The following is a 126,607-nucleotide window of genomic DNA, read 5'->3' on the forward strand; positions in this document are numbered from 1 at the left end:
TTTTCCAAGAGATTTCCAAAATGGATATGTTAAATTTATATAACAAAAATAATTTTGCATCAATAATTCTATATGCTTATATGCATATACAAATTGAGTTTTGTTGGATGTAAGAGATTCTTAACTAATTTTTACGAAAGCTAAATCCTGAAAGATGCAACAAAAACATCTTCTACTCACTAAACTTGGAAGGGATTTCTGGAGATCATCAGTAGCTTACAAAGAAAAGCATTCGGGTATGTTTTAAATATCTCATAGAAGGAGATTCCACAAGTTCTCTGGGCAGCCAATTCCAGTGCTTTGTGACCCTCACAATGAAGTTTTTTCTCATGTTCAGATGGAAATGTTACATGATTTCAAGGAACACCTCCAAGTAGGTCCAATGAATGTTTCTATATTTCTCAGTTGCAGTCTGATCTCCTATATAAAGGTAAAGTTTTCTAGCATCAAAATCACACTTTGAATTCTCTGTTATGCTGATCTACCAGTATATTACTACAAATTACTTTTGCACTTTGAAGACGCTGTCCTCTGAGACCTGCCAGCTTTGATAAATTCCTTCACTAATCAGAACTCCCTCCGGTGGGATTCCATGCACCAGCTCCCTGATTAAGCAAACTTTCTGTTTGCCTTAAGTTCAGGGTATTTTCTTACTACTTGCCTTTCTCACTTCCTTCAAGAACCTCAAACTCTTAAATTTCTTAAATTTCAGTCAATATAGACAATGATATTATTCACAAGCACATCTTCAAATAGTTTTTTCTTTCATAACACTTAATAGCAGACTTGCATCACCTCTTGTTGGTCCATTTAATGCCTACACAGAGCAATAATTCCTGAAATCTTCCAGAATTAGATTGCTTTGCATCCAACCATGATATCCTTTCAGCAGCTGTACAGTCAGACCCCAGCGAGAACCAGATTCTGAAATTCAGAGACATGAGTTCTTTAAAGACTATAATCTATCTCATCAGGTGATCTCCCATCAAAATCTTGTCCTTACTGATCTCTCCTCTGATACTCTTCACAAGCTATTAGTCCAGCTATCACCCATTACATAGAAGAGCTCAAAAGATTTGGGTTGATTTAGATCTGTGGGCAACTTCCATCCCCTCAGGCCTCTTCTTCCCTTTTTCCTGAAGAGCCGTCTGTCCTTCATAGTACTTCAGTTCTACAAACTTGGCACAGTATTTTAATTTCTCTAACAATATTTGACTCCTGTAACTAAATACAGCTCTTTCTCATTGATTCCCAGGGTGCATGCACTTCTGTACCAATTCTACCCATGCAGATGAGCAGCTGGGAACACTGGGCTAAGGTCTGGACAGGCTTTGGTAGACTCTCCGTGATATTCTAACTCAATGTCCACAGCAAGCAACATATCCCTCAAAATGAAAATTGAGATACATAGGGACTTCTGTCCCTACAGAATAGATTGTCCCCCTAGCTGCTTCCGCCTCTTGCTGTTTTCTCCTGATGTTAATGCATTGTTCAGGAGAAAGCTGGCTCTGATTTCTGCTCAGTTATGGCTTTCTTCCCCTTTTTTGCTATGTGACTTTTGAACCAATTCTACAATAGCAGGTGTGGAGGTGGAAAAAGAGCCATCCTCCACTTTCAGGAGGTGACAGTTTCCTACCTTCATCAGCATGGATCTCTCCACTTACCCTGCAAAAGATTGCAGCCTCTGGCCGCTCCTCCTCTATGTTTTTGAGACTTTTTTGTCCCTAAGGATGTTCCTGCAGCACATTCCCAGCACCTTCATGCACTCCTGTGCAAACTGCTCAATGAAATGCTGCTGACGGTCATCACCCTCTAGGACCTACATTCTGGGCCTGGCCTGCATTACTGGAACAGACATCTGATTCTCCACCACTGGAGCCACCCATCCCAGCAGCAGCCCTGATCCTGGAGTAACACAAAGTGCTTGATGTTAAACCAGAAGCGGCGCTCAAATAGTGCTGCATAAAATGTCAGCACTGCTTTACTAACACGTAGACTACTACATCTTGGAAAGCCAAGGCCCAGCTTGAATTGTATTTGAATATGGATTCCAAAAAGAACAAGAAAGGATTCTACAGGTACCTCAATCAGAAAAGGAAAGTCCAGAAGAAGGGTGAGGTACTTAAATTTTTTGTCTCTGTTTTTCCTGATAACCACACGCCACACAGCCCTCAAATGTTTGGTCTGCTAAGAGGAGACTGTGGAAGCACTGCCCCTCCCACTGTAAATGAAGATCAGATTCATGACTACCTGAGGAACCTGCACATTTACAAGTCACGGGTCCTGCTGAGATGCATCTCAGACTCCTAAGGGAATTGGCTTATGTGGCTGCTAAGCCACTCCCCATAATATTTGAAAAGTCATGGCAATCAGGTGAAACCCCTGGTGACTGGAAAAAAAGGAAACATCACACCCATTTTTTAAAAGGGTAAAAAATATGATTCTGGGAACAACCGATCTGTCAGTCTCACCTCTGTGTAGGGAAAGATCATGGGGCAGACCCTCCTGGAAGCTATACTAAGGTGCACGGAAGCCAGGGAGGTAATACAGAAAAATCAGCATGGCTTTACCAAGGTCAAATCCTGTTTGACCAACCTAGTGACCATTTACGATGGCGTCACTGCATTAATGGACAAAGAAGAGCCACTGATGTCATCTGAACTTCAGTAAGGCTTTTGACACAGTACCCCACATTTTTTCTTTCCAAACTGGAAAGATATGGATTTGTTGGGTGGACTGTTCAACAAACAAAGAACAGGCTGCAGGATCAAGTCCGGAGAGTGGTGATCACTGGCTCCATGTCTGGACGTAGACTGTTGAGAAGTGGTGTCCCCCAGGGGTTGGTGCTGAAGATATCCTTAATATCTTCATCAATGACATCAACAGTGGGGTTGAGTACACCCTCAGTAAGTTTTTTGTTGACACCACGCTGTGGGGTGCAGTTGAAACACCAGAGGGACAGGATGCATTCACAGAGACCTTGACAGACTTGAGCAGTGGGACCAGGTGTGCCACATGAGGTTCAACAAATACAAGTGCAAAGTCTTGCACTTGGGTTGAGGCTACCGCCCCTTACCAATATAAACTGGGGGATAAAGGGATTGAGAGCAGCTCTACCAAAAAGGACCTGCAGGTAACGATGGATGGTGAACTGGATGCGAACCAGCAGTGTGCCCTTGCAGCACAGAAAGCCAAGTATATTCCGGGCTGCATCAAAAGAAGCAGGGCCAGAAGTTCAAGGGAGGTTGTCATGCCTGTCTGCTCTGCACCAATGAGGTCTCATCTGTGTCCTGATGAGGAGTCCTCAGTACAGGAGAGACATAGATCTGTTGGAGTACATCCAGAGAAGGGCCACAAACCACAGAATTGAATACCTCTCCTATGAGGATAGGCTGAGAGAGCTGAGGCTGTTCAGCACAGAGAAGGCAGCGAGATGGCCCGATAGCAGGCTTTCAGTATCTAAAGGGGAGCAACAGGAAAAAAGGGGACAGACTATTTAGAAGGGTTTTTTGGTGGTAGAACAAGGGGAAATGGCTTCAAGCTCATGGAGGCTAGATTTAGGTTAGATATAAGGAAAAAAATCTTTCACTGTGAAGGTGGTGAGGCACTGGAACAGGTTACCTAGTGTTGTGGTTGATGTCCCATCCCTGGAGACTTTCAAGGCGAGGCTGGATCAGGCCCTGGGCAACCTGATCTAGCTGTGGTGACCCTGTCTGTTGCAGGGGAGTTGAACTAAATATCTGTATAGTCAATGAATGTACAGATGTTATAGTTATGAAGTATACCAGAGAGCATGGCTACGTAGTTATTACACAACAGCAGAAAGGATAGGATGCTTATTCTTATACTGGGCTCACTTGTGAAACTCCAGCAGAGTGGATCCCCAGAAGAGATACTTCCCCACTGGTCTTCTTCCCATCTCTTAAATGGGTCTAGGAGAGGTAGAGCCAGGCTCCACTCCTTCTGGCAGCACAGATGAATTGCCTTCACCTGTGCTCCTGTGGCTGACTCATTGCTTGCCTCAGGTGATCAATCAGAGGTTTAGGCCATGATTCAGCACTTCCCATACAATAGCCCTCAGAGGTTCCTTCCAACTCTAAGGATTCTATCTCACAAGCTCCCCTCTGCCCTCAGGCCTGCTTCCCCAGACTGTCTCTCTTGGACTGGTGTGCTAGAGCTATTGAAAGGTTATCTGGTGGAAGAATGAACAACAGTGGATGAGGATATGTCAGGGATTACTGGAGAGTGAGACAAAATGGGTTCACCAAAATGTACTGAGAGAGCTGGGTGGTGTCCTCCAAAGCTACTCTCTGTCAACTTTGAAAGATGATGGAGAACAGAGAGGTCCTTGACAGTTGCATAAAAGCAACTGTGATAAATAGCTGCAAATAATGTCAAAAATGAGCACTGGATCTGTGAAGAGAGGCTGAAGGAACAGCGTTTGATCATTCTGGTGAAGAGATGGCTTCAGTGGGATTTAATAGCAGTGCCCCAGTACTTATGAGGGGATTATCAAAAAGACAAAGCCAGAGTCTTCACAGTGGTGCAAACTGGGAGAACAACAAAAAATAATCATATACTGGAGCAAGAAATGTTCTGTCCGGGCACTGTCAGAACCCAGAACATTTTTAACCATGAGTAGAGTCTACTAGTGGGTCAGACTGCCCATTTGAGCAGCAATTGGACCTGAGGTATCTTCCAACTTCAATTATCCTTCAGTTCTGTTGTGAAAGCAATTTCAAACAAACATGGATATTTACTTCTTATTTTTGTAAAGCCTAAGTATAATTTTATTCTTAGTTAAAAGGAAGCAGAAGCCTCAGCTTTGTTTCTTATTCCACATGATAAATATGTATTGCTAACATACCTGGTTCAGACTTTCCAGTTTAGACTGTTTTAGTTCTTCATATTTCAACTTCCAAAGTGCTAATTCATTTTCTGTCTTTTCCACTTCTTTTTCCAGAAATACATTCATTCTGAAAGGGTTTTAAAAATCAGCATTACTTTTTGTTTTGAGGATGAAAAAACATACATGACATTTAACTTCTGTCCAAAGCTTCAGTTATATTTTACAGCCTTTTTCAACTGCATATTTTTAAATTATTTTAAACATATACTATGACCACATAATTATTTTAAGAGATTTGTAAAAAATAATGGCTGAAGAGAGCAGACAATTCCAGTACGGAATTCAAATTCTTGTCCTCAACTTAATAAAATTTGGAAATGAACATCAATTAGTGATTTTGGTCACGTAGTGTATGGTAAGATAGCAAAGATCCGCAGAGGATTGAGATTGGTTCACTTCATTTGAGTACAAGGAAAAGATTAAGTACATGTATATGGGAATATATACATACAGTACGTGCAGAGCACTGAAAAAAAGAGGATTCTTGAAAGAACGAGAAAAACATTTTGGAAATGTGGATTATTTATCTCAGAGATACTACATCCTCACTAAAATGACAACTCTAAGGATTCTGCTCTGGAATGTTATTTGAGTAAAAAGTTCATTACTATATTCTGGAAAACGGTCAGAAAAAATAGTTCACAAAGAAGGAATGATGGTTCCTACTGAAATACTGAAGTTTGGTTTTAGCTTTTACCTCTTTTCAAAACACAGTATTATCAGCAATTAAGGATATAATGAAAGAAATATGAAGCTCTACAGATGTTCCTGTCTTTGAGACCCATTAAAAGTTTCATTTTTGGGCCCACAGCAAGACTGCAGCCAAAGTCCAAAGATAACAATGAATTTTTCATAATTTATATCCTTGACTTCATAATTTCATTTCGTATTTGTGAAATATGTGTATATGATTTTGCAATAGTCTAACAAAATAGAATTTGGCTCACAAGAAAAAATGAAAGAAAAAAATTACTCTAAATTACAAGTAAAAACTTTCAGTTTATATTGGTACAATTTTTTAATAAAAACAGGTTATTGTTTATAATCCCTGATTATTCAACTGGCTATAAACATCAGTATAGGAATAAAGCATATAAAGTCAGGAACCTGAATAAATGGGTTTAGCTACATTCTGAGAATATTTGATTTAAAATCTTTCTTCCACAGCATAAGGAAATCAGCAAAAGGATATGTGACAAGGCTTGCCTCTGGGACATATTCACATAGTACTTGGTGGGCTTGTGCAGAGACACCAGAGTTATCACTGAGTGGTCTGGCTCAAGGCCTGGAAGCAATGTTAGCTGGATCATTGAAGCAATGTACTTGTGTGAAAAGTGTCTTCCTGTTGCCTCTTTCTTTACAACTAAACTGAATACTCTTGATCCAAAAACACTTAAATCACTTATGGAGAGGTTAGCTGTTTAAGTAGGGGCATGTCCAAACACTATCTCTACATGTGCTGGTTTCAGTTTGGAAAAAATCTAGCCACAACTCTCGAGTAATGAAAGTAAGCCAGAAAGATCTACTGAGAGGTCCTGCACAGAATGAGCAAGATCATACTGGCTGCCAAAGTAACCTTTGGCCTAGGGGTTCAAGTTGTCTGTAACCCAAGCTTACTTTTGATGTAGCACAGCTGTGTCCTTGGCTGAAGTTTACTGAGAAAATTTCTAAATTGTCAGGAAGAAGCTGTGAGAAAGTACTTAAGCTAGAGCTATGCAAACAAATGAGATTGTTGAGATAGTGATTATTAGCATATCCAGAATCCAGGAGCAAAAATACTGATGTGAACAAATATAAAACTCAAAGAGAAAAAATGGGAATCTGAAGATGTCAAGTCATCTAAATGAGCCCATTCCTGTGAGAAGCAGACACTAAGCCTGCCTGAACTGGTGGATGATAGTCTGCCCAACAAAGACTCACAGGGTGACTCAAGAGACAAGTGATTACGTTAGTTTTTGTCTGGTAATACTGTTCATAGGTATCTATTTTGTGCATAGCCAAACATAATTGCTTCATATGTCTCAGCTGAATATATTTTGCTTACAGAAGCTCTTTTATAGAGGAAATGTTGAACAAAGAGAGCTAAAGAAGACGTTGTACACAAATGTTTAACATTATGTGAAAATTGCTGCTCCATGAGCAGTTACTGCCTGAGGTTGGAACTGCTGTAGGTTGCATGATACAAACATACACCAGTTTTTATCATGCCCCAGTAAATTTATTAATATACTCCATAATGAAGAACAGTCAGTACATACCTAGGGATAAGTATCAAAATCTGGCATCCTGAAATACAGTTACTAACTGGCTTGAAAGGCACATGAACAAACACAGAGCAGAAGGTAATACAGGGATTTATTAAATTTTCATCAAATAAGAGATTTGCTTTAAAAATGTTGAATGATTATCTCCTTTTTAAAAGGAAATTTCTGCATACTATGATCTCTGTTGAACAAGTAAAATACATAGAACCCTAAGGATTTCAACCAGAGAAGAGTAGATATGAGTTATCAGCCTCTTAAATCTCATGAAATATCAAAAATTTAAAAATTTTTGGATTTTGGCTTCAACAAAAAATGGAATCTTTTTAAGTAAGATAGAACGCAGTTTCAGTAATCTGCTGCAATATGATTCAAAAAAAGAATGGATGTTTTCTACGGCTTCCTGCTTCAGTTAACAACATAGTAAATGTGTTCTAAGAATTTAAAATAAATGTTTTTTTCTTAAATTTTAATATACTTCAGACGAATTATCTACAGGAAAATTGTAAAAAGAAAGAAGTGACAGGAAAGATTCGTCACAGTCTATTACGTACTCTTTGAACTGAAACTTGACAGTATTTGCAAGAGAAGAGGCATTCTTTACTCCTTCTGAGTAGCTTTAACCAGTTTTGAAGCTACAGTCACATTAAACTGAAGTCTACTACCTCATACATTGCGCATATAGCATATACCACATGTTTCCTTGCAAAGCAATTTTGGTGTAATTCAAAAACGGCCTTCATTATTCTGCAGTCACCATTTACTAACAAAAATTTGAAAGAGCCCACGAAAATTTCTTATAATGCTACGGTGCTCCAATAATTGAATATAACATAGCTTAGATGTCACTTAATTCGTATCAAATCTCTGGTAAGTACAAATTTTTTAGTTAACTGTATATTCTTAACAGTTTTATTACAGAGTACTTTTTCATGCTAATGATAAGCAAGCCAAAGGAAACGAGACGTACACATTACTGTGAAACCCTTACAATATATGTAATTACCAATTTCCAAAACCATTAAAAAATACATATTTTCTGACTTAGAGCTTAGAAATACCTAGGAGAACATACGAGCTATAAATGCAAAACTTCACTATATTTACATTAGAAAGTTTCTTTAAAAAACTTATTTCTAATGAAGATTTCTCCAAGGAGGATATATTTTGTACTTACTCTCTTTCTTTAGTTAAGATTTTCTGTAACTCAGCCAAATGCAAATGCAGAACAGAAGCACGCATTAAATCATTCTCTGGTGTCTGAGCTGCGTTGTGCAGACCTTTTTTAGGTTCCTCAAAATAAATACTGGTAAATCCACTGGGAAAGGAATCAAGATGCTTTGGAGCCATTTTTTTATTCTGACTGCTTCTTAGGGGCTGTTTGATTAACTCCACATCCTGAGAAAAGAGATAAACATGGTATTTGAGAAAAACATAAATAAAGGAAAAGTCTAAATATGACTTCTGCCTGCTACCAAGGCTCTTCTAAACATTTAAACCATGTAGGGGGAAGAAAGGAATAAATAATATCTTGTATAACTGCAATGAGTTACAGTTAGAATGTTCTCTAATGCAAAAATGTCATTCTGATGGAGTGATCACTGCTTTGTGGTATCTCACACTGTGAACATGTGAGAGTTTTCATAACTAAAATATTTCTAAGTTTTCTCTACTAAATAAATACGTTCCAGTTGTCACTAGTTGGCTATAACTATGGTCAAGACAGAATCTTGGAATTATTAAAACCAGGAAAGCAACTTATATGTACAGATAAAACATTGAGAAATTCCACATAAGAACTCTCAGAGTTCTAATGTAAGTCATGTTGAAACAAATGGTGGACTTTTAACAAGTTTTGTGTAAGGACCAGTTATGTGCATAACATACTAGTTGGGTCCCAACCAGAAACAAAATGTGCTATATTGTCTATTTTGAGGAGACAGAGTTTGCATGCAAAACGTAAGCAAAATTAAAAATATTTAGAAAAAAAATTATTCAAAAATACATCTGTATTAGGAATTCTTTTGAGATTTTAATTGCTGTGTTTGCCAAATGAAAAACTTGCCACATTGCAGAAGAATTCACCTCACCTCTTTCCTCATTTCAGAAACTGCAAGTAGTGAGAACTAAATTGTATTTTAGATATCAGGAACCTACACTACTTTTTGAGATAGCAGTATGCAAAACATGGAGATTTCAGATATAACCTTATAACTTCTAACGTGAAAGATAGTCAGAGCATTACATTATTGGAGACAACAGCCTTTTACTTATAGGTTTAGCCATAGCTAAGGGATCTGAATTGTTTTCTGTATTTCTCTGTATTAGGATTATAACATGGGTGAAAATCAAAATAATTGCTTTTATAATATATGAGATCACATTATATTTTAGAAAAAATCCTTGAAAAATCTCATTTCTAAACACATAACTCCTTCTTCTTCATGAAGTTAAAAGAAATCCCCATTCTTTACCTTGTTTGAGTCTTCTGCCCAAGGAATTCTGTTGGTTTTGTTTAGTTCTTCCACATGTTCTTGTTCCAAAAATATTAATTGGTTTAGGTCTTTTTTTATATGAGATATTTCTGAGGAACTGAAATATTCTGTTTTCCAAGTAGTTACATTTTCTAAACTTTCTTTCTCAGTTACTAAATCCTGGTTTATCTTTTTAAGCATACTCAGTTCTTTTACAACACTGTCCAATTTTATTCTCAATTGTCTGGCTTCTTCTCGGGCTTTATTTCTTTCTGCTCTAACTTTGCTCCATTTCTCCCTCCAATTAGCAGTACAGTCTGACCACCAGCGCATAGTTTTCTCCATTTGGGCAGCTCTGGCTTTGACTTCTTCTAGTTCTCGAATTCTTACTGCTTCAAAAATTTCCAAGTCACTGCTGGAATTCATACGCATGTGTGTATAATGAGCTGAGTATGGGTAGAAATTTTGAGATGGAAGATTCGAATTACACAGATTGCCATCTGTTTGGCAAATTCCATCTAACTTATTAGGCTGTCTTGGTTGGGTCCTAAAAATCTGTATATCTTCCATTGAATGCTGAACATATCCTACATCCATGTTTTGATTCATAATCTGCTATCACCCCTAAAAAAGACAAAGAATAATTTAGCTTCCTTCAATAAAATTATGAATAAATTTATATTCAATTAAATAACCTCAAGCAACAGTTTATATTACTCTTAAAATAATGATATATCTATCTTATTAATAATAGTGTTTGACATTTTAAAAGTGAGTACAGCACAGACAGGTATATTTGTTACTTGACTAGGTATTGATAACAAAGGAAATATCATTCATTTGCCTTCTTTCTCAAACAATGGAACCTCATGTTAGGCAAAATGATAAGTTAAATTTACCTATATAAATGAACAAAATGCAAATTCACATTTGATTTTTTTCTTTTCACAAGAGAAGAAAGCCAAGCATCTTCACAGTGGGTTTTATCATCTACATTCCACAAAATACCCAGAAAGTATATATATTCATGTTATTCTTGAAAAGATAATGCTATCCTACTATATAGCATATTACCTACATAGCGATGATATGACTGCTACTAAATGCTGCTGCACCCTTTTTCATTATTTATCCATTATTATTCACTCACTTAGATAAAAATCAGCACCTCAAAAATTGCATTCTCACTCCAATATTTAGAAAATTCTGATACGGAGAATCTGTCATCATTTATATTTGCTTTTCATTTTTCCCTTGGCTATCAAAACATAACCTAACAAAACAAAACAAAATCTTGCTATAACAACAGAAGACTAAGTTGATAAAATTACTTTTTTTTTCTGAATGTTCCAACATCTCTCTTTAAAAAACCATGTTTATATATCATAATGATTAGGGTTACCACCTGTATTTGAAATGTAGAAAGCCAATACAGTAAACAAAACACTGAAGAGTAGATAGTTATGGCATTATTTATACTTCATTTCAACTGAATAAAAGTTTTCACACTTTCTGCTTCCAGTTTCTCAATTTTTAAATGCTGCCTTTCAGCAGTTTTTTATCCTGGATTGCTGATTCTGACTCTGCACCTAAGCTTCCAAAAAATTAAATGTAATTTAATTAATTAAAATTTAAAGTAATTATTCTCTTTCCAGAAAATATTAGTGCTGACTTAGAGGTGGTAAGGAATAGAAGATGTTCACATGTGTCTTAACTTCCCTACGTGCTTTTCAGTTAATGTAATCAAGTTACGTGGAACTATAACACTGTAGGACGTAGGACAGTGTTTTAGCTATATAAAGATAAGGAATACATAAAACGCTTCCCCAAATAAAAGATTCTTAGCATATAGCTAAGACCAATTTGTGAATTTGTTTATGAAGCCAAAAAAGATTAACCTAAATAAATAAAACAGTGAGAAACCTAGAAAATCTGACAGCATTTATTAACTCTTTATTAGTTGATATCTAAACTTTTAGAATGCAGCTTAGGCACAGAAAACTTCTTCGTTCATCATTTCTTAGAGATAGTAGGGTTGATGTTGCAGATAGACACTTGCTTCATCAAACTACTACTGATGTCACTTAACACACATTATACTTCCCCAGGGTTCTGCCTGCTCCAAAAACTTTTAACTTATCTTGGGTGAAAAGAGAATATTTCTTATGTAGAACATAGACAAAGGAGATTCATATTATTATTGTTACAGAGACCTCTAAACATAAGAAATAAGTCAACACTGAAAACTGAGAGGGAAAAAAAGCAGCTATCCAGAACAAGTTTGAAAGTTACCAGTTTGAGTTTGTAGCAGCAGACTAGCTAGCTCAGCACGTGGAACTCAATGAGCATAATTTACTTAACAGAAGATAAGTAGATGTAAAGATAAAAGAAAGTTAGAAAAGTAAAAGAAAGTGGGGATTTTCTTTCCAGTGAAACCTTCTGGTAGTTCCACCTGTTTAATAATTCAGGGACAAGAAGTAACACAGAATCCCTCTTAAAGTATTCTTCCTTAATTGAATAATCTAAAGTACGCCCAAAGAAAAGGAAGCAACATTCATAGCATTGTTTGAGAGGGGTGAAGGTATCATAAATGAGATCTGATTGATATAAGAAAGAAAAAGTTACAGACGTTTGGCAAACAAAACAAGGAATATGCTCTAAACCATATTTCATTGTATTGCAACTTTGCTTATTTACTTAATGTTCATAAACAATGGCAGTTAAGAAGAATAGCTCTTGGTTTATTGTTCCAAGATATTATTATGGGCAAAGGGAAATGTTTTAACTCCTCATGACACACAAGAAAAAAACCACTGGAACTGAAAACAGTTATTACACTTCACTTGTGTTAATACCTGCTCACTGAACTGAAGTTTTCCATGAGTTCAGCTGCTAGACCATCAACTGGATACTGTATTAGCACCCTTTTTTTAATTGCATGACTTAATCTTTAGTTACATGCCACTTAATTATCAAAACCTCAGCCAAACATTTCTTAAAAGGCATTCACATCTTTACAGAAAATATCTGCTTCAGAAGGAACCAGTTAATTTTCTTTTGCATAAGCTGTAAACACAGTAGAAAAAAAGTCCAAATTGCTTATCTTCTTCGCTTACTCCAGGAGATGCAAAACTGTTTGGACTTATATAAAATATATATATCAGTTCTATGGGGAAAGAAGAAACTTTTGTGAAAAGTCTGTCATAGCTGGAAGTGCATTGCTGTTTGTTTCCCTTGACATCTGGGTGGTTTGAGTTAGCTCATTTTAAAAATGATTCTAACTGGAAAACTGCTACCATAGGACAGAAAACCCTTCTGCAGCTGTGGGCTTTGTATGGACATCAACAGGTAACAAATAGTGTGGATAAATAATGAGAACATGGCATAGGTTAGAACATCAATTGAATCCTGTCATCTGCTCTTCTCTGCTGGCAGAAGTGTGGGTCACTGATGGGAGTGCACAGTGAGTGGGAAATTAGTGAGAGGTAAAGCTGCAGCCATACTTGTACAGACCATAGAGAAGCCTACACGGCAGGAGCTGGTGGCTCAGCCCAGCTGGCAAAGCAGAGCTTAGAGGTATGGAAATGACTTTGAAGCACTGAGCTATAAATGCCTATGCAGACTTATACTCCATGTGGGATTCTCTGATCCTGTGGCTGAGAATGGGGTGGAAAAAATTAACAAGTAAACAACAGAGATGTCTGGGTATGAATACAGACCAAAAATTTATTGATGATGTAATTTAATCTAAGAATGTGTACCTACTCACAAAAACACTACAAAACTTGAGGCAAAGGGAAGCAAGGCAGCTGGTCATTCTGCATAAAATCCTAAGACAGAACAGGGAATTCGTTACAGGAATGACTAGAGCACAGAGGGACAGATGATTTGTATCAACAGGATGCATAGAGATGTACAGTGGCATCCTCTGACAAAACAGATCCTATTCAAAACGGACTATTCTATTCACAACTTCCATATTGCCACACCTATCAAAGTTGACCACCACCTCAAAATTGTCCTTAAATATTTAGATGTACGTAACTCCACACCTGAGATCCTGCTGAGCACACAGCTCATGCTAGCCTCTGGGACCAGAGCCATCTGGGTAAGCATAACACATACAGATGGCACAGCACACAGGGAAGTAAGGGCCACTCTGCAGCTATCTTTTCCTGCAACTGTTCTCTCTTGTATCTTTGTAAAGGCACTGCCCCAAACTTACTGATATAGTATAGTTTGAATTCCAACCTGAAAAGTACAAATAGGTCAACATACTCAAAAAGCTTTGGAATCACAACTGTATTGCTGAGGATTTTGAGCTTCTTGCAACACCCAAACTGTAGCAGCAGCAGAAGAGTGAGCCCTGACAACATTGTATCAGAAAGTATTTTGCTCATAAGTGGAAATTCACTGGAAAATAGACAACTTTTTAGCTACAGAATTCATGAAATAATGAATTTGTGTACTGATATGTTAGACTGTATAGTCTGTATGAAGAGGATTGAGTTTTTGTTTGATGCTTCTTTGGTTTTGGTTGGGTGTTTGTGTGTTGTTTTTTGTTTCTTTGGTTTTTCTAATAGGTTATGAGCAAATAAATAAGTGCATTTCACAGGATATATCTGTCCTTTAAATACGAGAGATTTCAGTGGACAGTGACACCATACATTCACATATTTCCACAATCTGGGTTTGATCATGGTCTCTCTGAGCAAGTTAAGAAAATTGTTATTTTAATACTGAAAATTAAGAAGGTGGTGATTTCAATACTTTTGAATGCACAGCCAAGGATTGTTGTATTTATTTTTTTTTTTTTCATAGCTATAAAATATACCATATAGTTTAAAATTATTATATTTTTAAGCAGTTGATGTTGTATCCAAACATTATATTCCTAACATGTGTCAAAGCTAAAAATCAGCCAAAAAATGTCCTGAAATAAAGACACAAGCAATGCAAATTATTTCCTGTCATAAATTATCTGATTTTTTTTTCCTGTTTACACTTATGTAGCCACATTTTAAATATAAAATATTTGATGCAACTCTCACTTACTTAAAAATTCCCATAGCTACTAATTTTTGTTAACTAAAAACAATTAAGCTGCAAAAATCATATAAAGTTACGTTTCTAATTTCATGAAAAGAAATGTCTTAATGGTTTTGCTGCTTTTCATTTCTTTTTTCCTTTTGTTTGATTATGAAATCTGTGAGCCGTATGAAAGAAAAGGTTTTTCTCACTGCATCACTTCAGAAATTCAAATTTGTTAAGTATGTTTTCAGAATCAAATTAAAATCACCACCACAATTCATTCATGTTCTGACACGCAAAATAAAGTCTATGCAATTTCACCTTTCTTCTACTACCAAGGATCAGTCTCAGCTTTTGAAGTGTAAAGACAATGTAAGATCAAAAAATTAACTGCAAGATTTCTAAAGTTGATAATTAAATCCCAGAGCTTTGTTTGATAAAAGATAAACACAAAATATTTGACCTGTCAGCAAAGAAGGAATAAAGACAGAATTGCTGAGCGAAATCTTACACACTTCCTAGGCCTGGCAAAACAAAAAGTTTTGGGAAAACTGAGTATCACTTTTGTGCTCATATTTCCTTATGGCATAAAAATATTTGCCTCTGACATGAAAAAGCAAAAGATCCTAGTACTTAAAAACAAAAACAACAGATGTAGTACTACAAGAGAGTATGACAAATTGTAAGCAAGCGTTAGTAGAACACAAAGCTTTTTCAAAGAGGACTCAGATCCCAGTTCTGCACTGATAATGACCAAAGGATGGGGCAGAGCATTTGTTTCTAAAGTGCCCCAGAAAGCCTGCTATTATATTAATAGTCTACGTGTAGCTTTATTCTTCACAGAAAAACAAAAAATGAGCACATTAATGGTAGTGACTGAAATGAAATATACCACAGAGATTAGTAAGTGAAAGGAGAATTTTTCATTCAGAAGTTTATCTGAAATAGATTATAGTTTTCTTTAGTCAGAAAGTAAACAGAATTATACAGAAACCACAGGAAAATCAAGCAATGACCAGTATGTAGCAATAAGAATTTTAGACTATAAAATAACATTAAGTACCTGATATTTCAGTATTCATCATAAGAAACAAAACTTTGCTGACTTCAGAAGAAAAATCCATTCCATTATCAGCAATTTGCTTCTTGTGTGCTATTCACTTAGACTCAAAGGATAAATAGATTTGTTCTCTAGTGGTCCTCTCCAACCTCATCACTCTCTGAGGAGCTATGAACGTCCCTCTTCTCCCACTTTTAGCAGCAGTCATAACAGCCAGGAAATTAGAAGAAACCAACATCAAGAATTTGAAATTTCTCTGAATACACATCTTTCAACAAAATGGTATGCAAAACAGCATGTAAGTTGAGAAGACCATGTTATGAAATCACTGATCTTAGAAGCAGTATTTTTTCATTATTGCCACAGAACATAGTATATCCACATTTTTTAAATCCATAGCTCCTACAATTATTTTCTTTTTTAAAAAAATACTCATTTTATGTTAACCGAATAACTGTTAATAGGAAGAATATATGAATATCTTGACTGTTTCTTTAGAAACATAATCATGCCCTAAAACTTTGTTCTAACCAACCTGATTTGTGAACTTTTAAAATGAAGCAACAAATCACGTACAGAACAGAGCATTTTGTATATTGTCATTAATAAAATATTGTAATAATTTTAATGATAACGATAAATCGCTATTCCATCATATTAGCAACAGAATTCTCTCAAACAATTAAAGAAAAATGGATTTACTTTTTATTTTTTGCAGAAACATTGCATTTCTGTAAGAATTTGGTGATGTATGTGTCATGGTTTCATGATTTCTGTTATCAGTATCCCACATCATAACATCATGTAAAGCACAGGGAATTAGAGTTAATACCCCAGTTCCAGGGACTGATAACATTCTGGATGCCTGGTTCTCAGAAGAGAAGTACATACCCCAAAGGACTTCACATTCAGACATGAAGATAAAACCTGCAAGTCATGGGACTCTCTCTCTCTCATCGCCTGGCAGTGTGCACGTGCTTCCCAGCCATTTCACCTTCAATTTAAAGCAAGGCCTTTGGTTTCAGACACTCTCTCTCTCTCTCTCTCTCACTTAGTTGATTTATGATCCTCAGTTCCAATTACATTGCATTATATTGTGTTACCTTGCATTCCAATACCATACTTAGTAAAATTAACCTTCCTCCTCAGATCATTGCCACTGTTCTGTCCTTAAGCCCAGCTCCCATCTGCCCACACACCCTTTTCCCCTTTCCCTTTTTGAGCTAGCGGATCTCCAGGCCTGCTGCCCCCACCATAGACATACATCAATCTACATAACTCCATGACAGTATGGAAAAAAACTTTCCTGCTTTCCTGAACTTTTTTTCCTATTTAAGCTATTTTGAGGCAGCAGTGATTAAAAGATAAATCCAGACAGACTGTTTTAAAAAAAAAAAAAACCTACCAAGTTATCTTTATTTATTATTCAAGCACAGTAACGTACGCTTGTTTTGTTGTTTTTGTTTTTTTTTTTTTAAACTTGTTTTTCTTGCATTTCAAATGTAAAACAGACAAGCAAAAAATCACCACAAAGCACGCAAGAGTTGTCACTAATGGATTTAAGCCAGCTACACTCCCCAAATCTTCAACTGGATAAGAGTTGATATTTTTTATGAGATAACATTTATATAGCTTCTGTAAGGGCCTACACATTCATCCACACATCAAGTACACAAATGCATTTTATAACATACTGAGATATGAACCTTGAGTGCACATTGACAACATATGTTCAATTGCGTAACTTTTCCATTTCTATTACTGCAAGTCTATTTGTTCCTTCTTTCCAAGAAATCAAGGAATCAAAATGCTGGCAAATGAAGAAAAAAGTTCTTAAAGTACACATGCAGAATGCAAGAGAAACTCAGAGAAATAAATATCTGCTCCTCACAAGTCAGTTAAAATTTGAAACTATAAGTGTGATGACATACTCAGGTTCTGTATTTCACTATTTTGCTACACTAGAGCCAAGCAGCAAACAACAATAGAATATGCAAAAACCAGAAAGATTTAATTAGTTGAGTAATCATAGAATGGTAATGTTGAAGAGGAGTTACATTTTTAAAAAAGTACAAAATAAGGAACTATTCTTTGAAAATAAGGACAGTTCCATTGTATTTCAAAAAACTTAGTTGTTCTTTAGCTTGAGGCGTAGAAAACTGTTCAGATCCAAATCTGAAAGATTACTCTTTTATTTTGAGATATTTCTCTTCCTTTCTAAGAAAATATCTGTGACCCATGACTAATTATTCTCAGGGATGCACACAGATTCTTTGAGAATTGGTGCAGAGGACTCTGTAGAGATGAGTAATGTTCCTAAGGGGTTAATATACATATATACTACTAAACATCTTGGTCAGTGACATAGATAATGGGACTGAGTGCACCCTCAGCAAGTTTGCAAATAGACCAAGCAGGGTGGTGCAGTCAGAGCACTGAAGAGAAAAGGTGACATCCAGAGACATCTTGACAAGCTCAAGAGGCAAACAGCACACAGTTCAACAAGGCGAAGTCCTACATCTGAGTTGAGGTAAGCCCAAAGAGACTGGATGGTGAAAATTAGTACAGTGATGAGAAAGTAACCCCACAGAGAAGGATTTAAGGCTACTGCTTGGTGAAAAACTCAGTATGAGCTCATGACATGCATTTGCAAAATGAAAACCAAGTCACAACCCTGGCACTATTGTATGCTTGCCTTCTTTCATGCCCATGTATTTTCAAATCTGTTGAAAAATCTCCAGCACATTTGGCATATGGATTAAGCTTTTAATCAATAAATTCCTAAAATTTTTCTAAAGCAAATAGGCTGGTAGAAAGTAAGTATCCCTTTGAAAAGACTCTACATACACTCAGAAAGATTATTAGACATAAGAGAAATTCACACAGGTTTTCATAGCACCTAGAAACATTCATAACTTGAATGGGGGTAGTGATATTCCCCTCAAAATAATTTTACTCTTATACTGTTGTCAACTGTTTGAATCACTACAGTTCTCTTTGTAAAAGAATCATAGAATCACAGGGTTGGAAGGAGGACCTTTAAGATCACCCCCTCCCATTGGCAGGGATCACTAGATCAGGTTGCCAAAGCCCCATTCAGCCTGGCTTCGAACTCTTCCAGGGATGGGTCTTCCTCATGCGATCAAACATGTCATCCAGGATGATCTGTTCCATGATCTACCCAGGCACAGAGGTGAGATTCACCAGCCTGTAGTTCCCAGGGTCCTCCTTGCTCTCTTTCTTGTAAATGGGAGCGACGTGACCCTTCCTCCAGTCATCCGGGACCTCACCTGACAGACACGACATTTCAAATATGATGGAGAGTGGCTTGGCAAACATCTCAGCCAGAGCAACCTCCTTCAGAACTCTGGGATGCATGCCATCTGGCCCCATAGACTTGTGCACATTCAGTCTCATGAGACAGTCTCAGACCTGCTCTGTCCTCACAGCAGGGACGAGATTTACCATCCCAGTCCCCACCTAGAAGTTCAGGGATGCAGGGCTCAGGGATGTGGGAAGTACTGGAATCCTGGCCACCAGTGAAGACCAAGGCAAAGAACTCATTCAGTACCTCAGCCTTCTCTTCATCCATTGAAGCCAGTTCTCCTTTTACATTTACCAAAGAGACACACTCACTTTGGCATGTCTCTTCTGGCCAATGTTCCTGTAGAAAGTCTTCCTATTGTTTTTCATGTCCCTCGCCAAGTTCTGTAGCCTGCACCTTGTCTTTCCTGATCCCATACATTTTATGGGATATATAGAATATATTCTATATCTTACTATAGAGTGATGTACATACCATGCACATACAGATTAATAAAAAAACAACTTGGAAAGTAGTCACAGATTATAATAAAGCTAAAAACTAAACAAATCCTACTCTTTTTTCCTTTTTGGCTGCCACTTTCAGTTTAAGCAGTTTGTAGACTTCAAGATTAGTGCCAGTGTTATATACTCAGAGTGATTTAAGTCTATTGGTTAACATAAGTCATTACATACCATTCCAATATCTTCCAAATTCTTTTACAGAGACAACCTTACATTTCTTTGTCTTTGAAGTTATGTTCAAATCCTTAGCGTTAAATACAGGCAACATGAATTTGTATAGAGATGTTGTCATTTACTACCATTACTAGCCCAGAAAAAGCTCAGAAGTACATTTACAGTATTCATTTACAGTATTTTTTTTTCCCATATGAATGTTTTGTTTGATTACAAATGTTATGGTTAAAATGTTATGAACTTCTATGCACTCAAGTCTGTAGTATTGATACTAATTTCTCAGTAACTACACTTGGAAAGAAAATGTTTAACAAGTTTATGCAAGGAAAATAGAACACCACCACAGTTTCCTGGACAAACTCAATCAAAATCTAGTATTAGACAGAATCCAAGATAAGCCTTACCTCATATATCAGCTATTTGTAGTTTTTGTGACAAGTTTGATTAGCTGGTTCACCACTGAAGTTATTATTGACTGTGAGTTTTTACTAGAATACAAATGATTAAAAAAAAATTCAATTCCCAGGTAATTAGGATACGAATGAACAATCAGCGTTTTAGATATATTCAGAGTAACCAACTTATAAAGAGGTTTACAAAACAGTGTAAGTTTATGGACTATACAAGCAGCCAGGTCACCTTAATTCTAATCTAATCTCATTCATTCCATGTACAGGCACCTACTCTTTATTAGTCAACTGTAATTGTATGAGTTCAGAACAATTTAAGTCTTACTTTGAAAATGGAAAGTGATTTTTGTTAATGGCCAGTCTAGCAAACTTCATATGATTTCCTGCTTCTGAATAGAGATCTCTTATATCTTTCTACAGCAAGAGTTTTTAGTGCTATGACAGTATGCATGAACAGAATAAAAGCTCTTCTTACATAAGAGAATCATTGTGGCTCACTACCATTTAACAGCAAACTGTATTTTACAAGAGTTATGGCAGGACAGACAGAACTCTTACAATTGTGGTTACATCAGACAACTGGTCTGAGGAAAAACCATTTTAGAGGTTAGTTCATTTGGATTCGTACCTATTTATTCAAAATTCTTCCATTCTATTAGACTAGACTTGCTTCCCATCTTCCAAGTTTGATTACTCTGTCACCTTGGGAGATCTCTCCCTTTGCGAGGATAACTGAATAGATGAAGATTTGCTGCTGTAAAATTAAAATTTCTTCGGTTATTATTGTTCTGATAATAATCCGGATTTTGTGATGAATTAAGCTGTCTGAAACCACAGGTTAATTTGAATAGCCGCTTGATGCAATACTGATCACATTTTGTGGATTTTCCCTGAACTTTTGAGGGAAAGCTCCTCTCCCAGAAAGAAATATAAAAGGCTTCAGAAAGGTATGGGAGTACATGTCCAAGACATTCCACAAGGCTAGATCTGCCTTTGGGCATGATATTCATCATCTGTTCTAGACATCTTTTTAAAACTTGCCAACAGTGAAGTCGACTAAGTAAAAATCAAAGGAGAAAAGAAAGCTAAAAATCTCCTTCAGCTGTTCATTTCAATTCAGGAAGCCTATAAATGAATCTAAGTCAACTGAAACAAATATCTTCAAGTAAACTTTAAATAAGTTTTTGGTTTGTTACTCAAACTGAAGATCATAGTGTTGTGGTTCAGTTTTCAAAAATTGCTTTCCCTTCTCAGCCATTAGTAACCTCAGCAATATACAATATAACATTTTCCTACTCATTTTAAAATGCTAAATTTGTCCTCCTGATTTTGTGAGAGCTTCTGTAGTTTGTGATTGGGTACAGCCAGAATCTAAGACGCTCACTTACTCCCAAACAGCTCTGAGGGCTTAAGAGAAGATCTAATTTACTCATTTTCCTCAGATTGTCCTATAAATCAGGTTAGTTGGCTACTTTCAGTTTCAAAAGAATGGTGAGGCACTGAAACAGGTTGCTCAGAGAAACTTTGAATATCCCATACCTGGAGGTGCTCAATGCCAGGTTGGATTGAGCCTGTTTTCAGATGCAAACTATTGGATGAACCCTGGACAGCTATATCTAGTTGGGTGGCAGTTCTGTGCACCACAGGGGTCTCTTACAACCCATGCCATTCTATGATGCAAGATGAAGTTGAAAAAGGCAAACAAAGAAAAGACTTGAGCAGCACTTTACTGAAGAAGTCATATACAGTTTAAGGTCACTTAAACATACACAAATTTTCATTATAAGAATAAAAATTATCACAAGTTGAATGTTTAAAGTTGATATCAGATCTCTTTACATGTTGTATATTACTGAGTTTAAAAGTGAGCTTAAACTGGATAGGTCCACTTCTGTCTATAGGCTTTTTTCCCTTCCCTTGTAACAAATCACTGAGTGGACAGACATTTTTGTTTCCAGCATGAAGATGTAAAGAACAAAATGACCTAAAAAAAGTTTTAAATCCTGCTTTTTAAAAAGCTCTTGAAAATACCTGGAAAGGATTTTCTGATATAAGATAACAAATAGTTATGTTATATTTGTAATAATTCATGATCTTTTTGTAGTAAAAACATGACCTACTTTCAAAAGCAATTTCATAATATTGTAGAAGCACAAAATGAATCACAGGCATCTGACACATTTTTTTCAGATAAAGCATTCCAACAGTTAAGATACAAAACAATTTTTGTTCAAAACACTGCTCAGTGTCACTTTGGAAACTGGTGAATTTCCCACCCACATGAGAATGCTCAAGAATTTTATGTTTACTCTGGGTCAGAGCCTATTACTTTGGCTTGTGGGCTTGCTCTACTACTCCAATTCAGTCGGATAAGAATTAACAGAATTCTGCTGTACAGAGATGCACTCAGTTTCATTAGAATAGTTTTAGAAGCCATTAGGTCTTTAAAGAATTTTCTTTAAGGCGTTTACTTCTTGGACACTTATATGTAATTTGTCTCAGTTTTCTTTAACCATTGTAGCATACTTACACTAATAATCTTTTGTCTTTCAGTAGTTCAAGGGTTGGTGGCATTTAATGCTGTCATATTATTTTATGACGATTCCAACTCCAGTAATATGAAGGAAATGTACTTAAGAGATAATTTATATCATTACAAAAGCCATAGTTCCACAGTTACAAGAGTGCAACACAGGGCACAACATAAAATCCATGAAGTATCACATAGTACATGGTACTGGTCACACATTCATAGAGAAGCATAAATCTCTTTATCCTCCCATTGCCCACAGAGGTAGGCACTGCCAAAAGAGGTAAAAATTAACTGCATACATAGTGACTACTAAGCGTGGCTCCTCTACAAAATTTCTTTTGAATTTTTTTACAGACAGAAGTTACCATGATTTTGCCAAAAATTATACCTACAAAATTTATGGAGAAACTGAAAAGTTAAAAAGCATTGAAGTAAAAAACAATAAGAGCTTTCTGGGCACTTTTTCCCTGGTATTCCTCCAGTAATGCAATTGACATTAAATATGGGAATTGGCATGAAACTTCTCTCATTTAACCTAATGTAAATCAGACCTAGAAGCAGCATGAGCCCAGAAAATCAGGCTGTTCAGGGAGGATCATTTTCACAATAAATCAGCCAATGATATATTACCACAGACTAAAAATGGAACAGGAATAAAAGTGTACTTAGCTTAGAAACCTGCTTTTCCAAATGAACATGGAATATGGTTTTTATCATGCCTTAACAGGAAATTAATTTCTAGATAGCATTTCATTTTCTATATGTTAATATACTTCTATGTCATGTCAGTAAAATAAGGAACAAATTGACTTGCACAATCCTGTTAATACCTTGTGAAAAAAAAAAATCACAGGAAAGTTCTTTTTTTTGTTTTGTTTTGGTTTTTTTTGTTTTTTTTAAACAACTTGGAAAACTGAAGACCGAGCTCAAACCCTCCAAAATGGTTTGTACAGCAGGAATGGCCTATAATAACAATAGAAGTGTTGTTTAGAAAGTAGTTTGCACACTGTCTTTATTATATACAAGCTCACCCAAAATAACTGTAACTGCAATAAAGACCTGTCTAGAAAACGTAGGAAAAACTTTAACATTAAAGCAACCATTGCAAATAAATGAGATTAATTTGTTTAGCTTGCAACTACAATTGTAGCTTATTGAGTTAAAGCAGAAGATTCAAAGCTGAGAAAGAAAGTGAAGAGCAACAGCAAGGAACAGGCAATCATTACAGAGAGACTCTAGGCACGTGAACTACAAATCAATCTATGCTAGGAAAACAAAACAATAAAATTGATGATTTCAATTTCAGTGTTATCTAAGTTTATTTTCTGCATTTTGCTACAGCAGAGTTTAATATAAATGCAAATAAAGTATTTATCTCTGCTTTCCAAGGTACTTTCCTTAGAGCAGCTGCTTCCAGATGCAGTTTTCGCTTAGAACTCCACCATACAATAATAATTACCTTTAGGTCTACTGACACCTCACACTTATGGGAGTGAATAGTACTGAATAATCAGACCCCAAGTAATGAAGACATAAGTAACATCAGCTTTCACATCTATGTAAATAGTTCACAGGCAGAGAAGATTCTTCCTCCTAGAGAAGAGAGATCTCATGTTCCTCTCTGAAGTAGCCCTCGTGTTGTGCCCTGTGTTGCACCAACATGAAGCCTTGGAACAGAAAGTTCATGCTTGCACAACACTTTAAGTTTATATTCTAAGTACAGACAAACTTTTAGTGATTGTCAGAAGGACTAAGCAACCTGAAAAGCCTGTACTCACAGCACACTGTAATCTTTCTCTTGACATCAGAGTGTTCAGGGGGGTTTGTTTGCAACTGGATGAAAATAAACCAAACACTGAAAAACTTCACTATACACTTCAGAGCACATGCTCATTTATATAGTTAATTAAGCCTGAACATTAATGTGAGGTTTGTGTTTCCCTTAGAATGCTGCTAAATATTTCATTCAAGTGTACCACTTAGTGACTTGCAACGGATATTTTAAAAACAAAGTAAAAGCAACATTAAATTCAAAATACAATATTTTAGGCTATACAAATAAAGCAAGATGAATTAAAATCTGCACTGGTCGTTTATCCTGATAGAATGTTGCCCTTAATCGCCATATATACTCACCAATGAAAATTCAGAGGAAAATGGTTAACTAAAATTTATTTCGTAAAAAGTGGCAGAAGTTTTTTTAATTCTCAGTGTACTTTGGAACATGAAAATTTCTTATGTTTTGCATATACTAAAGGAATAATGGTTATTAGTGTGGAATTATTAACGTGGATCACAATTTCTAGTTTCTTCAGCCAACAGATTAGTCAACCAACAGAATAATAAATGTTATGGTTTAAATAATTCCAAGATCCATACCCCTTGTTGCCAAATTCGTTGACAGTACCTTCAGTTTGCCCTTACCAGCTACTTTACAGTATTCATTTTCTGATGAATTTATATCTCAGGTCTACCTGAAGCCAATATTTAATGTGAAAGAATGGCCTTAGTTCAAAGCATACTGCACACAAATGAAAGTGACAGACGTTAATTTTTTCTCCAATTTTTTGTAGAATTATCTGGAACATTTAAAGTTATGGAGAGATATGCCTATTTCAATTAATGACACTAGCATCCTATGGAAATCATTTTATTTTCAGTATATTTTGTAATAAAGTACATTCAAAAAAATTCAGAAATGTTTTTTTTTTTAAATATAAATAATCTAGAATGGTTAGGCTTCTAGCAGTAAGATTATTTACACTAGAGACTGCTTTACAAAATGGTTTTAGGAAACAGCACAAAGTTAACTGTATATTCAGTATGAGGCCTGTTAACCCTATCTGCTACATACAGTTACTAAACTCATCAGAATTATTTTTGAAATTTGGCTCTTGGTTCTCAGTGGTGATAGATGATCCATACATTCTTACATCATCTGAGATACAGCTTTTCAAATAATGACAAACTAGACATCTTTGCCCAGCATCAGCAAATTGTAATACCCAAAGAAAAAAAAAAAAAAAAATCACACTCCATTGAATTATTATAATGTCACTTAGCTAAGAACACTTATTTCCCACTCTTTTTTCTTATGCCTATCCAATATTTTCTGATGGAATTGAGGATTATATTCATTAGAAAAGAGAAATACTGAGAACACCACTTCCTAACAATTACATGCAATATGAACAGCTGCAAATAGTTCTCATGACACTAACTTTTAAAACATCAGTGATTAAAAACTTCTAAAGATTTACTAGCTTACTCTATTCTAGATATATTTCAGAGTGATTTTAAAAAAGATTTTCAATATTGAAGTATACTTTCCATATTTGTGGAAAGTATACCTCACAAAGTGCTAAATTAAAAATAAAAGCATCTAGTAAATTGCCACTTTGAAAATTTAAAAATGTACCTTGTTATGGTAATCAAGTATCGTATATTTGGGGAAAAAAATGCAAAAAGCCATGTTTAAAAGTGTTAGTATTAATATTACTTGGTGTTAGTAAAAAAGAAAGACGAGAAAGCTAAATCTAATTTAGCTGGTTTTCAGAGGCTGTTTTCTGACCTTCAATACTTTTTACTGAGTATTTCAGATTGTTTTCCTCTCCACTATCAGCATGATAGTAACCCGAAAGAGAAATACAAGAATTAATAATTAAGTCCACAAACTTAAGACCCCTTACCCTCTGGACTTTTTAAGGCTCCTCTTGCTTCGCAGTGTTACAGAGACATGCATAAACAACAGAATTTCCTGCATCCTTTTCTCATCTGCACAGTATTGGGATTTGGCCAACAGTATTATTTACAACCTTAAGGCCACTCCATACTAACTTGAAAATGACTCCCATTGGCCAGGCTTTATCAAAACTAAAATCAAAATATTTTTCTTTTATGAAGTAGTAATTTATCCAACAAATTGTTATGCCATATAGCCCTTTGCTCACTATCCCTTTCTTCAATTTTTATTCCTTCGTAGCTTTCAAAACTGAAGACTATGACCCCTGCCTCCTAAATATTATGCACAAGCTAAAATTAATTGTTCTAATCCCAGTAATTAAGCACATGCACAAGACTTAACCATACTTTGTGGATTCTTATGCTATCCCTCAGTCCTATACAGATCTCCTGAGTTTTAAATAACTGATGGTATTTCCCTCTGAATGACTATCATCTAGCTAGCACATGTATTTTCATAATTAACTATGTAATTAGTCAGACATTATGCAAATTTCTAATTTAGATTGTCATTGTATAAGAACACAGCAAGGAAAAATTGAAAAAATTAAAAGCTCATTTCTGAAAAATGAAATAGTTTTCATTAATGTTGAGGGTTGTTGTACTAATACAAAAGATAAGAAGCACTTCTTCAAATAAGCGCACAAATTTTTTGCAGTTGACATGTAACAATGCATGATGCCTCTGGTGTTCTGAAATTGATACTACAGGCCAACTACATGGCAGGTCCCAGAGGTATTAAACTGAATCATCTCACATAGCTCACACTATATTTGCCGTAGCTTTGGAAAGCTTAATATTCTCAGTTACAAAAATCTTATTATATTCTTTGCCAGGATTTCAGACTGAGAAGCCAGAGTTCCTTACACATAGCTTTAAGGAACAAAAGTCTACTCCCCTATTAATATTTCAGCATCTATTAATAACAATAAAGCAGTCTTTTCATCAAGAGTCATAGCTATAGCCGCAAGACTCTTCACTTAAGAGCATTCTCTGACAGTACATATATTTTGAAGAAATGAACATACCTGTCCTCCCACTCCCATCAACAACGCAGGCATAATATGGCACCCACGATGCAAAAACTCTACTGCACTGACTGCAGACAAAGGGCACTCAGTTAACAAAAATAAAGTGGGGGGGGGGAAATTAGATATTCCTATGAATATAAAAAAAGTTTAAAACTTGTATCAAATTAAAAAAAGTAACTGTTGTCTTATTGTATCTTCAATGGCTCTTCCTGCAGCTGCATCTCATATCCCACTGGAATATTCTCTAATAACTTCACCCATCCTGTCCTCAAGTACAAATTAATTCCATTTTTTTCACCCATAGTAATTAAAACCTCAAAAATTACCTATAAAATAGTTTTCACTAGGAAGCGTTACTGTATATACTCAATAGTCAAATAGCAGTGACTTCTGCAAGATCTTCAAACACTAAATGCAATTATTGAGCTTAAAATTTTTATTTATGTATTTTTTTAGAGGATATAAAACATAACAGTATCACTTTGGCATTACCATTCTCACTAATGGGAACAATTTGTGCCTTCAACATTTTGAGTTACAAAATTTGGCAATATTGAAAGCGTTATGTTACTAATAAAAAGAGTATTTTCATTTACATTTCAGATGGTCTGGATTTCATCTCTATCCATTTCAGTAAAGGAACTCTCATAATTATATCATTAAACCAGCAGATTATAAAAAACACACAAACAAGTTTGTGTGTTTCTGATTTTTTCTTGTAGTCCAAAGACAAGATGAACATTGGCTGCATTCAGATGGTGAAACTTTCTTATAGCAGTGCTTATAGGCTTACAACAATTAAAGAGGACATAAAAAGTATGAATATATTTAAGACCTTGTGCCATGCTCTTGTGATGACTTTAAGTCAATAACCCCTACTCAAGATTAAATCAAAATTCAAATCACAGTGTGGCTTTTGTTTGCTGTTGTTTTGGAAGTGATCAATGTACTATTTTTCTCATTTTTAATACACAGTAACTACAGGAATACAATCATTTGATCTTACTGTATTGTTAAGTATTATGAAAAATATACTTTTGGATAATTCAACAACAAACTTCAGTTTACAACACTTTTGTCAGTTAGCAGACCAATTAGAACTGCAGGAAGATCCATATTTGCAAGCTTTTGCTCTATTGTTTGGTGGTTTTTTTTTTGTTTTTTTTTTTTTTCCCCTCTCCAACCTGACATGGTTGCAAAAAAATCACCATAGTTTCAAAGTAAATATTATTAATCATCTAAGACTACCAATACACCAATGTGAATGAGACACTGCCATGAAGTTATATTCAAACTACTCCCAAAATTATGGAGAAGTATAGAAAAATAGCTTGGTCTGGGCAGAGTGTCAGGGAAATGTCTTGAGTTAAATTGTAATAAAAATAAAAAAATCACTTTTCAATTACTGTAGAAGGAACAGCATACGTGGATATACTCAATTATAATCCACAAGTATTATACCATTCTATATCCAATAATTGGTTGTGGGAAAAAAAAGGGTTGACATTAGTCTAAAGACGACAATATTTAGAATAGAATTAAATTGCTCTCTCATTAAAGTACTTTGTCCAATCTATGTTTCTTTATGTGTAGTCTCAAACCCATCTCTATTTAACTGCCAGCAGTAGACTGAAGTGATAAACACCCACTGCAAAACCGAGCGTTAAGATCATCACAAGTCTCTTCCATCTAAGATAGTTCTAAAGAAATTTTGTTTAAAAAATCATTAGCATAATCCTTCACTAAGGAGAAGCCGCTTGGTAAGTTGATCCATTCTAACTGCATACAACTGCCCAAAAGGTTAACACATACTGAATTGACTGCAGTTGTGTTAACCTGATATCTACATTCAGCTCCAGGAAAGTTACTAGTATTACCACTATAGAATTTTACTTTAATAACTATATTCACTGGGGGAAAAAAAAAGACAATTGGAGATATGAATGAGTATATTGAGTCCAGTATTTTCCATATTAATGAGACTACTTTTTCAGCTGTGTCAGTTTTCTGATCTTTTTACTGAAAAGGAAAAAGACATTTCTTACTACTTGCACTTTGGGCTTAACATGTGCTTTTGTCATTTTCAAAAGACCAAAGTGTATAACAAAAATATTTACTCTCTCAACACTTCCACATTTTAACTTCATGTTCTTCAGTAGCAAACTGCTCAGTAGAATTACTCCAAATATATTTTCTATCAGTAAATTACTTTGCTTAATCTTATTCTTTTTCTAGCGTTAGCATTTTGTCATGCTAACATGCATGGCAAAAATGGAAAGATGCATTTTCTCAACATCCAGGCCCCTATCACTGATAAGTCAAACATACACTAACATTCTGTACCGTTTAACTTGATCCAAGCTCATGGCACAGATTTCTCCAAAACTAAACAAAGACAGTAATGTAAGAAAGCGGCAGAATAAAAGCTGTTATGTATCAACTTCTAGTTACATAACTAAGACAAAATGTGAGAAGCTACAAGGGTAATTTTCTAAAATTTAAAATATTACTGACAATCCCTTAACTATTGGGATAGTTAAAAGTGAGAACAACAAAGTGTATTAGGGGAATCTAAAAAAAATAAATTAATGTAAGCATCTCAAGTAAGGTTCCCTTAACATTTATAAAAGCATATTCTTTTGTATTCTAAAAATTTATATTTTACTTACTGTGCAAGTGTCCACTCAAAAAAAGTATTCTTGGCAAATCTTCTCCACTTTTTATGCTAAATCTCTTCTCCTTGCTTAAGGAAAGTCATTGCTAGAGTTGAGAGATATCACTTTCTAAGCCTAAAGAAGTCCATTTCTCCTCCCACCAGGCTTCTTCCATAAATTATCTACAGCAACAGAACTTCAACAATTGCTGAAAACTACGATGTTGTGAATTAAAGCTATTCTTCAAAAACAGTTTTGCAGTGAGAAAAAAAAAAATACACAAGCAAATTCTGATACCAGAATTAGAAACTGAAACCACCAGTAAACTAATTTAATAACTTCTGCATTCTTAAATTATTGTTTTGTGAGGTATTTTTTCCCTTTTTTTTTTTTCCCTCTCTCCCAGATGGGTGGGACTACCACTACTCTGTCCCAGTAGTAAGCCTTAAATCTTGTAGGGGCCTTAAGAGCTGAGTTGTTCAGCTTATTTACAAGCAGACTGAAAAAAAAAAAAAAAAAAAAAAAAAAAAAAAGCTTGTCTACTATCTAAGAAGGTGATCTTCACTTGTCAGAATTCAGCTAGGGTTAGCATCCTTATGACTACATTAGCCAAGAATTAATCAAGTATAAGCTCCTAACACAAGTTTAAAATTTTCTAAATAACAATCTTGAAAAAAAATTGAAATAAATTAATTGCAGTAAGTTTAAAAAAAATAACACCTTAGGGCTCAATTACTTTTTTCTTCTCCTCTCTCTCCATGCTCCAAGAAAGTAACGAAAAGAGTGAAAGTCAAATAAATGAAGTTCAATTTTAGTTTTTACCTGTGTCAAGGTTTGGCCTGGCTTGGCTGGTACTGCGACCAAGGGAACAAAAGGACCCATGCCCTAGAAATGTGAAAACGTAAGGAAATGGGCCTAGGAGGAAAACAGTAGCAACATGCTAAGAAAAAAGTTTACTAAATCTAATAGTGAAATGTGAGATAATACAATATAATACAATTGAAATTGAAGCTAATAAATAAAATGGGAGAGTTTCCAAAACTGAAATCCTTACTCTAATGTTGTAGGCAAGATGAGCAGGGAAAATGAAGAACAAAAAAGCCAGTCTCATGATTCCTAGTCAGTTTTATCTTTCCCTCCAAATGGAAAATGGAAATGGAAAAAAAATAAGGTCTTCTGGGAGATGTAGCTCATTCATTCTCTTCTGAAACAGAGACCGGAAATACTGACATTTGATGGAAACGCAGCATTAACTCTTTAATCCCCAGTGCACTGCATGATGCTGTGATGTGGAATACAAAAATCATAAAACCATGACAAACTCTTTGGTAATTTTATGTATTACATAACCTATTGTAGCAACTATTTATCATAATAAAAAGATTCAGTGACACTATGAATTTAGTTTTACTGATTAAAAACTTAAACTTACACATTTATATCTTTTTAATAGAAGATAAATGAAAGCAAATCTAGATAGAATTGTGGAGCGCTTATATCAAGTGAAAAGGAAATTATGATTTGACTTCACAAATAAATAAAACAAGAAACAGACCAAGAGAGTGTTAATGTGACATCTAGAAAAGCAGCTACAATTCTGCTCTGAGAACAGATAATATAACAGCTTTTTCTACAAGAAAAAATGCCACTTTCAGTTAAATTTTCAGTACTAGCTTTTACTCAGATGGCAGTAAGTTACTGCTGAAGAAGGTAAACAGTAAAAATTCCGTAAGTCTTCATTTGACTAAGTATATCGGTTGGCAAATCTGAACTTCAGTGACTAATTGCTAACAGCCCCATAACTAGAATAATAGATATACAGAGAGACAGCTCATTTATTTTTCCTTTTTTCCATATGCACGTAATTACTATGTAATGGAATTACTTTTTTTCCGCTGCAGCTGATGCCAATCCATTGAGGTTGTTCTGAAGAAGGCAACCTGTTAGTTTAAATTATGTGCAGTTTTAACAATGTCATTACTCAAAAATGAACAAGTGCAGCCTCCTATTATATAAATTGTGGCTAAACTCTCTAATACAGAAGAAAACATACTCATGCATACATTTTAGTTTATGACTAAAACAAACTTCCTGAAGGCTGTATGTACAAATAAAGTATATCAATATACAAGATATCAAATTAATAAAAAAAATTTCATGATGCTGATACTAATACTCTTTCATGCTCTAAAATACATTGATGAAATAAAAAAGATATCTTACTTTTGATGTGAACTTTATCTTCCTTACTGGAATTAATAAATTTTACCTCTTAGAAGGAGACAAATCACAGGTTACATAAAAGCAACCACACACTTTTGACATAAAGCTGTTCTTTAAATGATCCCAGGTCTGTCGTCTGGCTAGATATACCATAGCTTCAGACTTAGAAATTTAAATGAAATTGTAGTACGGCATGTTAACAAATTTTTCACTTTTAATGTCACACATATTTAGAACATATAAGTGCATAAGTAGCAGTGGCCCTCCAACATCAAATTATATAATTTCTGCATTAAAGACAACTTTGAGAGCAAGCTTGCTTTATCTTACGTAGAAGATTGCCTTCAAAAGCTCACAATCCTGAGCCATGCAGAACCACAAAACTGTAATTGAAAGTGACCTCTGGTGACCTTCTAGTCCATGAGTGTACAACCTCCTGGCTTACCTGGGCTGCATATATGTAGTTTGATTTGAAAGTAATCCCTACTGTTTATTTCCCTGGAAACTACAACAGATACAAAGATCATAGTAACACCGCATATTAGAACAAATTCTCTAGAAGACACCATTTTTCCAATAGTCACCACTGTTAACTATACATTTTCAATAGCAATGCTTAACAGCTTGCATGCTGAGCTTGTAAATGTCTGAACTTTGCAGTCACAGCAGAAGTGACCCACAGTTGACATCATTACTGTTGAAAAACACTACCTACAATCTCACTGTGCTCATATCTACCACCTGGTCTCCATCAATGTTCAATAAGCTTCAATGAATGTGAGTGAGTGCTATTTTATCCTGCACAGAGGAATTCAGTGATACACCTTTGATTCAGACACACGTCAGATGCCATTTTGTCAGATCACCTCTACTGCTATGCTGTCAATATTCATCTCTAATACTGTGAGCCATCATCATACATTAGAAGACATTACTTGTGGAGCAGCACTCATTTCTTGAAAACAAAATTAATTCCCTAGGCATCAGTTGATATCGTAGGAAAAAGTAATTCAATAACACCTGTCCAGAAATATATATATATTTTTTTAACTCACTATCAAGTCTTTTGACATCAAAGAAAAGGTAATACACAACTAGTGCAGAAACAAAGGTTTTTTATTTATTAGGATATGTCTTGTGGTGGCTGGAGAAAATAGTGGTTCTTTTGGTTACAGAGATGATTAAGGCTGTGCATAACATTTCACTGATGCAGTAAATTAAAACTGAATTTCTGCTTTTCTGTGTGGGAAATAATGTGAAGATAATTGGAACAAGCCAATGTTGGTGCACCTGTATGCAGGAAGGAATCTACTCTATATGAATTAATCTAAGAGAAGATCAGCATATACTGCTTACATGGGGAAAAAGAGAATGCAGAAGTAATAGGAAATTCATTTGAAGAGCGAATAGACAGAATACACTATAAATGCATGAAAAAAGCAAGCTACAGGACACAATCCTACATATTGTGGCTTTCACAGCCCCTATTAACATAGATAAGGAACAGAATCAGGAGATTTTTTTTGATAGCAAAACAAGTTAACATATCAATTCTTACTATGTTTATTATGTTCTTCGTAAAACTGATAGAAAGGTTGTTTTAGTGAGATGGTTTGCTCTGTTTTGTTGCTGTTTTTTTTCCCTCCTCAGCAAGACTGCAATATAGTTATATTATACATATAATAATGGACTGTTGGATCAATAAACATTACATTTTTTTCCACTTCAGAATGAGAAAAAAAAGTAATAATTTTAATTTTACTTATAAAACAAAACTATAGATAAGAAAAAGATCTCAGAAAAATTTTTGAAACATACTTTAACAAAAACAGAACACAAATGGAAAGAATCAATTCAGAGTCACACTTGAATCAAGTACCTATATCTCATGCTTTCTAATATCTTAAAAAGAAAGTGTACATAACCATAACATAAAGCTTTTATAAGCTATTCCTGTTTATCTTAGTTTACAAAAGAATACCATTACCACAATAAGAGGCTCTCCAGAAAAATACTTTGTGTTCTTATTACTTACCTCACCTCAAAAGTGAAAACATATTCAAAAGAAAACAAAAACAGCACAATCTTAAAAAAATAAAATAAAAAGATACTTCTCCATCTATCACTGCTTTGACATAAATTCTGAAAATCTGCTATCACGCCTTTTACAAGACTACTGAACAAAAATCCACAAAATCTCCATAGTAAAATACCCACATACCTCATCATCATCTGCCCCCTAAGGATCCTTATCCAGAGTTTTTTGTCACTAGCTAGAAAGACAGTGTGCTTATAAGAGTTCTTCTAATTAAGGATGATTAATAACAAACCTGTCTCAAACTGAGTGCACCTGGTTCAACAGCTGAGGCCAATTGATAACCTACCATACAAGTAGTGGGCTGAAAAAACACTCATACATGTTAGAACATTTTTTTAATAGGTCTAGTCTTGGGGGAGGGTGGATGTTATTCTTGATTGGGTCTTTTTTGTTGATTTCTCAGGTTTGTATTATCAGTAACTTTGCTGATGGTGTTTTTTATTTTTCTCTGGTCCTTGATTTATCTGTTGAGTAAAATCAGATACAGTACTAATCCTTGGAGAATTCAAGTAGCTGTATGCCTCCTATTGGATCCTGTACTGCTGTTTGTAATCCTTTGAGATGCCAGTCAGACATCATCTTCTACATTGCTATCTGTCCACTTGGCCAATATAAACAGGGCAGAATTTTCTTCTGCCTAGAGTACTAAATGGCTGAAGAATTGTTTGGGCACACTGAAGCGTAACTTGCACACCACAAGATACTATCCTAGAGCTCTTTCTTGTAAGCAGAGAATTTTTTGTGGATGAATTAACCATTAGTGTCTATCTTGATCGTGGCAACAAGAAAGCTTAGTCAAATTTAAAACCTGTTGTGATGGGAGGAATACAGCCACCAAATACATACCAATAGAGTTGACTTGCTGTTACCACTACAGAGAAATACCACCCATTGTTTTACTGCACTCACGTCTACTCTCTAGGCTCCATAAACTTTCAGCAAGTTGGTAATTGCTAATCAGGACCATTTTTTAATGCAAGGAGGAATTCGATGGCATACCTTTGCTTCAGATAAATTCTCATGTCAGGCATCATTTTGCAGACTGTCTTTCTCCTGTCTGGCAGTAAAATGTAATTGGATATCATAGGAAAGATTCAACCTGTACTTCCATCTCACAACACCTGCTTCTGATATTGTGGGCCAACATAATAAAACAGGAGGCATTACTTTTGGAGCAACCTTAATAAAATATTGAAATTACTAATCTACATAAGTAACAAAACGTATCTTTGTTTTTAATATTTTTATTATAAACATAAAAACCAACAAACACAGACTAGTAGCATACGTGACCTTGTTTTTGTGAAACTAATGGTTTGACAGCAGAAGTTGCAATTCTCATTGAGTTCTAAAGGTGTTTGATGGAGGTTGCTGATGAATTACTACTCTTCCTGTGCTTCATCCTTGAAAACAGTTGCTCACAAATGTACATACTGCCAAAAAGTGATGACATGAATAACGCATAATTGTGAAGTAAAGGATATTTTTCTCAGGTAAGATAGAACCTATGAAAGTCTGGTAAAGAGGCATATTAAGACTTTTCTTTGAGTTGATGTTATGGTTTAACCTGGCAGGAGGCAGAGTTGAGTATCTGCTTGTAACTCCACAAAGTCTTTTTCAAAATTCACAGGCAGAGCACTTATATCAACTGAAAATGGAGCTACAAATATACAAAAAATAGACTACTTCGGAAATCTTGAAACTTGTTCACATGATTCCTTCATCAAAATGGAAGATACAGCCATATATTTTTTGTTGTTCACTAGACTCTGCTTAGCCAGTTGTATAGTCAATGAGTATAAAGATGTTATAATTATGAAATAAACAAGAGAGTTTGGCAAAACAGATCATTATAACAAAAACAGGATAGAAAGCTTACTTGCATCCTAGGCTTGCTGTAAAACTCCAGAGGAGGGATCTCTTCTGGAGATCCCTTCCCACTGATAGTCAGTTCTTAAATGGGTCTAGGAGAAGTGGAACTAGGCTCCACCCCCTTCTGGCAGCACAGGTCAATTGCCTTCACCTGTGCTACCATGGCTGACTCATTGCTTGGCTCAGGTGATCAATCACAGATTCAGGCTGTGATTCAGCAGTTCCCATACACCAGTGCATCAAAATATATAACATTATTTGCCATAACTTGAGTTAGCATTGTGCTGCATCCTCCCCATGTCCTGGATTCAGCCCAAATATTGCCTATTGCACACCAGTGTTTGGTTATAAGTGCCGGGTGTGCATCCAGGGCTGGGACAGGCATCACAGTAGGGCAGAACAGCTGTCATGATGATACTGGTCAGGAGGTGGCATCAGAATGGGCTGGACTGAGCTGCTTATGGCCTACAGATTGTGGGTTGGACATGTCTGAACTAGCCCAACCCCCTTGCTAAAAGCAGGTTCTGTGCAGTAGGTTACACAGAAAAGTGTACAGGTGGGTAGAGAATATCTCCAGAGAAGGAGACTCCACAGTCTCTCTGTCATCCTCTTTGCATAGATATTTCTTTTTCTCATGTTCATATGGAACTTCCTATATTCTAGTTTGTACCCACTGCCTCTTGTTCTGCCACTGGGCACTGCTGAAAAGTGACCCCATCCACTTAATTGCTGCCCATTTGATATGTATTAGCATATATGCTCTATTCTTTCTTGCATTTTATGTGGTACATTCTGGGTGTAATTTTTCTAGGTACTTCAGTAATTTTTCCACTATTTTTTCTAGGCATTCAGAAAGATATCCTTTGTCAACTGTACTCCTTCTAACTCTGTATGGTAGAAGATCAAATCAACTCCTATATCAATGCTTTTGTGATTTAAGATTCTTCCCAGTAGGTTATTCTAATTGGAGCTAATGAAGTTAGAAGGATGCATGCTAAAAGCATGTGTGCTTAAGAATAACTTGTATCAAATGAAGGGTAACAAAGAAATATAGATAAACAGTGAAATTAGTTAATAAATCACTTATCCATAATAATGTTCACAAGACTGAATAAGCAGAAACAAACACTGTTCCGTGGAACATAATGTTCTTTTCGCACTGTGAGTCAGACTATAGTATCTGAACTCAACACTCTGTATGATCACATACATCTGTTGTACTGTCAAAATAAGATGAAAAAATCAAATGAATAATAAGTAAATTAGCCAGGCCACTCCTTCCAACCCAGCCGGGAGCAGAGCAGATGAGTGATGCAGCAGGGTAGCCCAAGGTCAGGACCAGGCTAAGGATAGGCAGGAAGGGACCATGGCTGGGCCCAGTAAGGCTTTTGGGGGGGGGATAAAGGTCATAGCCCAGCCCTGCTGCAGACTTGCTGGGTCTGGTGGAGGAAGGCAAGGATGAGAATGGTTTGCAGTGCTTCTGAGTATCATCTAAACAATGCTTTTTCTTTCTCCTTCAGTCAAATGAATCTTTTAAAGAAATCAATATAAAACATAGATGTGTTTTAGAAGTGAATTTAATTACATATATGAATTCAGAAAGAAATAATTGTCTCTGATATCCTCAAATCTTTGTAATTTGATACCAACAATATCTTTCATATATCTGATGGTTATCTTTCATGACTTTGCCATATTGTACCCCCATACAGAAACATGGAATTCAAAGCTATTCTTTGATTAGAACCTATTCATGCAATTTTGTTTAGCATTGTAAACCATTCATGGTGCGATCTTCTGCCCACTTTTCCCATGTCTTCATTTCACTATTTTCTTGGCTTCTGTACTAGTTCTTCTCTTTGGTAGCTTCTCATTCATTAGCATATGTTCCTGTGGTAAGGTTTGGCCATCTGAGAGAGTCATAGCCCCTCCAGCTGACCTTGGCTCTAGCTTGCTGGGAAAATTCTTCTTGAGATGTGAGAAAGTAAGAGTGAAAATGAGGATTGATAAGGAAAGTGAAAACAGATGGAGTGTAACCATTGAAGCAGCAACAATTAGCAGCCCTGGGACTCAAAGGAAAAAGAGCTGACTTAAAAATGTAAAACCTTTCCCCTACTTTGGAGGAGTTTGGCTCTTCCCCAGCTGACTGATGGAGATCTGATACGGGACTCACTGTATCTCTCTCCTAATCCAGGAGCTTGTTGCTCCTAGCTGATCATCATGTATCACCCAACAAATAATCTCTTCCTACTTCTCAATATTGCTCACCCTGACACAACTTCTCTACTCAAAAAAGAGGAAGATGTACTGTTTCTAAAAAGGTTGCTGCATCCATGGCAAAGCTAGTGAAAACTTGTGGGAATTTAGACTACAATACGTTGGTTATCCAGGAAGTTCTAATAGTCAACTGTTAAAAAAAGGCAAAAAACATTTTGAAAGTATGAAATGCAAACATTTAATATGTTTATGTACTCATTTCAAATGTCAAAATTAGGGACTGAAAAATAGATCTATTTTATTCATTTTTAAAAAGTCAGGTTATTTAGAATTTAACCCCTCCCCCCTCCTTTTCTTTACATGAATAAAAACCTAATTTAAAACAATACTTATGCACCAGCAGTTCTGTTGATGTGTATTTTCAGTGCACAGCATTTTACTGAAAATTCCTATCTAGGTATTCTATTAAATTAAAGCAGACTATGGCGCTGAATTTTTTAGAAATTGTATATTCATCTAGCGACACTGTTGAAGAATCCACAGAAACTAATTTGCAATTACTGGCACCAATTTTTTCAGTGTAAGCAGCTAATAAAAGTATACATATATCAGCAAGGAATGACAGAAACAATTCTGATTAAATCTGGCTAAGAAACTCCTGCACATCTCCAGAAACATAAGTTTCTCAGAATATCTACATTCTTGCAGATTTATGTTAGCACATTATTTTCCTTCCTTGGAACTATGACGTTAGAACACATTGGCTGTGACTTTTCAGTCTCTGGTAGAGGAGGATATTAAGTCCTGCCTTTTAATTCCTAGTCCAGACCCTGGGAGCCTTCCTCTCACATTTTCCTCGATGTTTGTGGATATTTCAAATTCATTCATTAAGTATTATGATGTTTATTGTTACAACTTTTTATAAAGACATTTTATAAATATTAAATTTCAGCATAAATATTATGCTGAACTATATTTTATAAACAGTTATATGAAGTGAGAATTATCTCAGGTAAATGAGTAACAAAAAAATTGCTTCATGCAATGTGTCAACATGCTCCTTTTTAATAGTATTTGAAGTTAAACACCTTAATCTTTTTTTTTTCCTGTTGGTATTAGTACAGTACAGTCAGTGACTGTGAAACTTACATAAAATTAGCTTATTTACTTTTGCTTCAAGTTAGAGTTAAACCTTCCCAGAGTGAAGTTTTCAATTATATGCTTAGTTTATTAGATGTCTGCATTCTTCTGAGGTAAAATACACATTCTCTCATGAGACTTCTGAATAAAATATAGTGTGTACTTTACAAATACTAGATTTCACAACATCCTTATGATAATTACACGTAGGTCCCACCGACAGTAATGCCTCCTCTTTATTTCAATGGAAACTACAACAGTTACAAAGAACACAATTACACTATTTGATTGAAGAACTTCTCAGCTATAAAACACCACTTTTCAACATACTCACCACCATCAGCTATGCATTTTCACCAGCAATGAACAAGAGCCTACATACGATGCCTGTGAAAATATACATGACTGTCCAGAACGTGGCTTATCTTTCTCATTGCTCTCACCACTGCTAAAACCTGCCACCCATCACCTCACTGTGCTTACATCCATTGTTCGGTCTTCATAAAAGTTCAGCAAGCAGCAATGAATGTCAATGGATGCCATTTTTTCTAAGTGAGGAATTCAATTCCACACCTTTGCTTCATACGCACTCTTAGGTCAGATGCAGTTCTGTCAGTTTGCCCTTCCGCTACTGTTTGTAACAGGGCAACAAAACAGAATATTGATGGGAAGATTTAACCTCTACTGCTATACCACCAGCATCCACCTCTGACATCAGGGACAAACATCACAAATCAGGAGCAGCCCTTGTATATTTTACGGGTCTTTACAGATGAAGTAAATGTATACAACGTATGTAGCACAGGAAGTCAGTGACATAGATGATATGGAATTCAGACTCCTAGTCTGTGAGATTAGAATCTTTTTTTAAAAAAAGCATGGAAACAATTCTTAGATGTAGTAGAAAAAGACAGTGCCAAAACAAGCAAATAAATTTGAGAGAGTTTAATAAAAACACTGGGAGCATTTTGTTTGTTGTTGTATGTTTGTTTTAAAATTTAATCAAGACTATCTGACTGCCTACCATAACGTGTTTTCAAATCAATAAAAGCAGAATAATTTCCCAAATGCTACAAGATTCAGAACAGACTAAGAGCAACATTAAAAAATATTTTTACCAGATATCTCACACTGCTGCTGCTAATAATCACAGGATGCTGATATATCTACGAGTAGTTTCTGCCAATTCAAGCAAACTGTAGTAAGTATGCTGTAATTTACAGTCCCAAGATGCTGACAGATTGATTCATAAGCCAGCAGAAACCTTTTTTCTTTTCTTTTCTTTTTTTTTGTTGCAACTTCAAAGTCCAGAAGGCCAGAGAGTTCTGTGAAAATCAGTGGGATGCTGGGAAACTGACGAATAAGTTAAGCTGTTGGTTACAAAGATGCTGGTCTCTATTTCAGAGAAGGTATCACAGAACTAATTTCAACAAAGCATCTAGCAACAGGGTTGTTTTCAGCAGAGGCTGAGTAATAGCCTCAGCCCAGTGTCCAGCTGTGTTATTTTTGTGCACTACTTACGTGCAACAATAATATTTTGTTTTATATAGAATTGTCTATACAATATTTCATCTTCTGAAGGTACTAGGGTATTCTCCTGGCAAAATGAACATGCTCTTTTGAAATGTTGGTGTTTCAGGATAGAATTTACAAAACACTTCTGTAATGTTACTTCTATAAATTAATGAGTTCGGAATTCCAGAATTATGTCTAATTGCTACTAAACCTCTTGTCTGGCATATGCTGAATGTGCATACGTAATTGTCTCAAAAAAAGGATATAATATATTAATAATTTTAGATTATAGTAAAGAAAAATAAATCTTAATTGTGAGCTGTGGGAAAACATTAACCTTAATTCTAAGACTCTAACCTCAAAACAATGGGAGATTACAAAATTGTTAGGGTAGAGCAAAGGTCATCACGGTCCAGAACTGGATGACTACTGGCAGAAAATATCTGTCTCTAAAAGAAAATTAATTATACTGTTATGTTCGCTTGGATGTTTAAAATACTCAGAATGACCTGTATGAGTTCTGCTACATCCTTCAATTCAAACAGAACAATCAAATTTGTATGGTGCAGTCTTATCTTTATCACAGAGCTGATGCAGTCTGTGGTTTTTTGAAGTAATCTGTACACTTGAGGAACAAAAGTGTTTATATCATTAAAATAAATCTTCTTACATTTACACCATAACTTGTAATAATAGTAATAATAATAAAAACAATTAGTCTTAGTACTCTTTAATCATGTAAGGTAAGTGGCAAAGTTCCAGAAAAATTAAAAAAGGAAAGTTATCACAAGTTGGTGTAACCTCTGCAGTTAGTCTTCTGTAGCTCAGGAAACTCAACAGTAATCCAAAAGAGGATAACATTGTATAGGGGTCAGACGGCTCTCTGCATGGGATCACTCCAGTCTTGGTTATTGTCTTTGTTTTTCTTCTGTTGGGATAATTCTTTAAGTAAATTCATATGGGAAATGCTGAGTCACAGCCTGAACTACTGATAGAGCACCTGGGGAAAAGACCCACATTAATTCACTTTTTTCTTCTGGGTATCCAAACAGACTTTGTGTGATTAATCAATGATATTACTAAGAAGAAACATCAAACCATCTACGACAAAGAATTCAGGCTTTAAGAAGTTATTGGTCTTGTTTTGTATGTTACATGGGGTTAGGTTTATTTATTTATTTTTTTTGTCCAGAAATTACATTGTGGCATATATCAAAGAAATGGTAGGCATGATCAAACCTGGACCTCTAGATGTACTGAGGTCTGTTTGAAGTTACTATGCGTGTATTTATGCGTATAAGCCTAGAGCTTTTTGGAATTGCCATGGCCCTGGTGTTCTCACAGCTTTGCCCACCCTGGTGTTCTTCTCACCTACCCAAACCTGGGCCCCCATGACAGTCAGAAGCCATCAGGCCCTGTCCTCACAAAGCTGCAGATGGACTGGACTAGGTTCCCCTCAGTCTTGCCTTGCCCAAATCAAGTGCTTGATGGAGGTCCTGGTAAGATTCACTTTAGCTGCCCACTGCAACTATGGAAAGACATCAAAGCTTTTGTTTATGCCCTGCATGAAAGATTATGAATGTAATGAATGTTCTGTACAAGACAGAGCAGCTCCTTCAAAGAAGACAACTTTCCTTTTGCAGACAGCACACAGAGAGGGATGCAATATTGAAATCAAAGTAGCTAGCAGCCAAAGAAGTTGCTTTTCTTTAGTTCAGTATCTGGTTTTTTTTTGTTTTTGTTTTATCACAGCAGACTGGTAACTATATTAGCAGCTCACATGCTACTTGCATCCTGCGAGCTCCCCAAAAAGACCTCTACAGATGTTTGCTATTACGCATAATTTAGAGGCTATTTCACAAAAAAAAAAAAAAAAAAAACACACCCTGGGGAAAAAGCATCCACTTTGTCAACAGGCCCTTGGAGAAGCAAGAATGTCATCATCATTACAGCAAATCAAAATCTGCTTGCATGCATGTCTAAAACAATATACCGTTCTTATGTATACATCATGTATGTGTGTAATTATATATATAGTTATAAATATACATTTATCTGTATGATGTTCTTATTGAACAAAAATTACTTATTTACCATATAGGCATGTTGGACCCCACACTACTGTCTGCCTATAAAAATCCTCTTTGGGCCCTTCCTCCTCTAGCAGGAGGAGAAAGAAAATACTTAGTTATCCAGGGATACACGGACATGTGCAGGCCAAGTGTAGCAAAATAACTGTTTCAAATTCAAGCATAGTGGTCATCATACCTTTAGTGATACAAAGCTTCCATAAACTAAACAGAATTATTCTTGCCCTGTTATTGAGACCTATAGATACTGGAATTACAGAGGTCAGTAATCAATTTTTATCAATTGCGTTTTTTTTTACCCATATTTGAGATAATATCTTCACTTCAAATTGCAGAAATACATGTTTACAAAATACTGTTTTATATCAGTAGCTTTGATATTTATATAGATTTGCTCACTAATGACTAAGAAAATTAATTTGGACACGTAAAAATTCAAAATTAGCTCAAACATATTTGAGGCAAACTAATTAAGAATTAAAACTAAGAACATTGCATTATTCCCCCCATAGTGCATATAGTTTTTAATAGCTTAATAACTAGAAAATTTCAGTAGCTATTTAGCTGCTAAAGCAGTCTGCTCAATTTCACAAGCATAAATAATTTATTCAGATGTAAATTCTACAAAATTATTGTTAACTTGACTCTTCACACACAAAATGTTCTTATTACAGAGAAGGAGCAATAAGCAATAATTCAAAATAAGAGCAGTCTTCACATTGCAAAATGTATGTATGTTGTCAAGGTGGTGTACATATCACAAGAGACAAGATCTTTCCCATCATTTTGAAGACTTCTCCCTTTCAAGTAGAACTCCACTACCTCACTTGCGTACATGTATTTTTTCCCCCCAATGAATTGTATGCCCAAACACTTAGCTGAGTGGCTATTTGTTAGAAACAGTGCTAGTCCTGCCTATTGACATTTACTTATTTTTACAGGGCTTTCTTATAAAGTTGCTGTGCATAGATAGGTTGCTTTCTACTTTTTGTGTCAGTTTCCTCACCTTCAAAATAGGAAAATGAGTCAGGAGATTCTGAGAATTTTATGATGTAGAAACCAGGCTAAGTCTACAGCATGTCTAGGCAGAGCATTCCTTAGGCTGTATCTCAAAACTACGTGATTGTTAATGTCTTACCCACTATGCACAACTGGTTAGAACATGATTTTTGCCCAGAGGGAATTCTTGGGTCCTTGATGGAACTAGCTGAGGTAACTATCCTGGTTTGTTCCTGGTTCCTAGAATATGCAGTCTGGAGTTTTTACATAGTCCACAGTACATTGCATTTAGTCTATTTTTTTATTGACCTAGTGATCACTCCAGTGTGACTTAGGACTGAGTGCCAATATAGGATACTGCTAACAGAAGCAGCCAAGAGCCACAGCAGTTGACATAGAAAGACTGACAAAAGCATACCTGTAGCTCAGCAGTGATGGTGACATAATCCCCAGTGTCTATTGGAGAAACTACCCCAGCACTACAGAGGCTTTAGCCTGCAGCAAGCTCCCAAAGGAACTACAGCTCAGCAGGGTTGTGGCTGCAAGGATACATGGAGCCTCTTGCTGAGACTTGGGCAGGGAAAGGTGAACTCCTTGCCTGTTTGCTTTTATCCTAGATATTTATGGAGAATATTTGTCAGAGTAAAAGGAGTACAGGATGATACCACCGGGCTATGCAGTAACAAACTTGATGAGAAAGACTGGTGTAATCGTATGCAGAGGGGAGAGTACCTACTTCATTTTGTTCATCTGATTAAGGACTTTTTCAATGCAAGAGGGGATAACAAATAAAGGAAGAAATAATAAACTGAGGCACAAACCCAGTCACAAATAAGGAACAATGATAAGGACCAGAGGACTCCAGTTGCTAATTAATACATGTTACATCTAGAAAAATTAGTGCAGTAGAAAGGTGATACAAAAGCGAAACAGCAAAAATGACAAACAGGGAATGAATACTCACTTACTTCAGGCAATCTAGCCTCACAGGGAAAAACTCCACAAGGGAGAGATCTCCAACAACAGACCCTTCTGCAGTGACAGTCAGCCCTTAAATGAGGTCTAAGAAAGGTGCAGCCAGGCTCCACCTGTTCTGGTCACACAGCTGAATTAACTTCACCTGTGCTCCCAGGTCCTTTCCTCAGGTGATCAAATCAGTGGTTCAGGCCGTGACTCAACAGTTCTCATACAATGGACCATCAAGAAACTGTAGGTACAGTTTTGGAGAGGGCTAACCTGTACCTTTTAACTGGTAACAAGTGGGAAACAAGAGGAGCATAAGGATTTGGGATATTTGGGAAGCCTGTAAGGCTATGCAAAACTTTCAAAGGAATGTTTTTGAGGAGTGGGATGGGGAGGAACAAAGCATTGGTAGAATGGGACCACTCGTTTATAAAATGTGGCCAAACACTACCCGCATCTGACCAAGCCCTGCACCTGATTTCTGCAGTCTGTTCCATCTTCTGATTAGTTTCTTTCTTAAATATCTTTGTGTGATCTTACTAATTACCTTGTGTGTGTAACAGCAGTGTCAGAATTTTTCCTCATCTGTGTGGGTCTCTGGGACACATTCAGTTTTGCTACTAGCTGAACATGCAAATGGGTGAGCAGCAGCCCCATCTATCAGCTCAGAACAGAAATCCGTGGCAGTTTGGACACATAGAGTGAGGTTTCAGCAGAGAGGAAGGAAGAACTTCTGTGCCCAAAGCTGGCGGAGGTGATGGTTATTTACAACATTCTTTAACAACTGAATCTTCTCCAAAACCCTACAGATATCAGAGCATGAACATTCAACAGTTAAGTGAAAAATGGAACACTGTTTCATGCCCTGCACTGTGGTTATGTCTGTGTACTAGAATTAAACAGAGAGATACTTGATTGTTCCTGGGTATTTTTGTTTGCCAGACTGACTTTGAGTATTATCATCACCTTCACGAGACTATCAAAATAAGTAGTCATCAGGATGACAGAATAAAGCAGTGTAACATTGTTAATTGATAAGGAACCATTGCTTTAATAACTACTAACGTCCTTGTATGGGAACTGCTGAGTCACGGCCTGAACCTCTGATTGATCACCTGAGGTGAGCCATGAGTCAGCCAGAGGAGCACAGGTGAAGGCAATTCACCTGTGCTGCCGGAAGGGGTGGAGCCTGGCTGCACCCCTCCTAGACCTATTTAAGAGCTGGCTACCAGAGGGGAAGGATCTCTTCTGGAGATCATCTCTTTCAGTGTCTTCTGGTGAGCTCTGCTGAAGGGTAAGCTCTTCTACTTATTCTCTTTTGTGATCATTGTTTACTTTGCCTAATTCTCTTGATTATATTGTGATTGTAACATCTTGATATCTATTGATTATATGGTTATATTGTGTTTATAACATCTTGATTATACAGTCCTCTACTGACAATTATAAAGTTTGAGGTAGAAAATGTAATTTTTTAATAATGGTGCTAAGGAATAATGAAGCTTTTTAACTGATATAACCTATAGGTAAGTCTATTCTAGTTTAACTAGATTATCTAGTGTAGATTCAGAGAGTGTGGAATATATGCTTGATGTTTACTCTGAGCCATTGGGAATTATTCCTCTAGTGAGTGACAATAATGTAAGCTCGCTACTAGAACACAGAGTCTGCACAACTATATTTAGGTAAAGAACTTGCATTGCTGAAGTATAACAACTGTTAATGATGCATAAATCACTTCAAAGTGATTTTTTTTTGTTTTATTTTTAAGTTTTCACTATAAATGGTAAATGCAGGAGAAAAAAAAAAGTTATTTTTGTAAATATACTCAAAGACCATGAGAGGTCTCTAAAAGAAAAAGAATGTGAAAATGTGATGTTAAAAATATTCTCCCTAAACCTACCAGAAACAAAGAGTTAAACAAAAAACTATTGAACAGTTTAAATAGCTATGAAAACTAAAGCCATGTGGGAAAAGTGAAATATTAATACAGGTTAAACAAATCTTGTTGACAGTGTCAACCATGTTTATTAATGCCATCAAAATCAAGATTTTAATTCAGATTCTACTTCATGTTGCAGTTTACAAATGTACTCATGACAAGCATTCAAGAAAAGGAATATGCGTAGTAGTCTGTTCTTCACATTATACAATAAATTATTTCACCACAAAATAATCATTGTTTTGAAATGAATTTGGATTAATGATAACCATATTAGTGATTTGGTTACTTTTTTGAAACAGACTGAGGCTAGAGTTGAAGCCGTACAAACCCACTATTGTAGATACAGTAATTATGGCAAGATACTATGTATCAGTGAAACTTATTTCTCTAATGGAAGAAATAAACAAAGTTACCCAGAGCAAGAGTGAACAACCTGCCCAGTCTAAACATAGTACAGCAGCTGAAAAGCCCTGATAAAGCAACCTTTATTAGGCCAAGCAGAAAAATTTATTGTGCTTCTGCTGAACCTACTGATCAGATTCAAAAATGAAGTATCCAGGAGGACTATTAAATCTTCCTACAAAGCTGGAGCCTTTGACACCTTGTATGTGAACATGTCTTTTTAATTTCCAGTGCTTCGTGGGTTGCTGATCTCCCAACAGTATTCTGTGCTTTTTGCTGCTGCTGCTTTTTTATTTTTTTTTCATCCCTCCTGCTCAGTTTATTTTCCAAGTCATTCCTTTTCTTGTCTAGTTTTCTTTCTTACACTGAGTTCCAGTGTGTTAGGTAAAATACAAACAGTACTTTATTAATCCTATCTTCCTTTTTTTTAATGACATGTTCACAGTAGATATAATAAACAGAAGAAAACCTTGAATTTTCTCTAGAAAACACTTATTATCCTGTTTCTTTTGCGTTTTGCGTGCTTTTCCCATGTTGCTTTGTCACTTGCCTTCAGTGCAAGACCTTTAATATGCATAACACATTTTAGTGAACAAACCTGCACTATAGATTGCACAAGTAGATATAGTGCAGCGTTGTGTCTATGGGTATAATAAACTTAGTTACAAAGAAGAAAATATAGTGACTCCTTAAATCTTAAAATAATTTAGGTCTAGAACAGCATAGCTGATCGCCTAAGACAAAATTTAGCTCTCAGATGCAAAAGTGAGAGAAATGACATTCTGTTACTTGCAGAGAGAATAAACTTCAAAGATGATAAATAGGATTTAAGGATGTGCAAACAGTTTTCATCAACGCTATACCAAACTATACAAAGCGTCTTTCTCTGTGAAACTGTGAACTGTCTGAATAAAAGAATAGAATTATACCAACTTAAAGTTATCTGGCTAGTCCCACTTTCTTCTGTATGGATTTTTTTTTTTTTTTTTCCCCTAAAGGATTGGTGAGATAAAATGTTTTCATTGTCTCAGTCTAGACACCAGCTAGATTAGGATCAAGACAGATGTCAGTTCTCATCTGGTCAGGCATACTCAGTGCTTAGCTAATGCCAGTATACAAAAAGTGAAATGCTGTGGAATGGAGATTCTATGCATTACGTGAATAATTCTCAGATTATTCATTATGGATGTTAGCAACTCATTATTTGTTCCACTGCCTTCACAAAAATAAAATATGGAACAGTCTTATTAACATGCACAATGCTGCGTAATTTTTCAGACAAATCGAGTAGGAAAAAGATAAATCTATTACAGGCCAGAGTCAGATAACTTGAATTTTAATGTGAGCTGTGACATATGTTCTCAGGTCTTGACCTATTTCTCTGCCAATAAACCAGTGACCCAGAAACTGGCCTAACCAAAGGGCTGGACAATTCTGCAGATCATTTGATAAGTCCAATATGCTAAGCACGGAAACTATTAGATGAAATAGAGATACTGAATACCCAGTTTGTTTTTAGGCTAGCGAGGGAGTACATGTATTTCTGTACGTATCTGGCTGACTTACACAGAAGCCCAGAAGTGAGGCAACTGGAATGTTTATCCCTTGCTTGTAGATTAGACAAAGTGACTTGAAGACTAAAGTCAGAAGAACTGAATTCTCACTGGAAACAGTCCATCCTTCTCATAACCTCAAACATTGGCTTGTATAGATTAGGGAAGTAACTCCAATATGGAGGAGAAAGGAAAAACTGAAAAGGAACAGATATCAGAATCCCAGCATGACTGAGGCAGGCAGGGCCCTCTGGGTCTCCCAATCCCAGCCCTGTTGCAGCAGGGCCACCGAGAGCAGGGTGCCCAGGCCCACGGCCAGGTGGCTTCTGGAGACCTCCAAGGAGGAAACCCCACAGCCTCTGGGCATCCTGTGCCAAGTGCTCCATCACTTGCACAGTGCAGAAGTGCTGCCTGCTGCTCAGAGGGAACCTCCTGTGCTCCAGTTTATACCAATGGCTCTTGTGCTGGCACTGGGAACCACTAAGAAGAGGCTGGCTGTCCTCTATAAACCCACAGGTGTTTGGATGTAGTAATAAGATTCCCCAATATGTTTCTAAATAAGGCAAAACATTTCCAGATGAAAAACTTGCTTTCAAATACTTTTTTTTTTTTTCCTTTCCAAAGAGGTTTCTTAGCTGGATTACTTGCTTTTCCAGGATCTGCACTGCACTGACAGCAAGCCAGCAGAGGATGGGAAAAGAGGAGAATGATAAAATTGATATTAGAATGAGCCTGTGTTTTTCATAAACGTGATGATGGGTTGCTGAAGTAACAATAAGTATGGAATTCTACCCATCAAAGACCTCTGGATGATACAGATATGTTGAAATTCACATTTCAAGGAAGATGCTCAATCAGAGTATCTGGAGGCTGCTGGGACATCATGGTGCCCGGTTTGTTCAGAAGGCTCTGCTGAGTCCTGTCCAGCTAGGCAGTGAACGTCCTCACAAATAGACAAAAGCTTTCCACCTGCGACTGAAGGCAGAAACCTGGAGACGTCTACAAGACCGGGAGGAGCCCTAGCCCTTTGTGTTCCCATAGGAGCTACTGGAACGCGGCGGCTTCCTCGGGAAAAGTAGGAACGCGCTCTACCGAGGCAGCGGGCTCACACCAAGTTGCACCCAGCCTCACGCCAGGATTTCATGATTCCCTCTTCTTCTTCCGCCTCCCAAGGGCAGCTCTCCAGAGCCCTGAAAGAAACAGATGCAGAATCAGCCACCCCGGGCCGCCCGTTACCCCCACGGCAGACTGCGCCGTGCTGCCCGCCCATGCGCAGTGAGGGAAGGTCGGCACGGCGCCGTGCCGTTTCCCCTTCCGGCCGTGCCCGGTCTCCTGTCAACATGGCAGCGCTGGGCGAGTGGCGGCGGTGCCTGTGGGCGGCAGGTAACAGCTGTGCGGGATGCGCCCGGTGCGGGGACCGGAGAAGAGCGGCGGGCCCTGGGGCCGGGAGAAGGGCTGGGGGGCGGCAGGCAGTGCCGCGGCATGAAGAGGCGGCGAGGGGTGGTGCGGGCACGGGGAGCCGCGGTATGGGTGAGGGGAAGTGAGGGCTGGGAGAGGAACCCGGGTCGCGCGAAGGACTCCGAGCGAGCACCCCCAGTCCGGACGGGAGTCACTGACGGTTCTCCTCACCCAGCAGTGGTTGCGCTGGCGCTGGCATCAGAGGCGGCTTTTGTGGAAGATCTGGATGAATCGTAAGTACTGTGTGTGACTTGCAATGTTAATTAAAAATCACACTGTTTTTACTGTCACAACCAGGGGGGGCCCGGGGGGGGAGGAGGGGGGGATGGAGGGATGGATGGAGGGATGGTGGTGGTTGTTCCCGGGCCAGCAGCTCTGTGCAGTGTAAGGCTGTCCAGAATGTTACTCAGGAAAAGTAACCTCCTCTGAGAAGGAATGGTAGAAATTCTGGGGCTTGTATTTATCAGGCGCTATCAACTAAGCTGGGGAGTGTTTTATTTCTGTGGTTTTGTTTTGAGCTGTTTTCACAAGCGCTGTTTTCAAAAGTGTTCTCTGATTTTATTCTTCTTTCTCTTTTTTGGTGGAATAAAGACATTGGTGGGCTGATAGCCACCCTGAGTTAAAGCTGGTTGTGTTCAACTAAATTCTACACTTTCCTCTGCTGCATAACTGCAACAAGAAGTTGGGAGAGAAAGTGCATTGATGCATGGCCAGAAAAGGAAGAGGAATAAGGCAGACTTGCTGGACTGGTTCATGACTGGTTTGTGGAGTGCTGCTTATGCTCCTGGGCAAAGATATGCTTTTACAGCAAGTTTAGCCTTAGTTCCGTGGTGGTGTTGAAATGCATAGTCCTGCCCTAATCTTAGCTACGTACTACCTTTACTTGCCTTACTGTGGTAGCTCTGTGGCAGTGTACTCAGAGGCAGTGGAGTGACTGTCCCTGGAGGTGTTCAAGAAACATGTGGATGTGGCACTGAGGGACATGGTTAGTGGGCATGGTATCAGTGGGCTGATAGTTGGACTAGTCAATCTTACAGATCTTTTTCAACCTTAATGATTCTGCTTGTAGTTGTCTCTAAAAACTGACTTTCTGCAAGTAGATGTAACTTTTTTTTGTTAGATCCACAAGTTGATCTGAACTACTATAAGGCAGCACAATTATTAGAATTGAAATAGAAAGTATAGAAAATTTTTCTTGAGAAGACTAGGAGGAAGAGAATGTATTAGATGGCTGTTTCATGATCAGTTTAAGTTAGTCACAGATTGTGTGTTTATTAGGGTTCAGTGCATGATGGTTTCCTTCATGTAGTTGAGCAATCAGAAAGCTACTTTTTTTTTTTTACATACTGCTAATTCATCTGGAGCAGTTAATTGTGGGATCAAATGAGTGTAGTGAAGTAATGGGGTAGGAAATAGGAATGTATTGAAAGGGTATCAGAGAGATACCTCAGCATCTTTGCATTGTGTTTAAAGTGTTGTTAAAGAACAGCTGAAGCACGGTAACTGCTTGGAGTTGATTTTCAAAGCTTTTTTGCCTCATATTTTCAGAGGCTGAAAATAAAGAGTTTGCAGGAATAAAATATTGTGCTTCTATGCATCCACATCATGTTTCCATATCATGTTTCTGCAGGTGTAAGTTTAAATATAATTGTTGTTTGGAGTGAGGAATAGTTCTGTAGTCATGTAACTTTTGTGGAATAGCTGATAACTGAAAATCCAGTTATAGAATGCTTTGCTTTTTCAGCTATGTAACTACAAGTTCCTGTATTTGCAGTTGGACATGGGAATTAAGTTGTGACTTGTTCAGGACAATCTTTTCTTTTTAGCTGCTTGGCAAACAGTGAGAAAAATAATAAGAAAAAAGGTTGGGAGCAGTGACTGATGAAAGCTTCTAGTTTCCCACTTTACAGATACATAAATGGAGTTCTTGCTTATAATGAAAACTTGTTTTGCTTATTGCTGATTTTTATTTTATTTTTGCAGTTGCAAACAATGCCTGTTAGCACAAGGTGCAAGTCCCTTTCCCAGGCTTTTAGGACAGAAGAAAGCAAGTAGCAGGGAATAACTAACAGAGATATGAGTTACTCAGCATCACCTAACTGGGCCATTGAATGCATGCAAACTAAGAGTGATGGTTCCTGTCAGTTTCCTCTGTCCTTAATTAGTGCCTACCTCAGATCTGTTGCTCATCTTACAGCATTTGTAGAGTTGTTCCAATGTGATAATGAAACAGGTCTGTAACCTTACTCAAAATTAAGTATTTTTTCTATCTGTAAGGATGCTGTAGGAGCTCAGCCCAGGACCGGAAATGGTATAAGGAGATTGAGAAGGGAGAAGGAGGAGTAAAAGCAGCAGCTTCCACTTTAAGTGGAAGCTTAAAAAGCTTAAAGCTTCTGCTTTAAGTCCTTTGGAATTGAGTCCTTCATCTTTAGTTTGATTTCATGCTGTTTTCTTTTTACAGTCAATAATTCAGTGGGTATGTCTGTTAAGTGGTAGTTGAGGTAGTACTTGATAGCAGAGTGTAAAGTGTTGAGAGGTTATATGTTTTTGAGACAAGTCATTTTAGTCAAGGAGATGGGATTCCTATATCATCTTTCCACCAGTGTGACTGTGCCTGTGTCTACTGACATAAGAGGGCAGGGCAGTTAACAAAAAGTGCTGGCATTTTACTTTTGGAAATGTGCTTACAGGAACTAGAAACAGCACCTTCGAGAAAATGCTGAAATACCTGTTTGTACAGATACCTCCATTTTTCTCCAGCTGTGTGGTTAGCTTCTTTAATAAAGTCTAATAGTTTAATCATTAACAAAAAATTGTCTGAACTCAAACTTGTTTAGCTAATGTTAAGGTTAGACTTGATATTTTAACTAAATAGATGCCTTTAAATGAGTTGTACAATTTATGCCACAGTTTTAACAGTAATAAAGTTTCTCTTACAATATATTAGGCCTATTGAATGTGCTGTCAAAATCATAAAATTCAGTTGGAATACAGAGTCTTCAGATATTTCCTTTCTGTCATTCTTTTTCTTGCTGTATGCCATCACGTAAGATTTCAGCTCACCTTCCTAAGTGTTTTAATGTTATGTGTAATCTCCTGTTAAAGTATCATTCCTTGGAATGGAGTCATATGTGACAGGGTGTAGAAAAACTCATTATAAATTTTTGTTTTACAAAACAAAGCTGATATTCTAAATATGTGTTGCTCCAAAAATAATTCCTACTATTTATTTCCACAGAAACTACAACAGATACAAAAAGCAAACAGCTAACACTGTTTGATGGAGCAAATTCTCAGTTACAAAACACTGTTTTTCAACATAGTCACAACTGTTAGTTGATTTGTATAGATGAATTGATAGAGATGTTCTTCATTTCAGGGTAGCTGTGTGGGAACTGTTGATGTATCCTGAACCTCTGATTGACCACCTGAGGCAAAACAATGAGTCAGCTGTGGGAGCACAGGTGAAGACAATTCCCCCTGTGCTACCGGAAGGGGTGGAGCCTGGCTCCACCTCTCCTAGATCCCATTTAAGTGCTGACTGCCACTGAGGAAGGATCTCTTTCTGGAGATCCTTCCTCATGGAGTTTATTGCGAGCCTGCAACGCTGGTGAGCATTTTCCATTTATTATCTGTTCATCATGATAATCCTACTTAGCCTAGCCTCTGTACATCTATTTATTGTACACTGTGCGTGGCCATCCAAAATATAGCTTGTCTTTAACTGTGTTGTCACCACTGCTGAAATGCACCACTCAGCACCTCACCATGCTCAAATCCCCAGTTTGGTCTCCGTTAACGTTCAGCAAGCGTTAATGAATATCAAAGAGTGCCATTTTTTCCACGTGGAGGAATTCAGTTCCACATCTTTGTTTCATAGGTGCTTCCGCATCAGTCACTGTTCTGTCAGACTGCCTCTCTGCTGCGGTCTGTTACACAGCAACAAATTGTAATGGAACATTGATGAGAAGGTTCAGCCTTCTTTGCTGTTGTATCAGCAACACTTGCCTCTGATGTTGTAGACCAATGTAATAAAATAGGAGGCATTACTTTTGGTGCAGCCCTCATACAAAGGCAGCCCAGTATCTGATGATTCAGTAGCTGCTTTCTATTTCTTGCGTCATGACTAATTATTTGTAGTGGGAATTTAGCTAGAGCTTCATTAGAGTTCTCATGAGATGCTAGGCTCCCCGTAGTTCTTTTGCTCTGCATGTTTTTTGTGAGGTGGTATATTCAAGCAATTGTGACTTAAAAACTGCTCTCCTGAAGTTACTGGTTATGTTAGTCGCTAACCATATCTTTTCTGAGGGTTCAATTAACCACTGAAATTCTGCAGTTTAAAAGTTTAAAACATTCAGCTCTGATTTCTCCCAAATGTAGTCACTTTTATGAAAGCTCGAATCTTTATTAAAAGAAGCAGCCTTGAGTGAAGGTTGTAGTTTATTTAATTTTCAACATAAGAACAGTTAAGTAATAAGATGATTTCCATGGTTTTGTTGTAGTGACAACTGTGTGTTAAAATATATAAACAACTTTTCAAGAGATACCAATATATGTCTAAACAGTGTGTTCTATCTTATTTCTGTATTTTTATGCTTTTCATGACAAGTTTACAGTTAAAGGTAATCAGTTCATAGGGATGTCATTGCTCTAACTTTAAAAGTATTTAGTAGTACCATGACTTCTAATATTTTATTTTCAAATTAGCTGTCTTCCAATAAGTTTTTGTTTTGTGTAACTTGTGTAAAAAGCTGAACAGATCCCCCTGTAGTGGAGCAGATGAAGGAGAGAAGTAAAACTTTGAAGGAAGTTGAACAAAAATTGCCTTGCATGTTAACATAAGGTTAATTTAGTCAGTGTACGTTCAGTAAAGCTAGGATTAACAGTGTAAACCAGTGCTGTAGGAAGATGGCTACTATGTATTCTGAGCAGTTACCAATATGCAGTGTTTAGTGTAATACCAGAATACTTTAGTCCCTTGGATTACATATCACAATCAAATAGATTTGTGGAATATTGGTATGCTTTCTGTGTTCTGTGTGGTTTTGCTGTTTATTGTTGGTTGTTTTGGCTTTGGCAAATGATTATAGAAGTATAATTGATAAAGAATGTGCATGTAGTATTGTGAGCTGGGATTATTTAATGAAAAATAACTTTGCTCCTCCACCTTCCCTTCTTTCCTCCAAAAAAGAAGCTAAACAGCAATCTAGTATCTGTAGTTTTTAAATCTAATTATAGATTCTTACAGATATATTAATTTTATTTTTTTTCCCTCCTAGGTTTAAAGAAAACCGTAAAGACGATATTTGGCTTGTAGATGTGAGTATAGAAGGAAAAATTGGAAGAGTTGTCCATTATTTCACACCAAGCTAGTGGAACTCAAAACACAAAATGTACACTGTTAGGGTGTGTAGTGGGGCTGCTTCATCGTTTGGAAAAACATTTGTATGTGGTGCAGAGAAGTTACATGACTAGTTCGTTTGATAAGGTGGATAAGCAGTTGTCCTCCATTGTTCAGGATGAACCACAATTTAAACTGACTACTGAATACAGACAGTGTTCAACCTACATTTTACAGCCCTTAAAAATGGAAAGCAGATTATCTAACACTTGCAATGAAGAGGTTATAACTTGCACGCAGGATTTTTTTACAATTCTATCAACTAATTTTTGCTATACATTTAGCATCGAATACATGAAATGGTCCATTCTTTCCAATGTATTTGGAAAGGAATATGATACTTTTCAGTAGGGAAAACCATTTCAAGTTGGTTTTTGTCTTCCTGCACATTACTGTCAGCTTGCAACATGATCATGTTTCTAAAACATTGGAATCTTCTCTGTTAATTTTAGTGAGGCATTATAGCAAGATAGGCAGGAAGATAAAATAGTTTCATGTTTCTGACCTTGACAAAAATGGAATTGATTTTAGACCGTGTTTGTATAAAAGTCATTTCTTGAAAATCTGAGATGCAGAGAATAGCTTTAGAAGTATGTGTGCATGTGTGTATATGTACATATATATACAATCTCCTTTTCAAAGAATAATATATATATTTTTGCAAATTAAATGTGTATTCCTGGATAGATTGATTAAAAGTTTTCACTTTTAAAAAAAAAAAACACCAAAAAACAAAAAACAACCAAACAAATGAAAGTACTTTGAGAAGTTTTTAATGTGTTGCTACACAGTCTGTTGGGGGGAAAAAAGGTATAATTGTGCTACAACTGAGTACATTCTTTTATAACTCCTGCTTTCGTATTAAATTAGTACCAAATCTTAAAAGCTCAGTTACTCACTCCACCTCTGTAAGTAACTGTCAGGTTTATTTTCATACAACTTGAAGAAGAACAAAGTTGTGAAATAAACCTTACTAATGTATCTATGTATCTGACTTGAATTCAATGTATTTGTATCTTCTCAGTTTTATGCACCATGGTGTGGCCACTGCAAGAAATTAGAGCCTGTGTGGAATGAAGTGGGTATAGAAATGAAAAACATGGGCTCTCCAGTAAGAGTCGGGAAGATGGATGCAACTTCCTTCTCTAGTAAGTAAGGTTTGAACGGAGGTAATTTCCTAACGGCTTCAAAACAGAAGCTGTTCTTACTTTGTTTTCATTAGTCATTCTATTGTTCTGTAAGAAATTCATGTAAAAACAGTTGCTGGGAAACCATCTCCTGATTTTTGTTTCTGAAAGTGACAACATGCTGTATGTACTTTTTTATTGTACTTACTGCTGGTTGTGTGGAGATTTCTTAGCAAATGAAAGGTGAAAGCTTTTAACATACATCCCTTTTGATATACTTCTTAGAATATCTTTATACAAGTGTTTTGGAGTAGTGCTTCTCTTGACAACATCCAATTTAACCACATTTTATGTTCCCTGTATTACTGTTGGACAAATGTTTGTGTTCTTGCTGTTATTCTTTTTAGGTAATTACTCCTCGAAACGTTAAACCAAAAACCAACTGAAATCACTGAAGTCATTATGTTAATGCTGAGCCAATTTCTCCCCATTTCTCTAAATGTGTTCTTGAAGAACCAGTTTGAGCTATATTAATGCTTTTATTTTTGAAGATACTTTTCATATGTACAGACCCTAGAGTGTTTTCAGGAATAGAAACACACAAAATTTGAGGTGTTCAGAGAAGTGGTTTTGGCAGACATGAGAGACTTTTTACCTGTTTAATACTATTTTCTTAGTTTTAGTGTGCTTGTCTCTTGTCACTTCACTTAAATCTGTAAGGGAAGGCATAGGGAATGGTAGGGTCCATGTGATGCCTGTGTGCATTTAAAACCAAGTATTCAGGACTGTTATATTTGCACAGAATTTTAAACAGAGTTTCTTTGGTGACAGTTGAGTTTTTTCATACTCAGTATAACAGTGGAGCACATATATGTTGCAGAAAAGAGTATGGAGATTGTGTGTAACTAGTTTTGTGTTTCTAATAGGAACATTAAGCAACATGAGAAGTCTGAATTTTTGATGGCTTGCCATCAGAATGTTTTGGTGGAAACTATATAGAACATCTAATAAATGCAGTGGTTATGCTAACAGAACTGTTACCTGGTGTATCAGTTGAATTTTTGTGCAAGTTTGCCTTAAAGTCCACTGAATGCGATGAAAGCAGAAATAAATTGCTCTTAGTGCTAGCATAATTGGTGCTATTTGCCTGTGTAGTGTTCTTTGTATCAACAAGTGACACTGGTCCTGTAAATAAATCACTTGAGAGGATTTCAGTAATCTCCATGGATGAGATGTTTTTAAAAACAAAACAGAAAAACAACCTGCCTATTCTGCAGTTTTCTTGAATGTACTAAAGAGTTCTGCGAGGAAAAATAAGCTGTCTAGTGAAAGTCTTAGTGATTGTACATATTAGCACACGTCTGAACAGATTCTAGTTTTTAATAAAAGAAATATAAGAGGAAGAGATCAAAATCAAGTGGGCATAGACCACGTGTTTCTTAGATCAGTCTGCTCTGAGTGAGATGCTAGTATGTGAACTGCTACTTTTATTGACAGGTCTGTACAACTCGTGTTGACCTCAACAAACAATTTTAGAGTGACACATTCTAAACTGTTATTCAGAGCCCTGTGCTCAGTCCTCCTACATGTGTTACTGTGGCATGTGGTTGGTAGCTTAAGAATATTCATGTATTAAAATGTTTTGGTGCATTTTAACTCTTCTTCCCTACCCTGTCAAGGGGCTGCAGAGGCATTATCAAAAGTTTTGACTTATTCTAGATTTTTCTTCTTTAAGGAATATTTATTTTAACTTCTGGAAAACACTGAATTATCTTGAAGATATTGTTAAGGTGGCAGTTGCTACATTCACAACAGTAAAGGATGTTCCAATATCAAGATACAACCTTTTGAGCAAATGTGAGGCAGGGTGGGATGGATGGATGGATGGATGTTTACAGACCCTGCATCCATGATGCTTAATTCTTACCTCAAATATTTCCGGCTGGTTCTATGTATGATTCACATTAAATGCATAATACCTTGTAGAGAAAATTGACTGAACGTTTATGTTTAGAGATGGCAGTTTACTTCTAGCATCTAAATTAGGAGCCTCTGCATTTATTTATATGCCTTGAATAGGAAACTACTTAAACCTTAAGGTGGGCGAGTGAACAAGACTTGGTTCAGTTTGGCATTAATGCATATATTTCAGGTATTGCATCTGAATTCGGAGTGCGAGGCTATCCAACAATTAAGCTGTAAGTTGATGTTTCTCACTGAATTATTTTGAACTTGACCTTTCCCAACATTCATTTGATAAGTGCAAAAGGTAGTTTTCCATCTTAAAAAACAACAAAGCAAACAGAAAACGTTATCTTAACTGTTTAAAAAAAAAAATAGTGTAGTAATTTTGGAATTCATTTCGCTGCTGTCTTATATATGCTAAGTGTGTGTATGCATTTATATGAAATACAGAAAGGAATTTCATGTACCAACTGATCTGAAGTCTTGAGAATGATCCAGGCAGTAACTGCATACCTAAGTCTTTCCACTGACTTCTCTAAGCTATTAATTTTGCTTTCTTATTTTCAATTGCCCTTCTTTTCTCTCTAGTGATTTTCCTGAAAATCTTATGTAAGCGACTGTGGTGGTTATTGGGTTACTGTATAGGTTAAAGTGTGAGAGCAGTTGTTTGACAAAGGATGCACAAGTAGCTTTTGTTCTTGCATCGCTAACTGAAAAATTAATGGAGGTTAACATTTAAAGAAAGAAAAAAAAAAATCCAAGCTGTAATGGTATCATACATACTCTTAAGGTATATAGTGCATAGTCCAATACAAGGTCATATTAAATAGTAATGTTGATCACTTTTCAGTGATTATATAGGAGTTGTTCACAGCATATGGTTGTTCAAGGGTAAGATTCACTATATATATATAAAATTTTTAATTTACGTTTCTCAAAAATGACTCAAATATTGAGCATATTAATTGTTAGGGATAATAAATTTATTGGCATATAGAGGCATAGAAAGTTGTTTTAAGATTACTTTCTTCACACGGGCTTCCTAAACTTACTTGGATTCAAAGGAAGCCTGTTACAATGTAGTAAACTTTAATTAAATACACGTGTGCCGGGAAGGTACAAGAAATTGACAAGCACTTTGTGGAATCTTTGGTGCATACATTTAAAAAGTTTTGCAAATCATTTGGTACTTCCCAATTACTAAAAAGAAGAAAAATTTGAAAAAATGGATTTGTTTTAGCTGTTTTGAATTTATTAGCAAATATTCCTAGCAACTTCTGTATTTATGATTGCTACACACTAGAGAAAAAACATAACAAAATAATTGTTTTTAGATGTTATTATTAGATATTGTATAAATAGGTTTTTACTCCATAACTACACTGTATTGCATTACTGATTTTTTTCTATTTTTGCTAATTGCTTGTTGATGAATATTTTAAAAATAATTTTGATTATTATTTGCTAACAAGTGACTAGTAAAAGTTTGAGTAATTCTTCACATGTGGATAAAACTTATTTGATTTTGATTTTGTTCTTCAGAATCTGTGGCTTCTTAATGTCAGCTAATTCTTTCCTCCTTGTTGTTTTTTCTTCCTTTCCCATTTTTCCAGCTTAAAAGGTGACTTGGCATACAATTATAGAGGACCCAGGACCAAAGATGATATAATTGAATTTGCTAATAGAGTAGCAGGGTAAGTACAGAATTCTTTGAGACTGCTTCTGACTTAATATTTCCAAAATATTTTGCACTGGGCCAAAAATGCAACTGATTAAAAAATGATAATAAAAATACCTTGACTTTAAAAATTACACACAATGTGCATGTGGTTGCCTGTGAGCTTGGTCGTGAGTGACATGGAGAAGACAAATAGGAACCGACTAGTCGCACTTATAATTCTTTATCATGCAAGATGTAGGGCTTTTCAAAACTGTGGAAACTGTGGACAAACAATTCATAGGAGCTATAGACAAAAATATTGACATAAATGTGGATTAATATATGGACATTGTTATGAAAACAGAATCTGTTTAATACTCTAAGTTTCCTTAATCTGTAAAATATATGCTTGTGCATCAGCAAGCTGTGGCAGTTAGCAACATGAGGAAATTATTTCTACAGAATTGTTCACAATGTTTTTTGATGTTCATAATTTCTTTTCTTCTGGTGGCCCATGGCCTCCAAATCTTTGAGTAGAAAAGAAATGGCACTTCTTGCTTTCATCCTTAGATACAATTAAGTGATATAGACATATAATACTTATTATATGAAGTTGTTGATAATTCTGTAGTGTAAGAGTGTCATTGATCTAATAGCTTACTAAAATTTTTAAAGAATATTTTTAAAACCACACCATCTATCTTCTCTCAAATGAGTGTACAGCTGGTAAGTGGCTTGAATATTAACATTGTAGCAACATTTTGTTCTAAGATGCTAGTCTAAAATGTAAGTTCATTATTTAGGGAGCATAGTTTATTTTGAGAGACAGGATTTTTATTTTCTTTTTCTGATAGAAATTGAAAAACTGGATAAATTTGGGTTGAGGAATTTGGGAAACCAAACTACCTGTATGGCATTTTCTTTGGGGATTTCTACTTGTGATTTGGCAGATTGCAGAAACTAAGGTTTTTATCTTCTTTCTTTTTTTCCAGACCTCTTATCAGGCCACTTCCTAGCCAGCATATGTTTGAGCATGTGCGAAAGAGGCATCGTGTATTTTTTATATATGTTGGTGGGGAATCTCCTTTAAAGGTTTGAAACTAGATTAAATTTATTTAAAAAGTTGTTTCTTTTGACTCTCCACAGACATACTGTAAAATAACTTCTAGAAAGTTCAAAGACAAGAAGTGGTTTTTATAATCTTGTGTCCTAACCCTATTTCCTGATGAATCTTTTGAAGATAAGGTATGTTGCAAAACTTTAAAGCATCCTAGAGGCTGAACCATTCAAAGAAATTTTTTTTTTATTTTTCCAGGAAAAATACATTGAAGTTGCTTCAGAACTAATTGTTTATACATACTTTTTTTCTGCCTCAGAAGATGTGCTCCCTGAGGTAAGCTGTTCAGTTCCGATGTCCGTAAAAATGTTCTTTTGGTTGTTTTGGTGGCATAGAGATGGCTTCCTGCAATACGTCTGTCTTTGGTAGGTTTCAAACAATTTCACTGTGAAGTTTTTGAGTCTACATGCTTTGTGTTAACAAAATGACTTACTCAGTAATACTAATAAACTGATTAAATCATGTTGATAAATTTTAAAGACATGTTCAGCCCACATTGAATTCTGCATAACCAGCTCAAGAATATGCATGTTTCCATTTTTATCCATTACAAAGCTCTTGTTGCTCCTGATAAACTTTTCACCAGCCAATTGGTTCATCTGTCTTATAGCACGGATACCATAGTATCAGGAGCTTTAGTGAAAAAATAAGTTCTTTCCAGCTTGTGTGATACAGCTGATTGTATGTCCGTGTATCAACCAGCCTAGTCTGCTGGCTGCAGAATCCTGCTGTACTCTTGAATGTGAGAGAGATGTTATATAATAGAAAGGAAGTCATTTGCATTTAATCAAAAAGGTGAAAAGTTTCTAACTATTGTTGCTTAACTGTTGAAGTGACATCTCTCTTACAAGGGAAGGCAGAAGGATCTGGGTCTCTTTAGTTTGGAGGATACTGAGGAGTGACCTCATTAATGTTTATAAATATGTAAGGTGTGAATGTCATGAGAATGGAGCCAGGCTCTTCTTAGTTACATCCAATGATAGTGCAAGGGGCAATGGGTGCAAACTGGACACAGGAGGTTGCACGTAAATATGAGAAAAAACTTTACAGCGAGGGTGACAGGACACTGGAACGTGGCTGCCCAAAGAGGTTGTAGGGTCTCCTTTTTTAGAGACATTCAAAATCTTCCTGGATACGTTCCTGTGTGACCTGATCTAGATGTTCCCGCTCTAGCAAGGAACAGTTTACAGTTTAGCTGCTACTGACCAAGAATGCCAAAGGTTGGAACTCTTTCTGTGATGTAAGCAATGAACTGTTCTTTCTATCCAGTGTAATTTGCTACAGATGTTGCATCATTGTAACTGAAGTAGTGACTGTACACTGTTTCTTTCCAGAGTAGCAAAAATGTTACAAAGTAACTGGTTGCTACTTGTAATGAGGCTTTTCACCATGAGATGTGATATTAACTGTTCAGCTTTGATGTGGTTTTACACCTAAAGCTTGAAACAAGATTAGTTATGTTGTAAGCCATGAGGTGGACATAGGCTGATTTGAGCTTTAAAAATGCTGAACTATGCTTGTGGTGAATAAAAGAATAAAGCATTATCTAGAATTAATCTTCTTGATCATGTGTATGAGCTCTTACATTAGAAACCTACTGATTTTGCATTTCTTTCTGAGATAACACAATGATTACAGTAGGCATGTTATTTGGAGAAGTACTCATTATACTGTTCTTATGTTTCCCCAAACCATAAATAAATGAGAGAAATGATTCAACATCATCATCAGGACTAAAAATATGATAGTCTTTTATTAATCGCAGGTTCTATTCTATAATTCTAAATTCTAAAATTTTAACTAATGATAGCTAACAGAAAGGAGTACATGCAGTGCTTTTTGTTTCATTTTATTGAGTTGACTTACTGTGACTGTTAACTTTATCTTTACAAGATTTTTATACTTTGTGTATTCTTGAGTATATTGCTGACCAAATGAATCTTAATAGCATGTTCAGGGTGGTGATGTATGCGTTCATTGTTCTGTATGCTTACGTGAGGGGCATTTGCAGGCTTGTCTTCTGGAATATCTGTATTTCCATCAGCTTGAACACAGAAAATGGCCCTGATTTAGTGGGGCATATTATCAATATAATACTCTTCAAGTGTTCTGTATTATTGACTGTACATTCAGTAAAAGTTTCTGTATGGCAGGTACGCTGACAACAGCACAAATTGAAAACAATAGTGCAAGCTTGATGATATTCTCAAGTTATGACCTATTTAAAGTGCATGTCAAATTTTAGTAGAACTTTCTGATAGTACTTTAGATACGTGTAAAAATGCTGTTTGGTTTATATTTTATGAGGCCTACCTGTTGAGAATAGGTTTATGTTTTCTTACTTGTTAATATTGCAGAAGATGGAATGCTTATTCTTAACAATGTAGGCAGAATGTGTCTAAATGTACTTGAATATTTTCCCCGCGGAGTATTTTTTCACACTTCAAAGATGTTTATTAAAAAGTTGGAAGGTTTTTTTTTTTTTAATGGATTAACCAAAGAATACCTTTCTTTCAGTATCTGACCTTGCCTGAACTACCTGCTGTTGTTGTATTCAAAGATGGAACTTACTTTGTGTATGATGGTAAGTAAAAGTGTACATTACTTTAAAAGAAGACTGAAAGCAAATGTGGAGAAACTAGAGCCAGTGGGGCTGCTTATTTCAAGACAAGATGGAACAGTGGGAAATGCACCAATAATTTTGTGATAAATAACAGCTCTTTCATGGCAGCATAGGGAAAAGTTTGATTCCTTACAGCATAAAATACATCATTGGAGGAATTGTCTTTATCAGTACTGATGTTGAAGTTAAGAAAGTTTACTTCATGTTAATCACTGAGATGCAGCTTCCAGTAGTATTGTTTTGCCTGAACCAAAGCACTTAAATATTCTCCTTCACTCACTGTTCAAATCAGAAAGTAGAAGAAAACTTGCTGAAGAGGTGTCACCCATTAACATAAGCTTTGGGGAAATCCAGATACAGTGAACAAGAATTTTCATTTCTGATAGATGACTTTTACTGTTCAAAATATATACTAATGTTTCAAAAATGAGAGCGAGGTACTGCTTGACATATTAATAATTCTGTTTTCTCACATTGCCCCCAGAAAATGGGGGAAAAAAAAATGGTATTTTTCACACAATATGTATTTAACTTTCAGTGTTTTTTGTATTTTTTAGAATATGAAGATGGCGATCTGTCATCCTGGATAAATCGAGAAAGATTTCAAGGTTATCTTACTGTAGATGGTTTTACGTTGTATGAACTTGGAGATACAGGTGAGATGTTGCTATGTTTGAACAGTTGTCTCTAAAATTAAACTTAAACATTAAGAAAAAGCAAAGAAGAGTAAGAAAGGATACTTTTTATGAAACAAAACAAATGAAACCCTACTTAATCTGAAAGTTGAGTTGATGATGTCCGATTAACTTCAAAAACAGGAGACATTTTATATGTACTAGAGGCTTCATCCAAAGCCTGTGCTAGACCCTTAATAACAGCATAAAAAAAAAAGTATGTCTAATTTTGTAGTATTCACAAAAACTAAGCAAGGCTTTCAATTTAATAATAATTTAGGTTTTTTATAAATCATAAATTCTTGAAAAACCATCAGAATTTTATAAACAGATTTTGAAATGTCAGATATGGATGGACTTATTCAGGTAAGAATGTTATATAAGTTTCTCAGATAGTAGCTAATTCAAGTATCTTTAGAGGAGATATGGTGAGGTAGGGAGATGAACGTCTATGGAAATGGACCTGTCCCTGAATACTTCTGTGTTTGGTGAAATTTCTTGGAAGACAAATGAAAACTTTGCATCCAAGTAACTTCAGTTACTTGCTCTTTGAGTATGTATATGCTTAGGAAGCCATGGATATTCTGTGTTGGTTTTTTTTTTTTTTTTTCCAGGTCAGGGTAAGTTATAATCTACCTCCCATTTAAAAACAAGTTTATACTCGATGCTGCATTGGTTTCTTCAAGGTTCTGAAAATACAGAATGCTTGGGTTCCCACATGTTTGTGGAAGTAATGTTATATTTTAAAAAGGCATTTACTGAAGTGCTGTTACAAAAATTTCCAGATATTGGCACATATTCTATCTGAAAATGCAATTTCTTTTTAAATGGCTTCTAGTACTGTATTCCTTTTTTTAGGAAAACTTGTGGCTATTGCAGTGATTGATGACAAAAACTCTTCAGTGGAACATACCAGGTACAGAGTTGAGTACTGATGAATGGAGAAATGTGGTGGTATGGTGGAAAAATAATTCATTGACTTATAAAATCTTGACGCGTTCTGGAAATTCCTTAAAAATTCAGAAATTCTAGACTAAATGAAAAGTTTTACCTTTAATATTATGTTCTCTAGATTGTGACATCATTATTACTTTGTTTATAGCCCTGTTTAAGTCCATATAGTTTTAAAGGGAGACTTTCAATGAGATCCCGTGAACAGTGATTGCATAGTTCTTTAAGCTATTGTGTCACCTTAAAATATTGTGAACTCAAATACCCTCACTTTTCTAATATGGAAAAGAGTACTTAAGTTCAGATGGTTTTGAGATAAATTTATTAGTTTTAAACAAAAAGCTGCTCTTCAGCTGCATTAAAATGAACTTAGTGATGCATAGCTATAAATTGCGTGCAGAACTTAGTAGTTGAAAATACCCTTTCTTAATGTGAGTCAGAATTTGCTGGAGACTGGAAGAACAAGACTTTTCTCTGTTAGATATGTGATTGTGTATGTAAGCTGAGAAAATATTGTCCAAGTAGTGTGTTTACTGTTTTGATAAATCATCTTTGAATTTTCTTCAAGGTCACCGTGTCATACGTTCAGATGATAATAGATGACGCAAAGCAGTCTGACACTCTTTTTCTCGTATTGAGACTGTATGCTAGCTAGCCTTTCAACCTTTAAAATCAAGGAAGATGAGTGTTTTTTTGTTGATTGAGCAGGCAAATATTATTGCTTATGCGATGCTATTTGCTACTTATTGGAGAAATCTAAATGCTTGAATTTTGACAAAGTATATCTTGGATTAACAGATGTTTTTTGTTGTTTTTTTTTTGTCTCCAGACTGAAATCTATTATTCAGGAAGTTGCAAGAGATTATCGGGATCACTTTCACAGGTGTGCACTTTTCTACAATAGCTTCAATGAACTTCTGCATTAACCTTTCGAAGGCAGCAGTTACTTTTCTTTTTTCTACCTGAGAAATGGTATAGTGTTTTTTTTTTTTTTTTTGAACCATACACTGACATTAGTTGAGTTTCATTAACTAATTTTGCATAGCTGATTGTGCTGCAGCATTGCTTTTTTTTTTTTTTTTTGCATTATAATGTTGATTGTGTACTTCATTTACAAGAAAAATATTTAGGACAAACTTATTTTAATGCTGAGACATTACTACTTTTTGTTTGTTTTTTTTTATAATGTTTTTCATTGCATTTCTTACAGGGATTTTCAGTTTGGCCATATGGATGGAAACGATTACATCAATAGCTTACTAATGGAGTAAGTACATGTGTATTTCATAGAATCATAGAATTGTTTGGGTTGGAAGAGACCTTTGAGATCTTCTAGCTCCTACCCTCTGTTATAGGCAGGGACACCCCCACTACACCAGGTTGCTCCCCCATCCAGCCTGGCCTTCAATGCTTCCAGGGTGGGAGCATCCACAACCTCACTGGGCAACTTGTTCTAGTATCTCAGAACCTGCACAGTTAAGAAACTTCTTGATATCTAATCTAAATCTATTCTCTTCCATTTAATCTCTTACTGGCCTTATAAAAAATCCCTCCCCATCTTTCCCATAGGCCCCCTTTAAGTACTGGAAGCCTGCTAAAAGGTCTCCTCAGAGCCTTTTCCAGTCCGAAGAGCCCCAGCTCTCTCAGCCTGTCCTCATAGGGCATGTGCTCTAGCCCTCTGATCAATGTTGTGGCCCTCATCTGGATCTGCTCCAACAACTCCATGTCCTTGTTTTGGAGGCTCCGGAACTGGGCACTGTATTCCAGATGGTGTTTCACAAAAGCAGAGTGGAGTGTCAGAATCACTTCACTCCTGCTAATCACACTTCTGATGCAACCCAGGATGCAGTTGGCCTTCTGGGCTGCAAGCGCACATTGCTGGCTCATGTTGTGTCTTCCATCAGTCAACACTCCAAAATCCTTCTCCTCAGGGCTGCTGTTAAGCCATTCTGTGCCCAACATGTATCTGTGCTTAGGATTGCCCCAACCCAGATGCTGGAGTTCGCACTTGGCCTTGTTGAGTTTAATGAGGTTGGCATGAGCCCACCTCTCACAGCTTGTCCAGGTCCCTCTGGATGGCATCCCTTCACCCTAGTGTGTCAGCATTTCAGCATTCCTTTTTTTCTCTTGTAGTTGTTGCTATTGTATTTAACTTAAAACAGTCATCTGAAAAATTCCTGCCTTATCTTAATTTAAAAAAAAAAAAATCACTGTCCTCAGAAATACGTAGCTTTAATTAAACAAATGATACTATAATTTAATTTTAGAGGTTTGTCTTACTGGTAGTGCTGATTGATGGAGTTTATCTTTGAAGTTTACTTAATAAAGTACTCTGTTAGAACTGTATGTTGTGTTTTTTTCTCTGTCATTGGTGAAATTTACACAACACTATCAAAATTAGAAGTTTTATGTTTCCTGATAGAAATTTGTTCATACTCTAGCCATGTTTTTTTTTTTTTTTTTTTTTTTCATTTCTGGAGAGGCATATTTTTTCCTACAAGGGCATTTTCAAAACTGAAGCTTATTGGGATCTTGCTTTACGTGCCCTTACTTTTTGAAAAGCAGTTGAAGAATGAAGTGCAGTATTTGCCAGTGATTGTGTAAGAGATCTTCCTAAGAACAGAGACAGGTATCTATTACCATTTGAGAAGTCAGCTTTGAAACATCACTTAGCAGACACCATGAATTCATGTTTTCACCATGGATTTGTAGAGCTGAAATGCAGAGATTCATGTATCTGTAGACAGGCAGCGTGAAATGTGTAAAAGGTGCTATCTGCTTGTGGGGTATGTACTTGATACCTTTTGAAATATCTAAGTAACCTAACAAAATGCTTAATGTTTGTCCTTGTTTTGCAAAGATCTGTCACTAGGGAGTTTGGTTGCTTGGTGTTTACTGTTGACTTGTTCTTGTCTGGCCTTCTAAATGAAGGAAGGGCACAACAGGAATAAATATGCCAGCTTTGTACTGGAGGAGTGTTCTGAGTTCCTTTGTTGTTGATCAAAGTGCACACCATGAGCACCTGCAGTAGTCTGCAGTATCCATCTTCCACAGTGTCTGTCTTATATCTGTCTGGTCTTGTAGCTCTTGTGGATGCTAGATCTAAGGCCACAAGATGTCTACAAGGTCAAGAGTAAGAAAACAAGATAGATATGCAAATGCTCTAATTTAAAACTGTGCCACTAAAGGTTCTAGGAGATTCATGAGGACTTCAGAAGTACTAGTTATTATTTCTGTGGAATGCCTCTAGATTCGGTTTAGTACCTGAATACAAGTAATCTGAAAACATCTGTCTATCAGTTGGAGTAAAAGTGTGATTATTGTTTCAGTGCTTTCTGGTTGCCAAAAAATGAGACCCCCATTTTTCATTATTTCCTTTCCTGTGTGGTTTTCTCAGTTTGTGTGGCATGAATTTGCTTCATTTTTCTGTTTGGGAGGGTAGGAGAGGTATTTTACTGATGCAACAAAAACCTAACTGTTTTTTTTACTCAGCACACTCTGCTGAGCACTGGAATTGATGTGCACAGAAGCTAGGGAGGTAGATGAGTTCCCTGGGATGAATAAAATGAAGGGGAAGAACAAGTGTTATTTACAGCAGTAGTGATCTGGTAATAATTGTTGGATCTGTTCAGTTGGATTATTTAAACTTAATCTACAAAATGCCTAAATTTATCATTTGTTGTGTATGAAAAGCTGCTGTTGAACTAATTGCAGACTTGTAGTTTATCTCCTAAATGAAACACACATTTCCAGTATAACTGGAAATCAGCAAAATACATGGAAGAGAAGTATTTGCTGTTTACATGATTGCCTGAATATTTTGAGTAAAATAATATTGTCAAGCCTTCGATTTTCCACTAGGTGGCAGCAAGTGAAAACAGGTAGAAAAAGCCTCTTGAAACTGGAGAAATCTATTACAGAATGTTTTGTTCTTCCAGATGTGCATAACAAATACCCTTTCTTGACAAAGGACAAAATAATTCTACCAGTTGTCCCTGTTAGAAATACACTTGCTGACTTAGATGTAGAATCATAGAATAGCTTGAGTTAGAAGAGACCCCATGGATCAAAAGTTCCAACGCCCCTGCCACAGTCAGGGTCACCAGTCTCCAGGTCTGATACTAGACCATGTAATTCCACTAATAGTGTCATTTATTTCTGTCTTCGGCAATGGAAGAGAATGCTTCTGTTGAGTAAAAAATAAATATATAGTACTTAGAAGTGTGCTCAAAAGAAGAAAGCAGTATATTTAAGTATTTCACTGAAACATTCCTCATAATACATATTTGTGAAAGGTGAGGTATAGAACAACATTGTAACACCAACTGAAGGTGTCTGTACATCTTTATTTCTCAGCTCTTTTAATAACCCAACTAAGCATGTGACTTTGAGTTCCAGGATAGCATATAAATTTTATATATCAAGTTTAATTTTTGGTTGCTTTTCAGACAACTCCAACAACTTAATTACCAAACTGTTAAATGTTTTAACTTTTTGGTGCTTTATTTTTCTGTTATGGGTGGGAAGTGGTTTACACTGCTTAGTATCAATTTCTTTTCCATATCCAAATAGTGAAACTTATTTTGATTATGTCCAGTGTGACGCATTTTGTCAAAAGTTGATAAGTTGTGATCAAGCACTTGATTGACTTCTTACTTACATTACTTAATTGTTCCTAATAAATAGAGAATAAAAATGTATAGGGGAAAACTGTATTTAGAAAATCCTCTTGCAAGCTTTCACTGTTGACAAAGCTGTTTTTGTTTTTTTTTTTTTAATACATTCAGAAAGGAATGGATAAATATTAAAGTTACTCAAGGCTAAGTTTGGAATTAAATTTAAAAGATTACTGTGTCAGAAAATGTGCAATAATTTCTTTGATGTGAAGGAAAATTAGAATCTTGAATAAATGCTTAGTACTTTTATACTGTTGATTACAGACATAGATTATAATAGCCACAGTGAAGGCTGAAATATCATCAATATTGCTTGGATTAGAAATAGACATGGGTGAGTCGCTGCTAGAGAAGAGTGAAAATATAGAAAAATGAGGTTTGCATTATCTTGTTTGTAGAAAAATATGCTTGTATAGTGTACGTTTTTAAACTGGGCTAAGTTTGAATTTAGTCCTACTTGGAGAAGTAGATTATACTGTATTATCTCTAGAGGTGATTTCCAATCTATTTTTTTCTGATTTGTTACTTAGTAGTGATTATACATTTGAACGTCAGCTAATGAGTAGTAATGGTTTAAAAACTCTAGCTTATTTGCTCTATCTTAAAGGTGTGTTTAAAAAATATATATATACCGTGTCCTTTTGACTTAATAGGCAAAGGTTGATTGATTAGAGCTGATCAACTGGGATTGAATTCTTGGGTTATAGTTTTGTGCACTGTGTTGTGCCGCTACTGCATTTGTAATGCAAGGCCACTGTCTGAGATCTCTCTCTAATAGGAAAATCACAAGGTACTTTATTTGCAATCACTATGGGTATGTAACATGCAGTAAGTTTCAGTAGCTTCACTGACACAGACAAGAAGAAAAAGTATTAGTAAGAAACAAGCTTATACCTTTACAGTGATTCTCTTTCTTCTTTCTTCTTTTATTCAAGGAACTGGAACTGGTATTTGCAGTGCACATGGAGAAGGTTAATGATGTAGAAGTCATTTAAATTGCAATGATGTAGACGATTTTTTTTTTCACACCTAACCTTTTTTATGTTTCCAGTGACTTGACCATTCCTACTATCGTTGTTTTGAATACCTCCAATCAGCAGTATTTTCTACCAGATAGGCACATTGAGAACACAGAAGATATGGTTCAGTTTATTAACAATATCTTGGATGGTACAGCTGAAGTAAGTCTTCATTGTGACTTCAAATATATTGTTGGTGTTCATTTTATAAGAAGTAAGAAAAAAAGGTTGCTCTGATTGTCATGTCATATGCTTTATCTTCTTTTGTCTTCTTATCTTGGACACTGTCTATATATGTATGATTCTGAGTTCAGGGTTTTTCTTTGCTCAGATTTCTGATTGCAGAACCCTCTAATAGCAAGCAAATGTAGTTTTATTGTATAGAGCTTATTAAGTTATCTTGGTATTTCTTTTACTGCTGTCACTGATAAATTGAGAGCTTTTAATTCTCTTCCTGATTTCCTTTAATTTTTTTCTGGTGAATGTAACTTGGCTCTATGCTTTCTTTTGGGCAATGACTAAATCTATCAGCTTCATGAATGACATGTTCTGATTCAGAGTGGTGGCATGCTTCTTTTGCGTGTTTCAGACACAAGCTTGCTCTTCTCTAACTGCGTTTAATGACCTTTTAATAAGCCTAATTAATCCACCCACATTTGATGGCTTGGACAATTTCTTTTTTCATTTTAGTAAAGCAAACTCAAACTTTGCTTATACCCTCAGTTGAGCAAAAGGCTGTGTTTTGGGGATAAGGAAAAGACTGTATCATAGCTCTCATTTGTGCTCACAGGGCAAAGTGGCCTCTCAGTGAAAGAAGGCAGTGCTGACAAATCATCATGCTGCCTCCTGGAAGACACCTATGTCCAGTTCACTTTACATTGAATACTTATTGCATTAGTTGAATCTCTCATCACGTTATGCCAACAGTTTTAGGATGCTGAATAGCAATAACAAGTAAAGCTGTAGACTGTTTCAGTCACACAGGATACTTTAGTTTATTTAGTCTGACAGATTGATATATCAACAACACAATATGGGTGGATTTGCTTGCTGTTAATGACATTACTGGCTAAGTATCTGAACACAAGGCAAGGGATATTCCAAGTAAATTCTTTAGTTGCATTTTTTTCTTCAGTTCTCAACTCTTTAATATTTTTAATTGTGCTTGAAAATTCTGAACTATGTTTTTATTAGCATCTTTAACTTTGTTTAAACATGTTAGCATGTTTAACTTTGTTTAAATATAACAGATTAAATTAGTTTGTCTGGTTTTTAACTTGAGTAATGGTATTTGTGATGCTGTGTTTTTTTTTTCTTGTACTATGACTTGTGTCTTTGTTTTGTTTACAGTATTTTAGCTAGAATGATTAAAGGCCTGTTTGAATTCACATCTTTTGTATATACATGAGAGAGCTAATATGGGATGGGACTTCATTGAAGCTAAATGATGTCTGTCGACATAAAATGGCATTACTACAGATGTGTTCAGACCCAAGAAATCAGCAGTCTTTGAAGTACAGTGATAAACTAGAAATAGAATGTAAAGTTTCTGAACCGCAGTAAAATTTCTGAAAAATGTGACAATCCCTACCTCCTTTATTTGGAGGGTGTTGGAATATTCACCTTGTTATTCTGTATGGTCTTAGTAGCCTTTGAGTCCTTCATCTCTGTAATTTTCACTTTAGAGGAATTTGGTCAGGATCATGTTCTGGTCAGTTGATTTTCTCCAAAATGTAGATTCTCATTTGTTTCTCTGGCATCCTGAGGCAGGTGAAGACTGGCCTTCTTCAACACAAATTAGCTTCAGATTCATCTAGTATTTTGGAAGCTCTGCTAATTCAGGTAGTAATGCAGATAGTCTGATATTGCTGGCCGCAAACTATTTTCATTATGCTTGTGTATCTTTCTGTTACTTTTTAGATTTTTTTTAACTGCTTCTGTCTTTATCCATAAATAGATATCAATCAACTTAAAAAAGAAGGTTCAGAAGTTCTCTTCAATTTTATAATGGTTACACTGGTTCTTAGTTTTTCTTAGTGTTTCTCTACAGTAAGAGATGTTTTAAGAGTGCCAGTTTACTGTTAACGATTTGCTTAAAATAGTTGTGGGAAAATTTTTCTTGAAACTATTGGTATGTATGTCCATGCTAGAAAAGTTGGAGTGTCTGGGCATTGTGAGATGCAAGAATAATTACTTTTCATTTCCTTCTAAAGGGGCTTAAGATTTCAAGGTCTGAAGAATGAACTTTTGGAATCAAAAATGAAAAGTGTCAGCAGTTTTGACATGGTTCCATTTGAAATTTCAGGCGCAAGGTGGTGACGGAGTTCTGCAGCGAATCAAGAGAATAGTCTATGATGCCAAGTCTACTGTAGTGGTAAGTTTTATATTTTGTCACTTAGACAGTGAGGAGCAATGGAAGGAAATGATAATGCCTTGTACTAGGACAGGCGTTTAAAGAGCTATTTAGAAGAAGGAGGCTCATTGTTTCTGGAGACTGGTGACATGTCAAGAAGAGCATCATTCCGGAATAGAGATGCTTTTCCCTCAGCTGCTAATCCATGAATGAGGGTAAGGACCCTGGGTCCATCCCTTCTGATTGCTTGCACCTGAGCTCACTGGCTTATCCATGACTTGTCACCTAGTGCTCAGTCATCGATTCAGATCATGACCTAGCAATTCCCATACAGATGGTAACCTTATCAATCAGGATGCGTATGTTTTCATAGATTTTAGAAATATTTTAATATAAATCTGTTCACATATATGCTCACACACATATGCATTAGGTTTAAGCCTAGTTAACTTCTTGACAGAAGTCTCTAATAACATTTTTTATTGTGCTAAATATTCAGCATACAGAGTTTCTTATTTTTTCACTCGCATTCTGTATTAAAATCTGATGTACATTTTAAGGGATAGAGCAGAAATAATTAAAAATGTTTTTCTTAACCCTCTTTTATTCCTTTCATTGAAAGCAATAACAGAATGTAAAACATTCTGAGGAAAGCTATTTAGGGTGTAAAGAGATTAAATACTATACTTGGTGTGGTTTTAAAACAAATATTTTGTCATTCTTCTTGGAGGTTAACGATGCTTAACAGCATTTTATTGGGCAGAAGTACATAATGTTTTTTCTGCTTGTCATACATGAAAAAAAAATCTTTGCTGTGAATTTGAATTCACGTTTGCTTGTTTCTTTATGTGGCTTCCAAACTTCTGTCAGCATGCAGCATTCATGCATCAGTTTCTGAAACCAGAAGTCCCTCCTCTTGTGCAATAAAGTCTTTCAAGCTACTCTTTAATAGGAAGCTCTCTAATAACAAGTGGCTTCTTCAGTCATCATTCTTATGATGACTCAAACTCATTTTTGAGAATGAGACACAAATGAGAGTTTAAACTGGTTGTTTTAAAATGTTATTTTAACATTATTAGCACAATGGTTTCTCAAGCTGCAAACAATGGATAGAATTTGTAGCTAGTATGTTAACATTAATCATCCCACTGGAATATTGCAATATTAACCTAAGACTTTTTTTAAATGAGCTTACAGTAGGAATGGCTAAAATGACTGCTTTGCCCTTCTTAAGAAAACTGACTCAGTTCAGATCTTAGTAAATAAATATGCAGAGTAATAGGTAATGTGGTAACTGTGTATGTTCAGTGGAAGTGATTTTTTTACTTCAAATCTGTGTTCCAACAGTCAGTGTTCAAGAGTTCACCACTTCTGGGATGCTTTCTCTTTGGGTTGCCCCTGGGTGTCATCAGCATAATGTGTTACGGAATCTGCACAGCTGATACAGATGGAGGTGTAGATGAACATGAGGCAGTTAAAAAGGAAAACAGTGATCGGGAGCTTACAGATGATGGCAGTGAGGAGGAGCAAGAGGAGGAAAAGAATGGGAAGTATGCAGAACTTTCAGATGGAGAGCTTAAACAGAAAGACCTATTGGAAAAGAAAAAAGACTAATGTGTTGAACAAAAAATCTCTAGAATTTCCAAATAGACTAATTTATTGAAGGTAGTCATTTATTGATGATCTTCATGAAAAAGGACCTTTTTGTGTCTGCGTTATGGTAGTTTTGACTTGCATGTGTTTAAATTTTCTCAGATATTGACAGGGAAAAGAGCTGAAATAGGGATGTTCTCTCAATTGTCTTTAACAATTATCAAAGGAATATGAAGGAACTTGCAGGTACTTTTGGGGAGGTTTTTTATTGTTTGTTCCTAGAACAATGAGATAATGTTACTTGGCTTTAGTATACCTGATGAACTGATAATAGTACAGCCCAGCCGAACACTCAAAATTAAGGCTGTATACTAAAAAAAAAATTCAAGAGATCTGTAAATTCTTTCAGAACCTTGATGGTTAAAGACATGTTACGGTTTTTCCAGGAACTCACATGTTTTATTGTTGCACATTATTTTGGAAAAATGATTTTTTGTTATCAAGTTAAATGTAAATTGTTATAAAGCAGAGGACTGTTTTATTATGTACTAATGTAATTACTGGCAGTCGGGAATATCTCTGTGATATACAATATGTTAGCAGCTAAAAATTATTGGAGAACTACATTTTAAAACTTTTCAAACAAGGTTACATGTTAAATTGTTTTATGCTTACATAACCTTTTATTACAAATGATCATCTGTACTAGAAGTTTTCTGAAACTACAGTACAACTTGATAAAGGATGACACAAGCACTCTATTTTGCCAAAATCCCACATGACAAGCTTTTCGACTGATGTAAACATGTTTACAGTGTTTAGATTGTTACAAGTCTTTGAGGTGGTTTGTGTTGATATTACTATTTGAGACTGTTACCTAGAGAGTTAACGGAGCATAATATTAACTTTCATAAAGATTGATCAGTATAATGCATTTTTATTATCTGTTTTGTCATAATAGTCACTTCTAATACGATCCTGTGAAAATGACTAGTTTGTGTCAAAGGTTAAAATCTCCAAGGCCATTAGCACTGATGCTATGAAAAGTACCACGCAAACAGAACTTCTGTTGCTCCTTATCTTGGTATTCATGCTATTTTTTTGTTCTTTTAAAGTAATATTACAATATAATACAGATGAAATCCTCTGTATAAGGCAGCTAGATCACATAAGAAATTACTGTGCAGTAACTCTAAGTTAAGACATTTTATACAAAGACATTGGTAAACTTAAATAGTCAAGTTTTGTGTTGGAGCAAATGATGATAACATAAAGCATAAATATGGAAAATGAATTGCATTCTTTTTGTTGTGGGAAGAAAACTTGGGTCTTCGGTTTAAGTAACTTGGTATTAGCCAGTGCTGGTTACAGTACGTAGATGACTGTTATCAGTGTAACAAACAAGGTCTAAAGTTAGGAAATATTTTTCAGGAAAAAAAAAATTGATTTTTAATCAACCCACTTTTGTTTCAGAAAAACAAGAAAATATGAGTTTCTATAATTCTGAATAGCAGGTGTCAGAAATGCTTTTTTTGCTTTTTGTTTTCTTCTTTTTCCTTTGTGAATTGCATTTTTTTTCCCCTTTTTTCATTATATTTGCATTATATTTGCATTATATTTGAGCTGGTTGTAAATAGTAAGTTGAGTTATCTTGCTTTTTTAATGTCTATGTTTTGGTTTCTTTTTCAATATGCAGGATACCTTGAGTTATATTTTTAGCATATACGTGAAGAGTGAGATGCTTAAAATTGTATTTAGAGTTGTCTTTAACATGATTTAGAGATGTTGAGTTGCATTTTAAAACAATCACTCAAGGGCAGGCTATAAGTTCCTTTGGAATTCAACATAAGTCAGTGGTGGCAATAAGACTATTAATATAGTAAGATGTTTCCTTGATTTGTCTGTTGCCATGAGATTTCAAATACAAATCAATTACATGTTTAATTTTGGCTTTGACTGGGGACATGCAGCTTTTGACTAAAAGGTGAATGTGATCAGTGGAAGGCCACCCTTCATTCTGTAGTGTGTAATTAATAAACCAGCGAAAAACCTGACCAACAAAAGTAAAAAAGAAACCCCATGAATTCTGCTGCATTGCAAACTGTACCTCATTTGTGACTCTTCATTTTTGTGGTTATTTTTTGTTTATAATCAAATGCTAGCCCAGTATCTTGCTGAGAAATCTTGTTTCTACAAAGCTGAAAATGATGAATGCTGTGTAAGAAACACCTCTCACTGGGTTCTGATACAACTGTAACATTCAACTGCTGAAGAAGAAAATGTATCTCAGTCACTTCTGAATTGTAATATTAATCTGATGTGTACTGAGCTATTGAAAATCAAGCTTGAAATGTACTGCTGTTTTCACCAAATCCTTTTCTCAGCTATGTTCAACAAGGCACAGGGAAAAGATGAGCATACGAATCATAGACTGAGTGTAAGAAGTGATATGCAATTACAGGAACTTACTGTGGTCATGCAAATAATTTAGATTGTTGTCAGAGGAGAATCTGTCATTTTATTTTTTTTTCTCAAATCTCTCAAGGTTTCTGAAAGCAACTTCACTGTCATAACCTGTTTTGAATTCATGAAATAATGCTGCTTATTGAATTCAAGTGAAGCCTTTTGTTTTTCTATAATAAAAACACATAATAGTACTTGTCTGCTTTGTTTAATTTATGGTGTGTTGAGATGCTGCATGTTCTGTAGGAGGCAGCGTTTCCTGCAACTTTTGTTGTAAGCATGTATTAAGCCTGAGTAACTCAGTTCAGTACTGTAGATGGCAGCTTTTGAAAAAGCTGATGCCTCTTCAGTATTATGGAGAAGTTCTCCAGTTTTAGGAGTGAAACATTTATTTATACTGCTGGGATACTCACTGAGTAAAACAAATACATTCCTGAAAGAAGGAATTTTAAATACCAACACATTCCATTAGCATACTTGCAAATTTCTACAGCAGTTACTGTAGCGAAGGCAGCATGAGGTAAATTGTTCTATAATACTTTTCCTTCTGAAAGAACTTAATTTTGAGTAGTGTTGACATTTGGTTTGAGCTGTCTTAACAGGAACTTTCCACAGTGTGGAGCTCAGTGCTTAAAGGATAGCATGACTACATTTTGATTGATCTAGTGCATCAAAGACTGCACAGAAAGGCTTCATTCTCATGAAATGTTTAAGGAAAAGGTTTATCTTGCTGTGTTTTTGGTCCAGAATTAATTTACCCATTTCTCTTTTGTCAGCATATTTGTAGAAGCCCTGCTTGGATGGGTGGAAGGGCGGAGCACTCTGGTGACAATCAAAAGCTCATTACTGAAAAGGGTACTGAAACAAAATGTGCTTCCCTAAAGCTTTCTTAATGTCCAACAAGACTACAGACATTTCAGGTCATATTATGCTGAGAGTCAGTAGTTCTGGTTCTCAAATCTCTTCCAGAAATGCAGCAGCTTTCTGCTTTTTTGTTGTCATCTTGGAATATACTGAATCACATTGAAACTGCTGCATGGTGTATTGGTATAACCAGTGGAGACAGTTTTGACAGTCTTGTGTTGAACGCTTTGTTGAACTCTTAAATTGAAAGGTTTCTGTAGTCTGCCTAGGCAGCATAAGTATTCCCAAAACAATTATCTTCCTCTGGTTTCTGAAATGGTAACCATTTTAAAGGATTACTCATACTATCCTGTATTTTGATTCTCTGACATAGAGCACCATTAGCAGCTGATGTGAAAGGTCCTGTTTCTAGTAGACTTCATTCTGCTTGTAAGCCAAGGAGCATAGAAGTGTTTGCAACTGTAGAATAAATAAAGCCATTTCACACAGAGCATTTTTGAATGGAGGATTGTGTCTTTTAACAATAAAACCTAAAATATTTTCAAGATCCTTTGAAGAGGAATGAGTAACCTTAAAGATTATTATTAGTGAGAGGAATAATGTTTTGGACTGGATTTATGTATAAGTTCTCATTGAAGAAGAGAGAATATGACTTCACAGAATTAGTGTGCAACTTGTCAGCAAATTTTACTGACATACAATGTTCCTTTCTGAGCATGCCACTTCACTTTCATTGCATCACTTCTGGTACTCAGCTGTTTTTATTGCTAGTTGACATAATCTTTGGCTGGATTAATGATTGTCCTGACCAAACCAGTGGGCAGTTTTATAATGCATTAAGAGATTGAATGTTTGAGGGCTGATTATGACGTGGATGAAAAAGCATGGACAAGAGAAGTGGGAATGGAACAGGATCCACTTATTTTCATATCCATAACTTGTTTTGATATAGCTGAGGTACATTCAACATATATTGTCTGTATTGCTAATCAACATTTAGGTCTTTTCAAAAGAAATATCTCTGCTTACTTTTCATAGTCAAATTTTGGCATTTTCATTCTGTTTTTACCTACAAAGTAAACTTTTGGCTGGATCAATTTGCTTGACATAGTGAGTAGTATTACAACCCAGTCACAATTATTAGGAGATGTTTGTGTTGTTTGTCCACAGAAGCACGCACGGAAAGTCATTCACAATAATTTGTAGCTTTGCATTCTTTGAGATAAAAAAAAAAAAAACGAAAAACAGCTCCTCTATTTTGTGTTAAGTTGCTACACCTCTAATTTAAAGGAATGGTGAATTAGAGTATAATTAAATATTGGCAAAGTTGGCAGCTTGTAATCTAAATGCTTTCAGGAATTAGGGACTTAATCAATAATGTGAGATTTGCATTTTCACCTTAAAAGCTTGCTGCAATTTTATTCTTGTTACTTGCACAGTTGATGCTGACTTCTAGTCCAAAGCAGACAATGTACTGTTGACAGACTAAAGACCTAAGTGATTCAGCATTTAAATAAGTAAATAACATGTGAGAGTGGCTTAAAACCTTAGGGTAAAGAAAGGAATTTGACTTCAGTATTGACAGAACTACTCCAGAAGTATTTTTTTTCTTTTACCATTAAATCATTTTTTTTAATGACTGACAGCAGTTTTTAGATAGAATAGTACAAAAAAACTAACAGAATCTGAATATCCTGACATTAAGGTAGCTTTAGCTTTCTTCTTTGTAATCACTATGAGATTTACATTGTGGAATATTCCTTGGTTATGTAGAAATTGGGAGAAAAATGTGTTGGTCCAGACAAGTCCCTGGCAATTCATTAGTTTCACCTGAGCTAGTGAAAAGAGACTAATTGGCTTCAGCAGGTCTACCATTAATATGTTTCTGAGTTTCTGTATTGAATGCTATAAATTATGCTATGCTGTCATGCAGAACTGTGATGTATGTGAAGATAAATATATTGTGTGAGATGATCTTTGAGATAGCAATACTGTAACACATATCTCACCTTCTTTGCCCCTCAGCCGTTTAAAAGTATGTATTAAAACAATCAACAAAAAAAAAAAAAAAAACACAAACATATATGTGTTTTAATTCTTTGCCTTGTTTATGAAATCCCAAAACACTTTAATCGCATCCCAAGTGTCACAGATTGCTAGAGATAAGACAGCATGTTGCATTATTAACTTTTCAAAATGTGCCTGATCCTGGGTGTATTTCATGAAGTAAGTAGCATGATGAGTTTATCAATGGGTGCTGAAAGAGAAGAGGAATTATTTTCCAAAAGGTAAGCAAGCGTTTTTCTGTGATGAATGTCTCTGACAGACAGTTGTGCCACAGTTTGAAACATACATATTTAAGTAGCTGAGATATTCTTGTATTATGTTGTTATGCTTTAAAATAAAAGGATTTTTAGCAAGGTGAGTGTAACGCTAGATTTTTAGAATAGGTTTTAAATGCAGATATGTATCTTGGCCTGAGTATAGTATAGTTATGTATTTACACTTTGCATCATGCTTTGTCAAAATTTAATTGGGTTTCAAGATCAAAGTTGTCAACATATTCAGTGAAGCTGGGTTAAGTTTGTTTCTTGTGAGCTCCTGGAATTCAAGCCTGGTGCAGAAACGCTGTATTTATTTAATGGGTCATAACTGTGCATTTGCTTTAGACAGTGAAGAAATAATTTGCTGGTACAGCTATTATCAGAAATGTAGATGCTTAGATGTGCTAGGAATAAGATCTCCTTTTGCTTGTCTAGCTTTGTGCTCAAGCCATGTATAGAAAAATAATCAAATTGTTACCTAATGGAAAATGATTGCAGCTTTAATCCTAAGATAATAGCAGGGAACAAGTTATGAGCCTTTTTTCAGTTTTGTAAATAATGATTGTGAGATGGGAGAAAACTTCATACTGATGTCTATAACTGTGATATTCAAAAAGTGACGTTGCCTAGAAATGTGCAGCAAGGCTCAGGGGAATGAAACTCCCAGTGAGGGCTAACTGATTATTGAAAGTAAGAATACTCCTCATATTAAGGTACTGCAGGGACAGGCAAGAGATAGTAACATTGTGAAATAAAATAATAAAACTGGTAACATTCAAATACTACATCATGCTAGTCTTCTCTTAGAAGAATGTTTATAAGACTGAACTTATATCAGAACATTATGCACTATGTTGGAAATAAACAGTGAAGTGTTTCCCTATTAGTGGAAGGGCAGAAAGGAGAAGTGCCCCAGTGCAGATCCTTGGTGTGAGCCTGGGCTCCAACACTTAATTCTTGTCATTCCTCAGAACCAGGAGCTTCTGCAGGGGGCTTCCTTAGCCTCCACCAAAGGGGCATTGGTAACCCCAGTGGTCTTCAAAAAGTGCTGGATGTTGAGCACACTGAGTCAGAGATTTCAGGAGCCTGATCTTTGACACGTAGGTCATATGCTGTTCTGAGTGGTTTTAATGAGTGATTTAAATTTCTCATTTCAGTTGTACTGACTGAAGCCGTAAGGAAATTGATACTTTAAAAAAAAACAAAACAAAAAAAACCACTTGAAGTAATAATTGTGTTGCCATGATGGTGGCATATAAGGAAAGGAAGAACATACGAGCTATGGAGATGTGCAGGCACAAAAGCCTGTATGATGTTTCTTCCTGTTGTTCAGGCCTATACAAGCTCAGCTGACATGAGGACAAGGTCACTCTGCTTTGGGGACAGTGAGCTCATGATCACAGATGCTGGCTTGTCTTTGGGCAGTAAACTTGCCCTGTCATGCTTAAATTAGAGTGTAGACGTGCCATGAAGCATTAAGCTCAGTTTCTGGTCATTTTCTTTTGACTTGGAGTGCAGTTTTAGGCAAGTTACTTAGGCTGTAGTTTCATTATACAGCAACTTTAATGACAGTGCTGGCCTCAGGAGTTACTGTCCTCCTGCCTTTGTACACTGCCTTTCAAATTAGGGCCGTACAAGTTGCTCTAAATATAATGCTGTACACGGGTAAATGAACTGATCCAGGTGAGTATAGCTCCTTGGACATAATAGCATTGTAGGGTATGAGACAGCACCATGGATTTGGAAGCAGCTAAAAGAGTGGGAAACTCCTTAGGCATTTTTCACGATAAACTGGATTTCTTGACATAGGTATTAATTTCATCCCTTGATTACTCCATCAAAAAACAAAACAAAACAAAAAAACACCAAAAGGTGATTTGGCTGAGTCTCTACAGAAAGGACTCTGCACTTTGGTATTTCACAGTTGATATTTCACAGTCCCTCTCAGCACTGCAACAGTATGTCTCTGCTTGCCAGGGTATGGTTAAAATGGAAGAGTAAAAAATAAAAGCCCTGTCATATTCAGCAGAATGCATCTTACACTGAGTAGAACAACATTGAATGGGAAGGACACGCTTCACAGGGTGTAACCCTGTCACTGTCATAGTGACAGGATGACTCACTGGGTTTTACATTTGTAGACAAGTTCTGCTTTACAGTTTTGCAAGTACATTTAAACCCATGGACTGCTAAATGTCTGAGGCTAGACATAGCAATCTTTCCCATTTGTGCATGGGTACCTATGCAAATAACTAAGAGAAACAGGAGTTGCAATATAAAAATAGTAGAATTATCAGGCTTGCATTTTTGCAAGAGAAATGGTCTGATATGTGTAGAGAGAGAACAGTTTTTGGTGAAACTTTCTAACTGAAAATCTAAGAGCTTGGTGAGGTGGATAGGTATAAGAACTGATGCAAAAAAGGGTGAAATAAAGAACTGAAATATCTACAATCCTTTGTTTTGGAAGTACTTTTCCCAGGTTAGATGAGAACACTGTGGTTGTTGTAGCCTTAGAGAAATATATATTATATGTAGGATACTAAAGACATTATGTTCCTAGTAACTTGACAAAATTAAAAGCTACCATTATCCATCAGCGTCCAGAGATATGCGGTGATGAACTAAGCGACAGCATCTGCCAGTTGCTTTGGGTGAAAACACTGTCCTTCAACTTTTCATTTGCCTATTGTGTCTATTAATTCATCCTCTTTAATTTCCCTTCTTTTTATTCTAATTTTCATAGAACCACAGAATCATAGAATGGTTTGGGTTGGAAGGGACCTTTAAGATTATCTAGCTCCAATCCCCCTGCTATAGGCAGGGGCAGCTCCCACTACAACAGGTTGCTCAAAGTCACATCCAGCCTGGTCTCAAATGCATCCAGGGAGGGGAACTGACAACCTCACTGGGCAACTTGTTCCAGTGTCTCGCTACCCTCACAGTAAAGAATTTCTCCCTAATATTTAGTCTAATATTTAGTCTAAATCTACTGTCTTCAAGTTTAAAGTAATTTCCCCTTATCCTGTTGCTACCTCCCTGTAGAAAATATCCCTTCTCAGCTTTCCTATAGGCCCCCTTCAGGTACTGGAAGGCCACTATAAGGTCTCCTCAGAGCCTTTTCCAAACTGAAGAGCCACAGCTTTCTCGTCTTGTCTGTGTAGAGGAGGTGCTCTAGCCCTCCGATCATTTTCATTGCCCTCCTCTGGACCTGCTCCAGTAACTCCTTGTCATTTTCTCTTTCTTTTGTATTGTACTTTCTAGCAATTTTGTCATTTTCTAAGATTTTGATTTTAGTTCCTTCTCCTACGCATCAGCAGTCAGAAATTCACAGAAAATGTCAGATGATGAAACAATCTGTAGTTAAAAATCTTCATTTGGACTACTACATGACCACGACTAAAGACACATCACTTCATAATGATGTTGCTCTATCAGTGGATGATTGTACTCAGTACCTTACACAGGTTTGTGCATTAGTTTTGGGCTGGTGAAGATGGAATTAATAAGACATTAAAATAAGGATAAGGTTATGACACATCTTATTTTAATGTATTTGTATGCAGTACATAAAATATTTTTCCTTGAGCCTTGCCTTTGGGGAGTTGTCAAATCTTAGCTTTATATGTAGAAAGCTATAAATTTAAAATATTCTTTTGAATTTTTACTGCATTTAAGGAAGACTTTAGGGCTCTTTCAAAGCAGACCATACAGATAAGCAGCTGCTGATTAATTCTGTTTTGACCACAGATGATAAACATGCTGTGCAAATTACTTCTTTCCTTCTAACCAAGTATTAATCTTTATCATTAAAATACCATGGATACAAGATGATGTGCTACTCCTTTTGTTCGTATAGTTAATCTTTGGATCAGCAATTGATGTTCAGTAAGTTAATTATAAACATATAAATTATATAAATACATATATTGATGCAAGGAATGTATTTTTCAGACTGAAAAAAACACTGATTTCTTTCAGAGAGTTTTTATTTCTTCCTTATATCCCGTTCTTAAGAGAAAGTAGATATGCAACCTCAGAGTGAGTCATTTTGGTATAACTGCACGTCTGTGGCAAACATAGTGGTTACTATTGAAGTTCATATGCTTGTTCTCTTGGAAAAACCACTTTAAAATGAAAATAAAATAATATTCTCACCTATTCAGAATGCCACAATTGGAACTCCAATCCCAAGGTATATTTGTTGAAACATCTTTCTCCTTCCCATGTTGTGCTGAAGTAAACATCAACATAAAAACAAAGTATTGGGCCTGTACAACTGATAGGTATGTAGGCAGTTCTCATAATGGAAATAACTCTTCTTGCTTCTTTTACACATGGCCAACCTTACATAACATTCATGAGAATAACTCCCAATTAATTCATGTTTTATACTTGAGCAGAACTATAACATCCTTATGGATTCCTCAGAGCTTTCTACCACTGTAGTTTGCTATATCTTGCAAGACAAATTTTGGGGAATTTTTAGTTTGTCAATAGCATTGTGTTATCTAACTAATTTCTAAATTTCTGTTTACCTATAGAAATGGAACAGCAATAATAACGATTCTGCAAAATCTCTCTTGTATAATTCAAGCCCTAAATATCACAAATCAGAAGTTAGTCTGGGTGTGATTACTTAAACTTAGGCATTAGGACTGTTGGTTCACATAATTTCCAACTAGATAAGTGTGTCTGTTGCAATGAGATGAAATGGTTGATTTAATTTAAACAAAACAATGAGTGAAGTTTTTAGTCTGTGCCACAACTCAGTTCTCTCAGAAAAAAAAAAATTGTATTTATCTGTTCCTCAACACTAAGACTGGTGTCTGGTTAGCTGTAGTTCATTTAAATATTTGAAACATGGTCTTCAGATGCAGAAGATCAAGGTAATACTTAAATTTAAAAGAAACTGATCTATAGATTGCAAAAAAAAAAAAAAAAAGTACCCTCTTCCTGTCAATTCTCTAAAACACAACTGTAAGAAACAGAATTTTAAGACAACGCACTTACCTTTTAATGCTTTTGGATCCCAGTGGTTGCCAGGTTGTTCAGCACTGTTTTAAAGTAATGATAAATCATAAATTAATAATAATTTATAAATTTATAGGCTCTGTGTATGTATCACTATGTGACTATCACTGTGTGATTTTAGACAATTTAAAACTTAGAAATAAATTCATCATCAATTAAATAGAATTTCATACACTACAGATAATGCAGGTCTTGTTATTAAGCAATAATGATGACATGCTTCTTCAATATTCATATCTTTTTTTGTTTCATATATTAATTCATCGGAGCAATATTTGAAAATTGTTTAATTATCCATTCTTCCAATTGTCCGAGATCAGGAAAATAATCACCCCGGTGAATAAAAAGGGAAAAATATTGTAACTATCAATTTCCTGTGTATTTCAAGTTTTCATTAGTACGTGGCTCAATTATTAAGGGGATCAATAGGGAAAATGTAGATTGTACTCCCTGATGAATAGATTGAAAATACTATGGGTGGTCTGGTTCACAGAAAATTAAAAGAACATCTCTGAAGTTAACTTTATACGTTTTTAAATAGCAACTAAGACAGCTCTGGACCATTCCTTAGGAAAACAGACTATTGAATTTAATTAGGATTTCAAGTCTTAACCTTCCAGCAGTGCTTCTCTGTTAATATGGTAATATTAGCAAATGTCAAGTCTCAAATATAACTCAGTATGTTAATGTGACTTCTTAATAATTAACAGCCTAATCCAATCCTTCTGGAGCAAGTCCACTGGAAGTCTCTGAAATATAATTACAGATTTAGAAATAATTTGATGGGAAAAAAAAACATAGTGTTTTTCAAAAGAATTTTCAAAAAAATTCTTTCAAGTCTCTGCCTTTAATGCTTTCTCTTTGCAAATGTTCTGATACATTCTCCTCTTGTGCCCCACCACTCAGTGGGATAGAAAGTGTTTTGCGACAGCATTCACTACGGATTAGTAAAACTCAGAAGTGGGTTTCAGTGCTTTATATTTGAAAATAATTAGACTATGCAGTGTAAAATTTTAAAACATACATTTGAGAGAAAACAACCCTACTAATCAAAAGAGAGATTATGTTAGGAAAAAAATTCTTTGCAGTAGGGATGATCAAACACTGGAATGGGCTTCCTAGAGAGATGGTTGTTGCCCCATGCCTGTCAGTGTTCAGGCATTTGGATGATGTGCTCAATAACGTGCTTTAACTTTTTGGCTAGCCCTGAAGTGGTCAGATAGTGGGACTAGGTAATCTTTGAAGGTCCTTTCCAATGGAGCAATTGTATTCTTACTGTAATGAATAATGGGTTCAGTTCAGCTCTATTGTAGTTTGATGCATGCTGTGTTTAACTGACGGAGGCTTAATCCAATGTAATAGTTTTAGAACCAGGTTGTCTGCACCGGTTTATTTATATGATTTTTATTAAAAAAATTTCTAATATACTCTGACTACCATCATGATCTTTTGCTTGAGTAACCCAAAATAACATGTTACCGTACACAGACAATGATTGTAATGCTTATCTGAATGGTAATTTTGCTTAAAAATTATTTTGCTCTGGAATTCCAAGTGGACTTGCAGTATGTTGAAGAGATTTCATTTCCAAAACAAAAATAAAAAAGAAATCACAAACCAGTCGTAATTTCTTCCAGGGAGTTTGGCTACCTGCAACTTCATGCATTTCTTTTCCTATTGTGGCCCTTCCATGAACACATTATTTGTCTCCATACTGGAATACTCTTCAACTGTCTATTTTGAATGGAGGCAGTAAAACAAGGTGAACTATATTTAAATAGCTATTAGATTCAATATTTTTCTATTCAGCTGAAGTAAACTCAGCTCAGTAAACACATAGCAATCAGGTAACAACAAGTGTATGACTTACCTATAACACCTACTGGAAAAATAATATAAGCGTTTGAAATAGTGAAAGGTTTTATTTGTATTTTTTTCTTGTAATGCTTATTTCTGTGTTGGTTTCTTGAACATTTTCTGTGTTATGAACATTCTCAGCTTCCGCTGTCTAAATGAATAGTAGTCATAGTGGACAGGGAAGTCACCACAGGGTTCGACAATGTGCCTTACTACAGTACATTTTTTTCTCTTCTGATTATAATCAGGACTTATTATTTTATCACAGCTTTTTTAAAAAGGGAATTTTTATTCTAGTTGTTTAGATTCACATTTAATTCCAGTGTCGCATTAAAAAAAAAAAAAAAAAAAAAAACAAGAGAGAAAGAGAGGTTAAATTTAGATTCTAGTTTCTAGTTTACAATCTAATTAGCATTACATGCTGATAATCAATAAATTGACTGCTCCATCTCTTTAAATTTCTCTTTTCCAAAGTGTGGGAAGGAAAACTCAGGTTAATAATGTCTGGTAAGGAAGAATGCTATTTTTATCTTCTGTGTAGTCGTTTTAAGCTTTATTACTCCAAGAATTTCTGAATGTTATCTATAAAAACAAAGTTGAAAGAGTGTCAGCTGAGTGTTTCAGAAAATGAAGTTCTTAACATGCCAGAAATATCCAAATTTTGTGTATTTTGTAATTTGCTGGTAAGTTGTCATAACAGATATTTTTTCAAAGTATAATACAGTAGCAGAATGCAGATTTAAATGCAGATTTTTCACAATACAATCAAAGGAAGATTATATGTATCAACACTTGGGCACATTATCTGACATTTGGCAGATTACAAGAATCCAAACCAAGTAACTGATGCTTAACTTCATTATAGTTTTGCTGAAGTGTTAATTAGGGATTGAAAGTGTACAGGAAAATTATGTGAAGAACATATTTTAGTAAGGTACATAGGCAGTATTTCAGGGATATGTTGAATTTACTAAATTAAAAGATTTAATAAACCTGTTTTTCAGTGTGGAAAGTCTATTGCAGCTTTGTTACATACACAGAGGTGCGAAAATGGCACTGGGAATTGAACATTCATTCAGTATTGGAAAAGACTGGTAAAGTATGTACTTGTCCTAGCATAACATATATTATATAATATATGATGTGTTTGTCCATAAAGTATATTATAATTTTTTAAATACTGTCATAATGACAAACCAGTTCTGTTTTCAAACCAGTCAAATCCAGATCTGCCCCTGTGTTTTTTGAGATTGGAAGCCCTTTGATGTCTTGATAAAGGCAAATGGAATTTTGGTATAAATGTAGGACCTGCTCTACAGGAATGCTCTGTTGACCATGGCAAATGACGAATTTTAGATAGCAAAGACTTAGCACCTCTCTCAGATGTGGCTGAACCTCTTCTTTCTGTGCATGAGGCTTTTATAAAGTGTCTGCTATTGCACACAGATAAAGTAGAATACCCTTGTAATTAGTTTTCTTTGCTAGACATCAAACAGTTAAAAAAATATATAACTGTTTATTGTTATGGGATTAAACCATGAGCCATGTTATTAGCTTGCTTGTAGAACTTAATGCAAGCTGTAAGGTGTTCACAAATCTTGCGTAATGCTTTGACACATTATTATTCTAATCTTGTGTTGTATCTTTTTATAAAGTTTTACTGCGCTGTTGTTTAAATTGTATTGCTGTGGAGTCCTATCGTTTTTAGAGTTCTTATCTCATGAGTTTCAGGCATCTCACTTTTGGAGTTTCTTCAAAGCAAGCAGTACAGGGATATGTAAGAACCTGCTTCATCATGGTGAGGTTGATGGAAATGTGTGTTGCTTTGTGTCTTAAAATGCCTGTGGTTTTCTTCATGCACTCTATTGGTTAACAAATGCAAAGCCAGAACTATATTTGTTTTTCTTCCTGAAAGCAACAATGCTTGTAAGAGGAATCACTTTAAACTGATTTCTCATCTCTATTCATTCTAAATAATAATAATAATAATAAAATAAAAATTGGCCAAAGTATTTTAAAAAAAGGAAATATTTTTTCTTATTTTAATTAGGCAGTAGTCTCCTTTTCCAGTGGAATAGTGATAAAACCAGAGGATCTTTCTCATTCTTCTTGCAATTAGTTCTCACTAGAATACAAGTATTAAAAAAATGGCCTGGTTAGAGAAAAAGGAAGCTTGTTATGATTTTTAGTTCCAGAGATAGGTACTTACATTCCAGGGTTCTTAGGTGTTGATTTAAATTATTATGACAGATACATGGCTACTTTTTACAAAGGAAGTCTTTGACTTTATTTGCTCCACGTGAAAAAGATCTAATTCAGAGATGTTTTTCTCAATCAAAAAATGGAGAGGAACATGGATGATTTGTCCTTAGATAATACCAATAATAAAATACAAGATAAATTAGATGAATTCATTTTTTTCCCCAAAGAGGCATGAATATATTTAACTTTTTCTTCCTCACGTTTTCTCTTAAGAAGGAAGAAGACTGAGTTTGGAACTGGTGCACAAGGCTGATGACAGTCTCTATCCACACCCTTTGCCATTTTCCTTTTAATGATTTTTCTCTTTGGATGATCATTAGCTGTAAAGGAAAAAATATTTCCATAAGCATACAAGACTTCCAGGCTCATATCCCTAATTACTATTCTTTGGAAAGATGACAGCACATTTCGCTGTAATTATAGCTCAGCTGGATGTGATCTTATGAAAAAAGGACTCATTTTGGATTATTGTAAAAGATGTTAGCATGGCGTTCTCTAACGCATGAAATGTGAAACCAGCGAAGAATAGACTTGATATTCTTACTGATTTCTAAGGAGAGCAAAATTATTTGTGATGGATCTCATGAATATTTATTTTCCTATTACAGAAACTGAGAAACTTGATGTTTAAAAAAAAAAAAAAAATATATTGAAAGAGGAATATTAGACAAAGATATTACTGAAGACAGCTGGTTAGCTGAAAAGACAGCAAACCAAATCTATAGCTGCTGTAACTTTAACAAGTAGAGAATCCACACTTGTATGTAAAAAACTAGCCCAAAGCATTTTTGTGAGTCCTTAAAGTACAGTGCTATTTAGACCAGAAAAACTGGAAGGTACTGCTTGAAATATGGGTGTGTAGATGTCTCCTTGCTTATTTTCATGATGCAATTAACTTGTCATTCCACTGTTGTTTTTTTTTTTTTTCTCTTACTGGGTTATTGAAGTATTTTTCTCTGTTCTGATAAAGTGCTTGCATGAAAGCTTTGAGCTGAATTTATCTGTCTGTAACATCTGAAATTTGGGAGACTTGTGCACTTAGAAATTTATTAAAACAACTATAAAAATATAGGAAAGCAGACCATCTTCCTTACTTTCTGCTGAAAATAATTTCATAAATGAACAATTCAGTATTACGATTTTTTTTACTCGTGAAAAAGTTGGGTAAATGCAATGGGAAACTACTCAAACAGTCATATCCGAATCACTGGTGTTTGTGGTTGAAAGGGATACAGTCCTATGCCAATTTTCAAGACAAATGAAAGCATGGTTAGATTAAGCAGGCACCTTACTTTAGTCTAAAATTCCTTCTAGTGAACATAATGACATTATGTACTGCATCCTGCTAAATAAATACAAAACCCCCAGACCAACTATCAGCTTTTCAAATTTCTACATGTTTTAATAGTATTAATTGATGCTGAACCAAGGGTAACTTTAAGTGCTTTGCCAATACGCTTGCACTACATCTACTGCGGCTTCCTATGTATATTGCTTCTGATTATAAGTTGAGCTAAGGTAATTCCATTTGTTATGATATCTTTTTATGAAATGCTGTAAAAACAGTAACACAAAGAGCTTTTATAGAATATGTTGAAGATGATTTTACTTGGTAAGTCTTTATAGGTATAAACTGAAATGTATATAAAAACTGATTGGGGAAAAGATAAAATACTATGGAACTGTCTTAAAAATCAGATAGTGGTAGGTGCTCTGTATTAAGGTATTAAATGAAACATCAAGGGTCATCTTGCCAAAAGGTAGACATCTCAAACAAAATCAAGATTTTGTTTGTTTGTTTGTTTATTGAAGGAAAGAAAGCCTTTTGGCTCAGGAATCTCCGGTAAATGGAGATGGAAGCCTTCAAACAAAAGTACTGGCATTTATACTTGTGGTTATACAGATATGTTTGTAAACAAGTTGGAATTATTTGCTGTATAATTCTCATATGAGGTATGTACAATGTGCTTTTTACAGGAGCTGGAAACATGTAGTGCTTCATGTAGAAAGACAGCAATTGTCTGTATGCTGGCCCTGGCTTGTTTTTGACCGTCTTTCCAACACTGCCATTAGTGTTTGAGCAGAGTTCCTTATGACATGGTAATGAGCTAGTGGCAAAAATACATTAAAAAAGAACAAAATTTGTGCTGCATGAGAAAGAAAAAGTGGAATGGAGCCTATTACATGTACAAAACCAATCCACAAAGACAGTTCCAGCATCTGAGAGCAGCAGTTATCTTCAGCTTACACCCTGCCTGCCTCCACCTCAACCACACCTTCCAGCTCCATGTCCTGCTTCAGTACCTTTCATTCTGTACCTTGCTCTGTACCTCTACTCCTGCAAAGGAAGTTCCATAGTTCACTAAAACCTGTTCCTAATCCTCCACCATTGTGAAGGCTCTGAAAGCTCATGCAAATGTCATTAGAGCCACACCACTGTGTGATGGTCCAGCAAATTCATTAGTTTGTCCACCCGAGCATTCTGTCCATTAACTCCTGAATGAGTAGAGAAATCACTAGCTGCAAACAACCTAAAATATATTTGTGTCTTTACAGCATCCACCATCTCCCAGAAATATCTTTATAGCATTGGAGCCTACAAGAAAACAGTAATATTTCTCTTTGAAGAAAGTGTGTGTCTGTATTTAAATGTACGTATATATATACATATGTATATATACAAAATAAAATAATTTGGGCTTGCATCTCCTATCCATGGGGTCTTCCTTACCCTTTGTAAATCTTCTATATATCTTTGAATATCTTCTATATATACCATATTTTATAAATGTGGAAGATGTAGTGTATAGATATTTGAAACTGGACAAAGAATTTTAAGAATTTCTCCCTGTTAATTTTAACTCTAGGTTCTTTCAGTCTCAGGTGCTTAAAATAAAATAGAAAGGAACTGCATTTTTTAAACCTTACAATGAATAATTCATGGGAAATCTTAGAAATCCTGAAAATACCATGTAAGACAGTTACTGAGCTCAGGTTGTTAGTGCCAGAATATCTTGTATCTCATTTCTGTTTTTAAGATTAGACTGTCCCCAAGTGAAAACGAAAGATCGTTTTATTGTAAATATTTCCTTCTTTCTCTCTCTCTTTTTTTTTTTTTTTTTTTTTTTTTTTTTCCCTTTCTCTGCTTTGGGATCCTGAGCTCTAGGTCTTACATAAAGAAACTTTAAAGGAAAATCTAGGAAAAATCATTACTGGGCAAAATACATTTTTTTATACAGCAAGCATTCATTAAAATTTGAAGACAAATTAAGAAGTAGAATGGGAGCCAACTTATGTTCTCTGGGATAACAGAAGACCTCCCATGATCCAATTCAGTGAATGTCCCTCTCTGTTTCATTCTTTGCATTTGCACTGTTCAAACGGAATCTTTTTCCACTTAGTATCGCTTGTCCAGGTAAAAGATCCAGAACTTCATTGTTTGGCGACTAGACTTGTAGGTTATAATCACAAGCCTGTGATTTTTAGGTTTCTCTGTGCGGGAAAGTTACTGTGCAGTGAGCTGGGGTTGGAATTTACAGTACTACTCTCTTATTCCACTTTCGTTTTTAACGCAGTTGGGAAAAAACTCATTTGAAAGTGAGCTTACAGTGCTCAGTGTACTCAACCTGACAAATAACTGGATTATAAATTCCAGTTTTAACTTACGATTCTTTTTAATAGATGAACCAAATTTTTATTTCTGTTGAAACTTGTTTGTTTCAGTTTGTGCAATGTTCACAGTTTTTTTTCTATGAAGTTAACCCAGTCACCATTGCTACTGTTATTAAAGTATGTGTTAAAAGAACCAATTAAAAAAAAAGAAACAAACAAACAAAAAACAACAGTGGAAGTAATACAGAGTGAAGGTTAAGCAGAGAAATCAGGTCTGTGGTATGACTCAGACTGGTATTTTAGCTTGGTTCTGTTTTAAATATGATGACATGATGTCTTAAACACAAATGATGTTGTTTCTTCCCCTTATTAAATGCACCTTCTAATTGCTTGACCTTTCTATGTTCTGCATGTACTCAATATTGTAGATGCATGCGTTACACAACAACATTGTGGATACTGGGCAAAAGCATCCTAGCAAATGAAGAAAAGGAACTGGCTGACAATCAACATAAGCCCAGGACAAGGCTAAGATGGAAGAGAACAAACATCTCCAACATAATGCAAGGCAGGTCATGGTATCATACAGGCTGGAAAAGACTGATGATCATCTAGTCCAGCTGTCCACCTATCACCAATATTGCCCATTAAATAATGTCACTTAGTGCCACCTCTACACATTTCTTGAACATCTCCAGGGACAATGACTCCACCACTTCCCCAGGCAGCCTAATCCAGAGCCTCACCACTCTTTCTGAAATTTTCCCTAAACGCAGCCTGAACCTTCCCTGTCACAAACTTGAGGCAATTCCCTCTCATTCTATCACCTTTACCTGGGGGAAGAGGCCAACACCCACCTCGCCACAACCTCCTTTCAGGTTGTAGAGGACAATAACATCTCCCCTGTGCCTCCTCTTCTCTAGACTGATCAATTCCAGTTCCTCAGCCACTCCTCATAAGACTTGTTTCCCAAACCCTTCACAGCTTAGATTCCTTTGTTTGGACATGCTTCAGGGTCTCGATGTCTTTCTCGTCATGAGGAACTCCCGCGAACTAGCTCAGATGGGAGCTCAGGTGGGAGCTGCCTTGAAGTTCTTGGTTTCTCCATATGAGGACTGGCGGTTTTGTTATTTCAGAAACCACCTATAATTATTTAATGCTACTAATTTCCTCCAGCTTTTAGAAAGACAAAGGTGCTGGGTGCATCTTAAAACACGCTTGATTCTTGTCTAGGGCTTCATTTGAAACATTTCTTACTCCGAACTCATCTATAAATAGAGTGTTGTAATACTTGTTCATGCTCAACAGAGTAGCAGCCAGTGCTTTCGGGTTCCTTAATGAAAGGGATCCCCATTGCAAAGTGACACATAACTTTTAAGAAACTTGTGGGTAAGTGCTGTTAAAGAGTTCATGTTCTTGAAAAATTACTGCCCTTGCAATATGAAGCTTCTAAAGATCGGATGTACTGTATGTGGATTCCTAACAAATTTATGCTTATTTTAGGGTTACCTTATGGCATACAATTGTTTTTCTCCCTATTCCCTTTCTCAAATATTCCTGAAGCCTTGGCAGCAAATACTGATACCAGCTAATTACTTCCTCAAATATTCCTACTTTGCAGGTAACATTTTCTTCTGTCACTTCTTTCTGAAAAAGTGTAAGCTCATTAAGTTAAGTTTAAAGTGAACTCCATTATTAATTAGGTGCACACCTTATAAATAAGGTAATCAAATCAATACAATTATAAGGCTAGTGCAGTAGAGGGAACTTTAGGGCCGTGCACTGACATGTCCTCAGGCTGAGTAGCTAAAACATCTTGTAACCACTGTAGTTGTGTCAGTATCCCACTGGACAATACTTTCACCAAAACACTTTATTTATCACATTTCACATGTATTCTTCCCTTTATCCCCTGTTCAGCCATCATTTTGTATTCCTTTTTCTTGAAAGGATGTCTTAGATACTTGATTGCTGTGACTTCACTCTTGTGTTCAAATATATTAATGATACTGTGAGAATGCATCAGTGCTGTTCACAGGTGATCCTTTTGTGATTGCAATGTCCTCTTCGTCAATTCTTGCTCTTTCCTAGCGGCATAATTGGCAATTGAAAGCAATGAAGATTCCTGAGCCATAGCAGGCACACCACTTGACTTTTTCAATGCTCAGCATGTCATTCTACCCCAATGCATGTCATATATTTTTGAAACTATTACAAAAGACAAGTGCAGTCCATTCTATGGTAAGTAGCAATTACTCCATGTATTAAGAAATCCTCTCAAAACCATAAATTTATAGATACTTGTACAGAGCCAAGATGTTTAGAGAAATTTAATAGCCACTTCCTGAAATTAAGCTATTTAGACTAAAACCTCATTAATGTTCTATTAATCTGTAGAATTTCCAGGCCTGCATTGAGCCTGCAGACTTCTTTGTGCATTTTAGGAGGCTGTTGGATGTATAATAAAAAACTGTGGTGATGTGGAGAGGACAGCTTGCATGAAGGGAAAGACATGGAAGCAAAGAAAAAAAGCATGCTGTCCTGGGACTAATGGACTGTTGGCGTTAGCTTGGTGCTCCTTGCTGCTGGGCAGGGAGGGAAGCTGTTTCTGTTCAGAAGGAGACTAAGCTCCCTGAGAAGTCAGCAATTAGGGCACATCAGCTATTTAGAGAGGCCATAAGCTGGGTGGCAAAACCTTTCTGTAATGCATATCACTATTTCCTGTTAGTGTTCAGTCTCCCACAGCCCTTTCTTTAGGTCAGTGGCCCTGTTGCCTCAATGATCTCGCTCCAACTCATTTGATGCAAGGCTTGGAAAGCAAGAGGGATAAAAACAGACTGAGAGCGCCTAGATGGCTAGTATGCTATGATTTTTTACCTTGTTAAAGATTCTTACTCTAGGCACTTGGGACTCAGGCTTGAGTGAGAAGACCAACCAGTTTGTTAGCTGTGAGCTGGCAGTAGAAATTGGATGCCATTGCAAGTGCAGGTAGGCAAGAGCCTGGGCATCTGGGAGACTGATATTGGGCTGGGTATCTGTACAGCGATTCTTCAGAGACAGATAGGCACCAAAGCAGTTTCAAGGATCCAAACAAGCATACTTACTACAGCTAGTGACTCATGTCCATACAGAAAGTTCAGCTTCTGATTCAGTGTTTTATTATTTTAAACTCTTAATTAAATCTCTTTGAACCTACAGGTGCAACAACTTAGTGAAGCTTATTTGTTTTCTTTTATTTGTCACAGGCTTTCATTTACCAAAAAAAAATATAGACAGGCAATTGAACTACGAGAGGTATCTGAGGGGATTTTAATATATTTTTGGAAAGTGTAACCTGCTTTGGATATTTTCTACTTATAGGCCTGGGACTATCATTTTGTCACCTGAAAAGATGCATCAAGATCAGTTTTCCTGGTAAATAGACCATAGTATAGTTATATATTTTAAAGTAGATGCTCATTGAAAGACTGGAAAACTTCTATTCCTATTTTACTGGTTGATTTAAAATTGATTATGTGTTTACATCTATATCATGTTCTAATATAGCTAAATAATTTCTTATGGAATAGTGTTGTTTTTTTTGTCAAATGACAAATATTAAGGAAAAGATATTTGGTATCGTTATAACAGTTTTGAGATACGTACTTTTTCTTGATTAATGAAATATATATTAAGGATTCTCATATATTTTCATAGCTGCCAGTGAGATAGCCAAACATTTACACATTTCAAATATGAGGACGTTGATTATTATATTGACTTACTAATGAATCCATCATAATAATTTCAACAACTCTTGTCCAGAATAACTGCTGGTACACAGATTCTTTGCTGTAGTTTCTATGAAATTATTTCACTATACATGAGCTTAACTTATGCTTACTAATTGTTTCATGATAAGTTAGGCTGTTTCATTCTTAAGGAACTGACTAGAATCCAGCTAGAATCCAGGCAGTTATCCAAATCACCAAACTTCAGTCATTCTGTAATTTTCCTATCAATTAATTGTTCTTGTTCTTTATTTTTTTTTTTTTTATCCAAATTAGCATAACTTCATCTGGAGGGATTTTAGTAGTATTTCATGGATTTAATTTTCAGAGTGAAAAGCATAAGGAGGATAAGAAACAATTGTTAAAAATGCTCATTCTTGTTTTAGTAGAGGAAATTTAAATCCATCTCTCCTATTTGCAAGCTGATGCCCTCATCATTGAGTAAGCAGAGAGAACAGTCTTGTTTTGTATTCTTGTATTAAATATGTCTGGGATGTAAATAAAACAATTTACTTTGTATCAAAATATGTAAATGTTTTCTGTTCACGGAAGCTCTTGGAAAATTTCAGATGCTTTTCAGAACTTTTGGGGAAGGAAAGAGTAAAGGAACAAGCTGAGAAACTGTGTACTTTCAAGTAAATATGCACAAAGCATAAATAAATTCTGTAGCTTTTAGATTAAACTTTAATGTCCACTTCAAAAACGTTTAATGCAGCTCCTCTGTTTCTTTTACAGTTCGCTTGAAAAGTTTGCAACCGTTTTTTATACTGTGATCTCCACTTAGAGGTAGAGTAGAGTACCCAGACTTTCTGGAAGCTGGCATTTTTGTTTATATTATAATAAAAATGTCCACTAGAGTTTTAATAAAGAGAGTTTAAATTCAGCTTGAGTCCAGTGCTCTTCACTGTTTTCCTATGGGTGTCTGAAGGTGTCTGGCCATTGGGTGCTGAGACTTGTGGGAATTGTGAATGGCTAAAAATTACAGCTTGTGCTGAAATGTGTTCAGAATCACCCTGGTCTTGAAATATTTTTGAGACACTCCGAGCTGTGACATGTTGAGAGTTCCATGCTACAGGTGAAGTACAAAATCTCTCCTTCCCTTCAGCCACAGGACTCTCCCTAATAATGCTGGAAGTGAAAATGAATCATTTATGAGCATCAGTAGACACATGGGTGGGGCGTCTTTGTAAACTGGTATTTTGTTGATGCAATAAGTGTGACAGCCTTTTAGTTGTGAATATAAATGTTACTGAGAGGAAATTAGGTTGGTTCGCAGAGGAGATCAGGCAGACTTTTCGGTGCTTCTTGCTGAGGAGCAGGTACCTCTGTCACTGCTGCGCTTCAGATACCAGTACATGTAGAAGGAAAATGGAAGGTGAGTGCTTCAAAACTTTACTATCACTTGACTCAGGACTGAGAATGGAAATAATTAGTCAGCTGTGGGTATATAATAAAAAGTTACCTACTACTGCTACTGAACCAAGCCAAGAAAATACTCCTATGGTTTAGACTTTTTTATATATGAGAACTTAGAAAAAGAGCAACTGCTGGGAAAAGAAGAGAAAAAAAAAAAAAAGAAAAAAAAAAAAAAAACACCCCTTTTTCCTAAAATAGAAAATCTATTAAGAAAAAAAAAAAAAAGGAAAAAATTATGGAGAAAAACTAGTGAAACAGCCTTCTGTGAGAATGAAAAATAGTATATTTTACTTCCAGCATAAAACACAAAGTTCTACTTTCCACTACTCTGGTGCTAGGATCAACTATTTCACAAGTTTATCTGAAGTACAGTTTCTGGAATTAATGCCAAATGTGAATTGATAGAGAGAACTGGGTGACTGGTATTAAGGGTTTCTATCACAGAACAAAAACCTAACTGAGATATGAAATTGATTAGCCTTCAGTATTTTCTCTGAGCTGACTTTGCTAAAGAAGGCTTCTTTGTGATCCATTTGTGATAATTAACTCTGATAAGTAACCTGTGGGCTGACTTTAGACAACATCTTTGGGAACATGTAATATCCCAGCTCCCTGATGTTCCAGTTTAGCTGGATTCATGAGTCAATGAAATGTAGTTGTCTTGTTCTATAAAACCCTCCAGAGGATAGGTGAGGATCTATTAGGTTCTTTCAGTCAGCATTCATGACCACAGGAATTCGTCATGTGTGCTGTAAGCACTTCTAATCTTTTCTGTTCAACCAGAACACTTTGCTAATGAGACAGCTCTCATTAAGATACAAGATTTTCAGTGATTCTGTTACTCTTTCTTGTTCAGCAGGTATGATGCACTCATGCACCACAGTGAAGCAATGCATTTCCCTGTGGGTGTTTTTTTGTTGTTGTTTGGGGCTTTTTGGAGCGGGTGTTTTTTTTGTTGTTGTTTTTTCATATGGTTTGAATAGTGTGCATTCTTTCACTTTGGCAATGCCTATGTTGCTTTCTTTGTTGATTTTTGCTGAAAAGCTAAGTGACCAATTCAGTATCAAAATCAATGGTGAATGAAATATCTAATGATTTTGTTTTAAGGAAAAAAATCAATTTTTTCTCCCCCAGACCTTCCTTCTCCAATTCATTTCAATTATGATTTACTTCAGGATATGATGCTGATAAATCCCACTGGATTGTGTTAGAAGTACCCATGTTCCACAGACTTAGCTTTAAGTCTTCTTGTATGTGAATACATCCTTGATTCCATGTGGGAAAAATGAGTCTGTTCAACTTAGTGCCAATTTACCTACAGAAGTTAGTTTGCTTGTTCTGCAACTTCAGCAGACCAAACTTTACCTTTCAGAATTAAAATAGCATCCAAGTCTTTGTAGTTCATTGAGCTCAATTTTTGAAACTGCTGAGAATTTTTGGCTCCCCTAGTCTCCAATTAGCCTGAAACATTTTTGAAAATCACATGTTCTATGTAAATAAGTAAAAACGAATGTTGCCACCCATCCTTCTGGCACCAGATCATAATTACCCCTAGGAAATGACTGATATCTGGACAGGATGCCTGAGATGGGTGATACAAGATTTTTGTCAAGACAATCTTAGCATTTGAAATAGGCTGTCAGTAATTTTTAAAAACCATAATTTGTGAATATCTCCTTCTCCATTCATTTCCTCAAAGATGTCTTGATTTGGGTAATAAAATGAGTGCATCCAAACTTTTTATGATTCAGAGAAATATAGATAGAAACATGTACATATGCATGCCCATTCAATATTACTTGAAACTTGGGGGGTGATATTTATTCATATTTTTTCATAATTGATTTGGAGTACCATTTAATCTTTCAAATACATGTATTTCTGATTTTCATTTATTCCGTTTATTATTTTATTACTTGTATAAATGCCAACTCTCAATTGATGGCATGTAAAAAAAGTTTGCTGTTTAGCTGTGGTTGAAATATAATATAAATTCTATTTTAGAAGGTGGGATATTGTCAGTTAGTGAGACTATTACGATACAAAACCAATCTTTTGAGTAGAGATACAAAAAACAACCTTTGACATTAGTTATTTATAAAGCGCAGAGGTGCTATAGAAAAGAAGTGAAACTTGTAGCACAGCTTTATAAATCAAAGCGTTATACAAGTTTCTACCTGCAAGCAAAGGAAGCAGTGAACTTCTAAGGACACTTTTATGAATGTGTATCTCATTATATAGTTTTGCAGCGTTGCTGAAATTTGAACAAACTCTTTACTGTTTTTGTTTGTTTGTTTGTTTGTTTTTATCAAAGCTATTATCTCTTTCATCTTTATCTCTTTATCTCCTGTTTCACACAATCTTGACCTCATCCTGTGATGAGGTCATCATCAGAGCATCTCATTTGTCATTTTTTTCCTTTATGTTTCTTCCTCCATCTTGCAGTCATTGAACTTGGAGATGTTGACCTGAACTGTCCTTCCAACTGCCAAATTCATAACACCCATTTCTTCGGAACTGACAGACAGATAATAAGGAGAGGGCAAGCCTTCAACTTCTATGCAAGTTTCCATAATCGGGAATGGGATGATTCCGTGGATCAGGCTACTTTCACCGTGGAGACAGGTAGTCACTTCCAAAATCTCTATAGGTTTTCTCAGCCATTTTCTGCTATGTTATATTTACCATAGTCTTCAGTGATAAATACTATCTGCTCATTCACTATCTATGTGAACAGCAGACAGTCCTCTAGCTCTGGCGGTGCTTCTACTGTGTAAAGTTTTCTCACTCTGTAAGAAAGTGACAAGTGAAAAAGAAATCCATGTTTGGGAGTTTTGCATTGCAAATGATTGCTAAACAAATTACTTATCTTTTGCATGTGCTTTGTTTACCCTGATTGAAGATGTTTTTATTTTCCTGAATAGGCCTCAGGCCTTGCGAGTCAAATGAGACGAAATGCACCTTCCCAATGGGTAGATGTTTAGATCAAACCTGCTGGAGTGCTTCCTACAAAACTCATCAGCCAAAATGCATCAACATCAGTGTGTTTCCTCCCTCCAATGCCTGCCTTGGCCGTTACATTCTCAACATGCAGATCACTTCTTGTGGTCATACATACCAGCGTTGTCTTGGAGATTTTTATGTCCTTTTTAACCCATGGTGTGCAGGTGAGAAATCCTGTGATATTGAGGTAGTTTTAAGAGAAATGCTAGTGCTGAGTAAAACTGCTGAAAATATGAATTACTTAAGTGGTGAATAAAGGATAGAATCACAGAAAGCATATGAAACAGAGAGCAATTTACTTTTGTGTGCTTGTTTTTTTTTCCTCCTGAATTGAATGTTCGAAGTTGTCTTAAGCCAGTGTTTTGATTTGGCTACAGCAGAGATGATGTAGTATAATTTTTTTTTCTCCACTTTTGCAATAGCTTGGCAGGAAAAGAGGCAATGTGTACAAACTGAAACAAAACAAATTCCACCAGGAAACACCTTTTACTGTGCAGGTGACTGAAGTAGGTTGCCCAGAGAGGTTGTAAAGTCTCCCTCCGTGGAGACAGAGATATTTAAAAGCCATCTGGACATGGTTTTAGGTAACCAGCTCTACCTGTCCCTTGTTAAGCAGAGAGTTGGTCGGATAATTTCCAGAGATCCCTTGCAATCTCAGCTACTCCATGATTCTCTGAAATCTGAGATATCACCACACAATAATACCATACAGATATGAATGAAATTCTGTAAGTCCAGTCTGAGTGGCAACAAACTGTGGAATTTGTAGAACCTTGCCAAAATAATTACATGGCAAATATTTATATTGTCCATTGATTTGATCAGAATTACACACCCAACTCTAGCTGCACAATGCTTTACTCCTAGAACTGCTTAGTATGAAGAAAATTTACAAGTCTGTGATTTGCGTGTATCACAGAAAAGTGAGACCTAATAAAGGGAAAATAAAGTAGTAAATAAAAATGGATTTAACAGGATTAAAAATATACGTTTACAACAAATAGGAAAAGAAAGAACTTCCAGTGAAATAGATATAGAAGAGTTAAAAAAGAACCTATAATCTGATAGATCTTGCATTTTTTCCAGATGACCCTGTATACCTGGACAATCAGGCCCAAAGAGAAGAATATATTCTCAACGAACATGGCATACTGTATGAAGGAGTTCATAAACATATTACCTCTAGACCATGGCACTTTGGACAGGTACATTTTTAAGATTTGTTCAGAAGCAGCCATCCACATATGTACAAATGAAATATTATCTATATTTTTTCAGATATATATGCTGATTGTGTGCAAATTGTTGCTGTAGGCAAAACAACTGCAAGGATGCCTTGAAAAAAGAGAAGCAGAAAATTGTGCATGTGAATGAAAAATGATTCCATTAATTAAAAATAAGCAAACCCTAATATGATTTTAAAAGAGATATATTTGAAATATATATATTTCATATTTGAAATTCCTTCAAAGATTTGATTTTAGAAGATGATACTGGAGAGGAGAAGACAAAAACTGCAGTACTGACCAGAAGTATACCTTTTCAATGTTAGAGTATCATGTCTATCTTAACTTCTCTTTCGGCAGTTTGAAGATGGGATTCTGGACATCTGCTTAAAGATTTTAGACATGGGTGCAAGTTATCATCATGGTTCTGATCGAGACCATTGTTGGCGCAATGACCCTGTGCACGTCAGCATGGTGGTAAACCACATGGTAAGATCTAACGGTGCAAGATCTCTTAATAGATGTGATCGCACTGCATTTTTTTTTAATAGAAAGATAAATTGCACTATAATTTAGCACAGCAAAGAAAATCCTTTTTTTGTGCTTAGATGCACAGGAAAAATTAACTTGTAACATTGATCTTCAATATTTCTGTGAGATGCTTAGAGAGCAAAGAGATGGCCCAGTACTTGAAAAGATTGCCTTTCTTTTTCTCTTTTTAGATAAGCAGCCATACCACTAACAGTATCATGAAGATTCCAGAAAACAATGATTACCTGAAGGGAACGAAACCATTTTCCTGGAATGGAAGCGTCCCTATCCTTCAGCAGTGGTACAACGGTAGATGCAGACCTGTCAGATATGGGTACTGTGGGTCTCTAGCTTCAGTAATGTGCACAGGTATATTTCAGCCTGCTTTTACCTATCTATCCAAAACGGGAGAAAGAAAACTGGATCAGAAAACGCTGATCCCAAAACTACTGCAAGCATATTACTCATAAATGTTTTACTAGAAATGAAATTGAGTATTTTATCTTCCTTTGATATGGAATGTCTGCCTTCATAGTGTTTATTATAAACCTGCTGCTTTCCTATAAGCTGTGAAGATCAAAAAAAATGATACTGTCTTTTCTTGGATCCTTATGGAAAGTAACTCTCACTACTGCATCTTTTATTAAAACACGGAGCAAATGCAGCTTCATGGAAGCAAAAATTTATCCTTAGAAGAGGCTTGAGGGATGACTAAAAACACAGATTATGAACAAGATCTCTAGCACTGTCTTCTACAAAACATAAAAGCAGTAATCTACAGTCTTTTTACGCTACAAGTGAGGAGGCAACAGTAAGCTGTATGATAAAGATGGGAAAAAAAATTAAAACATTACAGTATTTGCTTATTGAACATGTTTCTGCAATGAAGAAAATTAGGTTGATGCTCTACAAGCAAATCTATAAACACCACACTCTGTTTGTCATAGGCATGGACATTTTTATTGGTGTTTTATTAATGCAGGATCTCAAAATATTTCTGAATTTACAGCAGCTATTGTTTGTTTGTTTCTTTGTTTGTTTTTTAAATCTGCAAGAGTAACAAGCCATTCCTTCCTGGTAGGGTTTTTTAAAATTACTTTTCAGACACTAACAAGAAGTTTTGAAAACAGAATCACTACATCAAATATTACCTCATATACACTGTGTACATATACATTGCAACATATGATGGCAAAGTAGAATATGGGAGAGTCATTTATAAAATAAGTAAAGGACATTACTATTTATAATGACTTATGAAGACTTTTTTCCTTATAGTGATGAGGTGTTTGGGAATTCCAAGCCGTGTTGTCACGAACTTCTGTTTTCCATGCTCTAATGAGAATCCTCTTGGTATCAATGAGATTTTTGACTGTACAGGAAAAAACCTCTGTGGCAAGGACAAGCTATGGTAAGTAAGAAATAAATAATAAGCTCCTTTGGTTTTGTCAAAAACTAAGTGATAGAAAGACTAGTGTAAATCTAGCAGTTTGGAGTATCTATTTCTTTGATGTAGCATAGCTGATCATTTCCTATCAATGCATTTCAAAAGCATACAATTACTGAAGAGGCACACTTTTGAGAATTGATGCTACCTGCTTATACTTTCAGTTGAAACAAGAAGCCATCTCTCTTAGCAGTAAAAATACAAAGTAGATCATGAAATGGAAATCGTTATCATTAGTAACAATCACTTAGTTGAGATTTAAGTTGTCTTTCTGAGGTTTCTTAGTGTGGATTGCTTCATTCTTGTTAATGTTTTGATTCATGTTCATGTAACTACAACATTACAATTCAGCTCAACGGTATTTCTTTTCACCCTTGGCCTGCAAGTTCATAGTTTTAACTGTACTTGAATTTTGCTTGTATCTAAGTTTCATCCATAAGAACTTTCAATGTGTTTTTCTTTTTTTGACCTTTCCCATGTGAAAAAGATAAGATCAAACCGAAATGCCAAAGCAGTGAGGATCCCATTATAGCAGTTAAATCTTAAGGATTTGTTCTTTGTTAATCTATTAAAAAGCCTAGGACAGTGTGTGCTTTTTCTCTAAAGAATCAGGTAGAAAACAATAGGAAAATAGACTATTTAAACAAAAGAACTGTGCTGATACATTCTAAAAAGAAAAAAGAAAAAAAAAGGGCTATAAAAAGCTTGTTTTTCAAGCAGATCTGCAGGTTCTTGGTACAAATTTTCATTCTTAGGTATATAAAGAAAAGCAAATAACTCCTGTCCCCTGATGTCATTACCAGTGCTAAGGCAGAACTATTAATTTGCTTAGAAAATTCTCTCTGATATGGTCTTCCTCCATAGCAAAGCACGGAAAATAACAATGAGATGATTTTAATCCTATATTCCTACATTCTACAGGCGGTACCACTGCTGGAATGAATCTTGGATGGCTCGTAGAGATCTAAATCAATGTTGTGGTGATTGGCAGTGTCTGGATCCAACACCTTTGGAAACAGGCAGAGGTAACTGAAAGTTTGCTATAATTGTTAGCTTTTCATCAGCTTATGTTTCTGAGTTTCTGTACAACTCAAGTTACATCCTGCTATAATATTATTATTTGCTGGCTTAGGCTCAGCTTGCAGTGGTCCTACTTGGGTTCGAAGCATCAGAGAAGGAGACCTGGACTTGGACTACGATGGTCATTACATGTTCTCTCGGCTGAACTCAAACTATGCTGGATGGCTTTCTCAAAACAATGCCAAAAAAACAAAAGTTTTCTGTGACACTTGGCCATGTGGACAACAACTAATTACCAAGAGTGTTGGCAGTGAGCAATTTGAAGACATCACTGGGAATTACAAGTATGAGCTAGGTATGATGAATTGTCATTGATGGGATTAGAGGATATTTATAATGCTAATCAAAACTATCAATATAATTTGTAATTACTAGAACTATCTAAAAAAATTATTTATTTATTAACATATTGAGAAAGTGGAAGATGTCTTTCTCTTCATACAATATCTAAGCATATTTAGATGAATAAAACCAAACAAATAGCAGTTATTTCCATTTAATCCCGTTGCTCTTGTGCACATGCTTTGGTCTCACCTGTATTCTAGTTTTGAATATTAGTGGATTTTAGATAATCTAAAAGACTTAGATTCTTTTAAAATCAAGATTAACTTGCTTTGCTTCATACGCACTTCCATGTCAGACGCCATTTTTTTGGATTGCCCTTCAGCTGCCATTTGTCCCATGGCAACAAAATATAACAGGATATTGATGGTAAGGTTCAACCTCTACTGCCATACCACATCTGCCTCTGACACTGTGGGCTAACATCATGAAACAGGAGGCATTACTTTTAGAGGCCTTCAATTCTTCTGTGAACTCAGACTACAGTAGTTTGTGGTTTCATTTTCTGTTGCATTTTTTTCTGTGCCAGACTACTACATTATGTTTCAGGAAAGAAGAGGAATAAATTTCATTATGTTTATTATTTAGGCAGATATGACTTCCAGTGGACTCATTATCATATATCTCCTTCAACAGGTTCTGTGAAAAGCAAAGAAGCCTATTATCGAGCTTACAGAAGAATTCACCCAGGGTACTGCAATGCTTCCAACTGTCATATAGACAGAGAGTTATCATCTCTGAAAAACCCATTTTTGAGTGATAGTGGTATTAACACAAGGCTAAAGATGGCTAACTGCCCAATGTATGGTGAAGATGTCCAACTGCTCTGGTTGCTTGAAAATTTGCGTAGTGAACCCAAAAACCTGAAGTTTAATTTGTGTGCACAGATAATAACATACAATGGTTGCCCAATGGATCAATTTTGGAAAGATAGTGTGACCGTTGCATTAGGTCCAAGGGAAGGTAAGAAGGTGGATTTGTCTACTGTTCTTCTGTCCTCTCTTCTTTTCTGGAGACAGATAGCTTCTTTTGAGGGTTAGTGGAGACTTCTAAGTGCTGGTAAGAAATGAAATTAATATGCTATTAAATACTGACAGGCAAATTGTCTTAGAGCAATCAATTATGAATCACTGCTATGCTACATACAGAGTAACAGGCTAATTGTAGTCCTTGCCTAATTTCTCTAGGTTTAAAGATACTGATGATCATTTTAAGTTCAAATCTATATGATATATTCAACACACAAATGAATTGGTTGTGTTTATAATAGGTTTATCATAAACAGGGACTTGGATCTTGACAATGTTTGAGGTCCATTCTAACCTAAGGCATTCTATGATTTATAGATTTCCTTTGGCCAGAATATATTAGCCAGAGTAAAACATGTAATTTGAGCACTGAATTGATTATTTCCAGACACATTGGATGCTGGGGAGTGCAAAGTCATGTTACAGCATAAGCAGTTGTTTCAACAGTTATGTCTTGTTTTTCACAGCGAAGAAAGACCCCTCTACTTAAGTCACTTATCACTTATCACTATAAGAAGTTTTGTTCCTGATATTTATATTCTCCTTTATCAACCTCTAATTCGCCTATATTGCAATTACTGCTTTAAGAATTACACTGGAATTAAAGTTCCAAAATTAAAATAAATAAACATTTCTTTGTAACTGCACTAGTATAGTTATAGTTATAATAATTAAAATATAGTTATAATAATTAAAAAGAGTGCAGCTATATGATGAAAGCACCAAAAAAGATTTCCTAAGCCAGGAAAATTTATGTCTTATTTCAAAAATGCTGCAACAACTCAGTTTTTAATTAAACTATTGTCACTGCTACTTAAACTTCATGAGTAAGGAAAGTACAAATATTAGACAAATTAATAATAATAATGATCATCTTTTTCTGTAGTGAAAAAAATTCCACTGTGTGTATCATATAGTCAATATGGACCTTATCTCAATGATCACAACATTATGAAAGTGGTTGCTGTCTCAGATCCAGAGTGTGGAGAAGTTCTGATGGTGAGCAGAGATATCGTGATCAACAGGCCACCTGTTATTGTTAAGGTAAAGAGCTTTAATTGTGAGCTTTGTGACCTAAGGAACATTTAGGGATTTTTTATTGTCTGCTTCCTAGGTATAATGCAGAGAAATGTCTTGGTTCTTTTGTTTTTTTAGCAGGATCATTGTGATTTTATATTTACTTAGAGTGAAGCCTAGAGAAAGAAGGGGGAATAATCTCTGCTTTTGATCTCATTTATTTAACTTCATGCTAATTTTTTTAGGATGTATATGCCTATATATCTATATTTATATATATTTTTTTCTTTTAACTAGCTATTGAGTCAGCCTAGGCTGAAAGTACCATGTACAGCAGAGATCTCCTTCTGCAATCCTCTCCAGGAAGATATGAAGAACTGCATAATGACTTTAGAAGGCTGTGGTTTATTCAAAGAGCCAATGACCATTGAGTAAGATCATAAATTATTTAAATGGGGTAATATTAAGAGTTCACTGAGGTCTATTAGGTCAGCAGATTTTTGAGGAAGATGATAATTCTTACATTTCTTGTGTGTAGGACCTGAACAGGACTATATGCTCCTTACTACTTTGAAATTCCATTAGAAAACTCACTCCTCCTGAAATGATTGGAGTATTTAGAATTAGTAATATATAATGCTGCTTCATTTTCACTACAATTTAATCTGTGCAAGTTAAAAATTTCTATCTGAAGGGGAATGCACTGTTTTCTTCATAAGCGATTTTAGCTATGTACCCCAGCCCTTATAATAGCACTGAGTTTACAAAGAACTCCTCTAAATATTCATGAACTCATATCATATGCGTAAACAATTAGAAAAAGACAGTGAAAAACAGCAGTGTGCATTCTAAGCTCACAACATGTTAATCACAGGAAAGTGCAAATTTCCAGTATGCTCTAACGTCCTAAGGAAGAGGAGCTGTTCATTAATATGCATTGCTCTTCTTCATGACAAGGACAACTGACAGAAGTATGACTAGTTTCAAGGGGAAGCAATTAGAAATTCTTCTCGCTGAATGATAATGAACTCAATGCCACAGAACTCCCTGATCCAACTTAGATGACTGGAAAAGGGAAGAAGCAAATACATCTTTGAGGTAGAAGGATGCTATGTTTTTGAAGAATTAAAGAATCTTACATATTCACAGAGAGTATCATGAATGGGTTTACAGCTCCAGAACTGACTATGGGAGTTTTCCATGGGGTAGAAGTAACCAATCCCTTTTTGAGACAGAAGGAAATGGTTACTGCTCTACTCAGAAAGATTTTTGGGGAGCAAGGCAAGAAGAGCAAACTGGTCATAGCAAATCAGAGCTAATAATGTGAGGTTATCTTCAAGTGCTTCAGGTCTCTGAGCTTTTTAGGATCCTAATTCTTTCCCTCCTGTTGGTGCAGTTTGGGAACGCTGGCTTCCAATCAGCAGGCACGGACCATCGTGGAGTTCACACCATACAGGTTGGGCAGCCACCGGCTCCTAGCCAACCTTGGGTGCCACAAGTTTGCCTACTGCAAAGGATGTGCCAAGGCTGAAGTGTGTAACCACGTGGGGCAGAACAGCTCCCTGCCTGTGAACCAGAATGGGTCACTGCCGGTCTGTGAGAACGGGTCCCTGCCTGTTAATAGCTCTGGGGTGGCCCCTGCAGGGGAGCCTGGGCTCAACTCCACATGTGAATACATATGTATCCCTGTGTGCAACCCAAACTGCAATCCTGGGGGACCACCTGTGTTCGACTTTGTGTACCTTCCTGCAGGCCATCCCTTATGCAACTCCATCGGCAATCCAGGCTTCAACCCAAACTTCAATGCTATGTTTGACCCTGGGTGTGATCCTGGCTTCCGTGTTATATGTGAGACTGTGCCTCCTGCTACATGTACCCAGATGCCTCCAACAGTGTACAGCTCCATGCCTGTCACAACATCCAACCCTGCAGGCCCCCCTATGCCTCATGTCGTGTTTGAGACGGGGTCTGCTCCTACACAGCAACCTGGAGGCGGAGGGGGGCCCATGCCTTATTCTGTCTCTGTCCCAGCAAACAATGCGGTGAGTGCCCTGTTGACCCACTTCATGGCTGGCTCCAGTCCTACCACAGCAACCCAGGGAATTCCCACCCATCTGCCATCACACCCTGTGTGCTCTCCAGTCGCCCATGCTGTCGGCAGTTCCATGCCACCGCCAGCAGCCATTACAGTGCCTGCGGCCTCCCTCTCTCATGTTGTTTGTGGCTCTGCACCCTCTCCCATTGCCCAGCCTCTCTGTGGCTCTATAGCCACCCTACCACCCCAGCCCCTGAACACCCCAGTAGCCCATGCTGTGTGCTCCCCAGCCCCTTGCCCTGCGGCTTCTCCACTGCCCCGTGCTGCACGTAGCTCTACTCCTGTGGGGCTACACGTGGCAGGCTCCCCAGCCCCCCGCCCTGTGGGACCCCCAGCAGCCCACTCACTGTGCTCCCCAGCCTCCCGTCCTGTGGGACCCCCGGCAGCCCACTCACTGTGCTCCCCTGCCTCCATCTCAGTAGGAGCTACAGGAGTCCGCTCTGTGAGCTCACCAACCCCTTGCCCCGAAGACTCATCGGCCACTTGCTACACATCCCCCCCAACTCCTCAGCCTCTGGCAGCTGCCACTGCCCGCTCCCTCTGCAACCCTTCCTCTCATTCCATCTCCCGGGTCGTTAGCACCCCGGGGTCTCGCTCTGTCTGTGGCGCTCAGTGGGGACCTTCGTGTAACACCACCACTACCACCACCACCCGCTCAGGCTCCCTGTCCATGTGGCCTCCAACTTCCCGCTCAACATGGAACCTCACGGGGTGCTCAAGCTACATCCCCTTCTCCCGTGGCTCCTACAACACGCTCTCAGGCCCTCCCTATAGCTCCCTGTCTCGATCCTTCAACACTTTGTCCCGCTCAGCCTACAATACCCTGCCCCGCTCTACCTCTCCCTCTGCCTATGCCACCCTGCCGCGCTCCACCTTGCGCCCAACTGGCAGTGCTCTGACCCGCTCTGGGGCCCATACCCCTTGGAGCTCCAATAACAGGAGCACTCTCTCTTACTTCAAACGCAAATATCTGTAATTGAGAGCAATCTGCTGGGGAAGAACCAAAGCGAGTTAACTACAGCCTGCACACAGGTGCTTTGACAAAAGGTTAGAAAAAGGATGATGGAGATCTGCCTGCATAGTCCCGAATATTTATCCATGCAGTTGAGATGTGTTGGAAAGCAGGCTGCTAGCCAACAGCCAAGAGGTGCATGTGATACAATGTCCATTTTCCTTGAGATATGGTCCGGTGGAACTGACAAATGAACGTGCTCTCCCCTGGAACCTTAGTGACAACAGTAGTACATTGCAGGTAATCGGACTAGATTGCTCAGTCAGGCTCTTTTATAAATGATCTGCTTTCACTCTCTCTCTTCTTGATTTCCTGCACTGTGTATTTCTCAAATCTCCCTGGCTACAGCCCTCTTAGCAAATCCGTCTCCCTGCATAAGATGCACTTTTCTTAGTTCTGCTATCACAGCAATGATTGCAGAGTCACCTGCCCAACACCCCTTGGCCCTCCAGTCCTGATATTGTCTTGACTGAGATCAGTTCTGCATGCAGTCAGATTTCCTCAGTTTTGAGGCAATGAGAACTGTGGAGGTAATGAAACAACTAAATTGGAGGAAATCAACCTGAGTGCTCAAGAAAACAAAACAAAACAAAAGGGCAATTATAATAGATCTGGTATTACTATTCTATATATATTACTGGTTCAGCATCAGGACAAAAGGCCAGAGTAGAAAAGCTCAATGAATGTCTAATGCCAATTTATTGGCTTTCACAGCTGTTTTTCTACAGCATATCTCAAATTTTTCTCTTATATATTGCAGCATTTAACCCCATGGGAAATTCTCTAATTTCAAGCCTGTGCTTTTGTTATTCAATACAGCTTTTGTTTTTGAGAACTTTTGTTGACAGACTGAAATTAGAGAAGGAGGCATCCTTTCTTTCCAACACCCAGCCCTCCCAAATGAACAATTAAATGAAAGAAAATGTATTAAAACTTATTTGGTTAATTGGTATGATTTCAGTGCTAACCTTCTCCCACTTTTTCTAGGATCAAAATAACATATTCTCATAAAAGAACTGTCCTCAAATTTTGCCTTTCCTTTGTCTGTTCTTCACAAGAGCTTTGGGTTTGCTGACACATCTCCCATCCCTCCATTGTTTTCCTCTATTGCTCCATTAGTAGCAAGCATTAGTGGGGTCTTCTGGTAAAATAATTTTGCTGGTACTGTAGAATTTTCAGTAATGTAGCAGTAGTATCTCAGTAGTTCACACACTTATGCTTTGTGATGAGATTGAGCTATGGGAAATTTGAAAAGATGCGGTGTCAAATGCTAGCTATGAATGTATCAGCTGTGTCAATTACTTAATTCTGAGTATGGTAGAAATCTTTGCCTGGAAACTGTAGTGCAGTGGTCACAGTCCTGTGACTTGTTTTTTACACAATTTCATTTGCTGACAATACATTTGCCTGACAATAAAAATAGAAATTTAGAAGGAAAAAATAATAATGTAATTGTCTTTGTGGTATTTGGTTACTTTCTGGTTTGTTGTTGTTGTTTTCTTGTAATAACTTTTCAGACTTGGGGGAAAATTTCTCCAGATGCACTTCAGTGTGAAATTTTCTTTCCATTCTGTGTCCTTTTTCTTCATGTCAAGTCCAAAAGCAAGGCTGCAAAATAGGTTCTGAAGTTAAAAGAAATTCTTATTTTACCTTAAATACTCATTCTGGTATTTAGAGAAAAAAACAAAAAACAAAACAGAAACAAAACAAAACAAAAACAAACAAAAAAGCCATCCTTATTCAGTAAAGATTTCAGCTTTTAGATTTTCCCTTTGCTTTCATGATTTGCAAAATTTGTCATCCACAGTGGGGCCAAACTGAACAAAACAAGGTGTAAGAATTTGTTTCTTCATGCTGATAGTAATTTGCAATGACATCATTATGGAATACCACTTCACATCTGTTTTCCTAGTCATGTTTCAATGATCTTTAAGGTCTTTTCGAACCTGAGCATCTCTATGATTCCACGATTCTTATTTTTCTCTTTTACAAGAAGGAGCATGAATCCATGTGCCAGGAATTCCAAAGATTTGTTCCCAACCTTTCAATGTCACTAGACTCTTCAATGTTTGCAAACTTTACTCCCCAACCCTTTTTGCTATACATGCTAAACCATATTTTTTTTGAAAATATAGCGAGTTCATTATAACTAGAGCCACAGAAGATAAAAGAAATCTTTCAAAGTTCAAAATGATTCTAATACTTACAAAATTATCTACAGTGTGTTAGTAACAGGCTTCAGTCTCCTAGGAAGGTCAATTTCACTGCTACATTCGATTCAGGGAAAGAACAAAACAAACAAAATATACCAAAAATTGTATACCAATAACTTCTGCAATGCAATCTGATAGTGAATTCCTCTAGTGAAGAGGAAGCATGACAGCTACCATCCTCAGATATTGAATACAGTAAGAATAGTTTTCAAATATTCAGGAGAATATTTCTAATTTTAAACTCAATTCAGACATTTTACTTAAATGCTTGAGCAAAATTTATTCACTTGTTTTTTAGGTCAGTGTAGATGAAAAAAATGCTATTTCCTGCACATCATTGTAGTTGTCCCATCTATGTTTTAGGAGTACTGGAATTTATTTTTGTGCAAAATTAAAGTAGGCTTGTACATCTAGAGTTCGATATTTTCCGTTTTCAATCCTAACAGTTCATTAGACTTTTACAAATCTTTTTCTTTCTTTTTTAAGATGAAAAGTTATGAAGCTGTAAGTTAACTGTTTCAAACTTTAAATGCTTAACATTTATGCCTATTTTGACATTTGCTGGTGACAAACCATAAAATACCTGAGTGAAATGTGATTTATTTTTATATATCCCATCACTTGCAAGAAAAATATTGAAATTTATAACTCAATGAACCAATTTCCTACTGAGCATTAGTTGTAGACATAAATCAAACTTGACATATTGTATCAGACAAGAAGATTAAATTAGGGAAACACTATATTCATTTTGCTTAGTGCTAAAAGCAAACAAAATCTTTTAGAATATATATGCCATGAAGTGTATAAAAATATACAAATGAAAGATGTTGATGATGAAAAGATGTGAGAATATTCAAAATGCAAAAGAAAGTAACGTTTTTTAATTTTCTTTTTGTTCAGCAGTAATTTCATGTCATCTGCAGTACATTTCCATTATATTTGAATTTCCAAAGCTCTATATTTTTATATTGCATATGGAGAAATATTTTCAAATGGAAAGTCTATGAATCTTTAAAGATCTTCCCTTATAATAGAAGGGAATCCTACCCAAACACTTCACAGGCATCCAAATTCTTTGCTTCTTTTGATGTCTCAAATGGGAGGAATTACTTCCACATCTTTGCATATTCTTCCTTGTTAAAGCTTTTGAATTCTTTGGTCTTAAATGGCAAGTTATGTTATAAACGCACATTTATGCTCATTTGTATTGGATAATTATCTGGTTCTGTGACTAACATGGGAATAAGTTGTGCAAAGGAGACTATGCAGAACCGAAAACTATTCCAAACCCAAGCATCAAATCCTGTGCACATATATAGCTGAAGCCTTCATTGCAATTCTGTTTCTCTTTTATAGTAATATAGTTTGCAATCACATTCATTTGGAATTTTTATCTACTTCTTTGAGTTATGCTAACTGGCCACACCTAAAAAACTTTTCACCTAATCTTCTTTTTTTTTTTTTTCCTGTTCTCTTTCCTTGAGAAAAGTTGGATTTGATGGCTCTTAGTAGATTGCATTGGCTCTTTGAGCAATCTGTACTTTTGCATATATTCGCTTCCAGCCTTCACATATCTAAACTACCCATGTTCCTAAGACACATATCTGGTACAAATGTTCTATCAAGGCTAGTTGGTTTGAATAAAGAACATTCACTTGTATGAATCAGTTACAAAAATTAATAAGACGAAATAGTATCTGGAAAGCTTGGAGTTATCTGCAAAGAAAGGAAGACCTTTACTGTGTAAAGAAATGTTACCACCATGCACCACTTCCTTTCAGAAAATCTCTTTTGTGATTCTGGTGTTCTCTGATTACTTGTTCTGAATATTAAATCCTAAAATTTTATTCAAGCTATGACAGTATTTCATGTTAACTTTAATTAGAAATATATAAATGTTGATGTTTGAGATAAATATTACCATGAATCCTTGCTGCTTCAATATATTAAAATACGCCAGTAAACCCAATCCATCATCCACAGCAGTCTCTGAGTCTATAGCTCAGACAGAGGATATTAACCCTGACCTATAAATACTCTATAATTCTGGCTCAGCTAAATGTAGCCTCTTCATCTTCTAATTTTTGCTTATCTTCTAATTTCATTTTGACCTTTTTTGGCCTTATTCCTTTTCCATGGAGGTGGAAAAATTAGAATAGGTAGAAGCTGCTCAGATGCAAACATCATCAAAATCACTGCAGCAGCTTTCAGCAGACATTTCAATCTCTAATAGGGAATTCTGCCTTCAGAGCACACACATTGTAACAGAGAGAATGCTGAGGTTTTTGTAATGATCTTGTTTCTTTCCTTTAGGTGATCTCAGTTGATTATAAAATAGCATGAGTCATTAGGGGTCCCAACTGAACATTAGCAGAATACTAACACACACATTTCTGCATCGCTAATGGAGGCCATTTGCCAAGGACAGTCCCGGTACAGAAGGAATGATAAACAGGCTTCACTGATCTATAATAACTTTACAGAGAAACTTCATAAAACTACGTACAGTTGACTCAAATATTATAGATCAAGTATGAATGAGATATAGGAGTGTTATCCAGTACACAGTGCAAAAGCTGGGCATTAAATGACCAAAATAACAATTCTGATTTTTATGTATTCAGCTCAATCCTGAAAAGATTCAAACTGAAGAATGTTTACCATTTCTTTATAAATCTCAAGATGCCTAAATTGATCCTATAGAGCTCTTTAAGCCAAATCAAGGCTCAGAAACCAGCTATTCACCACTGTGTTCAGAATATGGATAACAGAAGCAGAGCCACAAAATTTTGAAGTGGATTTTATTATTTGCATTTTATTTATTGTTTAATATTTACCTATAATGTGAAGTGCAAGCTCAGCTCTAAGCTAGACCCAAATTCTAGGAATTGTATGCGCAACTAATTAGATGGTTTATCCACCTGTTAATGGATTCACTTTCCCTGTTGTTTTTTTTTTCATTTTTTTTCAGCTATAAAAGAAGGGTGTTGTTTTTTCTCTTCATCTTTACAAAATGGACAGTCAGACTGACAGGAAACTTCTGCCTGTCTGTCTTGGGAGAGCATTTCTGGGGATGAAGGGCACAGTCATCTTCAGTAAGAGAAGAATTAAATACGAAACAGTTTCTTTCATGGGGATGTTCCAAAGGCTTCATGACGATTGTACTTTAAAAGAAAAGTTTAGCCTTATTCTGCTGATTCTCAAAAGAATGGTTGCTACTTCTCCTCTGAGTGAGGTGCATAATCCCCATAGCGCAGATTTGTTACACATGCAGGTTTGCTAAATGTTTTCTTCTCGTCTCTCTCTAGACAGGTGAATCCATACAGTTCTGGCTAGCTGTCAGTACTTGTTGGTTCCTAATCTGGGTCAGCAACCTGCACAATTTTAATGTCGCATTGTTCCCATAAAACACATTCCCAAGAAGGGTGAGAAGTGAGCTTATGTAATTCACTTTTTTTTTTTTTGTACTGGGGAAAAAGATCAGGTTTTTATTTATTCAACCTTGTAGTATGAAATAACTGAGAAATTCACATAGTACAAATGAAGATACAGAAGGGAGATAGTCCAAATCTCTCACCATGGAATGGCATATCTATTGAACATTTTCCTTTATAAGCCATGGCAACTCTGAAATGATTAAACTTTCACTTATCCTGTTATGAAGATGGGAAACTTGACACCAACTTGAACAGGAGTCAGCAGCATGACTTTCCCACTAAGAATGTTAATGGCATTCTTGGCTGCATTCATCAAAGTACGAAGATCTTCCACTCGGTATTGTTGAGGTTGCAGTTGGAGCACTGTGCCCAGTTCTGGGCCCCCTAGTACATGATTCTGTGAATCATGTGTCTACTGGAAGATTTAGTTTGTAAGTATGAACCTTTTTTTCAGTCATCTTTAGATGTAATATTTAGCTTCTCAATCTTGGCTGACTAAGTTCTATAAAACGGATGGGAAAATCATTGTGAAAAATATCTGCTTGGTATTGTCTTTCAGAACAAAATTGTTTTTACATCGAAAAGCATTTCCATCTGCATAAAATGTAAAATTCAGTAGAAAGCTGTTAAACATGTATAAAAATCCCTCGCAGTACAGTCTGCAGTCATTCAGTCAGTGTAGAATACTCTCAGACATGTACAGATTGTCATCAGGTTCCTTCATCTCTAAGGGTCCTGTTACTGCCATAGTTAAAGGATGAACATACACACTTATGGTAACTCTATGTAGAGCACAGAAAAATGTTATGGATAATTACTTTAAATTATTTGGGAATCTGTATTTAAGCTGATGTAATAGAAGTATCTTGGTAATATGGAGTACTAATTATCTAACTTCTTTTATTTCTCCTGGTTATTTGTTGTTTTAGTAGAACAAATTTGAAGGATTTAAATGAAGTAGAACAATGCTGCTGATAGTACTAATGAAAGTAACATAAAACATTGTTCTCCATCTTAGGACACAAGTAGGAATAACCCCAAATTTGACAACCTACACTTAGCACAAATAGGCTGCTTTGTATTAATTGAAAAATTGAAGAGGCAAACTTAATTTGTATTGCAAATGCTAAAATGCTTTTTCCAAGCCTTTATGTGAACACAATAGTTTTGTCAGAAACTATTAAAGTGTAAGCTGTAGCTAATAAATCCTTAATATTATTCTGAGAAAATGAACTCTTCCTTAATGAGGGCGCTGAATATTGCCTCATTATTTGTCACAGTGTTGTGTTTGATTAAAAGATAATGAGCTCAAGGAAAAAAAAACTATTTGGATTTGAGTTGCTATTACAAATCAGGATACCTGTCTTATAAATCTATGTTAAGTGCATTTAACTAAACTAATGTTTTAGAAAGACAGCAAGCACTATCTTCATCTCTCATCTGGACTGAAAAGTGCATTTAAAATACAGCACCTGCTTAATTATTTGACTGGCTCTTACGTGATATAATGCTACTCTTCATCACATGATGTAATAAAAACCTTGAAAATTAAATGTGAATGCTATATCTAAAAAATAAAAGAGGAAGTGAAATAAGAACGTTTTAATTCTAAATCACGTGCCTCAGACATTAAAAGAAAGAACATTAGCAAGTGGTCCATAATGTTGGATTAAAAGAACATAAACATTTGGTTTTGTTTAAAATACATACAATCTGCTATAAAAATGCGTTGCATTGAGAATTTTTAGGGCACAAAATTTGATTAAATAATTTCTAAAGAGAAAAATGGCAACATAAAAATTATACTTTTGTTCTGCTAGAATAAAATAGAAAATGTTTCTACTGACTCATAAGTTCAAGGAACTTTGAAGACAGTAACAAGATATTTATTTTTGTCTTAAAAATTTTTGAGACACTGCAATACAATATTTATGAAATGATGTCAAGTTTGTGGTCACCTTCAGTTACTCTGGCCCAGGACAGCTCTGTGCAGCAGCTGGGGGTCCACTTGGACTATTTCTACTTTGTCTGTGTGCCTATTTTTGAGATAATCATCCTCATTAAGTAATGGACCAGTGTTATCTCTGTCTCTCCTTTTGCTGCAATCATATTTAAAAATGCCCTTTTTGTTGTCTCCCACAGTACAGGCCAGCCCCAACTCTAATTCAGCTTTGGCCATACACAGTGGCCACAATACACTTTTACCTATACACAGTCTCCACAATGACAAACCCTGGGCTGCCTTCTGCTCCTTCTGTTCCTCCCCTGAGTTTTCCTAGCACCGCAGCCCATGGGGTTACACTCCTGGCTTGGCTTCCCAGAGCTGTCACTACCAACAGCTCCTGCCAATGGCTGGCAACAAGATCCCCACGCTTGCTCCAGCAGCTGGCACTGCAGATTGGGATGCCCACTCTCAAGCATGACTCTGGAAGCTGGCATCAACCTTCACTCACATGTAGCAGCTGGCACGTAATCATCATAGGAAGCATACATATGGGAGAGAGTGAATATACCGAGAGTTCAGAAAAGACTTAATGAGAAAATATAAGAAGATGGGAGAGGGCTCAGCTACACAAGTGCATTGAGCAGTCCCATCTCATAAGTAATCTGCCCTTTTCTACCCTTTTCTACCTCTTCCCCCCTCTTTGCTCCTTATGCTCCCCCTTCCCCCAGCACAGCCCCACAGACCTGCAGAGTTCTGCAGTTTCTGCACCCTCCCAGTCTGCCTTCCCCCCCCAATTAACAGTCTGCAAGATTCATCCTTCCTGGAAATGGTGCCTGTAGCTTGTTAGCCCACCAGTGAGACTGGGAGTTTGTTGCAATTGCGTGTAAGATTGTGTGAATAATTCTCCTTATTAAACCTCTAAGAAATTTTAACTTTTGCAGTGTGCACACAGTAATACTTAGTGTCTGATATTTTGTAATTGCTTTGGTACCTGATCTTTTACTCTGGAAATGCTATCTAATAATTTATACGACTGAAAACTGAAGCAGTAGTAACATTCCTGTGTGCTCAACTCACCCTACCACCATATTCCTCATTCTGCATCTCTCATCCTTGTCATCACCTGAGCTACATGGCATGTACTCCTGAACCTCCTAATCCCATTCCTCATCCTGACCATGATATGCAGGCTAATGTCCCAGTCTAAGCTCAGCCCACCTCTGTCCATGAGCCAGTCCCAGTCATCCCTGTCAGTGTGTGTTATCCTTCTGAATCCTGCTCTGCTCCCCTTGTTCATGGGCAGCTCTGATGCTGGTTAGATCCCTGCCCTCCTGCAGTTCTGTCATCCGTGTCTCCAAACACATCTCTCTCACAGGACTCTGACAAGCACAACGACTTCAACTGAAAATTTTAATTCCTCCAGTTTTCTCCTTGAGAACATTTTGCCAAATTTTTCTTTGTCAAACTGTTTTTATTTCAGACCTGACATTGTGTGACACCAAAAAACAAGTTACGTGTCCTTTTTTCACAAATAATTCACAGTGTGGTATGACTTGTACAGACGTCACTGTTCCAAGTCTTGTTTATTTCAGCGAAGCAGGAGGAAATCTGTAGAACTACGGAAGATGAGTTCAGTGTGTATGAAGGGAGTAGGAAGCCTAAAAATAATGTCTGAACACCTGAAGAGTGGTATTCAAAATGCAGTACTCATTACCAACATTTCAGGAAGGCTTTCACAATATATCTTTTTTTTTTTCTCTAGAAATGCATCATCTTTGTCATTAGCAGTATATCATGTACGTAATAAGTATTTATTACAGTCTCCCTCTGGGCTGGAATTTACTTTCAGAATGAAAATACAAATGATTTATTGACACAGAAATATACTAATTACTGACAAATTCTTGGAAAACCGGAATAACACAGAGCATTGCTAACAAGATGTTAGCATCTCTACCTTCAATAAGTTTTCAACTTTAGCATGTACCTGTGAAAAAAAGTTATCAAGTAGAGCCTTGCTTATAATAAATACTGAGAAAGCCAGCATGCCTGAAACTAAAAATAGATGTAGTAGAACTTTTGAAAGAATGGACTAGATATATAATACCAAACTAAATTTAAACTTGAAGGGATCAATACTTGCATAACAAATAACTCCAGTTGAAAAATATTTATTTTCTTCAGAGGCATGATTTCTTAAAGAGTTTTTTTTTTTTCCCTCCAGAAATTAATAATAAGAATTAAGCTTTTCAATTATGAATTAATTACTACTTTTATTATTGTTACTATAATAATGCTTATTATTGAAGATGATCTAGCAATTTAGCTCCTTTATGTACAGTACTATAATTTATAGAAACTGGCTAAAATAAGGACAGATATTTCTGAGACAGACTGTATCAATGCTGAATTTTAATGCTCTAATTCCTCAAATGAAAGCAAATACATTAAACAGTACTACAGCTTACCTCCCAGTGGACTGTAGAAATCACCTATCTCGGAATTATCCTGTCAAACTCTGTATACCAAATTAGGAAATACTGACTAGAAGAACAAATTAGGGGGGAATGTATGTGATACTGCCTGAGATACACTACAATTTTATTGTGTAAATCACAGATGTCTGACCTTTTAGCTTGTCTGGGCCCCACTGACTGAAGAGGAATTGTCATGGGCCATCTACTTGTAGGTTTTCCAAAAGTAATGCCTCCTATTTTTTTCCATGGAAACTACAGCAGATACAATGAGTACAGTAACACTTTGATAAGAGCAAATTCTCAGCTACGAAACACCATTCTGCAATATATTCACCACTATTAGTTCTGTATTTTTGTCAGCAACGAATAGGAGCCTGCGCACCATGCCTGCAAAAGCATGCACCAGTGGAGATTACCCTAAAAGGTGAGAAGGGCCCCATAAGTGAAAGTAAAAAGGCAAGAAGGCTTCACAGTGACTGAGAATAAGAGGGGTGAAGGGGGATATTTAGAGATAGTTTATAGAAGTAAAAATGTAGAGCTTGTTAGAAAATAGGGGATGGCAGACACTGGGATAGTGAGGGGGATGAAGGCCCTAGGTAAGATAAGGGTTTGAGAACAGCCCAAGAATATTTGGCAGGGAGATGATTAGATGTCCACAGGGCAAGAAGAAACCGGTTTGGGGGGATGTCCCCCCGGAAAGTCAGAAGTTTACAATGAGAAAAGTCAGAAGCCTTTGCAAGGAATAAGACAAATCTTCATCCCACGACCCATACGCACACAATAGGGGAGGGTTTGCATGCTAATGAACTCTTGGGGGTGTAATGAACATGTATCCGAATTCCGGGAAAACTGATTATATATTAGTTTGGCTTATATCTGTAGCATGATTTTTCCTGACGGTGTGCAAGTTAGGAGGACACCCCTTGCACCCGGTGTCTGTGCAGCACTGATTAAAAAACATCCGCTTTATAACTACTTTCTGGTTATAGGGTTTGATTCGGCAAGTCAACTTGCTGTTGCTGTAGCCACTGCTGAAATGTACCACCCACTGTCTCAGTGTGCTCACATCCACAGTTTGTACTCCATCAGTATTCAAGCAAGCATTGATGAATGTCAGTGGGTGCCATTTTTCCACACAGAGAAATTCAGTGATACATCTTTGCTTCATCTGCACTTCTGTGTCAGATGTCATTTTGTCAGACTGCCCCTCTGCTGCCATCTGTTACATGGCAAAAACATGTAACATGTAATGGGATATTGGTGGGTGTGAGAATCCTTCTTTGTTTTTTGGCTCAAAGCTTGTTTCCTGAGGTATTTCTTGCGATAAGACTCTGAATGATTTGTTGAGGAGGCAACTAATGGGTGCTAACCGTGTGACAATGGATATCGCTTTGGGAACATTTGAAAGCCCTTTCCCCCAGAGCTGCTTGCTCTGTAGAAGAGCGGATGAGAATGGTCAGGAGTGTTTACTGGCGGAAGATCTGGCCTGTGACAAAACAGCTTCAGCTAGGTGTGGGAAAATTGGGGAACGATACCATCGTGTCCTGTGAGAAACAGGATGCAGATGGGTACCCCTGCTCCCTCTTATCTGCTGGCAAGGCCCGGAAGATGGGAACAAAGGAGTTTCTGCTGAGATCCCAGAGCCAGAAGCTGCCACTCAAAGGAGAGCTGACTCAACCACTTTGGATTTGAGCTGTCACTCCAAAGACAGCTGACTCGACCACTCTGAAAGCATTGAAAAGGGGCCATCATTGCCATGGTCGTCGTTGTCCTTCTCACCATCGTCGTTGTCAACAGAACAACAATGCCTGACGACCCACCACTACTGAGGATCAAAGACGGAACTACAAACCACGCTGGATCCATGGTGGTGACTATGTCCCTCTTGCTGCCTATAAAGACCCCTTGTTTCTTCTTTTCTATCTTTCCTATCACCCTCCTTCCCTTCCCCATTACCCTAATTCATAATAGTGTCCGTCTTCCCCTTCCCCATTTCCCTAATTAAGATTTGTAATAAACTGGTCGGACCAACATTTGAACCGTTGCTTCTTAATCTCACGCCGGGTATATAGATAATAAAAGAACCTCCTCTCCCTCCTATAAATTGGAGCGAGACAGTGGGAAGGTTCAGTTTTTTGCTATTCACAGGACTGTGTTCAGCCAGTGTATCAAAATGCATAAAATAATTTCCATTGAGTCAGCACTGTACTGTTCACTCTCCTTGTCCTGTTTCCAGCCTAGATAGAGTTAATAGTGCACCAATGTTTGGTTGTTGCTGAGTGATGTGTGAGCGCCAGCTGCCACCATGATGGCAGGGAGTGGGCCACATTACAAGCTATGTTGAACCATGTGCAGCCTGCAGGCCACAGGTTGGACTTGCCTATAGAAAGGCTACAGCAGAGGAAGCAGCTGTGTCCTCAGCACTATCTCTGTATTTTACCCTGTACCCCGATATTAGTACCTACTAAAATATATAAAAAAGGCAAAAAAAAAGAGGATGATTTTATGGTGGAGATGAGACAGTGGAGCTCCTCTGTTCCTGTATAATTCCCTAATTTGATTACTTAGACTTCCTCATTGGTACTTCATAGCTCATGCAGCTCTTTCAGTCCAGCGTCAGAATTTCAAATTAAGAGGTGAAGTGTATGCTATGCAAAACAATCCATGTTGAAGTGCTGTATCATTCTCCTGGAAAAGGATATTTCCATTTCCTGTGAGGATGAGCTAACCAATAGGCTGAGGACTGAAAGAGCTAACATAACCTCTTCTCCCTTAAAGGAAAACTGCACTTCCACTTCATAAGAAGATCAGCACCATCAGTGTCAAGTGGGCTGAAGAACGCTTAGCTTGTGGATCTTGACCTGGTTTTGGCACAAGCCAGTGCTTACAATGCTCAGACATGGCCGGAGCGAGATACGCCCAGAAATACGCCTGTAAGGTCTGGTGAATTAAAATCGGATCAGATTAGTATGGAACTGCCATGCCTCCAATTTAAGTCTTTGGACTGGAGCTCTGCACATTTTTGTCAACGTCTCACTTTAACAGCTTAAACTCACTGTGAAATTCACCTTCATTTCAGAGAAAACACAAAAAAATGCAAAGATGAGTTCCTATGACAGAAGATACCTGATTCTGTTTCCTCATTTATGCTGAAAACAGAAGTTGGATTGCAAAATCTCACAGCTAATTAACTTTTTATCTATATGAAATCTTTACAGATTCCCAGTTGCTCTGCTTTTATTTGTTTCTTTATTTATTATAGATACATAAGCTGATGTATTTTACTGCTTTCATATGGCAAATAGTCTGTATGATCTTTTTTAAAAAAATCAAATTTATTGGCTTCCTTTAAGCCATGTTATTTTCTCTTTGTTTTGAGCACCTTTGTACTCATTTTAGATAATATCTCTTTGAAATATGCAGAATCAACTGAGCAATTATGTCATTCTTTGGTATTAATTTGAATTCATTTAAAGTAGCAATACTACTTCAAATTCTTGAAAGATTTTTGCATGCCCAAAATGCTTTCTTGTGCTGTCAAAAAGAAAACAAAAGACCCCCTTCTCTCCCCAACCCCCCTCAAAAAATCAGACAGTTGAACAGATGGAAGTTTGAAGTGGGTTGTTGGTTTTTTTTCACCTAGGTTAATATATCTCAGATCACTTCCTTGAGGTGGTTTGTTGCACAGCTGTATGACTGCATGTGCCTGCAGTTATGGGTGGAGAAATAAGCACCCAGGAATGAGGAGATGGTGGGATGTCTCTTTGATGCTTGAGATGGCTTATGTCATATTAAACTGGTTCTGAAATTGCAGTGTAAAGCTGCTCTATTTAAATGTTATAGCCAGCATCTACTCCTACAATTTGTCAGAATCTACAACAGCAAAAAAACAAGGAAAGGAATTCAGCTACACAAACACAGTTGTCATGAAAACGATTCCACCATAAGCCACCATTATTTATTTTTGAATGGAATTTGGTCAAACACAAACCTGATGGACACACAAACCTGAAGTTTAGCAGGCAATTGATCTCTTTTGTTGTCTAAGAATACCTGCAACTTTAATAAACCTTCTCATTTGACATGAGGGAACAATTTTAAACTAAAAGAGGAAGATTTAGATTAGATATTAGGAAGAAATTTTTCATTGAGAGAGTGGTGAGGTGCTGGAACAGGCTGCACGGAGAAGCTATGCATGCCCCATCTCTGGAGATGTTCAAGGTTGGATGGGGATCTGGGCAGCCTGATCTACTGCCTGATTTAGTGGCTGGAAATGCTGTCCGTGGCAGAGGGGTTGGAACTAGATGATCTTTATGGTTCTTTCCAACTCAAAGCATTCTATGTTTTTATTATTCAAAATTGGACTTTATTTTATTTTATTTTATTTTATTTTATTTTATTTTATTTTATTT

General features: G+C 36.3%; 3 protein-coding genes across 14 annotated transcripts in view; 2 read left to right on the forward strand and 1 right to left on the reverse strand.

Annotated features, from left to right (window-relative positions):
• The window catches only part of CCDC102B (coiled-coil domain containing 102B), a 119,740-nt gene extending 93,295 nt beyond the window's left edge, over positions 1 to 26,445 (reverse strand). For 4 of the 5 annotated variants that reach the window (XM_042870131.1, XM_042870132.1, XM_042870127.1 and 1 more), the window contains exons 1-4: positions 26,370 to 26,445; positions 9,645 to 10,268; positions 8,348 to 8,568; positions 4,868 to 4,976 (exon numbers count right to left, since the gene is read on the reverse strand). In XM_042870131.1, the coding sequence (XP_042726065.1) occupies positions 4,868 to 4,976; positions 8,348 to 8,568; positions 9,645 to 10,253 (939 nt within the window). In that variant the 5' untranslated portion in view covers positions 10,254 to 10,268; positions 26,370 to 26,445. Of the gene's footprint in view, positions 1 to 4,867; positions 4,977 to 8,347; positions 8,569 to 9,644; positions 10,269 to 20,141; positions 20,227 to 26,369 lie in introns of those variants that run through there. The other variant, XM_042870129.1, reaches the window with a different exon arrangement.
• Positions 26,446 to 50,376: 23,931 nt separating this feature from the next.
• TMX3 (thioredoxin related transmembrane protein 3) lies at positions 50,377 to 93,192 on the forward strand. Of its 5 annotated transcripts, none has more exons than XM_042869356.1 (16): positions 50,377 to 50,506; positions 50,757 to 50,814; positions 55,861 to 55,900; positions 57,007 to 57,130; positions 59,262 to 59,307; positions 60,688 to 60,768; positions 61,727 to 61,826; positions 62,050 to 62,127; positions 64,369 to 64,435; positions 65,032 to 65,130; positions 66,007 to 66,064; positions 66,929 to 66,982; positions 67,310 to 67,366; positions 71,827 to 71,956; positions 74,100 to 74,168; positions 93,098 to 93,192. In XM_042869356.1, exons 1-16 carry the CDS (start codon positions 50,392 to 50,394, stop codon positions 93,152 to 93,154), a joined length of 1,233 nt encoding a protein of 410 aa, XP_042725290.1. In that variant the 5' UTR covers positions 50,377 to 50,391; the 3' UTR covers positions 93,155 to 93,192. The 5 variants fall into 5 exon arrangements, with proteins under 5 accessions (XP_042725290.1, XP_042725288.1, XP_042725289.1 ...); XM_042869354.1 differs by lacking the exon at positions 93,098 to 93,192 and adding an exon at positions 75,495 to 78,397; XM_042869355.1 differs by lacking the exon at positions 93,098 to 93,192 and adding an exon at positions 75,495 to 78,397 and having other exon boundaries at positions 50,760 to 50,814.
• Positions 93,193 to 95,901: 2,709 nt separating this feature from the next.
• On the forward strand, positions 95,902 to 113,548 carry LOC122179417 (protein-glutamine gamma-glutamyltransferase 5-like). 4 transcript variants are annotated; one of them, XM_042870273.1, is made up of 15 exons: positions 95,902 to 96,394; positions 97,514 to 97,567; positions 98,659 to 99,298; positions 101,785 to 101,964; positions 102,264 to 102,506; positions 103,429 to 103,547; positions 103,929 to 104,057; positions 104,291 to 104,468; positions 105,378 to 105,510; positions 106,468 to 106,571; positions 106,679 to 106,921; positions 107,605 to 107,931; positions 108,883 to 109,040; positions 109,311 to 109,444; positions 110,410 to 113,548. In XM_042870273.1, the coding sequence occupies exons 3-15, from the start codon at positions 99,292 to 99,294 to the stop codon at positions 112,082 to 112,084; spliced, it is 3,630 nt and encodes a 1,209-aa protein (XP_042726207.1). In that variant the 5' UTR covers positions 95,902 to 96,394; positions 97,514 to 97,567; positions 98,659 to 99,291; the 3' UTR covers positions 112,085 to 113,548. The 4 variants fall into 4 exon arrangements, with proteins under 4 accessions (XP_042726207.1, XP_042726206.1, XP_042726205.1 ...); XM_042870272.1 differs by lacking the exon at positions 95,902 to 96,394 and adding an exon at positions 97,123 to 97,141; XM_042870271.1 differs by lacking the exons at positions 95,902 to 96,394; positions 97,514 to 97,567 and having other exon boundaries at positions 98,591 to 99,298.
• Positions 113,549 to 126,607: the final 13,059 nt, after the last annotated feature.

This window comes from Lagopus leucura, unplaced genomic scaffold (assembly GCF_019238085.1).
Source record: "Lagopus leucura isolate 7727_CA_CO unplaced genomic scaffold, USGS_WTPT01 Super-Scaffold_100002, whole genome shotgun sequence".
Lineage (NCBI taxonomy): Eukaryota > Metazoa > Chordata > Aves > Galliformes > Phasianidae > Lagopus > Lagopus leucura.

Coding starts and splice junctions, on each gene's coding strand:
- LOC122179417 (XM_042870270.1), top strand. CDS start 101,718: ATGAGGTCATCATCAGAGCATCTCATTTGTCATTTTTTTCCTTTATGT. Junction 102,507..103,428: donor TTTTAACCCATGGTGTGCAG/GTGAGAAATCCT, acceptor CATTTTTTCCAG/ATGACCCTGTATACCTGGAC. Junction 103,548..103,928: donor GACCATGGCACTTTGGACAG/GTACATTTTTAA, acceptor CTCTTTCGGCAG/TTTGAAGATGGGATTCTGGA.
- TMX3 (XM_042869354.1), top strand. CDS start 50,392: ATGCGCAGTGAGGGAAGGTCGGCACGGCGCCGTGCCGTTTCCCCTTCC. Junction 57,131..59,261: donor GGATGCAACTTCCTTCTCTA/GTAAGTAAGGTT, acceptor CATATATTTCAG/GTATTGCATCTGAATTCGGA. Junction 61,827..62,049: donor GTGGGGAATCTCCTTTAAAG/GTTTGAAACTAG, acceptor TTATTTTTCCAG/GAAAAATACATTGAAGTTGC.